The 144,179-nt window shown below is 40.2% G+C and overlaps 1 protein-coding gene across 11 annotated transcripts; it reads left to right on the top strand.

Annotated features, from left to right (window-relative positions):
* Positions 1-27,371: 27,371 nt before the first annotated feature.
* Positions 27,372-128,788, top strand: LOC107306234 (TLE family member 4, transcriptional corepressor). Of its 11 annotated transcripts, none has more exons than XM_085529908.1 (21): positions 27,404-28,191; positions 28,384-28,481; positions 29,052-29,115; positions 30,479-30,523; positions 58,838-58,900; positions 67,055-67,147; positions 67,340-67,414; positions 81,531-81,732; positions 82,124-82,140; positions 114,397-114,516; positions 115,044-115,097; positions 115,749-115,901; positions 117,112-117,244; positions 117,552-117,745; positions 117,917-117,993; positions 121,526-121,775; positions 122,875-123,122; positions 124,056-124,203; positions 124,809-124,959; positions 125,288-125,364; positions 126,969-128,788. In XM_085529908.1, exons 1-21 carry the CDS (start codon positions 28,147-28,149, stop codon positions 127,074-127,076), a joined length of 2,415 nt encoding a protein of 804 aa, XP_085386034.1. In that variant the 5' UTR covers positions 27,404-28,146; the 3' UTR covers positions 127,077-128,788. The 11 variants fall into 11 exon arrangements, with proteins under 11 accessions (XP_015704675.2, XP_085386036.1, XP_085386034.1 ...); XM_085529907.1 differs by having other exon boundaries at positions 81,528-81,732; XM_015849189.3 differs by lacking the exon at positions 67,055-67,147 and having other exon boundaries at positions 27,372-28,191; positions 81,528-81,732.
* Positions 128,789-144,179: the final 15,391 nt, after the last annotated feature.

The following is a 144,179-nucleotide window of genomic DNA, read 5'->3' as shown; positions in this document are numbered from 1 at the left end:
GCATTGCAAAATAATTGATATGTATGTTTCTAAGGAAAGGCGTTTAATTTGAAGAGGTAAAGTAATTTAGAACAAACTTTCAAAACACAAGTGCTGCTATGGAAGTAATGCCTCCTATTTTATTATGTTGGCCCACACTATCAAGAGGTAGATGTTGGAGTTATGGCAGCAGAGGTTGAACCTTCCCACCAGTATTCCATTACATTTTGTTGCCGTGTGACAGATGGCAGCAGAGGGACAGTCTGACAAATGGCGTCTGACATGGAACTGAGCAAAGGCGTTCCTCCATGAGAAAGAAATTGCACCCATTAACATCCATTGACACAAGCTGAATATTTTTGGAGACAGAACAGTGTATGCAAGCATAATGAGGCAATGGTTGGTGTATTTAAGCAGTGGTGGCAGTGAAATGAAAGATAAGCCACATTCCAAGGTGGCCATGCACAGATGACACACCACAAACTGAAGAGCATCCTAATTGATTCATCCATATGAACTCGTGAACTGCAATCAGGGAACAGCGTGCAGAACCAAGTATTGGCTTTAGTGCATCAAATATGATGACAGCAATGTTGAAATATCACAAAGTTTGTGCCAGGTGGGTCCCATGAATGCTCACAGTGGAAACAGAAATAATACCATATGCTAGTTTGTCAGGAACTATTGAAACGATACGAGGCTGAAGGTGGCAGTTTTCTAGATCACATCATTACCAGTAATGAAATGCATTATTACCAGCCAGAGTCAAAATGGCAGTCCATGTAGTGCTGAAAGTGAATGCCCCAGTTTTAGAGAAAGTTCAAGATACCCTCAGGTGATGTACACTGTCCTTTGTGGATTTCCTGGAACCCAAACAAATCATCAGCTCCAACTGCCATATTGCAACACTTTGACAAAGCCAAAGGCTTGAACTTCCAAAGTTAGGACAGAGAAGAAGACAGCCTTTCTCTTGCAACACAAAAATGCCAGGTCCCTCACCAGTTTGAAGACTGTGGAGCACATTGAAGATGACGGCCAGGAAAGATGTGGAGACCCAGACAGAGATCCCCAGTACACGCAGGAGGAGAGCTGCTGCCAGGATTAGTGTGGAGACCCAGACTGAGGTCCCCAAGCAGCATGCTAGCATGCAAGTCGAGGGCTGCAGTGAGTGTCAGAGTCTGGCCCTTGAAGTACCAGTTGATGGAAGCCATGCCTGTGTCAGGTGTGACCAGATAAATGATTTGCTTAGTATGGTGGTCTGCCTGAAGGAAGATGTGGAGATCCATTAGGGACTGTGAAATTGAAATTGATTGGTGGTGCCAGGCTCTATCGGCCCTGGGATCCAGGCACGCAGATGAGGCTCCCCAAAGAGCATGTCACCCCCAGTCGCCTTGTGAACAGGAGATAGAAAGGAGTGTGCAGATGGACTGTGCTCCTGCTGCACTGAGCCTTCAGTCCTTCCCTACCCCTACTGATACAAATGTAGAGCTAGGGGGTGTGGAACTGTCGGCAGAGCCTCTGTCCTGCAGTTGCCAACCAGACCAAATTAGTCTGAGAGAAAAGGATGGGTGGAAACAGGTACTGGCTCGGCGAAGTGGGCGTCCCCCCCCACGACCATGCTCGGCTCCTCAGGTGCCCCTGCAAAATAGGTTTGGGGCCCTGGAACCCGAGGGAGAGGTGAATGCGGATGTGGAGGCAGCCCCACCTGTAAGGGTGCCTTGGGGGAAGCGGTCACACCCGCTCCTCAAATCTTCTTCCACACGGAAGGATAGAAGGGTAGTCGTCATAGGTGACTCCCTTCTGCAAGGAATGGAAGGTCCCATATGACGGCCGGACCCTACCCGCAGGGAGGTGTGCTCCCTCCCCGGGGCATGGGTCAGGGACATTACTGGGAGACTTTGCACGCTGATCTGCCCTTCTGACTACTATCCCCTGCTGATAGTTCAGGCTGGCAGTGAAGAAGTTCGTAAAAAAAGTCTGATAGCTATCAAAGATGATTTCAGGGGGCTGGGGCGGGTAATTGAAGGAACAGGTGTGCAAGTGGTTATTGCATCTGTACCTTCAGTGGCAGGGAGGATACTGAGTTGGGCCTAAAAACCCACCTCTTAAACAAATGGCTGAAGAGTTGATGCAGACATAGAAGACTTGGTTTTATTGATCATGGGGCAATTTATTCGGCTCCTGGCATGACAGCTACAGATGGAAGCGGCCTGTCTCAAAGGGGTAAGAGGGTTCTAGCTGAGGAACTGTCAGGACTTATTGACAGGTTTTTAAACTAGGTAGGATGGAGGAAGGGGACAAAATGAGGGCCACTGGGTCTGAGGCGGTAGTTCAAGACTTAAAGCAGAGCTTGCAGACAATTGGTTAAATTGGGTGCAGACAATGGAGTTAAATGGCATGGAGAGGGGTGGGGAGATGCTGCCTCTCTCAAGTGCCTGTATACTAACGTGCGAAGCATGGGGAATATACAGGATGAATTGGAGTTCTGCGTGCGGTCACATGGCCATGATCTCATTGTGATCATGGAGACGTGGTGGGACAGCTCACATGACTAGAATGTTTTCATGGAGGGCTATGTGCTTTTTAGGAAAGATCAGCTGGCAAGGTGGGGTGGTGGAATTGCTCTTTATGTGAGAGAGCAGCTAGAATGTATCGAACTCCACCTGGGGAGAGTGATGTAGAAGTGGAGAGCTTGTGGGTGAGAATCAAGGGCCAGGCTGGCAAAGGGGACACTGTTGTGGGTGTGTACCTGGTGGGCCCCCTGATCAGGAGGAGGAGGTTGATGAGGCCTTCCATAAGCAACTGGAAGTAGCGGCACACTCCCAGGCACTGGTTCTTATGGGGGATTTTAATTATCCAGATATTTTCATATTTGCCAACATGGCCAGACATGTGCAGTCCAGCCAATTCTTGCAGTGCATTGAAGATAACTTCCTGATGCAGGTGGTCGAGGAACCGACGCGGGGTGGGGCCTTATTATCACCAATAAGGAAGGACTTGTTAAGGAAGTAAAAGTTGGGGGCAGCTTGGGATGTAGTGACCATGAAATGGTGGAGTTCAAGATCCTGAGTGGAGGAAGCAAGGCAAAAAGTAGGATTGCTACCCTGGACTTTAGGAGAGCCAACTTTGATCTCCTTCGGGACCTACTTGGGGTTATCCAGTGGGCCAGGGTCCTAGAAGGCAAGGGGGCCTGTGAGAACTGGTTACCATTTAAACGGCTCTTCTTCCAAGCTCAGGATTGGTGCATCCCTGTGACTAAGAAATTGGGAAAAGGTGCAAGGAGACCTGCGTGGATGAGTAAGGAGCTCATGTGCAAGCTCCGCAGAAGGAAGAAAGTACATGATATGTGGAAAAAGGGTCTGACCACTTGGGAACAATATAAGAATGTAGTCAGGGACTGCAGAGATGTGACCAGGAAGGCTAAAGCCCACCTGGAGTTGAATCTAGCTAAGGAGATAAAGGATAATAAAAAAGGCTTTTTAAAAATACGTTAACAGCAAAAGGAAGGCTAGGGAGAATGTGAGCCCCATACTAAGTGAGGGGAGCGTTCTGGTAATGGGGGATGCTGAGAAGGCAGAAATACTGAACGCCTTCTTCACTTCTGTCTTTAGTGAAAGGGCTCTCCCTCAGGAATCCTAGACCCTGGAGGTTGATGAGAGAGTCCAGGGAATGGGAGATTTCCCTTTAGTCAGGAAAGAGGTGGTTCATGAGTGCCTAGGAAACATTAAGGTCCATAAATCCATGGGACCTGATGGGGTGCATCCGTGGGTGCTGAGAGAGCTGGCGGAGGTCGTTGCTGAGCCTCTCTCTGTAATCTATCAGAGGTCTTGGAGAACTGGGGAGGTGCCTGAAGACTGGAGGATGGCCAATGTCACTCCAGTCTTCAAAAAGGGCAAGAAGGAAGACCCAGGTAATTATAGGCCAGTCAGCCTCCCCTCTGTCCCAGGGAAGGTGATGGAACAGCTTGTGCTGGATGCCATCTCCAGTCAACTGGGAGAAAAGGAGGTTATCAAGAGAACTCAGTATGGGTTCACCAAGGGGAGGTCATGCTCGACCAACCTGGTGGCCTTTTATGAAGATGTCACTAGCTGGGTGGACAGGGGGAGGGCGGTAGATGTAGTCTGCCTTGATTTCAGTAAGGCTTTTGATGCTGTCCCCCATGACATCCTTATAACAAATCTGAGGAAGTATGGAAGAGATGAGTGGACAGTGAAGTGGGTCGAGAATTGTCTGTCTGGCAGAGTGCACAGGGTTGTCACTGGCGGTGCGGTGTCTGGCTGGAGGCCTGTAACTAGCAGCATCTAGTCTGGGGTCTGTACTGGGTCCGGTCTTGTTCAACATCTTCATCAATGACCTTGATGAGGGGATAGTGACCACCCTCAGCAAGTTTGCTGATGACACGAAGTTGGGAGGATTGGCTGACACGCCTGAAGGCTGTGCTGCCATTCAGCGAGTCCTGGACAGGCTGGAGAGCTGGGCAGTAAGAAACCGGATGAGGTTTAACAAAAGCAAGTGTAGAGTCTTGCACCTGGGTAGAAATAATTGCATGCACTGGTACAGGCTGAGGGAAGACCTGATGGAGAGCAGTTCTGTGGAGAGGGACCTGGGCGTCCTGGTGGACGACAGATTGACCATGAGCCAGCAGTATGCCTTTGTAGCCAAAAAAGCCAATGGCATACTGGGGTGTATTAAAAAGAGTGTGTCCAGCAGGTCAAAGGAGGTCATCCTCCCCCTCTACTCTGCCCTGGTGAGGCCTCATCTGGAATATTGTGTCCATTTCTGGGCTCCCCAGTACAAAGAGACAGGGATCTCTTGGAAAGAGTCCAGCGGAGGGCCACTAAGATGGTGAAGGGCCTGGAGCATCTCTCTCTATGAGGAGAGACTTAGGGAACTGGGTCTGTTTAGCCTTGAGAAAAGAAGGCTGAGAGGGGACTTGATCCAGGTTTATAAATACCTGAGGTGTGGGAGCCATAGTGGCGAGGCTGGTCTCTTTTCAGTAGCATGTGGGGATAGGACTAGGGGTAATGGGATGAAAGTACAGCATAGGAAGTTCTGCACGAATTTGCGGAAGAACTTCTTTATGGTGAGGGTGACAGAGCACTGGAACAGGCTGCCCAGGGAGGTGGTGGATTCTCCTTCTCTGGAGATATTCAAGACCCGCCTGGACGCCTACCTGTGCGACGTGGTGTAGGGAGCCTGCTTTGGCAGGGGGGTTGGACTCGATGATCTCTAGAGGTCCCTTCCAACCCCTACAATTCTGTGATTCTGTGATTCTGCCAGTCCTGGCAGGACTGTCCTACCACATCCACTACACAGTCAAAATTTGGCATCCTCTGACTTCCACTTATGCTGATGAAAGATGTGTTGTGTGATTAACATGTTCCTAGCAGTGATGCCATCATAGCAGCTGTGATGGATCACCACTGATGGTGTAGATATTTGTGAGCAGGCATGCAGGTTTTTTACTGGATCACTGGTGAAAATGCATAGCAAATGGTGGTGACTATATTGGAAAGTAGTGTTGTAGCTGCGAGTTTGCTCTATCCAATAGGGTTATCATGCTCTCTATATCTGTTGTAGTTTCCAGGGAAATAAATAGGAAGCATTACTTTCAGACCAACCTACATATACTGAGTGTGAAAAGGAATCCAGGTTCATACGTTCTTTCACATAGACAAAAATGATGATAAAGAACCAAAAAGGTTCAGGAAGAATTTCTGTTGGTTTTGTGTTTCTTCTCTTGGCTGTTTTAGCAGGATGAAGGGAGAACAGGCACCTGCATTTTGCCACTTTAGTCTAACTCCTCCAAGGGAGTCAGGATGGGCAACAGTCACAGGGAGCCCTTCTGCTATACTTTCATCAGCTTTTATGCTTTAACACCTTTTTTATTCTTACACATGACTCACCTTGATCTTCCAAGGATGCTGTATTCTGTATAGGTTAACACTAACAACACCAATAATGCTTGGGAATTATTGATTTGCACCTGGAAATAAAGGAAGCTGTTTGAATGAGTCTATAACCACTTGGATGGGATGCATCTTCTCTTCCTAATGAGGAAGGAAGGAAAGGAAAGAAAAAAACTCTGGTAAGTTTCACTGGGGAAAAGCACAGAACCATGATAAAATGAAACTGGCAGATTTCCTACTCTTTATTTACAATGGATAACCCAGATAATTAACTAAAATATGACTACTGAAAGAACAATAGAAAAAGGAAATGAAATATGGATTGATAATAATATATGAATGTATAATATGAAACTTTTCTAAGAAGATGGAAAGAAATGAGGCATTCCTCCTTCTCTTGCTCCTTGTTTCCACACAATAAGTTGAAAATTACCTACCTCAAAACCTGAAAAATATTGTTGCCTGCAAGAGTTAACTAAATTTCATTTAAAAAGCTACAAATTTTTGCGAAACTACTGCTATCTCAGAATGCTAGCTATAGGAAAAATAATAAATAATTAATCTTTTGATTATTTCAAATGCTCAAAACTTTCATATTTTGGAAGGCTTTTCAGGCCCTATGGTACTAACATTACAAGCAAGGTTTTCTACCACCTGACCCTATTTAGCAGAAGCAGATCAACATTTTATGAGCGGCATATCTCTCCAAGTAAAAAAGTAAAGTCAAATTTTCTTTTTCTTTTTTCTTTCTTTTTTTTTTCTCTCCTTTGTTTCCTTTTTTAAATAGTAGTTAAAATAGCCTTGTTTTCAGACAGCAGTTCTGAATGGTGAGGATACTAAGTGTATTTCTGCTTGGGCTCCTTGGTGTTTTTATTTTCCATTTTTCTTAGTTCAGTTGCCACGGGTACAGGGAACTTCAGTTTACCAGATCTAGAAGTTAACATATGCTGAAGAATGGTCATTACCAAATCAGTTACAAAAATGTATGCTAAACTCTACATTCCCAGCAGAGAATGCAGGGACTAAAACTGAACTTCAAAGCAAGTAATCTTCAGGGAGAATCATGGCTCCATTTCATCATGGAGATGAAATTCAGCTAAAGTACATCCAGAAAGTGAAAGGGGGAAAATATTTAGACTAAATTAGAAAGAGATTGAAGTGGAGAAATGGATATTTTCTTTTCAGATGCAGACAAAATATGCCTTTTTTGTCTTTTCTTCATTCCTCTCCTTGACTACTGGATCATGCACAACTTCACTGGCTTTCTAAAACTGGTAAGCTAAAAGAGAGATGATCTGTACCCCACTTTAAGAATCTTACCACTATGTTTAGTAGAAAACAGAAATGTAGCTTTGTCTATGTGTTCTTAGGTATAAAAGAGTGTAAGAACTGTCCTGTTACTAGACATCAGTTTATTGAAAAATAGTAAGAAGCAAAAGAAACTAATGTTAACAAAGTCAAATGTTACTGCAGAGAACTGCAGAACAGTATGCAGTGAGTAGAATCCTCATTCGTGTTCTTTGCCACAGGGCAAAGCTAGTCCTCACATGAGAATACCAGCAAGATCAGTGGGGTCTCTCTTCTTTCACGCTAAGCTGGAACTACAGCCCTTCTTTAGGGATCTTCAGTCATGTTATCAGCCCCACTAGTGGACTTGAAGAAGCACTGATTTTATCAATTCACAATTGACAGCACTTCTAAGTGGACTAAAGACTTGTCTGCAGACATTGCTTAATAGTTTTCCTCAGCTGGAAATGATCCTATGTGCATTACTGCTACGTGTCAGACCACGAGTAGGGAAAAATGCCTTCAGTTACTGTATTTATTTTTAAGTGAACAGTATTCCTCAGCTATGCTTTTGGTTGCCTGAGAGCAAAGCTGAGCACAGTTAAAAGATGAATATTTGGGGCACTGGAGAGTCTCTCCTTTGCCCATACATCAGTGCTCATGCATGTGAAGCAGGGCATAACTGAAAAAAAAATAGATTGAGGGGAGAAAGTACTGAAAAGAGTAAGTTGTGCTGTTGTTAGACATATCAAAGACATAATTTTGAGGGCAAGCAGCACATGGGAAAGGATTAAAAAAATGTTTAGGTTTCTCAAATCTGTAGGGGACGCATTCTACTTTCACCATGCGGATAAGCAAGAAAACAAGGTGAGAGCTAGTAAATCGCTATCCATTTGTAATGTCCTAATTTAGTTAGCATAACTGATGTCTTCAGTGTCTCTGCATAGTGCAAAATGTTTACTTTCTCTAGGCACTGACACGCTAAGGGAAACTGCATTCAGAGGAAGATAAGTAATAATAAGGTGTGAGGGGGAAAGGAGCCCTAGCAAAGAGTTAAAGGGTTAACATCATTTGAAAATACCACACAAACTGCTCCCACAGTTTTAAAATGTTAATCAGTTTTGAAAGTGTAAGTCATCCCCTGCTGATAAAGAAAATGAACACAGGAACACAGGAAAAATTGGAGTTTCTGAATTAAGAATCTGTGTGGCTTTTCATCAACACTTGGTAGGCAATCCAAATACTCAAGTCTGTCATCCAGCAGACCAGAATACAACTCTGCGTTTTATATTATAAATGCATTTGAAGCCAGGATGACTACCAGTGTTGGTTTTTTTTGGGGGGGGGAGGGAGACATTTTAAGTATACTGGTACTGGGGAGGACAAAGGAGAAGAACTGAAACACACAGAGGTCTCTCTGAAAGTGTCTGAACTCATAGATTGCTTTCATTGCCAATTACCAGAACTTTAAAGTAGTTAATCCCGAGGGGACTGTCACCTACTCCACATCCTTTACTGTGGCTTTTTTAACTAAAGTGGAAAGAGTGGAGAAAAATATAGAGAGAGATCCCAGCTTTCTGTCCTGTTCTGGATGCTCTAGAGCAGAAGCAAGAGAGGATCCTTTGGGTTATGTGTTCTCTAAATGACATCAACTTTTCATCTGTAATACAAGTGTGAGAAACTGTGGGTGTTTGATGTCGAAGGTACCAAGCTGATGACAACCTGAACCAGGGGACAGTCTCCTGAGAAAAGAGACCCTCAATATGAAAAGAGCGCAGCATTGTTTTTCCCATTGATTAAAAAATTCAAAGATTCAGAATGATTTTGTTCTTTTACCACAGTCAAAAAGGCACCTTAAATTCTTTGCACAAGGACTAATATAAACAAAACAGTCTTGTTGTCATTTTTAAACTAGCATTTGCTGTCTGCTTGTTTATTTTAAATATGTTGCATTTTATGAATTCAGAACTTGTAAGCTCAGAGTGGGATGCTTCTCATGACCCCAAGCAAACACCTCTGATTTTAACATCCTATTATGCATGGATGAAAAGCTAAGCTAATAACTAATTTTTACCCTCACAACTCAGGCATCTCTAATAAGATTAAAAGTGATTGTCTTTAAGGGATGTTTACTAACATTAGCCCAAAGTGGACAAACAGGCAAGGAGGAAGGAAAGTACGATCCTGCATCTGAACTAGGCAATTTTGGCAGTGTGCAGAAAGAAAACACAGTGTTCAAAAGAATGGAAAGGACAAGGGCAGAGAACACAACATATTAATACTGCAGAAGATTCACTGAGGAAAATACTGAGGAAGAAGCACCTAATTGAAAAATGAGCATTTAGTTTCAAGGTGTCCATGAATATTGAACAGTCTTTCTTTGTTTTTATGCCCACACTGGATGTGTTTGCATCTCCATTGTGTACGTGATAGTACATATAACAAATACACATCAAAGAACAAGTGCTACCTCTTTCTCATCTCCTCCCATCAACTTCACAAGAGCTCAGATACAGAGGCTTATTGCATTAAAATGGAATAACTTAACTACCTTTTTCCATCTTGATAAACATAATCCTTTACGGTACCAGTAGAAATGAAAATGCTGCAGGAAATTCTACAGCTGGTCAGGTAAATAGTTCCTGTGTTCAATCTCATACAGTTGTTTTCGGTATGTATTTGTGATTATTAAAGACAATATGGTACTTCCCAAGGAGATGTTTGGGAAAGTCAGCATCATGGCAAAATTGCAGTTTGCATGTGGAGGTCTACCTGAATTTCTCCATGCCGTTTGCATAATACTGTTCCCTTTTTCCTTTTCACTTCTGGACACCTTTCTGGTGCAGCTCTGAGTACTTTGGTAATTATTTCATTCTGCCTTGTACTACGTTCCAGTGGTGAAAATAAAGGCTAAAAATATCCCACCATGTTTGTGGTGTTTTTGATGCTTTTTAGTTAGAAAGCAAGGAAAAAAACTCTGAATAAGCGAAAAGACATCAAGGAAATCCCTGATAACCAGTGATGATTACGGCTAAGATTTGCCCGTAAGTTTGTTACACAAATTGTTGTGGGCATTACCAGCCACTGTACAAGAAAGAATGTACCTCTTAGGGCAGAATAGATAACAAGATTGGTTACTCATTTCTACTGAGACAGGAGGGTTCTAGAAAAAATATACAAAAAATAAGTTTAAAAAATGAAAGACAGTGGATATTGTATGACTGGTACTGAGTCTACATTGCCATGCAAGGTGCAACTGCAATTTGTATCAGTGCAGTTAAACTAGATTTGTATTAACTCTTGATCTTGATGGCCGTGTAGCTACATCATTGTGAATTTCAGCTGACTGGTCAAAGCCATTAACCAGATCCATTTACCTACTGAAGTGCAGAAGGCCATTACAACACTATTTTTGCCCAGGAATATTCTTCATAGAATAGAAGAACCACACATTGCTGCAAAGGCTGCTTCTGCACTCTTTTTTGCCTCTTTCCAAGTTTTAAAAACCACCTGGAAAACTAACTTGGCTGGTTTGCTGAAGATTCCCTATTTGTTAGAGCATCTTTAAAGAGCATGGCCCACTATAACTGATCTTCAGTTATTACTGATACCACAGAGTCTCAGGTAGTCAGCAATTACAGAACAGCTTCAGATGGCTCTAATTTATGCCAAAACCAATCTGGCCCCTGTCAGTCTCAAAATCACAAGAGTGAAAACAAAGATTAAAGAAACATTTTTCCCACTCTTCATTGCAGTTCAAGCAGACAAGTGGCTTATCCAGTAATTGTATAGCTGCAGGTAATTGTTAACACTTCTTAAACCACGTAGAAATTGAAATTGAATCTAAAAGAAAAAATATTTTTAGTTAACATTCTAAGTAGCTAAGTAGCTGAGAACGGAAACTTGAAAGTCTGGAAACAGATAAGACTTGACAGCAACCTTAAATGTATCCCTTTTCCCTTGTTTATTTTTCCTGTTACTGAAGGAAGAATCATTTCTCAGGGAACAAAATACACTTATTTATAACACAGTGTGTAATCAGTTCAATCTATCCCTTACCCATAGCAACAACAAAACTACTCAGAACACAGAACAGGAATACATTAAAAACATGACATGAGCCCTTCAGAGGTTTTCAATTATTAGTTTTCATGCACTGCACAAAGGTACAAGCTGTCATTGTATTGTGGCTTTTTTAAATGCAGAGTATGAAAGAGATGTGTTTCTTCCACGTACAGACTCTAAACATAACCACTGCGAAATCTTAAACTTTCCCTTTCTTTTTAATCTTCCAGTTTCTTTAATAACTTTCACCTCCTTCTTAACACAACAGTTGGGTGGGGGGGACAGGGGGGAAGGCGGAAGCTATAACAATGAAAGGCAGTAGAGTTCACAGAGCGGGATATGGATCTTTAGGATGCTCCATTTCTTTTCCAGGCTATGCCATTAGCTCCCTGTGTTGCCACAAGCAGGTCATTCCATTTGGCTACTGCTAGTTTCCTGCTATGCACATAGTAACAACACCACTTGTCCATGTCATAAAGTCTTCTGAGGAAATAAACTCAGATTTACTTGCCAGAAGCAGACTGATTCTGAAGCTCAAAACTGAAATCCATAAGAATACTTTTGTTGAAAGTCAATATATAGTAATAACTATTGCTAGCAAGAATGTAAACACATAGCTATTTAGATCACTGTACAAAAAATGAACTTACAATATATAAATTTATTTATACTTAGCAGTGAATCCAAATGATTATCTAAACTCTTGCTAGAAGAAATCTTTGAAATTCTGATGATTTGATGATGGATGGATACTTCTTTTTTTAATGAAGCCTCTGGACTAGGATAAATAGTTTGAAAAGGAAAAAACTAGTTTTGAAAAACATCACAGATCAGACTAACATACACAGTACAGAGGCTCCTGCTTTGTTTTTCAGCTGTAAAGGAAAAAATGTTCTTAATCAAAGTGACAAACCGCAGCTGACTACTTGCTTCCATCAGAATTAGTACCTCTAGAATGAGACTGTACAAAACCCATAGGATCAAATGAGGTTTACCACGTAATGGTTTCTAAAGATTGCATAGAAAGGAATGTCATTGTGTCTAAGCTTACATTGTGCTTCTGTCGTCAGTCACTCATGGAATTATAGTATAGGACATACACCTTGTTTAACATTCATACGCTGTATTGTACAAATGCTGGCTTGTAATTTGCACTTTTCACAATTACTCCAGCAAGAAGGCAATTGTTTAAAAAGTTTTTAAAAAATTGTATAATGGTGATAGGCTGCTTAAAATAATCAGCTATTTTCAAATCTATCTTAAATAACAAAACTGAAAACAGTTCAATATATTTTGTAACATATTAGGAAATGTACTTCAGGAAAATACAGTAGAAACTGGAGTAAAAACAAGTACTGTGCTGATACGCTCTCAGCCATATGTTATGTTGTTTTCAGCACGTCATCAACAGTTTTCTTTTGATATGATCAAAGAACCATACACATTCACTCAAATAAGGTATAAAGAAATCTGTGCTTCTGTTTTCCTTTAGTGCTCAGTCCTTCATTTTTGTCTGTTCTTTAAACAAGAAATCTTGAGTGTTCTTATGCTAAGATGTATATCAATTAAAAGTGAACTGTTTACTACAGGAAAGCAAAAAACTTTAGGATCTTTTGGATATGCATATAAGTTGTAGGATCTTCATTGCACTCCAGGGAGCTACTCTCAGTTACCACCGAAACTGAGTTAGCACTCTAGCGATAAGTGTAGGAAAAATGCATATACAGATAACCAGACTAAACGGAAGAAACTGATTTTGGCCTAGTGAAATGGGCCTGCGATATAATTGGTACACATATTCCGGGCTTTCATTTATGGCTAGGTGTATATGTTACTGTATGGGCTCTTCTGTTGCACGGCCAGGAGATATGTTAGTATATCAGTATGAAAGGAACACTCATTTTTTTTTAATTTTTTTTTTTAAATGAATTGCAATAATGATGAAAAATCTCCTAGTGTCCACAAGTGCCAAAGTAGAGTTTGAAGCAATAACACTGAGCATCCAGTTACACTGTACCAATATTTCCTAATTCTTTTAAATCTCATAAAACAGTTTGTACCAACATGGGAAGCTTTTTAGGACTGCTTTCTGTCAATGAAATTCACGACAGACAATGAGCACTAAAATGCATCTGCCTTCTGCTCCGGCAGAAGGAATGGCATCATAGATGGCAATCATAGATTACCTACCTTTACATATTTTGCATGCTAAGCACTGAAAAATTATGACTTGGGACAAAAAAACAATGAAACAAAACAAAAACCAACTTGTATTAAAATAAAGAGTGCATTTTTTGTCTTTTTGTAAATGTACTGTTTAGTTACTTCTCAGATGCCCTGTGATCTTCTTCCTCAAGAAGTGCAAGGTCTTGCACCTGGGTCGTGGCCATCCCCACTATCAATCATTCTGGGGGACAAAATGATTGATCACAGCCCTGACAAAAAGGGACTTGGGGTACTGGTGGATGCCTGATGATATGAGCCTGTGAGATCTCCTGGAGTACTGCATCTAAGTCTGGAGTCCTCAGTACAGCAGGACCTGTTGGAGAGCAAGGCCACAGAAATGATCCAAGGGATGGAACACGTCTCCTATAAGAACAGGCTGAGAGAGCAGAGGCTGTTCAGCCTGGAGAAGAGAAGGTTCTGGGGAGACCAGATCACAGTCTTTCAGTACCCAAAGGAGGGCTGTAAGAAAGAAGACAACTTTGTAGCAGGATCTGTTGTGATAGGACAAGGAGGAATGGTTTCAAATTAAAAGTGGGCAGATTTAGGTTAGACACAATATTTTATTTTTTTTTTTTTTCAGTAAGAGTAAAGTGCTGAAACAGGTTGCCCAGGGAGGCTGTTGATGCCCCATCCCTGGAGCCATGCAAGGTCAGACTGGACCAGACTCTGAGCAGCCTGAGCTAGCTGCAGATGTCCCTGTTTGCAGGGTAGTTGGACTAGATGACCTTTAACTTCCTAAGTTTAACTAAGTTTAAGTCCTTTAACTTTCTTTAAAGAAACAATAAAAAAAAAAAAGTCCTAAGTTTAAGTCCTTTAACTTTCCTAAGTTCCTCTTAACTTAAATAATTCTATGATTCCATGATTTTAAGTCGCATGCAAATTTAATGTGCATGAGAATCTACTAAAAAATGTCTAAGAACATTAGCAGATCAACAGCTCTGGGATTCCTGATGGTCTGGGAGGTGAATAGCCTCACAGGAATGAAGCAGAAGTCCCATATCCTGAATTCACATCAACTCCATCTCACAGGTATGCTTGACAAAATTCAGCATTCTTTCAAAATACTAGCAGAGATACATCTGCATTACGTTTACTTTTATTTCCTATATATTTTTATCAAGATGGCTGTACCTTTGCTTAAAATACAGGTCTTTGGGACATGATGATGTTCATGATATCTAATATTACAAACCTAGTGGGAAGTGAACATTTTCCATGTACTACTTCTCTTAGTAATTTGCAGTTTTTAGTAATTTCCAGTTACTTCAAAAAATCTAAGCTGAAGCAGACAATGCAAGTCAGATTGTCCAGAACTGTCACTGCACTGGTATTGCTAGGTATGCCAGTGAAAAGCTGAAAGCAGGTGGAGAACATGTATGTCATGGCCAAGAGCAAGATTGGACCCTGGAGCAGCTCCTGCTTTAGTTGTTCAAATGCTCAGCTAATTGCAAATGTGGACATGGAGACTGATGTGGAAGCAAGATGCAAGGGGTGGTTGTCATGGTGGTCTGAAAATGAGATCCAAAACCACCCATTCAGGAGGAACAAAACCTTCTGTGAAGTCTGAGGCCAACAGCATTTTATAAAATCATTCCTAGTACCAGACTTCTTAAACAAGTTGAGGGTTTCACGATAAAACAAAGCTCAGAGCTGAGAATATAATAAAACTACTAGGCATGACAAGATTGGCAATAAAGTTGTGAGCATTGACAGTATCATGCTGAAATCCTTCCTTTACCAGGTCAGTGAGAATTTTACTAAAGGCCTGACAGGCTAAGGACTTCATGCTGTGCTTAACAAGGAAGTATGGAACTATTTAAGCCTTCACTGTATCTATTCATTTCGGCCTTTCTAGTAGAGCCCTGGAAACTTCTTAGCAGTGGTTTTTTATTTTATTTTTTTTTTAATGCCACCCCTTTGAAATGCTGGTTGCTCAACTGTTGAAGACTAAGCATTCTAAGGTATTTTGAAACATAAATCTGGCCAATGAGGTTGGCATTCTGCTTAAACTAAAACAGAAAAAAAAAATTTAGAATTTTCTAAAAAAAAAAATGTACAGCAGAGAAAGACAGTAACTGTGATTGAATAGATAATTTCTAACAAGAACAGAAGTTAACACAAGGATCTTGGCCATGTTTCATTTTTGCTCTCTAAATTCCCTCTAATTTCATATGGGTAGAGAATTCTTTACTTCTTATCCTGTGCTGTTATGTGGTTTGCCATTCCTAAGTGAGCAATGCCATTTCCAGTCAGGCTAATCCTATGTCATAAATGGACTATAAAGATTTTAGTAAGTTAACTATCAGGAAAATATCCTAATTTCAAGTAATCTCTCAAGTAAAAGAATCACAGTTCTCCAAAGCTGAACATCTATGTTTCAGTAGAAATCTCTCAGTTGTCAATATTTTAGTTCATGGTAGAAGTATAATTGAACAAAAGAGTATACAAGTTATACTTAAGTGAAAGAATGCACTTTATCCTTATCCCAACAAAAGGATATATGTAACACACACATTAAGCATAGATTGCTACACAAATATCTACAAAAGCAAACCTGAACAGTTTACCCTGAATTTTTCTCAGTCATTTGAACACTTTTTTTTTTTTTCCTGATGCTCAATTTTTACCATGTGCATTATAGACTTCTCTAGGGAGCAGAAAATGTATTTTTTTAAGTAAACATGGAATGTTTTAATAAATCAAAACATTCAAATGAGATTTAGTATTAAAAAACAAACAAACAAAAAAAACCCTATTATCTTTTAAACTGAAGTTCTGTGTTTAGGATAATAATAAAACTCATTATTCCAAAAGTCTGAAACAAAATTTTATTCATTGTTGCAATACTGCATATTTCTTAAAAAATAAAAATAAAATAAAGTAAAATCAACTGTAAATAATGTATTCCCGTAAACTAATCAGAAAGAAGTTGAAACTGCCTACAGCATACTGAGTGACAGATATTTAAATGCAGTAATTAAAAGGAACAGCTGTTTTCAAACACAGTTAATTCTATATCATAGATGTGCAATGGTCTATAATTTTACCTACTAAATAGGAGACAAAGCTACACATAGGACAAATGAATCATGTCTTTAGAATATTGACTTGTAACAATAAATTTCAGGCTATTGCTTGGAATGGTGCCTGGGTAAACACCAGAGAATTATTTTTAGCTCAAAAAAAAACCAAAGAAACAACAACAACAACAACAACAACAACAAAACAAAAAAAAAAAAACAAAAAAACAAAAAACCACACCCACTTCTTGCTACATATTACCTTATATTGTTTTAAATTACACCTCAGAATCTTATGGCTGTGCAGAAATTTGTTTTTATGGAGATAAGCCCCCAAACACCTACTTTAAAGTAAAAGCCTCATTTTTCAGCTTTAAAATACAGATTACAAGCCTGATATTGCAAGGCAAGGCACACTGTTCAGCAGTGTCTTTTGTCAGCAACAGGCTTCTTACAATTAGTTGAGCCTGCTCTGTAAGACGCAATGCGTATTTCTACTTCCATTAATTATATGCTGTACTACAAATGGCAACACAGACATTAAAAAGTATTGTAGAAAAGGAGACATATCTTCAGACATGTAAATCACAGTTGCCTTATTGCAGCTGACTGGGGTACAATGGTTTAGAACACTGCAAGATTTAGCCTTGCATTACTGGGAGACAGAAGTAACAAGAGTATGAGTCACACACACTAGCATTTGGAATGTTTAGATAACTAAACAGATATTAGTCAATGTTTAGATAAGTAAAATACATGTGAGTATTGAAGGTTCTTTTGCCCCAGATGGAAATCTAGGTCCACCACCACTTTCAGCTTGACTACATAGTCTGAAATAAGGAGATGATCTCAGCAAGTTTAAGAAAGATACCTAAATCATAAACCTAACAGTCTGGTAAAAGTCCAGCAAGTCATTTAGGCATAATCTTAATTTCAACCTTGTGCCTAGCTCTGCTGAATTGATAGCTTGAAGTTAAACAAATGCTTAAAGCATTGGGATTCTTCTCAGATACAACAAATTTGTTATTACAGTGAAACTAGAACTGCAACTGGTTTTGAGAAAAGCCCAGAAATTCCACAGAAGCCAAGACAAATGCCATGTCTTTGTGGGTGTTTCAGGATGTACTAACCTTGGATCTTCTTAACAAACACAATTAATAATATACAGATTCTGCAGGCCTGCACAAATATTAATTAGAGCAGGTTTTATCACATTTTCTTACAGAAAATCTGAAACTAAATTCTGTGAAGCAGTGAGTGGCAGAATTGTTATCAGAGTTCTATCATGCATTCTTTTTCACTGCTTTGATTTGATATGCTTCTCAGAGAGCTAGACTCACTATTTGACGAATCAGAATTTGGGTTGAAGCTGTTATATTTTAGATAATCTGTCCTGATCAGAGGAGCTGCAGAATTCCTCTTTATTCTCATTGGGTCTTTACTTTCCTGGGCAGGTGACAAATTTCTGATTAATTTAAAAATTTGGTACAAATCTGTAGGTAAAGAATTCCTTAAAGGTGAAAGGATGAGCTAGAGACTAGATGAGCACATAAACTCAAATTCCTTCCCTCTCAGATCAGAGAACAGACATATCTTGTTTGAGTAGGGTGGGGAGGACATCTCTTGGTATATGTATGCCCCTATTTTTCTCCACTACAAGAACTGTATGCCCATTCTAATCTCTGCCCGCTCCAGGAACTGCTGCTCCTATGGTATCACAGTTGCTGACATTTGCATGCGGGTTGCAAGCCCAAACATTTTACGAATTCAGAAGCAGTATAAACATCACAATCCAAAGCATTCATTTATGAATTAACTAGTATCATGGCATTTGACCTCTAAGCAAAACTTTATGTAGTCTGTAATTCAAAAGTTATCATTAGCAGCTCCTATAAAACTGATACCATGGATATGTGAACAGTGCTCTCTAATTCAGAATAATATTCTTCCCAAAATTGTGCATGCTGTTGTCCTTTAATTTTGAGGGAAAGAGAAAAAAATTAATTTGATCTAGCTTTATACATAATATCTGTTCAGTAAATACAATAGTAAGAGGTCAGCGCAGAAAACAGGTATGGCATACTGTAACAAAAAATATATCAGGTATTTGGTAGGTGGAAAGCTTTTATAAGCTGTTTTCTCCTGAGTTACTCTCAGGAGTCTCAAAGCTTCATCCAGCTAAGGTTAATATATTGTTTGTAATGGTGAATATGACCTAACAATATAAAGAGCATTTCCCACAGATCAGTTAATAAGATGCAGCACAGAAAAAGGGCAGATGAATCTGTTTGTTACAGTCTACTTAGTGAAGCTGTGACTACTATACTCCAGTGCTGAAGTCAGTGAAAAGACACCAGCAACACAATCCAAGGAAAATGCAGGCTGATACAGCACAAAAGATTCTTTGTTTAAGAGCAGCAGAAATTTCCAGCAACTATCTGTACAAAAAAATGCAAGATAGAAAGAGAATGTAATTAAATAACAAAACAAATCCAATCTAAAAGTGAATCATTATAAACCAGGACAAGGACACTTTGTTTTTAAATGCACACGATGAATTTTAAAGCTCTTTCTTCACAAGGGGCAATAAAGTATTATGGAGGAGTGACACATTTGATGGATGGGTGGGTTCTGAAAAAACACATTATCAATTACTCGTTCCTGTTTGGCTCTGGTCCAGTAATTTTTATTTGAACAGGCCACATGCTAGCATGAGTTTCATTGCAGGAAGTGACTGACTGTTGTTAAAGGGGGTACTGTTTCACTGACTATACTCAGGTTTACTCAACCCCTCCTTTTTCTAATAAGGACTCTGCTATGGCAGGCACTGTTTCAATTCTTTAGAGAAGGAAAAAAGAAAAAAGTTTGTTTAGCAGTCTACTCCCCGTTTCTTTTTCAGCCAGCTCCCATCCAGTTTAACCCATTGTAACTTGCATGCTTAGGAAACAGGAGATTTGATTGCTCAAGTTTATTCTCCTAATCAACTTTCTCATTGGTGTTCTGTCTTTTATACCAGTATTCTTACAAAGCAGTGTCATTAAACCTAAAGTAGTCACTTCACTTGAGCTATGAGCAATCAGGGTGTAAATCCCCACTCACTGTTACCTTAAGTAAAATTTTTGGAGCCTTCATGAGATTGCCTTATCAACAAGGATTAGTTATCAGAAGCCAAACTATACTGTTTACCTTTGAGACAGGTGTGGGTTAAAGAACTGCTGATACCTGGAGTACTTGGGGTGAGGATGAGTACATTATACCCAGTTATGCCAACAAAAACAGTCTTTCAAATGACAATTGTTTCATCTTTACTCTCTTTAAGAGTGGATTTTAAAGGTCCATTCACCAGCCTCCACCAAAGGAAACTTCACTCATATTTCAGCAAGAGCAGGCCTGTAACCCTTCCTATGAATCGTATCTAGAACACAGGGTAGATTCTCACCTCTTCCAGAGCCCCTTCTGCTCACTCAAGGAGATGTATAGCTGCTCTCCATCTCATGTCAAACACTCTGGACTTTCATCTGATTTTCTCTGCTACAGAGGTAGGAAAGAAAAGTGTACAGCCAACAAGAAAGACAAGACTGAAATGTGGGGACATAATGATTGCAGGAGATTTTAGACCTCAGAGGAACAGAGAGAACAGAAAGGTAACCTCATCTCACATGCTGCTTTGACACAATCTGATGACTTAACAATATCTTTCACATCACCCTGAAATACGCATATAATTCATGAAAGCCTAATGCTGACCATTTATGGATGAAATGACTGCTGACACCATGCACATTTCTGGGTCATATTTAGGGCCACTGTACATCAATCCATTAAACAGAAATAGCAGCAGAATGCATTCAGAGGTTCTCAAAATCCATTTAGTGTTTACAATTTTCAGCGCTGAAATGCACTAAAAGTTCAAAACTGCATTATTGTAAGATAGCAGGAAGTTTACATTGTAGCACGTAAAAGCACCTGAAGTACTTTATTTCTATTATTTTAATACCGAGTAAAAGCTGGAATTATTCTTCCCGTTCCTCAGGAATGAAATGTGTGTTTTGAGTAAAACCTCGGTTGATCATCAGATGAAAATGCACTGCTGCTGAATTACAGTTTTCCATTGTTTCAGAAGAACAAACACACACAGAAGCTATTTTTTATGTTTTCTTAATCGTTCTCTGCTAAACACATTAATATACTACTAAATATGGCTATTAAAAGAGGTGTGTATATCTTAGTCATGTATACTGCTCCTAAAGAAGTTCCAAAGACAATAAAACTGCTTCACAACACACAGTATCTAAACTTCTGATTCATGTTGCTTGATGAGTCTGCAGAACAGTAACAGCAGGGAAGTCAACATCAGTGTATGACTGCAAATTAAAAGAGAAATGGTGTTTTCCCTTTTAGAGCAACAAGGAAATCTGCATTATATAATGTAAAAAAGAGAAGATCAAAATCTTATTTATATTCTGAAACTTAGTTCAAAATATTTGTATTAAATTTTACCCCAGAAAATATTTTTGTGCTGTTCAGATTACCCATATTTACAAAGGTAACTAAATGTTAGCATGGTCAATACAAACACAATGAACTACTATTCTAATATTCTCTACATAAGGCCGCTCTGAAAGTAATGCCTCCTATTTTATTATGTTGGCCTATGATATGGCAGCAGAGGGTGACACTTCCTACCGATATTCCATTACATTTGGTTGCATTATGACAGATGTCAGCAGAGGGGCAGTCTGACAGAATGACATCTGACATGGAGGTGCAGATGAAGCAAAGGTGTTTCACTGAATTCCTCCATGCAGAAACAATGGCACCCACTGACATTCATGGACACCTGCTGAACGTTTCCAGAGATCAGACAGTGTCTGTGAGAACAGTGATGTGGTGCGTGGTGCATTTCAGCAGTGGTGACAGTAACAGAGGATCACCTCATGGGTGCAGATTTTTACAAGAGCATTGTTCGGGATATTGTTCATAGCTGACAAAAACACAAAACTAATGGTGGTGACAGTGTTTAAAAATAGCATTTTGTGGCCAAGAAATTGCTCTATCAAATATTGCCATTATGCTTTTTGTAACTGCTGTAGTTTCCAGGGAAATAAATAGGAGGCATTACCTTCAGAGCAGTCTACATGATATTCTAAATGAATATTATTTTCAATTCCACGTATTACTCTTAGTTTTGATGTCTTTCAGTACGGCTCTCATTACATTACTTAATGCACCTTTCACTTGTAAAATTCAACTGGTTAATATAGTTTTCTTGTGTTATAAGACATGTGGTTTGAGATAATTTCACAATGTTTATTTCCAAACAGTGGTACTTTCTCTTTTATCCACACTGTGTGAAAAAACCCTTTTCAATACAGTATATACTTTTTAAAAGCTAATGTTTTGAAGAGATGCAGAAAAGTGTTCATTACACCTAAGAAATCTTGAGTTAAGGACTTAAAGAATTATATTCATTCAGTACTTAATATGTATCAGAGGCTGAAAGTGGTTTTCATTAATGGTGTTGTGAGGGTTGGAGGAACTTTTCCTGCAATAACATGGAGTGAATCTTGCGTATCAAGAAAGCATGCTAAGTTCATTCTCCCTATCTTATAACGCTGTTAGCAGAATCCTAATGTTCTATTAAGCACTGAAACATGGTTAGAGAAGATGGCAAGCCACAGGTTTTTTTAGGAAGTCATAACTTCTGGGATGGATAATTTTGTTCTTATGTTGAGGGTGAATGCATGTGAGGTTCTGTCATTTGAGTGGGTGACTTCATTCTAACTGTGATTTTGCCACTTAGCTTAACTCACATATTTACTAGTGAAACATACAACTAATTATTTGGAAACAGAAAAATTTGCATTGAATGCTGAGATGGAACTGATGGATTTTATATTACTGAGATTAACAAGAGTTCTGCAAATAAAATACACCAAGAAATACTGTTACACTCTTGGCAGGGTTGTAACTTTTACTTAGCTAGAAGAATGTTGATATAAGTTAGAAGTACGCAGCCTCGTGGAGGCTCAAATACTGTGGGTAGGTCTTAAGTCTAAGCCATTGCCTTACAGAAAGCAAGGGTTGAATAGGCAGCACTCTCATCTTGCTAATAAGGTGCAAGTGAAACTTAGTGATGGACAGGACTTTGCAGGAGTTCTATGAGTACAGTGAGTCTGCTTCCTCAAGAATTTGCCATGGTTTTGCCACAGGAAAAAAATAATAAAATCCTTACTGCTTGTTCACACATTTCAATGAGAAAGGAAAAACTACTTTAATTTCAAGTATCTGCCTTAACCATTCTGCACTGCCTAAATCCACAAATCCAGTATATGATGGGCTCTAAAACGCTGTATTTCCTGCAGATAAAACTTCTGTGGACTCTAGCAGAGCTTTTCCTGACACATCCCAAGTGAGTTTCTTGTAAGCTGAATTGTGTCACTGCACAAATCTTGCACGAAATGGAACAAGCAAGTCTGCAGAAAAAAAGCCCCAACAAAGTCAGACCAGGAATCCAAAATACCAATGTTTGTAAAAAGTAACTTAAGTGGGATTTTGTCTGTGTTGAAGAAGAATGTAAAGACTTCATTAAAAAGCAGTTTGGAACACACAAGTACTCTTAGATAGATTTCATATTATCATTATTGTTATTATTATTATTGCGAGAAGGCTGTATATAAATTGTTGTATAAATCATCATATTACACACAGTATCATAAATTATTTTAATGTGCTTATTAACTACAACATGCCCCTAAGGTCACCAACAACTAATTTAGAAAGTTGTCCGCAGTGATCGTTTTAAAAACATACTGAGACAAGGTCACTTGATAGCACTTGTAAAAAAGAAGAATGCAAAACAGGTGCCATGCTGTCACATTCTTCTACCACTAAAACCTGGCTTAATACCATAATTTAAAGTTTTAAGAAGGGAGAACTTAGTGCCAATTCAACAGAAATTCTCCCTGTACTTATCTTTTTGAATGTTTGTTACAGACTGCAGTTAAATACACTATACTTATCAGTATAAGGCATTCTGAACTGATTTATCAAAGAGTTTAACACCTTTATTTTTGTGAATGTGTGTGTATGCACGCATGTGTATTTGTGAGAACACAGCTGACAAAGCACAGCACAGTGACCTAGTAACTCAGTCCCAAAATAAACTGCAATAAGTTGCAGTACCAGGTACTTCAGCTGCAGTCATTCCAAACAGGAAATCTGTAGGGTTACATAAAAATGGCCCCAGAATTGGACCTGTTATCAAAGGTTCTCTGGCACCATTAAGTCTTAGTTTTAAAGCTCAGTGATAGCAAGATCGCCAGAGTCTGAGAGCAGGTTAGAAAATCTTAGCTGAAAAATAGAACGTCTTATCTATCCTGTAATATACCCATAAACATGTATAGACTCTGTTCTGTTCACTTCAGACCTTAGACTTTAAATGTAAATAAAAGCAGATCAGCTCCAAATTAATAGGACTGAAATAACCAGTTCATAGCAGAAAAACAGTAGATGAGATATTCTGCAATCCCAAGCTTGCACGCAATACTTTATGAAGGTTTTCTTACACCAGTTAAAACTCAACACACTTACTGTGCCTATAAAGCTGCCTAAATATTTCTTGCAGTTGATTCACTTATGAGAAATCTTTAGCAAGATGTATAAAACATTTAAAAGTTACTTTCTCTACTTGCTAAATAATAGTACAGGTTATATAACCTACCGTAAAAGATTTTTCCCCCCTTTTTTAATAAAAGAAGGAAAAAACAGAGAACTTTAAATACAAACCCACCTATATTTAAAGATCCATCAAGGCTGTGTCAGAAGTGACAAAAGGCAGGAAAACAGAATGACACTGACATTCCAATCTTAATTCACGTCACTTAAAATTGGCAAGCACTTTCTCTTTAAGTTCTGAGTTTTGTGGATCTTGCCAGAACGTTGCTGTGCAAAACCCCAGAGTGACCTGCTCCATAAAGAGTTAAGCATGCACATACATATTTTGCTAGAGCTGAGCAAATCTAGCTCAGCCCTTCCTCGAGTGACATAAATTCACTGAAGACTAATGGGCAAGCGAGAGTGAACACTGCTGAAGCTTATCTGAACATCACTGGCAAAGCGCCCTCCAAAAGAAAAGGGACTGCTTTGTCAGAAAAGCTGCATACGTTTGTCTGCTAAGGTGTTGAATACCTTTCCCTTCAGACCAGCAAATCTAAGACAGGGCTTACAAAAAAACAAAAAACAAAAAAACCCACTGTTACTTTCAGAATTTAGTTTCTTCAGACAGAGTGTTTATTTTATAACTGGACTAGTTCTTCACCATCTTGAGGATCTGATCCTAAAACGACATGCTGAATCTGCTCATTGTGTTTCCAGAGGTGCACACAGCCCTGCAAAGCCCCATAACTGTTCTGTTTTTGTGAAGCTTTCGAGTATTTGTAGACTGCTCAGTCAATACTTCTGAAAGTCAAGACCTGATCCTGTCACACATGAACATCCTCCATTTCAGAGGAGATGAAAGAGCTGCACTGACTAGTGAACAACACTCACGGCCAAGCTTTTAAAAGTATTCTTTGGTGCTGGGAGGTTTAGATATTTGCGAAGTGTTCTTTTCACAATCAGGAGGGTGTTTTACCTCTGTATGCTTGTAAGATATTCAGAGACCTAAAACCCACTGGAACACTGATTATGATCCCTGAAAATGTGAATGTTCCAGTGGAAATAAAATCTGAAACAATGAAGAAGGGAGTATTTAAATGCTTAATGATGCTGTGCATATTTTTGGTTATGGAAAAACAAAATGTGAAAAGGACATATTTTGGTCCATTTCCTCAATGACTTACTTTATTTTAGACAAAAATGGCTTCAGAATCACCTGCCACAAAACACTCAGCAGTTAGTTGAAAGCATCATATTGGAAGCAGAGTCTGGTTACAAGCTCTACTTCAAAAGAGGAGTGTCTGTCCTGCACCTCCTGAACTCTGGTGCAAGATGGATGACATGACCACCTCCAACAGGTGGACAGGTCCTATCACCATCCTCACTCTGCTCCAGCACCCAGCAGCGCTGAGCACTGGACCAGACTTCAGAGATCAGGTGAGCAAGGCAGAACCATCATGGAATGTTTCATCAAGACCGTGAGCTGCTCCACAGCTGCAGGCCTCAGCCAGAGCATCGGGGGTGCTAACAAGATTCTGCTAGAGAAAAGGTAGCTATGTGTAATAGCTACTGTTATTAGAGCATTAATTGCTGAGTGAAAGTTTTGAGACCACAGATTCGGAATGCAGGCATCAAGAATGACTTGACTAAACAGCATCTATTTTGCATGCAGGTTTAAATTCCTGCTCATCAGGAATACAAACTGCTTGAAGGCAAATTTGAGCATGACAGATGCAGACAGGGAAAAACTCCGAGTCTAACGCTCGCATGTGCATCAGTGCATGGTACTGTCTGCAGTGGGGCAGTGGAAGGGAAACTGCCAAGAGGTCCTTTTAGGACACAGCACCACTTGGCGCAGAATTGTTGTTCTCTGGGAAATGAGGCTCCCCTGTTCCTGAGTGCTGAGATGTGACGGGCGGCTGCAGGGGTGCGTTTCCTGAGGCCTGCAGCCCACAGAAGGCAACGAGGCCATGGCCGAGCAGCTCCTCAGATCGAGATGTGGTCCTTCCCACAGGTATTTTCCAGATACTCTTATTGTGCCTGCAAAACCCTGGCCCTTGGATCCAGCAGTCCTTCGCCCGCTGGATACTGACAGAAAATGCCCCCTCTGAATGCCAACGCATCTTCAGAATGTATCGCATAAAGGTCAGATCTTTAAGCCTCACTCTTGCAAGTGGCTGAGAATAACATCCTTTCACCGGAGCCACTTCCAAGAGCAGATTTTGTCCCTAAATACAGCCAACAGGAAGAAACCTTTAATTATGTCATATTCGGCAACTACAAACACGACACATCTCTGCCTGCCGCGGCCACGTTGCGGGTTAGAAGAGAAAAACAAGACGGCAGCGAGCAGCGCGTGACGCGACAGCACGGCATCCGACAGCAGCCTGTGCGCTAACTTGCGGGGCAGAGGCCTACCCCAGGCCCGCACCGCCCGAGGCGGCCGCACCAACACCGACCCGAGCACGCGGGAGGGCAACGCCGCCCTCCTCACCCCGGCGCAGGGCTCCGCGGATCCAGCAGCGCCGCGATCAGTGCGTGCCGCCCGCTCGGCGGGGGTCGCCCTCAGCGCCCTCGGACGCCGTTGCCCCTCGTTAACGGGGAGCCCGGCTCGGCGGGCACGATCAGCCGGCCGCCGTGGGGCTGGGCGGGGGCGGGACGCGGCGGGAGCTGCAGCGCGGCAGCCGACACCATCCCACGTTACTTTGATTGACAGCTGAACAAATGTTTCCCCTGTTCAAACGCCGGCGCTGTGGAACGGAGGAGATCTCAAAGCTCCGCCTCGGGCGGCGGGGAAACAGAAGAGTGGAGGCCCGGGCGGCCGTCTGATTGGTCGCGGGTCCGCGAGACGTCAGGCTCCCACGTGGGGACCACCCTCTCCCCCTCTCCCCCCCATCCGCCCTCCCTCTCCAGGCCCCTGTGCTCATTTGTCAGCGGCGAAATGATGGGCATTAATACAGAACAGCGATTAACGCCAGGGCGACGCTGATTGGTCGCCGGCGACGCCCTTCGTGGGCAGAACGAGCCGAGGGGCGCGCGAGGAGGGCGGGAAGCGCCGCGGTGCCCGACGGGAGGGGAAGTCCGCCGGGCGGAGGCGCGCGCGAAGGGCGGGGAGGCCGCCTCCCGGGAGGACTACGGCTCCCAGGGTGCCCCGCGGGCGGCGGCCTTCCGGCCGCTGTGAATATGTATCAGAATGTTAATGACGAGGCGCTGCTAAATTTGGTCTAAGGAGTCACCTCGGCAGAGCGTGCGGTGGGAGCGGCGCGGAGCGGTTGCGCTGGGCGCGGGGCAGGGCTGGGCTGGACAGGGCAGGGCAGGGCAGGGCTAGGCGGGCCGAGCCGCGCCGCGCCGCGCCGCCCGGCGCTCCGAACCCGCTGCTACCGCTTCCCGGAGTTTGGACAGGCGGAGGAGAACGAGAAAGCAAAATACAAATAAAACAGCGCGGACCGTACCCTCTTCGTCCTCTCTCCCTCTTTTTGATTTTTTAATTTTTTTCTCTTTTTTTTAAAATATATTTAAAAATTTTTTTATGTTGTTTTTGAGCGACCCACTCGAGCGGAGCCTCGTGATGCGGTAGCGGGCAGGAGTGGTCCCCGCACTTCGGCCCCGCGGCAGCGCCGCCCCGCCCGGCGCCGCTACCCCGCCGCCGGCCCTAAAAGTTTGCGGGAGGCGGAGAACTGCGGACGGGGACCTTCAGCGCAGCGCCCCCGGCCCAGGGTGTCTCCCTGCCCTCCTCCTTCTCCTCCTCTTCGTGCTCCTCCTCTCTCGCCGGAGCGCTCGAAGCGGCGGTGCTCAGGGAGAAGCCGCTCGGCGCCGCCCGCCATCGGGGGATGTGGCAGCGGCCCCCGGGCCCCGGGGACGCCGCTGCCGCGCCTCGCTGCCGCTACCGCCCGGGGTGCCCCGCCAGCCCCGGGGCGGCGGGACCGGGGCGCCCCTTCCTGTCGCCGCGCCCCAGCGCCGAGCCCTGAGCGCGGCCGCCAGCGCCCCCCGAAGCGGCGTGGATGATCCGCGACTTGAGCAAGATGTACCCGCAGACCCGGCACCCGGTGAGTTGGAGCCATTTTCTTATTGTTGTCCGCCGCCGCCGCCCCGAGTTGCTGCCCCGCGCGGCCCTCTCGGGGTCCCTCTGGGCGGCACCCCCGCTCGCCCCAAACCCTCGAGGCCGTGTCGGAGTGCGCGGGGTGAGGGGGCGCGGAGCGACCGAGGGGCGGCGGAACGACCGTGTCGCTTGCTTGCAGGCTCCGCACCAGCCAGCGCAGCCCTTTAAATTCACCATCTCCGAGTCCTGCGATCGGATTAAGGAGGAGTTCCAGTTCCTGCAGGCGCAGTACCACAGGTAACGCTGCCCGGCGCCTTCCCCGGGGAGGCCGTGCTATTGCTGTCCCTCGTGTGTGCCTGCTCAGGGAGGGCGGGGGGCGGCCGGGCCCTGCCCCTCTCGCTCTGCCCCGGAGTTGCCCGTGCCCCGCGCTGCCCCGCAGCAGCTCACTGTCTTTCTGGCACCGGTAACATAAAGCCCCCGACGGAAGCGCAACAACTTTTGTGTCCTCTGAACGTGGATGTACATTTGCTCTGAGTGAAGCGGGAGGTGTTTCTAAAACTCGTGGAAACAAAAACTTCCCAAACCAAACCTCGGGTTTGTTCCGTGGCTCCTCAGGCTTAGTGCCGTAGTGTCAAACAGTGTGCTGTACTCTGCCGTCCAGCTGTCTGCTTTTCGTCCGGGAGTGAGGAGGGTGTTCCACAGTCCCTCCAGAAGGAGGAAAAATGCATCTCCCCCCGGAACCCCGGGCAGGAGCCTGGACGCACCTCTGTCTGCACGTGATGGAGTGCTGGGAAGGGGGGACCTCGAGTGTTGGGGGGTATTGATTGCCGTGACGAAGCACCCATGCTTTTCTTGTGTCTTGCACAGTTTAAAGCTAGAATGTGAGAAGCTGGCCAGCGAGAAGACAGAGATGCAACGGCATTATGTCATGGTAAGTGAGCTGCAGAGCAGTTAGAGCGTCTGTGAGTGCGGTGTGCTGAGACCGAGATGCACTCAGGTTGCTGGAGGCAAGCAGGGAAGATGACAGCGAGTGCTGCTGCTGTAGGGCTGCTTCCGTGTTCCCACTGCCAATTCTTAGTTCAGGGTTTGTAACTTGTTTGCAGTAGCCGTGATCTATGCAAAATCTGCCGCTTAATGTCCTGAACAGCGGGGGTTGTGTCCTCAGCATGCTGGCGCGTTCCTTGCAACTCCAGCAGTGCTTATGGAGACGATGTGGTTTTTCCTGCTGGTTTTCCGTTGCTGCCATAAAGTGCTCTGGGGTAACACTTATTATTTTTTTTTTTTTTTTTCTTATGTGCTGTGTTCAGAATTGGGCAGGTATGTCTGTGGCCCCAAAGCCTCCTTCCTTAGGAGAGCTGTTGTTCCTGTGCTGCTGTGCATTGCTCTGCTGAACTAGGAATGGCGGGGCTCTGAGTACGAGGGGTTTCTTCGAGGGCTGTGTGGGCTGCGTGGCCAAGTGAGGTGCGCAGAAAAATGTCTCCCTGCACATAATTGCATGATGGATTGTGGTGACTCTGAGGAGCCTGTGCTGCCCACTACCTTATACATCTACAAAGGATTAGCTGCTTTCTCTGTGTGCCTGACAAATAACACTCCAGTATCCACAAAAAAGAGTAAACAACCTTGAAAAATTCTTAACCAGAAGTGCAGGCATATGTTAAGGCTTGCGTTTGTCTTTTTCATACCTGATTTGCTTAAGTTCTGGGGATGGTGTGGCACTGAGCTGCACGCTGACCCTGCTCCCTGTAATGGGGGATGTTGAAGCAGCATGTCTGCCTGACTCTCTGGCCGATGTGCTCCTGCCTTCTTTTCATCCCTGCCATCCAGTCATAGCTTTTTTGTGTTTTTAATTTAAAATATTGAATAACCGTTCTGTGAGTTGCTGCTGATTTATACGTCTGTCTGGCTTCCGGCACTTCAGGCTTTTTTTTTTTTTTTTTTTTTTGCATCTTTCAAGTGTAGTAGGGAATAAAATCTTGAGCGTTTTCTGTGTGCTTTTCTGCTTCTAATCTGTAACTCTGGCTGTGATTACTTCTTGTGATTTTTTTTGTTGTTGTTGTTGTTGTCCTTTTTTGCTTGTACTATTGCCATCCTTTGTAGATTTGCCAAGAAGTGAGACAGATAAAGCGAAAAGAATGGGCGACTGCAAAATACTGTCAAATTCTAGTAGCTCTCCTGGCCAGTAAGCGTTTTTGGGTCTCTGTCTTTGTATGGATAATGTCTGAGCCAGAGCAAATTTTGGAATGGTTGTTAAAAATTGTGAGGTCTAACAGAGTCGTTTTCTTCTTTCTTAGTATTATGAGATGTCGTATGGGCTGAATATAGAAATGCATAAACAGGTAGGTAAATATTTTGCTTTGTGTAAGAATGCTCACTGTAATTTCTCCCATCAGCCTTAAACCAGATGTCTGTTATGTGCGAGTTACCTTAATTGCATGCTGAAGTGTGCAGCAAATTTTCTGTGCTCCTTGCTGGCCAAGATCCCCCCCCCTACGTTTGTCTGTATGGAACATGTGTGTGCAGGGGTAGAAGCGGGTGCAGCCCTGTGTCACCCTAGCCTTGTGCTGCTGGGGCCATGTTTTTGGAGTAATAGCTGCATTGTGAACTCATGTTGGGTGTCAAGGAATGTGTGTTTGGGTATGGAAAGGGCTCGTTCTCAGTTAACTGTGGCTGTTTTAAGCTGGAGCTACAGCTGTAATCAATGTGCAGCCATGTTGATGTCTCCCTCAGGTTGCCTGTCTGGACCCTTGTCAAAAAGCAAGTGTCTCAGCGCATCAAACACGAAAGGGTAAAGGAGCTTTCCAGAAGGGTGATATTTTGCTTGGTTCTGTGCCTTGAAGTCTAGCACTTAGGCTGAGATTAGCAGGAGATTACTGGTGTGGAGCATGGCAGTGTAAATCAGAATTTCTTATTCAGTAATGTGTGTTTTTAACCTTCTCTGGAGGAGAATGAATTAAGCATCTGACCTCTTTTCCAGCGAGAGAACTTTTAATACGGTGGAGTTTAATACTGACAACTCATTTTAGTAAGCAGTTGAGCAGTTCACCCGTGTTGCTGGAAAGGGTGAACAACAGAAGTAAACAGCTTATGTGTGTTCCTGTTCAAAGTAGTTGACATGGAACTTCTCTGGGTTGTGGAAATAGGATTCCTTTATCTCACTGAGAACAAACTGAAGTCAGATGTTTTTTTATGTTGTATTTTGTGTCCCGCTAGCACTCCAGTACTACCTGTGCTGATAAAGGCCATTTAGATGGTGGACTAGTATGAACGGAGACTGTTCTCTGTCCTTGGAGTGGTTTGCCTTTGGTGCTGTAGAGCTTTGGAAGCCTTGTGTGGACTTGTGGAGCGTGGTTACAATGCCTGGCTTGCATCTGGGGCTGGGTGATGATATGGGGTGACTGAACAGCTGAGCTTCCTGGGTCCTGTCTGAAAAGCAGAGGTGGTGTCATGCACAAGAGCAATTCACCCGGTACAGGGACTCTACAGGCCACCTACGTGGTGTATTCTTACTTGGTTTGAAAGCAGCTCTTGCAGTTTGACTTGTTTATATTTCTGGGTGCTCTGTTTTTACAGCAATTAGTTGTATGTAGACTTCAACTAACTGTGCAGAATGGTGTCGGACAGTACTGGCTTGCATGGCAAATGTGTAATTAGTTTGTTATTTAAGTAGAGGAAACTCTCTTAAAACCAATTTTAATTTTTGATTTCTAAATGCTTTACTTCAGAAATTGTGAATGATTATGGCAATGGAGATGTCAATGATATTCTGAAAAAAATTAAATCCGTAGCTTCAGCTAAAAATGAGGATGACAAAGGATCCACATTTTAATTAAGCAGCTTTTTCCAGTACTGCTCAGTCTATTCGAATTAGTAGTTCAAGTATTCTACTCTCATGCAAAACACTTAAATATTTTGTCAGATGTTGATTCAAATCAACTGGCTAAAAACTCGCTTGCTATCATTCCTAAATCTGATACTCGTTTGTATGTTCCATGTCTCCTCTGCTCTTCCCACAGTGTTTTCTTTCCCTTTTTGCTCTTGCTACAGCAACTGCAACGTATTTCCCATTTTGCTTTGTGATGGTGGTGTTGGAGCCCAATTTTGTGTATACAGGGAGTTGATTGTTTCATTTGATGTGTGCGAATCTTTTTTTTAAGTCTTCCACTTTAAATTCCCTTTTCTTCCTCACAGATCTTTGAATTTTCCTTGCCTGAAATTGAGCGATTCATTTTTTTTTTCCTTCTTTTTTTTTTTTCCCCTTCTATCCCTCTTTTTCCCCCCAGCTTTCTAAATTCAATCATACACACAGCCCTGCAAACCACCTACTTATTTTATATATTTTTATATATATATATATATATATATATATGTTTTTTCACTTTAGCACAGAGGCATATCTGTCTTTATTTGTTTTTCTGGGCAGACAGCCTTGGTTCCTCTTAGGTTCTTTTCCAGATGTACTGCTGGATGCCCTTGTAATGGAAAGCAGGCAATAATGCGGTGAAGTTGCCTTCGGCATAATTGGGCCGAGTTCTGAGTTCTCCAGATCAGGTTAGGCTTATTCACTTACTAGATTTGCTTCTCAAAGGGTTCAAGAGCAGGACTCCCTGGAGTCCTTGGAAGTACCCTAGTAATTGGTGGCCCTGGTATTTGAAACCTTTGTGTATTTTTCTGTTAAAGCTTCTGTTCTTCTTGGCTGCTCCCAGCCACAGAGTATTTATTTTTAGAGAAATTTTTCACTGGAACAGAAAATTATGACTGTGATGGAGTCATGACTCTGTGACTTAGCAAATTGATAAAAGGATAAACGTGGAGCATGGCGATAGTGTGTGTGCATGCCAGGCAAGGGAGGAGGGGGAGAGCATTGCATTCCCACCCCTCGTATGATGCTCATCATCAGTCATCCTGTGTTGATTTTGATAGAAGACTATTAAAGTGAAACCTATGGGGAATTTGTCATTCTGAAAGGAAAGCTAATGTAATTAGTACCAATTAAAGTACATTTAGTAAATTGGATTTAATCTTAATTAAGCCTGCATAATGTCACCAATTTTTAACAATTATGTTTGAGAACATAATTAATTTAAATTTTGGTAACTGAGTAAATAGCATTAGACTGGTAGAATTAGTCATTTGTATCTATTTATTTATTTATTTATTTATTGTTTTAAAGACAAGTGTGGGGTGTGTTGTGACATGTTGTATTGTAGCCTAAAACATTAAGCTAATTTTTTTATATTCTCTACTAGGATCAACAGAGCTTCAAAACAGACTCATATTCCCCCCCCCCCCCCCCCCCCCCCCAAAAAAAAAAAAAAAAAGACAGTAGGTTGGGGATTTTGGATGGCAGTATGAACAGATACTTCCCTGTGGTTGTAAATTTCAGTGTTAGAATAAAGGAGAATGTGTGAGTGTGATCTGAAGAAATCCATTTCCCACAAAGTTGCTTTTTTTTTTTTTTTTTTCTTTTTTCTTTTTTGAGGCTCAGTGAATGGTTTATGAATGAATACTTGACATACTGTTCTGTGTTCCAAATGCAATGTTGCTACTTGTTGGTGGTCATTTGGTTTAATTTCTGAAATTAGGCTGTTTTAATGTTATGGTAAACAGTTTATTTAAATTGCTGTAATCAAACATGCTATCTGAAGGTTTTAATTGAGAATTGTAATTATCGCTTAAAATAAGTGTCTGTATTTGGCTCCAGACAGCAGATATTTGTGAATGAGGCTGATGGAAGGCATAAGCAGAATACGGCATTCTCTTATTTCCATTCTGTGTTTAGAGGCAGCAGTATATAAATGCTGATTCTCTCTTTTTTTGGTCAGGCCTCTGTCTTTTGAACTAATTCACATGCTGGCATGATGGATTTCAGCATTTTTGGAGAAAAATTCAGCTCTCTTAAGTAACCATGTGTTAAAAAATAAATGAAATTATTTCTTAAGATCACAGTAATGAAAAAAAAAAAAAAGCCCCACACCATTTCAGTTCAATCCATGTAAATTTTATTAGAAGACTTGGGCAACAACCATTTGAGTGCTGCTAAAATATTAATTGGATAGAAATGAAAGGGCTCTACTGGGCTGATAGGATATCATAATCATAGCTGCAGTAGTCGATGGTAAATGATGATAAATGGCATTAGGAACCTTTTAGCAAACTGTAATAACTATGAGGAGGGAAGCAGTATGGATTTGCATTATATCTGATACCCTCTAGTACCAAGTGGATTGCCAATACTGCTTGTTTAGCATTTTCTAAGGGCAATAGGATATTGATTTCTGACTTACAAGGAACGGCTCTATTTTCACCATTGAAAAGTATTGCAGGTTGTTAAGAAGAAATTGACTTGAAGAGGCCTGACTGCTGCCCATCATGGAGCAAATAAAGCAAAACTGCCGAAGCATGGTGGAGCAGTGAGATGGGGCCCTCAGCAATTTGTTGCTATTAATTTACCATGCTCGACAGCAAATCAATCGGCATCTACTTCATCTGCTGGAGAAAATGCTGTCCAGGGCAGATAAAAGGCCCTGCGTGGTATGGGGAATAGACTGGATTGGCCAAACGGATGCTGCAGTTAATGTGTAAATAAGTGAAATCAAGGCCACTGTTGCCGAGAAAGCTGTTTTTAATTAGGTTGGGGCTTTATAGTCAGCTATTTAAGAAATAGTATGGAGCTTGGAGAGTAAGGGGAGATTTATTGCCGACTGAGTTAATATATGGGCTCTACGACATCCCAGCCTTGAGTCTGCTCGCTTCTTAAGCCTTAGTAAATTATTTTGGTAAAAGGGTAAAGATGGGAATCAATTTGTTTAATTTAGGGCTGAGTTTTGACCATTTTTCATCTTTGTGGCCATAAAACACATACATCACAGGGAATTGGTTTGTGTATGTGCTGTGTGTGTAACAGAAAAGCACTCTTTGTTTCATTAGCAGTGGGTGAAGCTTGACGTGGATGTGTGTGCACATACATGTGCAAACCATATTTTTCTAACACAGGCTGCAGCTGAAGGCACTTTGTCTTCTGTTTGAAGAATAGCTGGAAAGCCAGCTAAAATTTTACTGGCTGAATTTGTTCTGTATTATAAATGGTATGGAAGATTTAATAGAGATACAGGCGGTGGATAATCAGAACTGAACTGGAAAACTTCAAAATAAGAGAGATTAGAAGTGAAATTCTGAAGACTGCAGCTCACCCAGGACTATTAAGGAGGAAGAGAAAAGCAGGTGGCTTTTTTATCAAAGTCACAAAATATATATATTTAAAAAAAAATAAATAAATGCTGGTTGTCAAATCAGTTTGACTACTGAGGCTTGTTTGTCCAAGTTTTAGGTTATTTAACCACTGAAGCCAGTAGAACAGCTTACAAGCTTATGAAAACTTAGAAAACATGCTGTTCTGCAGTTAAACCAGAAACCTTCTGCTTTGTATTAAAAGCTCAGTTCTTAAACAGGGTGGTTTTTTTTCCTGACATGGATGTTGGACAACCTTTCTGTGGAGAGGCCCTGTTGATTACACAGTTTGCTGTTTACGCTTCTCTGTGCTGTTGAAGTAATCTTGCTCCTTTCAATTGCAGAATAATATATATTAGTATGAGAACCTGCATTTCATCCTCATTTTGCCATTCATAACGAATGGAAAATGTCACCCATTTGTTTTGGAAATTCAGGCAGATGCCTAAGACATGGGAAGTAGCACAAATCATGCCGAGCAAACTTTTAAGTCATACATTCTGTTTTTCCTAGCAAAGGGCTATACTCACATTTGCTTAAACATAAAAGCATTTATCTGCCTTTGAAAGATGCTAACTGCTGCAATGCTGCCTCTCTGGCAGTTAGTTTATAGGCACACTTGTAATTACTGGGGGGGGGGCAAAGGTGGCCCTGTGGGTAGGGTTGCCTCACTTTTGTGATATCAAAAATTGTGACAGAAATCTGCGGCCTTCTTGTTTGTTTCCCTTTCAAGAAACTGTCACCTGTACTGTTTGCATTCAGGGATGCTGTTGTGGTGGGAGTCACCTGGTCTACACCAGTGTGGGGACAGAGGCAAGGTGCTGCGGAGGAGGAGGATGATGGGGGGCATCTTGCTCTTGGGCAGCTAATGCAGCTTCAGGCACAGCTACACTGCGAGGCTTGTGCTGAGCAGCCAAAGCTAGAGGAGTGAGGAGCAATGTCACCTTTTCATGTGTAATTGCGTTTGCAGCATACTGTACAATGAGATTTGCCTTCCTTTCAGGGGTAAAAAAAAAAAAAAAAAAAAAAGTGCCGAGGTTGTTAAACATCGGAGAAAAAAAAAAAACAACACTAATTAGCAGAGAGGTTTCAAAGTGTGGGTACTAGGATGCCCAAGCTTTACAGTGTGTGTGTTAGTTTAATCCTGCCCCATTGTGTGTCTGCAACGTGCTGCGGATCTTGGTTATACACTCACTGATCTCATTACCGCTTTTCCTAGAGGACCTCTTTCACTGCACAAAATAGACATTAGGAAAGTAGAATTAAGGCTGCAGAGGCGACTGTAAATCTAGCTTGAAAATGTTTGGCTGCTTGGTTCTGCAACTGAAATAAATAACTTCTCACGTAAAGGTTCAAGAATGTGAAATAATTGTGCCTGGAAGCTCCTCAGGGCAGAGATTCTGCTTTTTCTCTTCAGGGTACAGTGAGGGGGATACCCGCAGATCTATTATAGCACATGTGAAGGAACAGAATTTTTTTTATTTTTACAGATAACAACATCTATATTGAGAGTTACCAGTTTGGCCTTACTTGTATTTTCTTTTTATGAGAAGAGGCAGCCTACCATTTGCAGGAATTTGTGAGAATAGGATGGAGCACCAAGTCTATCACAGACATGTGCCAGCTATTGAACAGAGGAGTTATAATTGTTACAGAAGTCACTTCTGCTGCTGTCTGCAGATTGAGCACATCTGTTGCACTGATTTTCAGAAAACCTATTTACCCACAAGACACAAAGGGAACAGAGCAAATATGATAATGTGAAACTCGGAAGTATAAACTGATGCTTATGTTAAGTAACAGGTGACGATGTACTTGGAGCTGCATCTATCCATACTCCAGAAACCCAATTCTATGAAATAAATGTAAGGTTTGAATGTGGAAGTAATCCTTATTTTAAAATGTAAAAATATTAGGTGTTTCTAAGAGTGCCTGTTGGTGTCTCTGTTCGCATGTGTATTTTTACAGGTTTTTTCTTGATTCAAGATGATGATTTCACATGTTCTACTGTTTTTTTGAAGTAGTATTTACATGAATTTTTTTCCTTGATGTTCTTTATCACAGTGGTGACATAAATGTAGTAGTTAAGCATGGTGGGAGGCATGCTGGCACTGTGTCAAGAGAAGGTGCCTGTAACTTTTTTAGTATTTTTAAAATATAATAAAAATATTTCACAAATGGTGACTAGAACTGTACGTAGTTCTTTCTTGCCTGTGTAGATAGGATTTAGACTTAGAGAATCATTTTTACTAGCCTATGACAGGTACGTAATGTTCTGGCATTGAACACTGTGATGTTATGGCTGAGATGTTTAAATGTGCAGATGTCAGGCCAGTCAAAGTTATAGTCCCCACAGTAAACTTGAATTGGTCTCTTTATGGTTATGTATTTGTATGGTATGCTCTATTGCTAACTCTAAATATTAAATCATGCCAATCCCCAGAAAATCACAAGATTGGCTGAAACTTATCTTGAGATAAATAATAAATTTAGGGTTCTTTTATTTCCCTTCTAATTTTAAGCTGCCAAACTATACTTGGCTCATGTTTCTTATTTTTTTTTTCTCCGGTGTTCTTCTATAATAGTTTCTGTCTAGTAAAAAGTAAAACTTCCTAATATTCACAGTAAAACTTCCTAATATATCCACACACAGGGAGCTGGACATCTGATGCAACTTGTAGTTATTGTTGTAATTTTTTTATTCCTGAAAGTGTACTCTACTAAGGAAAAGTAATGTAAAGTAAAAGAGATACACGTGTACATAATTTAGAATTGCTTTTTAATGTATTTATTTATTTTTTTTAGTATTATATACCATGATGCCACAAGCATGCTTATGGTGATTTCCCCATCAGTGTTTAAAGGAGAGGGATCACAGGACGCAATGTTGTTTTGAGTGGAGGTCTTCTAACTTGGCCTCCTTCTTTTGGTCTGCTTAAATGATTTCTCCACAGAATCTTATACTGCCAGAGGTTTCTGTCATTTGCTGGATGAGATTCAACTTCTTCAAAGGAGGAAAAACCTTTCACTATTATGTTTGGGATGTGGAACATTGGCAGTGAGAATGTGTGCTTTTCTTTTTTCTCATGTTTGCTTTAAATCCTCAGCAGAGCATCTCACAGTTGAGCAAAAATCAAAATCTGTCCCTTTCATGCTATAAAGAGTCTGCATACTAATAGGCCCTGCCAGTCAATTTTGTTTGGCTCATGTTGTATGCTTAGTGCACGTTGTAGATGATCACTGAAAGCATTTGGTTTTTAAAAATGCTGTTCTTTCTTCTATCTCAAATACAGTAAGCTTCTCTTGTATTTGTTCCTACGTGCCTGGCTCCTCTTGATGGCTTGGGGAGTTTGCAGAGGCAGAAACCATGAGTCTCTTGTCGTGATGTACTTCAGAAGGAGCACTGATGGCTTTGGGATGGAGCTGCCCATGATAGATGTGCATTCATCTGTACAGAGAGCTTGATAAAGCTGATGGTGGTACATTGGAGGGACTTACATCGCAGTGTGTATGGTGACGTATTGATATTTTTGAGGGGTGGATCTGAAAGCGAAAGGACCTATTTCCTCATGTATTTTCAGAGTTCAGGCCCCACATCACAGAGTTAGGATACAGTAGGGTCCTACATGTGGCCTAAGCTCAGCTGAGGTGCTGGTGGGATTATATGCTCCTGCCAGGGGAGCAGGCAGCTGGAGGTTCCCGTGCTTTCCGATGACGTGGCCTCAGCTTTCCCTTGGTAGCAGGAAGGAGCTTGCAGGGTAGTGAATAGAGCTTTGGGACCTCTTGCGTGTACTTCTCCACAGGGGTTCTGTGGGTGATGCCATCATTTGTTTTGTTAACTTGGTGGCATTGTTTAAAATGCATTGTTTGAAACAATGGCAACATTTTGGTTACTTATTTTCTTTCTTGCTACCCTTGGCTTCTCAGCAGCAGAGACTGAACTTACTGTTTCTCATTTCTTATGATGTAGGCAGCTTGCAGGACTTCCAGAAGGATGTTATTTAGATATCCAGCTAACACGTGAATTGACAATTAAAAATGTAGCTTTTAAAACCGTGGAGAAAAGGGAGTGATCTTAACGTTTATCTTGGGCATCTACTTTTTGCCATTTCTCTCCTTTCTCAGGGATGAGTAAGGAAATAGCAGCTGTATTTCACGGCTAAAATGTTTCCTTGATTAATTTTGAAAACACAGTGGTGCATCTAAACATACCAAAATAGCTGCCATGAAACTCTTCATGGCCTGGGGAAGGGTCAGATGTGGACTTCGCAGTGTTCATCCATGTTTTTATGGAAGGTGCCTTGCCAAGGGCTGTGCAGGGCTGGGTTTCTGTAAGAGGCCCCTGTGGCGTCTCTGACTGGTTTCCTGTCTAACCTGTGAGATCTTACTGGGGTTGGAGGACTATCAGATAGCTGCCAGGCAGCTGAGAACCCAGTGTGGGCTCTGTGAGGTCATTTAACTCCAAGAGATGATCCAAGTTATGCTGTGGTTTTGGCATTAGGAAGGGCATGAGGATCTGCTGTGTTTTCACGGCAGCTGCAGGGTGAGATGCAAGTTCAGTGCTCAAGCTCAATGAGGTTCTTTGTATCTAGAGTGGAAAGCCAACATTGATAGGTGTTCTGTTTCCTGCTGTGGGTAATTTTAAGTGCCTGCCTCTGGGCTGGACTCTCTTGGATCTGGGAAAAGAGGCCGTTTAATAGAAAGTGTGTGACAAATTAACGGCTGTGGTTTCTCAGACTGAACTCACAGTCTGCATCCCTTTGTGAAAATCTCTGAACGTTTCTCCTCTCTGAAATGGTGGTGATATTTACATGACAGGAGTGATGTAAGATTTAATTTACTGTCTTCCATTATTAGATGAGAAGCTCTAGAGAATAACAGAATATTGAATAAATACATATTTGCTGTTGAGGGAGAAGGACTTCTTCCAAATCTATGTCAGCTTTGTAATGAGGTCCAGTAGTGCCTTAGCTGCGGTGGGTTTTTCTTTGTCCTTATGCCTCAGGGACCACCAGAAGAAAACACTGGAGATGGCAAGAGTTGTTCTCTTGCCTGCTCCTATATTAACTATATTTTGAGATAGAGCTTGGAAATGGGGGGAGCTGGTTCTGTGATAGCATCTGGAGAAGAAAATCAGCATGGACAATGCTGACCAAACCTCTTTCATTTGAATGAGGAGGCAAAGAACAGGGAGTGATTGGAGGAAATTAGTTAATGTTTTCTTCTCACGTCCTGTACTTCCCTGCAGTACCATTCACTCTGTATGACAACCATCCAGCTTCACAGTAACCCCTTTGAAAGATGGCACTGTGCTGATATGCGAAAGAGTCAACTACAACACCACTACTGTCTACTCTTTGTAATCTCATAAAGCATGTGACTTGGTACAAAGTAGACACCTCTGAAAATATCAGCCCATAGTGTGAATGGCATAAGAAAGATGGGAAGGCTTTGTACATAAATTAGGCTTTATATGTTTATGTCAGTGTATTACCAAAGAGTAGGTAATTTCTTCTTACAATGGGTTTAACCAGTTGGCTTTCTGTCCTAATTGCAGAAAGCTATTGCACTGTGAACAGGTTGTTTATTTACAGTGTCTCTCATTAGTTCTTAGCTTCTGTGATTGAACTGTGTGCTTTTTCTCTCAGTGTCCCTCTAAACAAAATAAATAAATAAAATCCAGGAATTGAATAGGTTCTTTTTATTTGTTGCTCTAGAGCAGTAATTGTGGAAGAAGTACTGACTTCTCTGAACATCAGAGAACTTTTATGTTGGAGTAATTTGCTGTATATTTGTCCATGCATTAATATGGAGATGTTACTCTTTAAAAGAAAGTCACAGATAGATTCTTGGTTTAAGTCAGTTAGTGAAGATGGGTGTTAAGTGGTGCAAAACTGATATTGTGTCTTTGATGGGGGTAACAGGAGAAAGTCATTTTCTGTGCATCTGTAGAAGGCGTTTATCTGTTTCCCTCTTGCAGCTTTCCCTGGTTTATCTCTGCATACTGGTGACACCAAAATGCTCATGATACGTTCCTTGTTGACACCATAAGAAAAGTCTTACAGTACTATGCCTATGGCACTCTGGAAGTTTCTGGGGAAGTGTTCATGTCTAAGATTCTTTTAAAACCTAATTTAACTGAGGGTAACAATTGTAGATAAATTAGTAGATAGAGAGCACCACAGAACTGTAGAAGAGCAGAGTCCCCACGAGCGTACATGTTTTCTTTTTTTTTTTCTGAGGTTGTGGGTTTCCGCTGAAGAGGAGTTTAAAAACACGTTTACAAGATGCTATGCAAAGTGGCATCACTTATTATTACATATTTTCAAGCCCTATCTCTAGTATGTAAGACTTTACTTTGAATAAACAGATGTCCAGCTTCTTGGCGCATGCAACTATTTATTTTTTTTCCCAAATATACCTCTAACCAAATAAACTTATAATTTCATACACTTAGAAGGCATGATATCTTATCCTTTATTTGGATGCAATTTACTCAGCTCTGTTTCCTACCTTGAAGTCCATTTTTCTTCAAAAGGGGTATTTTTTTGCATGCTTTTTTTTGTGTGTGTGAGAATCTTGGAATAATCTTAATTCACACATTTTCAAGGAAAAAATGGAGCTGTAAGTATGTGCTGTATTAAGGATCATGAGGTATCTTTAACCTGGAGAGGTTGCAAGTCTGTAGATAGAGGAAATACCTCTTAATGTTAATAAGATGCAAAGCACAAAGCTCCCAGGTAGCTATGATTCAGCTGCCAGGGTCTGGGGATTGTGAAGTTCTGAGTTTCTGATTTGCACTGTTAGAGGCTGCCTGTGGGACCTCGGGACATCCTTTTTGATCACTGTCTGCTAAGGCAGTGGAGAACTGCTGTGGGTGCCTTTGCGCCACCAGGCTGTAGGGCCAGCAGGATAAGGGTAGGAGGGAGCTTGCAGTGTTAGGGATGAGCTGAGCAATTCATTGTGGAGTCAAAGAGATCCAACACATACTGAGTGCAGCTCACAGAGTAATGTTGAGGTTGTGGGTGTGTGTTAAATCTTGCACTGTTTGAAGGCTGTGACACCTCGAGTAGCGCTGTCACAACATGCTGCTCTCACTGGGTAGCGTCAGCTCAGAATCGTCTTTAGGAGAGTGGAACCTAAACTTTCCTTCAAAGCCTGAGCACAGCATATTTTTCTTAAGCAACAAAAAAGAGTCCAATAATAATAAAAACAATCAATATTAATAAAAAGCATAAAAAAAAGTTGAACAAGGCAACATCCTAAATTCATCTTATTTCAGCTCCTTTACTGTCTACTAAGGAGACTTGTGTCTCAGGAGAGGATGTAGAGACTATGGAATCGAGCAGAAAGCTGTTTGTTTTGGATGAGCTGTTTAATGGTTCAGTAGATATGAAAGAAGAAAGAAGCTGTGCTGTGGGCCTGGAAGGACTGCAGTGATCTGGAAGGTGCTGTACTGGGTTTCAGCCCTTGTCCCAAACCCCTCAGTGTGTTTTAGCCCCTGGTGTTCTTACCGTGTACCACTGTATATGGCTGGAAACAAAATGTGGTAAGGGGACTTTTCATCTGTGGTGGAGGAGCAGGGATTATTTCCTTCCCAGAGTTCACAGAAGCGTATTAGGTAGGGTGTGCTCCTAGGAGGTGGGAACAAGAAGTAAAGAAAGAATTAATGTATGTAATGCTGTGATTAAATTCTTTAACCACTAAGCTGTTACATAGAAGTTTCTCTCTTCTCCACCCCCTCCCCCCCCCCCCCCCTTTTTTTTTTTTTTTTTTTTTTTTAACAAACGTGATTGCTGCTGTGTTTCATGTGAGAATAATTCTGGCAGGGATTCTCAGCTCCCTTGGGGACATGGGTGGAGGAGCACTAAGTTGAGGGGAAGTATTTGCCCAGGCTTGGTTGTCAGCTGGATGCCAAAGACACTTCTGAACATGTCTGGGAAGGGGACTCAGAAGTACATAATGGGGAGCTTCAGTGCTGGAGGCTGACACTCCTGTATGATTTTGGTGACTTCAGCATGTCTGAAGTCCTCCCAATGAGAGGGGAAGAGAGTGGGGGAAGATCACAGTGTTGGACTGTAGTGTCTAAGTCCAGTCTTCTTCTGTGGGAAGACTTTTTTTTTAAAGATATGTACGTACATTTATGTATCTGCAGGTGTGGTTAGATGTCATCTTGCTCTTAGGAATTCTTGGAAGTCTTGAGCATTTATCTGTTGATGTTCTGCTTGAATTAGGAAACTTGTCTGTTTAGGCATTATTAAAAATCTCATTACTTACTTTCTTGACACCTGTGACCTTCACTGCCTCAACTGTCTGTCTGAGAGTGAAAATAATAGTATTTCCTGGAGCATAACTTACCACAGAGGAGCTTTTGGAGACCAGCATATGTTAAGAAACAGGAGGTGAGATATTATTACATGGGAGTCACTTAGAAGTGCCTCTGTTTCTCTCTCTAGACTGTGAGATGCTTGGGGCAGGCTGCTCTTTCCCAAGACAGTTTTGTCCTAATTTTGTCTCCCATGTGAGTTCTGCTGTCTTTTCCATCACAGTCGCAATTAGCAAGCTCCAGTGATGTGCCTTTTGGCAGTATTGCAGTCTGTACTTTAATTTGTATTAAGGAGGTTTGTTCCCTAGTAATCTGTCTTTTCAGCTTCTGTTCTGCACCTGGAAAGTGGGATAATACTGTGTGTTTAACTTGGTAGGGTTTTTTTGGGGAAGGACAGATCAACAACACAAAAAAAAACCCAAACAAAAAAACAAAAAAAAACCTTCTTGTAGTTTATTTATGTGTGCCTCATGCCCCCCAAGACAAAATGCCAGAGATGGGACTTATGGCTATGTAGCCAGTGGCTGCAGCACAATGGGATCTTGTTTCTCTGCTATAAGCAATGGTACTATAAAAATGAGGAAAATACAGGTTTTGTTGAAGTCTTCCACTCCTCCTCATTCCAGGCAGAACTAGTAGGCTGAGATAGGCGCTTTTCAACTTCATTGGAATTTCTACATGCTGTTTTACAGACAAGGAATCTGTAAAAGGCGCTTTTTAAATTTATTTGTTGCAGATAGGAAGAAGTTAATGGCAGTGTGAGTTGTCAAAGATTAGGCAACAGTGAGGATCATGGCATTGCTCAAGTCTTTATTTCTCAGCTTGTGAATACCCCACAAGTGTGAGAAGCTATAAATGTTCTGAGGCTAAAAGGAAGTTGGACTTAAGAAATACTAGTTAGAAGACCATTTACATTACAGCATAGGGTTAGTGTTTGATATTTTCCTCTAAAACATCGCTGAATTTTTCTATCTTGCTGAAGCAAAGGAACTTAGAGACAGTGATCTGTTTTACGCTATGTGAGCATCTCACTACTGCTACCTTTCCTAGTTATTCTCACTGAGAAAGATGCTAATTTTGGAGGTAGAGCAGCTGCTCAGGATCTGGTCTCCTAGTGTAGCTTAGTCTGCATAGGTGGAAGAAGCCTAATTTACAGCCAGATCAAATGAAAACTGGAGATGTTTTGCAGTGGATGTATATCAGTGGACTGCACTGGATGAAAATGGCATCCTTTTTTAAAACACTGTTTAAAAGTTCTGAGGTAAGATAGAGTGCTTTAAGGTATGTGGATGTGTTATCCACAAGTACAGCTGAAGTACTTGCAGGTGCTCTGTAACCACATCTGAACAGATTTGCTCAGGTCCTTCTAACAGCAGCCTCATAGCTCAGAGTTCAGCCAGGGTAGTTCTGCAGGTAGTTTCAGTCACCCTCAGTTTAGTGGTCATGAGCTGAGGTTATACCTGTGGTGGTTGGTGACTGTTAAAAAAGTTTTTCTCACTTCTCTTTCGTTTGCCTTCACCTATGCAACATGGTATATTGCAGTAGTGAAAAGTGACTTTTTCAATAGAGAAATCAGTCATTTTAAACTGCCTTCACTCTATATTAAAGGTTAATATTTTCCAACTTAATTCTTTTATCTTCACTGAAGCTCACACAAAGAAAGCACAGTCTGAGCTATCCACTAGTCATCAAACATATTTCCCTTCCTCCTCCCTCTGGCTTTTTCCATTGTCTTTGTGAAAAACAGACAGGGATTATTCATGAACAGGTTTGCAAACAAACTGTGGGTAGTTCAGTGATTTTAAGGTTTCCTTTCTTGTATTCTGGCAAATTTCTAATGCAAACAGAATAGCACAACTAAGTCTCTAATTGTCATGGGAAACTACTGTTATGAAAGGATTAATTATAATAGTTTGTGCAAAACAGGCTCTCGTAAACCAAAATAGATACAACCTCTGTGAGTTTTTGTGGGTAAAAATATTAGAATTTGAATGACTATTTTTCATATGAACACTTGCCTGAAACGTTTTAATTAAAAGGGTAGAGATATTATAGACCTAGCTAAGTAAGTATGGAATTAACAAGCCCAAAGACTGCATTTTGGTAAACCATAGAATTATTCCGTGGCAAAAAGCCACAGATCCATTAAAAAAAATAAAAATAAAAAATAAAAAGGCATGGAAATGTGGTTTTGTTGTCTGTCACTCTGTCTGCTGTAACCTAAAAGGCATACGATGTTTTATGAGTGTGTTTTTTTTAACAGTTTTGACCACAATGTTTAGTTACTTCATCTGACCACTACCAGGCTAGTACGCTTGCTGCTCATTTTCACACGTTTTTATTTATTATTTTGAGCACACTGTGCGCTTGTGCAAGGGTGACTTGGTTTACCATATGATCTAATAGGTGGCTGCAAGGACCAGTTGAAACTTGCAGCTGGAGCAGATTACTGTGCTAACCCAGGAGGTAGAGAGGTTGTTCTGTGGTTGACGGGAGCACATTGGGGTTGCAGCATGGTGGAGGAAGTGAAAAGAAGCCTTCCCACACTGGGAGATGTCTCAGTATCTGTCACAAGGCAAATGCAGCTTGCCACGAGCACTGCGCTGCTGTTCTTCTAACTGTGTTCTTGTTTTCTGACTTAAAGGAGAAGGGTGTTGAGTGCTCACAGGGAGTCTTGGCACAGAGGTTTCTGGTGTCTGAGACTGCAGTTCTCTGTGTGCCTCAAGCTGGCAGGAGGTGGCATTGAAAATGAAGGTAGTGATCCAGTATTTGCCTTTATGTCGATTTCTTTGGGTTCACCCACAATAAATTGGATCTGGGAATATTTGTATTTAAAAAAACAAAAAGTTGTTGGGGTTCATTTTAATTTGGGTGTGTTCCTTGTTTGGTTCACCCAGTGCCCATTGCAGCACTGGCAGCACAGGGGTGGTGAAAAGGAACAGCTAAATTAGGCAGAAGTGGGCTTCCCTTCAGTGCCCGTTACATACCAGTGCATGGGGAAGCTACAGCCAAAGTCTTTGTCCAGCTAATCTCCCAGGCAGAAATGGTGGTGAGAGTGCTGTCTGTGTTTCAGACCCGGATGCTTACAGAGGAGCTGTGGTGCTGAGATGGACTGTGAAGGAATCCTGTTTGAGTGATAATGTGTTGAAGGAGAAAGGCGTTGATATTGTTATCATACAATTAAGCTGTTTATAGAGTTGATCACTTACCCTTTTCAATTGCTTGCATTTGACCTATTTTCTATGTTCCAGACATTTTTATTAAAAGTCTGTGTATGCAGAATGATGAAGAGAATTCTTAACATATGGTGCACCTTGAACATTTGTCTGAAATTAATGCAGTTCATAGTAGCTCTCCACACAAAGTGTGATCTCACAGGGAGTTACAGCACTCGAATAGATTTCGTGAAATCTACATTTCCCCACCAGATAATTCTCCATTGCTCCAAACCTCCTGTTCTGCTTTTTATAGCATTTTCTTAATTTTCAGGTTTCTTTAAAAAGTTAATGTTAAAAATGTTAAGTTGAAATCCTTCATGGATGAAAGGTATTTGAAAACTTCAATAATAGTGCTGTAATTTCAGGATGAATGTCATCTAGTGTTGCTTGATTCAGAGTCTGTCCTGGCACGAATTTTACTGGGGGGAATGCTATTCAAATGAATTGAATATCAAGATGTACTTAGTGTATCTAGCTGTCTTGGACAAGTGAATTTCCTGGATGTATTACGCATTCATGTCTTACAAGTGTCTTAACATTTGCTTTGCAAATGTATCCTCTTAGAAGGTTAAAAGGAGTATTGTAAACTGCCTGATTATTTTAGATGCACTTCACTAGTGAAACTACCACTTGTTAGATACTCACGTTTTGAAGGATAAAATTACTTGTTCTTTCCTAGTCCTCCTCCACTTAAGAGAAAAATAGTAAGTGCTGTAGGAAACTCCAGTTGCAGAAATGCTGAAGTCGAAAGAGAGTTATTGTGAGCAGAGGCAGTTATGATCCACAGTGATTGAAATTATAAGCCCTGACAATTCATATCAATATTTTCTCCACAATGGGAGTCAGAGCTGCACACTGTTACTTTGTGGCTGCTCACAGAAAAGCAAGCAGTTTTTTGCTGCGGCAAGAATGACTTCCTCTTAAGTTAATGGTGGCAGTGCACATTTTGCTTAATGTGGATTTGAAGCAATGTAGGTTGTGTGGTGGAGATGTGTGCAACTGTGTTCAGGATTTGCTCCTGGGTGAACCTCTCATCTTTCCAGCTCTGTAATACCACCCCACCTACTCTCCAGGCAGCCTACCCTAGTAAAAAGGAAGTGGGGTCCTGGCTGGCAGTGTCACTGTGTGTGGTGTGGAGTAAGGCCCAAGTGACAAGATTGGTGACAGCTCAGCCTAGCTGGCCTACCTTTTGGGTACTATGGTGTGGAAATTCATGGCTGGTACTTCTGTGGGAGTGCAGTGCTGTCATCTCAAAGCAGGAAGAAATCAAGGATCAGTACCCAAAGTTGAAACTCACAGTTAAGTTGATAATAAAAAGACATGGGCTTTGCTGCATGCCCTTAGTGTTATGCATTTTTCATTTTTCTGCTCTTAAAAAAACAAAAACAAAAACAAATTATTTGTATGTGGGAAGGGGAGAGAGGTGTCTGTTGTTCCAATAGCTGAGACTTGATATAGTACCATCAAGGAGTATGAACCATTTACTTATTTCCAGAAGGAATCAACTTCTGGGTTTGAAAATTGAGATGCTAACATGCTTTATTTGGATTTTTGTCATTACCACGATCCCAAAGTTGATGCTTGATTATAACTCTACTATAAAATTTACTGCACTATTCTTTCATCTCTTTGGGGATATTATTAAAATATGTTTTTGTGTGTTGGCTTAAAAAGATTTTTATCTACTAAATTAAACACAAAAATCTGTTACCATAATGTATGGAAATTGCATTTGAGTATTACTCATTATCGTAAAGCAAGAGGAAGGTGTAAAGAAGTTAAAGTGTTTCCTTGGTATAGACTATCTGCCCTTAAATAAATAAGAATTTTTTTGCTAGACTTCTCAACTAATTTGTAACTGTACCCCCCATTATCTCTGGGTAGAAAGAGGAGAAGAGGGATTTGAGATGGAAGCTGACAGCTTTCTAGCAGAATTTGTGTAACTAGACCTAACAAACACACTGTGTGCAAGTGTGCTGATCCCTGGTATAATCATTTATAGACGCAACCATAAACAAATGCACTTATCAATGAATCAGACTGACTATGTACTTCAACTTTCATGGCCTGTAACGGTGAGATGGGTAAGCAAAAGCAATGAGAAGTAGAAGTGACTATTTTCTAATGCAAAAAGCCTGATTCCTGGTATGCAGATGTGTTTGGAAGGAATAAACTGAATTCAGTAGTAATGATGCTTCTGTTATTATGAGAGACTTTTTTTTACTTTTTTTTTTTTTTTTTCTTTTGTAAGCATTTTAATGAGTTCATTGATCAGCTCTATGTATGTAGATCATTGAAATCTGGAATAGCACAACACTTGCTAGAGAAAATACATATGTTTTTGTTTTGAGAAAAGCAGGGTATTATGTGTTAACACTGGCTGCAGTGTTTTCTGCAAGCTTCAAGGCAAAAGCAGTACTTTAGACATGTAACTGGAAATCTGGTACTTCATAGTTATGTCTTCATAGTTATGAGCCTTTATAGCTTATCAGTTTCCTAGTGATAACTTGGGATGTGTGCTGTTCCAAAGTAGGCACTGAAGCCAGAGAAAATCTGTAGGATAATGGTGGCCCATAGCTTCTTCTGAATCTTCCTTTGCCAAGGAAAGGTGATTGCTGGTAGAGATCAGGAATGAGAGCTGGATGCTTGAAGCAGTTCTCTTTTGTAGAAGGAAAATGATTTTAGTATTTCTTTCTTGGTAACATTTTGAAATAACATCAGTCTTCCCTTTCCTGATCATGCAGTGCATAAATTTTAAAAGCGTGGATCCTTTTGGATTGCTCTGGTAGAGCAATCTGGTTTTGCTGAAATGCTGTCTTGTTAATATTTTTCCAGGACAGGTAAGGACATCTCAAGGTAAGCATAAGCCCACTGAGAATAGGTTTTGACTCTCACCTTTTGTTGGTTCTTTATGATGTACAGATTGAAACTACTGATCGGCCGTATTTCTCTTTGAGTACTTTTTCTACTCCTGAGAAGCTGAACATGAACTTGTGTTGTAAATGAATAGGGAATTGTCTGCATCTGAATAAATTAAAAGTAGGCTTTAAAAGCACTATATATGTATAGCTGTAAAGGAAAGCTGAGACTGGCTTGTGTCATTTCCATTTCCAGCAGGTGCAGAACAACTGTGGTCAGCTGTGTGGAGGACTCAGGGGGGGGGAAGGGTCAAGTGGTAAGAGTGTGGTGATTGTGCATGTGCAGCTAGCTGCATGTCAGTGGTTGGGGCAGACATTAGCATGGGAAACTGACCTAATTACAATTATCTGGGGGACACAAAAGGTTGAGCTCAGGGCTGTAGGTACCTTAGTGGGATGACAGAGGTTTCTAAGCTTAAAATAGCCTCCAATGAACCCAACAATGAAGTTGGATTCCTATAGTTGGTGGTGGAAGCTGGAAACTTGTTTTTCTTATAGTATGAGGCGATAACTCACAAAATATGTATTCTTGTGAAATGCCCTGATGATTGCTGCGAAGTAGTTGGACAGTACTGTCAAGAGTTCTACAGTGCTCTACTGGAGGTTTTCCTGAATCAGCACTTCCTCCTACTTTGCAGTGTCTCCTTCTTACTTGTTTCAGTCAGCTTTTTGAGCAAGTCACTTCTCTCTTGTAAGAGAAGAAGCTGAAGGCAGTTTCTGCCATCTTAAATTCCATTTGCAGCCTTTCTTCTGGGTGCTTTCCAGGATTGAAGGTCTATAGGGATTCCAAGCTATGCATTTCTGTGCCTGTACTTGCATGCAGAAGTCAATATTGATAAAAAACATGACTTCTTCAAGTGACAGGCTTTGAGTGTCTTCATGTTACCTTACTTGATTTGCTTTTTATTGTCTTAATCATGAATGATTCAGAATGTATCTTTTCATGCTCAGTTCAGCTCTGTGTGTTTCTTGAGACATTAAATAAAAGCCGTGTCTTATCAGTTCATTTCAGCAGCCCATGGATTGGGATGAAAGTTAGTAAATTGATTTTGGAAAATTCTGCTTCTACAGTCTATTGTGCATGTTGATGTCTTTGGTACTTTTTGCAAAATAAGCACCTAAGTTAATTCATGAATTGCAAGTACCGAGTTTACAGTACTTCGTGGTCTTAGGTTGTTTGTCGTAGAAGGTTGATTAGGAAAGCAAAGGGGAGAATATAGCAGTGTTTATTTAGCAGTGTCTGGTTGTTGCATACTTAATTGCATTGCTTATTGCATGCAGTGAAAAAGAAATTTTCTGTTTAATGTCCCTCTTGCTAGAGATCTTTTCCTTCTATTCTCCCTGGCTACAGGGCTAGATTGTAGCTTGGTTTCCAAACAGTGTTCCTTTATGGCTGAAGAGGAGTTTTATATTCAAGGCTTGCAATATTTTCTCCAGTTCTGTAGAAGTGGAATAAGTGCTTCCAGACAACAGTCTGTGATTAAAACAAAACACATCCTTCTTTATGAAAGAAGAGTTAATTTTCTGTGAAATACTAAGATTACCTTTTTTGCTCATTTTATTCAGGATCATGATATGTCTCATACAGTGTAATAATGTGGTTTTTTTCCTCACTAATTTGTGAAATGCTTGTTCAGATACTATGGGTGTGTGTATGCGTTCTTGGTAAGCACTTAATAAATTAGATTGATCTTTTTGGCAAAGGCTGCATTGTGTAAAACAAATTAAACTTGAAATAACAGTTGTTTCAGATTATTTTTCTGAAAGTGTAATTGCATATATTCTTTTTCCTACTGGCTGCTGAAATGGGTTTCCCAATAGTGTTTTATTACTTTGTTTTATTTCAACAATACATATATAGTAGTTTTGTTTCCATTCCACTGACAGACCTACAGCCGCCAGTGGTAATTCGTTACCAGCAATTTTTTATAATTGTAATAACTGTGGAACTTCACGAAATATAGTGAAAATATTTTTCCTGAAGTTTATATACTATAAATAAAATCCTAATTTCCTTTTTTTCTCGGCTAAAAAGGAATGCATATGGAATTTTTTTAAAAGCAACAAAAGGATTCTCAATTCCTTGTGTATCAGAACATTTCTGAGTATTTCTGTATCATATGTTTATGTGATTCTTGCTTCTCTCTTAGGCTCCAGTTGTGCTAGAAATTGGGATAGATGCTAAAATACTTAGTGAGACACTTAAAACGTGTTCCCATATTTTGCTATGTGCTCAGGTACAATTTTATTGGCGTGCAGCAAGGGTGAATCAGACCAAACTCGTTGTTAACTGTGAACAAGGCTCAGGAATGTAGTGGGCTGTCACACACCTCTTCCTATGCGCTGCTGTTAGATGTCAGACCACAAGCCCACTGTTCTGGGCTGGGCTACCTCCTGGGAGCTCAGGTTCAGCCTTGCCCGCTGGTTATCTGGTGAACATTTTTCAAAAATACCTAGGCTTTTGGAGGCTCTTGTGTGCTTAGAGGTTGGATCTTTTTACAGTTCTTGTCTGCATGTTTGGGCAGTTAATTATCATTTTAACATTGCTCTTTCGCTGCTTTAGTCAAAAAATGTTCAGTGAACTGAGGAGTTAAGCAGCTGCCCTGCTGTTAGATATGTGTTTTCATTCTGTAGAGGGACTGTTGAGTAGTGCAGGTCTTAATTCCCTTGCTTGGACCAGATTCTGGAAGTGATTTTGCTATGTCTTTTATACAAAACAAAATACCTATTAACGTCATGGTTAATAAATGTTAATAATTATTAATGTCAGTATTGTAATTAATAGAGACTTATTGATTATTTAAAAAACAAAAAACAAAAAAGAGCCATGTGGATGGTTGTGAAAAGAGCTTAGAACTGTTAAAATAGTGTCTTTTGTCGGTGGATCTTAAAGGGAACAAAGAGTACGTGCCTGCATTAGATAACTGGAAAGACAATTCTGACTTGAACCTTTGCTGCCTGTCACTCCCTCATCCTTTATGTTAACATGCTGGTGTGTTCTTGTGCAAAACCAAACATCTTTTGTGTTTAGGGAAAGGAGTAATAGAAGTGTCTGTGTTTGTTAACATATTTGACAAACTATGGCAGCAAAAGCTATCCTTTTTTTATTTTGGCATGAACAATCATCCTTTTATTGGGCCGTTAATGCTATTTCAGAGCATCATGCTGTATCCACAGGCAATAATTTAGCAGCTGTTTATCAGGAGCTTTCATAAAGCTTTGAATAGTATTATAACATTCAGTAACCCTAACAACAGCATTTCAGAATCTGTGCCGGTTTAAATGGGATATCTGTGAATGTAGCTGTTCAGGGATGCGTGACCCACATAACCTATAAATTTGATTGGAAGTTACAGTGCTGGCATAGGCTGATGGATAGCAGATTAGAGCCCTGATTAACCATGTGATTCACAGGCTGAGAATATATTGTCCTAAGAAAGATTCATCAGATGTAATCAGAATTTCAAGTGGTCAGATGAAATTCAAATGTGCCGTGTGCTTTTTCTTCCTTTTTCCTTGTGCTTTTCTTCTTGAGTTCCCTTCTACTATTTATTTATTTATTTATTTATTTTATTTCCAATGCTGAAAAATACTTCTTTGATGAATCTGCTCCTCACTCTAAAGCTGTCTGTCTGTTATTCATCAGAAAGCAGGTCGCAGTTCAGTGAGCAGAAGAAAAGATTTTAATAGAAGCTGTGCCAAGGGCTGTAATGCATCATTTTAGGGCCCTAATTACATTACAGTGACAAATATCAATGGTGACAACAGCAATAACCTACATCCTTTAATGGCTATGCTGGAAAAGGAGTTTGGGCACTGCGCCATTAGATTAGACTTGGTTGCAAAACATAGGCCATTAGAAGTGTATGTCCTCAGCATTATTGGCCGATAACTGGAGCCCAGTGGAAAGGCCTGTAAATAAATGATGCCTCTCTAAGGCTTGATCCCATGGGAAAAAGGAGGCAAAATTAGTTGGCCATGGAAGCAGCGGTGTTTCCGAGGCAACTTTAGTGTTCAGTGTGAGGAACTGGCTGCCTGATTTTATGAAATCATACTTCTTCCTTTTCCTGCCAATTAGGCTGATCATGGAAAACCAATTGGCGTGGCATCTAAGAGAAGAGAAGTCCTTATGCTGGTTTTTAAATGTGTTTTGTCCGCGTGGAAATGTAAAGCATACTCGTGCTTTTGTTTTATCTTTTACTTTGCACATTATGTAAAGTGAGGAGTTTTCAGGCCTGGTCTAATGGAGCAGACCTATGGAGGTGCTAGTGTGAGTTACCATCTCCTCATCTTTAGATTGTAGGGTGGCCTGATAGAAACCCACTTCAGTCAGTTAGCTCCTTTTTATTATGTTAAAATAAACAAGTGTGTAGTGGTAGTATTATTCTGTGCAGTTAATTACAGAAATAGTTGCATTGTCAAGACAGGATACTTTGTATTCACTATGTGAAAATGTATGATCTAAATTATTATTATTTTTTTCTCTTAACATCATTTGCTTTTTTTCATATTAAGCAAAAAAAATACATAAATAATGTGTTTTGTTTCTTGAGCTGTTATGCTTTGGGATCATTAATTTAATACCTAATGTGGAACACAGTAATGAGAAAATATTCTGACATCACTGAATGCTGTTAACTATTCAGTTCCGGACCACTGGGAATGTGTAATGCAGACACTATTCCTTATGTGGCACAAATAGTATCCTCTGACAGTCCTGCTGTCCTTACACTGGAAGTAAGCATTTGCTTAAATGCCTTTTACCTTTTGCATTTGGCTAATTAAGTATATAGGGTGCATCAGAATGTGTTTCGCGCCTTTTTATTCACGTGTGTGTAAAGGCGATTTCACTTCTCAAATCATGTAGTCTACTTTTTCCTCTGGTAATCTGCTTACTGCTGTATGTTAACAAATGTGGTATGTGTGCACACCGATTGTCCATACTTTTTGCTATAAGCACTTGCTGGTGGTTACATTATGATATAGATGGATTGTTTCTATGAAAATTTGGGAAAGAAGAAAATCCCTTTGAAAATTTTGTATGCTGCTTCAGGCATCGTCCGTCACTCCTAGACACTGAGGCAAAACTCTCCCATGTCTCTGTTGTGTGTGTCCCACACATCTGTGGAGTACCAGTGTGGCTGCCATCTGGAAAGAGAGTTGGCTGTGGTGTATTCCTGTTGCTTTTGGCAACACTTGTTAGATCATATAATGATCTTCCACAAATGCAGGTTAACTTTAATCTGCAGACCATTCTCCTAACTTGGGTGTAAAGGGAGCTCAGATTTATTTTTTTTTTTCTTTCTCAAACTAAGCAGAATTACAGTCTTAGAAGCAAAAATGGCAGGTACGGGAGAGTTAATTATAAGTGTTAGTCATTTCCAAAATATTTGTGAGGTTGGGGTTAGGAAAGGCTTCATCCTTGCGTATTTGGTAATAGCTCAGTGTCTGTCTTATGGTTCTTCTAATATTATTTAGAAATAGCAAGGGGCACCCAAAGACAGTAATATTCTGTGAATGTTTAAGTGCAGTTACTTTGGAGCCAAGCCTGAGCATTGTGGAGTAATAAAGCAGATAGTTCTCTCTCTGTGAAGTCTCCTTGGCACTGGAAGCCACATGCAGATGGGAAATTTTGAGGTCTTGGACTTCAGAGCATTATAACCTTCCTAGCATTTGCGCAGGTACCCAGCATTCTATTCTTCCAGTATGTGGACCCAAGAATAGGCAGCTGTACTTCCGTAGTCCTGTGGCAAAGTCCTGCTGCTTGGTTGAGTTGCTCTGTTGCTGCTGAGTGCTGCCTGAAGTGCCTTGCTCCCAGGGCTGGTTTGCTTTTCAGGTGACTCCATCACTACCTTTCACCATGAGATGGTGTGGAGCACTTACTCCTGAATACTTCCTGCTTTTGTTCCCCTTCCCAAGACTTTTTAGTAATCATTCATGTGCTTCAAAAAGGCATGGAAGTACTGGAGCAGATCCTGAGAAGGGTAGAAGGGCTTGTGAAGGGCTTGGGAAATCAGCCCTATGAGGAGAGGCTGAGGGAGCTAGGGCTGTTTAGTCTGGGGGAAAAACAGGTTGAGGGAAGACCTTATCTCTCTCTTCCAGTGTCTGAAAGATGCTTACAGTGAGAGCGGGGCAGGTCTCTTCTTACTGGTGACAAGTGACAGGACGAGGGGAAATGGCCTCAAGTTTCACCAAGGTACCTTTAGGTTGGATGTTAGGAAACACTTCTTTACAGAAAGGGTAGTCAAGTACAGGAGTAGGCTCCCCAGGGAGGTGGTTGAGTCACCATCCCTGGATGTGTTTAAGAGCCCTTTGGATGTGGTGCTCAGAGATATGATTTAGAAGAGGGTTGTTAGAGTTAGGGTACTATGGTTAGGCTGTGGTTGGACTTGATGATCTTTGAGGTCTTTTCCAACCTGAGTAATTCTATGATTCAAAGCAACTGTATTTATTGAAGTTGCTATGATTTTTATCTAAACATAGAGTTGCAGATGTTAAAACATAACTGTGTTCATAACCACACAACTAAGAAAGCTCATTGCTAAAGAAGTGAAGACCAGTTTAATGAGGACAGAGTCTTTATGTGTGTCTGTGCCTAGGAAAGCTTCCTGACTGTTGTGACTGGCCTAGCAAGCCTCCTTGGCCAGCTCTGGAATACTGACGGGTTCCTTGGTGTCCCCTCAGTGAGTTCCTTCTTGTACATGTACATGTGGGGCTGGATGCCATCTTGCTCAGCTCACTTTCTTGCTTGGGAGAACTACCACTGTTCTGCATCCAGCAGGACTACTACCAAGAGGTTTGTTAAAGCTGTGGGTGCTGCTGCTCCCTATACCAACTGCTTACAACCTTTTGCAAGTAACATTTTATATCAATGCTGTCCAGGCTCAAGATTTGCCTGAGGTGAATTTCTAAGTGAATACTGAGAAAGCACTTTTCATGTATTTTTTGGCCATAAGAACAGTTAAAGAGGCATATAATTCTGGGTGGACAGGAGAGTGATTAAAATAAAAACACCATAGCTAAATACCTTAATTTGGGAGACATTCCATGAAGTACTTTGAATGAAATTATTTTGGTTGACTAAGCTATATTCTGGCTAAACTAGAATTTATGAGTTTGATGGAGAAGTAGGTGAAATTTTATAGCCTGTGTTACTTAGGAGGTCAGAGAAGACAGTTTTAACAGTTCCTTCTGGGCTTGAAATCTGTGAATCCCCAGGCCTTTCAGAATTACCAGCTGAATGTCTGAGGGAGGCTCTACTATGAGTCAGAGACCATGGTGTTCGGGGGCTTTTTCTACATGTGGAAAAGCCTCTGAGAGCAGGAATGTAGTTTTTTCTGGTTTTAAGGCACTCAGGAAATTGCTTTAGAAAATACAGCAGTGTGGCTGGGAACCCAAATTTGGAAATGACTGAATTAATGGTACTTGAACAACTACAGCACAAGTATTTTGGAACTGTTGTGAGTTGTCTTATGTTCTACAATGCCTTTATCAAATGTTGCTTCTCAAACAATGCAGTACTAGATCATGAAGTCTTTATTTCTGGAGTTAGGCACATACCTTGTGCCTCCCTGTATTGCTTTATGTAACAAGTACTTCATAAGGGTAAAACAAATAAAATAGTGTAGTAAACACTGTCTATTTAAAGGGATTTTTAATTTTTAAATTTTAAAGAATATTATAGGCATGTATAGATCTTTGCAACCAGATGATAATTTAGCTTTGCGATTAACATGTTCTCAAGTGTTATTCAAGGTGACTGTGCTGCTAATAAAACAGTATATGAATGTCAAATAAGTATTAGAATGCATAAATTTAATGACATGGAGATTTGCATTAGCAGTGAAAATCAGTGAGAAGTTGCTGGGGTGGTACATCATAGAGATTGATATGTAGATAACCTGTAGGAGTTTTAGTGGATTTTGGAGAAACTGAGAAATTGTATTGAGAAATAGTGTGTATGAATTCAAAAGTGTATTCACAGTATGCACAAGGGGGCAGAGTAAGTTTCACATGTACCTTACTTCCAGCATACCAGATATTCCGGTTACCTGGTTGTGTAACTGTAGTAATCCTTGAGCACAGCTTTATTTTACATACAGTTCTCTCATTATACTGCTGTTTCTAAACCATTCTGTTCCAGGATTATTTCTAAGGGTAAGCATTTTGGAGAACTGCATAGCAAAAAAGCTGGAGGGGTTGCCGGTAAAGGAAGGAAACCCACATTGCACAAGTTTGTACATATTTGTCACGTGGTTAGTTATTCTGCAGGAAGAATGCTCTGTCCTACTGTATAGTGAAAAACTGACCCTAGTTATGATTTATAATAAGAAAGTTACAATTTATTGCAAGAAAGTCAACATTACTTTATAAATATTCTATTGCCCAAGCTGTAATTCTTGTATCTCTGTTGAGATTTGCAAAATAGATACACAGAATAAGAATTGTTCTGCTGTATGGAAATAAAACATTGTTTATTACCCATTTCTGATGGCAGTTGCTTCATGAAAGTAACTACTGTTAATCCAGGGTTTGGTCATAGCAAAAATATGACACAGTAGTGCAAAGCATCTAAACTTATAAGTTATGTGGTAAAATGATTAGCAGTGGAATTGTATATTGTGTTGCTAATGTTCACATGAAACACAGTGTACGTATAGAAGTAATTGGCTTATTTGTTTACTTACATTGACATTGCTGTAATTTGAAGTGATGCTTCCTTTGCTTCCTGGGAGAGAATTCAGAGCAATCCACAGTATTCTGTTTATCTTCTTGTTACATCTCCTGAAGACTTTTTCATTAAAAAAAAATAATAATAAAAATATGTTAAGCTGTCCTAGCCAGGAGGGCTGGAGATGGAAGCAAACAAATAAAAAATGTGTATTCTGTGTTCACGGTTGACAGTTGCATCTGAGAGTTTATATAATTAAACTTTTTTTTTTTTTTCTGTGTCATTTGCAGGCAGAAATTGTCAAGAGGCTGAATGCTATATGTGCACAAGTCATTCCCTTCCTGTCCCAAGAGGTACGTAGTAGTTTGAACTCATGCCAGTCATAAGGCATAACAGTTGCCTTGTTACAGTCCCCTTTGTTGAAGTGGGGGATCGTGTTGAGACAGTTCACTTAAGAATCTCACAGTGCTTGCATTTGACTTTCCAGTATGCTATCCTCATTGTAACTTAATTAGCTTCTCTGATTCTATTATAATGTAGTTTATACGTACTTACTTGAAATGGAGAGTGTCGTGATGTGTTAAACAAAATTTTAGTTGTTTAAATATTTTGCTGTCATGTGGAAATGTAATTTTGCTCCCAGTTCTGACTTTGTCAATCTGAAATCAGAGGGTGGCTTGCCAAAACGGTAGGAAGGCATGATTTGTGCTACATTCTTGGCAGAAGACTTTGAAGTTCAGCAGAAACTTCTGTTATGGTGTACTGAGTAGTGATGTTCCACAGACCTACGAATGCAATATTTTTCTGCCTGCTTTCTCATCCCAGATTAGTCATTACCTTTAAATACTGCTATTATTTCAGTGTATTTTTGCAATATAGACAAAACATTGAAACTCACTGTAAGCTGATTTCTGTAAGCACTAAATATTTTGAAATTATGATTTACTGGTATTAACTGGGGAGCTGGATGGATCTTGCATAGAGCCTTAAAGACACAGGCGTGGTTGAAGGGATAAGTCAGTGTGGTTCATGAAAGGAGACATTGGGTGTATGATGGCTTCCCTTGCCCACCCCTCTGGGGCAAAGAATGAGGAGCTGTGTGTGACTCTGTTTAATTTGAAGTTTTGCTGCTGTAGTATGGAAGTCAGAGCTGGAGGCTGTAATTCTGTATAGTGCATCCATAAAACATCATATTTGTGCCTGAGAATGTGCTAGGACTCTTTTTCTTTCTCCTTTTCAACTGTCCGGTAAAGTACCATTGTTTTTCAGGGGAGCTGTTAGTCCTGCATATATTCTAAAGGCTGTGTGCATGTGTATGTGCATGCATGCATCTGCCAATGTTCGAGATGAAGGTCATGCTATCAAAACTGGAACCTGGCAGTGTTTGTGAGTGTGGCAATGCTCTTTGCCTTTAAAGATAGGTTTGTGGTAACTAAATGATGTATAATAACCTAGTTATATTGCTGGGGGACCAGAATTCAAGTCCTGCATGGATCTAGATCAAATAACTGTTGATTTTGTAGTTTGCTACAGAATCAGTGTACTTCTAGTCATGGGTTTCTAATTGCTGCACAGGAATAACATAGCATATAAAAATGAGGTGTAAAGCTGATTCATACTCATGCTAAAGTGAGCACGAAAATGTCACGGTTTTGAAACAAAGGCAGGGTTGAGTTCTTGGCAGGCAAAGCTGTGATCTTGGCAAAGGCACAGGATCAGCATTTCTGTGACAAGAGACATCTCTTCCAGAGTATGCGGTACAGTGTTTAGAAACTTTGTACCAGTATACTCCTACTGGGACTGCTATTTTCAGAAGAATTCCTGAATAGAGCATTATTGCAGTAGGTAACAGCAGGTCATGCTGCTCTGCTTGCTCTGCTTCCAGGTCCCAACCTGTTTCTCCTGGAGCAAGCATGGTTCATGCCATGGAGAAAGTGAGATTAGAAGTACATCTGAAGAGAGACATGTTTGGTGACTGACAGATTTTGGCCCTCAGCTTTGGTTTTTGGAAGTGTTAGCCTGCATCCCCTCTGTGTGCTCACATGGATTTTAAAAAAGAAAATACACTAAGTTTTTGAGCTTCAGTGTTAGTGGCATCCTGCTTAGGCGAGCTCAGAATCTCTCCTATTTCCCTGCCCTGTTTTTCATTTTGCTCACCAGTCCCTGCAGCTGCATCAACCAGGAGTCCTGAAAGCTGGAATTAGCACAACTTAAATGCAAAGAGAGGAGGCACTGTGATGTCTCTGCATCTTATTTCTCACATCTTGTCAGTCAAGGCTAATCTCCCTTGTGGTACTCATATGCAGTAGCTTCTGAACTGTGAGCGGAGGACCCTGATCACTGACAACGTTCTGGACTTCAAGCTAAACGTGGAGAGTATCACATTAAAATAGCTCTGAACTTAACTATTGCAATATCTGCTCATTCACATGCTTGCTGTAATAACTATGTAGATAGACAACAGAGGTGGCTAAGATTGTAAATTTAAAAAAAAATTACATTGACCCACTTCTGTCATGGGTACAGTATGGACCCCATGAGGGCTTGAGCACACCAGTGTCACTCTGCTCTGTGACATTAGGTCAGAGCTTTAAGAAGTTTTAGGTCTGAAAACAGACCTTCTTATGGTTTCTGCTCTAGCAAACCTCTGCTTTTCAAAACCACGGCCCACAAACTTTCCTTCAGCTGTTTGCGCATGTCTTGTTTACCAGTCTTACGGCTTCTTCCCTGTGCATACTCTGTGATGTTAAAGCTCTTTGGGCTATACAGGAAATTGAGAGGTCAAAAAAAGTTCACAAATAAGGCACCTTATATGTGATGACACAGACAAAAGGGAGCACTTCCAGGGAGCCACTGTACACATTTGTATTACTTGGAGGCAAGTGTAGTTTCTAGGTTATCTAATAAGATGGGAGAGGGACTAGAAGGGTTGAATGTAGAAGCACAAAAAGATTTTTCACATATCTTGACAATGCTGCTGGAGGTGGCACTTTTCATATTGGGGTTAAGAAAATCTTGGTGATTCTTTGACCTCTGTTATACAAACACAATTTATGATCAGGTTGTATTGGCATATGCTGATGAGGCAAAAGAGAACTGGTCTCCAGTTTCGAGCTAGTCTTAGTTTTTGCCTAATTTGTATCTTTAAGAACCAAGTGTCTTAATGGAAGCCTCCTTATTTTGTTAGATTAATAGAGAACTGAATTGCAACATGCTTTTGCTGTTTGTGCAGTTTGCATACAGTCTAATTGTGAACTTTGCCTGAAAAATGTGATCAGGCTCCTTTGTATTGTGCCTGAGGGAAAAATGAACAAAATACAGCGGTTACATGCACTGATGGCAACATTATTGCCTCATAATAGCACCAGGTTAACTTGTCTTACTGCTTGTTAACTTCGTAAGGAATCAATGACTTGAGATAACTCACTTAGAAGTAAGAAATTGTGGCCAAAAACACTAGAGATCTCTTGGAATGAATGCAATTACAATACGTCACCCTTCTGGGTATTACTGCCTGCTTTGTTTCAGAATGTTTTACTGGTATGCTCTCTGGAATTTCTTCTGACACAAGGCTTCAGTCAGCTTTACAACTGAAGTGCTTTAGATTACCTAACTATGCATCAAAAAAGAAAAAGTTTTTAAATGTCCGATATATGCCGTCAAATAGCATCTTGTTTTTATGTTGACTTCATCTTGAGAAAACTAAAAAATAGCATTAGGAAATAGACTTCCCCTTTTCAGTAAAAGAGTGACTTTGTGGTTGACGCATGAGATGAACCTCAGGGGTGATAAGTGTTCAATTTCTGCTACTGTTGCAGACTTCCTGTGTTGCAATAGTTATTTTCCCCCTCTGTGTGATGTTGTGAGATACTGGTGTGCTCAAGGTACTTTCTATTAAATACGGGGAAGGAGGTGCCCACAGGCTATAGGTAAATACTTGGAGGTTGTTAGCACTGAGTTAACGTAATTTTGATAGTGTGCAGCTGTCATAGGTAGTTTGATGTTTGCATCCTCTGAGGATCTAGCTGGTTAGAGACCATTCATTTTGGGTATATAGCTGTAGATTACACCTCTGTTAATTTATGCTGGTTCTCAGTTGGGCATACCAGCTGCAGCACAGTGTGACATTTCCTCAGATGTGTGGGTTTCAGGTTGAAGCTGGTTCCTGTCTTGTTAACGTGGTGTGTCTGAGTGTCTGAATGAAGCCTGTGGCTATTGCTGTCTGACCCTGCCCGTGTGCCCTGAGTACCAAATAACGTGTGCTGGATTGTGGCATTTGTTTGGTGTGACTGAGTTGTTCTTTGATCACAGTTACCTAATTTTGGGTAAATATTGACTGTTTTTGTATTTATTCATGTGTACGCACAGCAGTTGTCTCATTTACACTGCAAGCATTGTGTAGTCTGGAGGAGGCTATCAGAAACATTTTGGAAGATTCAGTGTCCCTTAAGGCAAACAGGCTGATAAAAATCTAGAAGGTCTGCTCTTTAATAGCTTTGAGTTCCCATGCAAAACAGGGTGGTGACACTGACCTAAGAGTACAGTTGGATGCCAAACTCATGCATATGTGCAAAAAAAACCAAACAAACAAACAGTGAAAATACTGCATGTGTTCTCAAATGCAGTCATTTCCTCTCAGACACTTTACTATTAGTGGATGCTTTTCCTTTTGCAGGATAAACTTGGGCCATAATACGCTCAACTTCTCTGTATATTGATATTCTATAGAGGAGTTTCTAAATCTTAGTAGATTTGCATGAAGAACATTATGTGCATTATATAGAAACAGAGCGAGAGTCCCTGAATGTTATTCAAAAGACAGTAACCATTGGTCTGAGATTTGAGAGGCTGAGAAGAAAAAGCTATTTTCCTCCATCTTAGACTTGCCCAAGACGTGCTGAAATAGAAAGTATAAGGAAGCTATCACATATCTGTAATCCTTCTGCCAAGGAAGACATCTTATTAGCAATTTATGCATATATCGCCAGCAGTTTTCTTAGGATCTTATGAAGTGGTTATTATATGTTGTCTGAGTTGCTGTGTCTGGATTCAGTGACCCTGCTGGTCCTTTTTAGTTTTCTTAGTGTGTGCTGTACTCCACTGTAAATGCGTTTTTGCTCACCAGTGTCTTCAGTACTGCTTCATCTCGTTATGCTGTCTCTAGATCAGGCTTTCAGAATGACACCGCTTCATTTCCTAAGCAAGATATGGTCTGTACTCCCTTTAAGCAGATAATACAACAACAAAATATTATAAATAAAACATAGCAGAATTTACCTGCTTCTGCAAAACAAATTATCTGCAGTTTTTGCATTGGGCTTTATAAATGGTGCTGGAGGAAGGCTGAAATTAGACATTTTTAACAGCAACTCCTCTGCATGTTTGTGCTGCTTGGCTGCCATTGACATGGCTCCTCTGTTGCTGGAAGAAGGAGGGAGCTCCAGTATGTTAAAAAAAAAACAAACAAACAAATAAGAAACACGGGTATTTTCCACAATGCTGCAATGCATGCACAGGAATCAAGGCTAGGTGATAGTGTGGTAATACACTATTGCAAAAACACCTACATCCTTCTTGTGGTCTCTGTTGTTGTTACCCACCAGGAAACCAAAAGGAGGAGATTTTCCAGCATAAGGCAACTGCAGACACCGCTCCCTGCAGAAGACAGAAAGGGATGAGGAGCAGAGACAGGGAAGAAGTTCAAAAGGAGAAATGATACTAGTCTGCATGACAGGAGAGGCAGGGCACTGAGTTCATTGCTCTGGTCTGGTATGCAAAATACTGCTTTCTCATAGCTGAAAGTAGTGGTCTTGTCATTTGCTATCATGCAAGGAGGCAGGCAGGCATTAAAATGTGCTGCCATCATGTATCTGACAAAAAATTAAAAATATTTTATTTTGCAGTATTTTTTTTCATTTAGTTGTAAGTCTTTCCATGGTCATTTGATGGGTAGTCTAGTGACTGACGGTAGTATGATGCCACTGGTTGCTGGAGCATGTGCACTGTGCACCCAACACTGTGCTGGACCCTAGCAATGGTCTGGGCTGGCAGCTGCCCTGACCTCTATGGTGCTAACTATCCTTCACATTGCCCATCCTGCTGCATTTCGGTCATACTGCATCCCTGGATTACTACTGTGTGCATCCTTGCCTCTCTGCCAAATAGAGACCTCCAGGCACTGCCCAGTCTATGATCGGTGACATGAAACCCCTCATTCCCTCATGCACAAAGGACTGGATGAGTAAGGGATCCCCATGCCAAGAAGGTTTGAGTTGGTGTGGAGGCCACTCTGATTTTTCTTGCTATGATGCATTGACGTGTATTGTTTGCATCTCTGATTTGAAGTAGCTTATGGGTCACATGGGGCAAGGACCCAGCAGGGTCTCAGGGAGATGGGAGGGAGCTGGATGTGGATAGGTTGTTCTGCTCAGGTGGAAGTGATGGAGAGGCTAATTTCAGACCATCCATTTTCTCCGTTGTGCATACTATACCACTGAAGATTAAATCAATGTTAAAGCAGCTAGCAGCAGAGAGTTTTAATTGTTTCTACCATACCTAATTTAGGTTCAGCTTTACAAGGCCCGTGGGTTTTCTCCTTTCTATGAAGGCTTGATCCCAAACCTATTAGAAACAATGAAAAATGCTTTGTGTGGTTGGTTGGGGAATTTCTGTCTAGAAGTGTTTTTCAGCAGAAATCTTAAAGAGAGATTTTGGTGCTTGACCCTTCCACTTCCACTTCTTCTCACTTAGGAATGAAACAGTGTTTTCCCAAATACTCTTCAGATCCACTGTTTGTGTACATTCTGCAAAAGAAACAGAGCCATTTGTACTGTCATCGAGTCAACTTATTTTTCCTAAGACTGGATGAAAATTTCAAGGATTTCTATAACACTGTTGACATTTGCAGGCCAGAATTCTGCAGGTTCCTTGGAAGCTGTTTCTTTTCCTCTCTGTGGCCTGAGAACAGAAATTAAGTATTAAGTATGGGTATTATAACTGTGAAGAAGAATGCTCATACATAGGGCTGGATCCCTGTCTTTGTTTTCATGCAAAAGTATTACTTAGGAAATGACAGGAAACCGATGGTTACTGTAATCCATTCAGTCATTGAGAGGGTTTTTTTAATAATCAGGATTTTTCTCATTTACTTGATGATGTGATCAAAAATTCTGTGATCCCTTTTGGGTGTAATTGACCACCACCAGAGTGTGGTGGGGTAATTATTTTACCAGAGTATGGTGGGGTAATTATTTTGGTCACCTCCTTGCCTTACAAAGCCGTGTATCACAGAGCGTCCAGCTACATTTTTGATGTAAGCTGTACTGTCACCATGTGATGATCTGGAGATAATGCATCATCAGAAACTTGAAACTTAAGAATTGCAATTTCCTTTTTAATGGTTATCCATGGTGATGATATGCCACTTGCTGCAGTTTTTGTTTGTTTGTTTGTTTTCCCCATTGCCAAGAACATGCTTATGGTCAGCCCTATTTTTTGTTCTTCATGTTTGCTGCTCTTAACTGACAGATTTGGTTTATATTAGCACTGTACCTTTAGAAAACCCTAAATGGGACTGCTGTGATTCTGTTTTCCATAGTATGTTATTTGCTTTCCTGGCATTTCCTTCATTTAATTCTTCTTTGCTTAAGAACAAATAAACCTTGAAACTTTTTTTTTTCCTTCCAAGAATGTTTCTAAATTACCTCCTTCGTTGTTTGTTGGTATCCATTTTCAGTACTAGAGGTTAGCATTTCTCATGGTTATGGGTGGATTTTTAGACTTGCTTTTCCTCACCCCAGGAGCTTTTAGAAGAGGAAATCTGTAAGTGACAAGGCCATTTTAGTTCCTGCATGGCAGACTGTCCCCACTTTGTAATGAAGATAGCTGGGTGGGGAGCACCAGGAACAGACACATCTGAGCATGTCAAACCCAGGTGCAACAAAGCTCTTCCTCCCCTGAACAGAGCTTGAGGTGCTTCACTATGCTCAGTCTGTGTCTGTAAATTGAGGGTGATTCACTCTCAGTACTGTGCACACAATTGCTTGCTCCAAACCGACACAGGTCTGGCTGCAGGATTGGGACATTACTTTATTTGTAGCTGATGTTTTCAAATAAATACTGATCACTTTTCAGTGTACAGCAATTTTGAATTTACTGCAGGAATACAGTATCACTCAAACTGAGATAATATAACCACTGAAGCTTGTAAACTGTGTTGTTAATTAGACCATGTGTTTTTGATGGACTTTTTAAAGCTATTAAGATTTACATGTTGGGGATTGAAATAATTAGTTCTCTTTCATGTTTTTGACAGAATTGTGAATGGCATTTTAAATTCCATTCTCATGGTTGAGGTGCTTTGAAATGTACCAAAGAGAATCTGTATATCCTTCAGTGATGTGGGCACTGTATGATTGTTGAAAATACATACCTTTCATTTTCAGTATGCTTTTTTTTTTTTTTTTTTTTTAAATCAAGAAGTTTCTGTGACTGATTTGCTTCTAAAGGTGACATGTAAGTTCCGGAGCGCACTGATGAACAGAAGGCAGGGCCCTCATATGGATTGTAAAATTGGTATTTTTGGTGCAAGGATATTCCAGGCAAGTAATGGCATAAATAAAGTCTTTCTTTATACATAGAATTGGACTGTTAGAGAACTGATATTTCAAACGTGTGATTGAAAAGTTAAAAAAAAAAAAGGGGGGGGGGGGGGAACAAACAAACAAACAAAACTTTGAGCAGTGGTTTTAGAAAACAAATAATTTTATTCTGTTTCTGATCTTCATTTGTAGCACCAGCAACAAGTGGTTCAGGCTGTGGAGCGTGCCAAGCAAGTGACCATGGCAGAACTGAACGCAATCATTGGGGTATGTAGTCTTTCCATTTCAGCTCTAATAGAATTTAAAAAAAAAAAGCCCCTTCCTGTTTCCCTTTCCCTGACCCTTCCCCTACCCCTTCCCCTGCATTTCCATCACACGGGCTAATGTTGGGGGCAGTGGAGAAGGTCAGTAGCTTGATCTTGGTAAAAGGTGGCTGCTGCATGAAAATCTTGCTTGTAGCATGCAGAGGAGACAAACAGGTTAATGCCTGTGTTGTATCCATTCCCTGGAGGTGGATGGATATTTGTTTTCTGTTGGCCCTTTTAAGTCATGCTGCTTCCTTTGTATACTGCCTGCTAGTCTGCTTCTGCACCGTGCTAACAGCTTTTGTATAATACACTAAGTATTAACAAGGAATTGCTCCCTTTCCTACTGCTCGTGTCTTCCTGTCTTTTTTTTTCTACAGATACCCACCATGCATTCATGCTTACTTTGAAAAATAATTTTGTTACTCTTTGTAACAAAAAAATCTTGGAAACATCATACAGCTAAATATTCTTTCCCTGGTTCACTCATAGGTGCCAGGCTCGCAGTCAGTTATCTGAAAATACATGTGTGTGGAGCCTCTCTTGTAAAAGCTTTACAACCGGTGGTATGGGCTCATTGTGGAACCCCTGCTAGGTTTATGGGTGTGGGCAGTCATACTGTTTACATTTTATGACTGGAGAGGAAAGGCATAATAACAAAAGCTATGGCTGCTCGCACTACATAAAGTAAAGGTGAGGAGTCATAGCTTAATACCACATTATTCACATGTATAATTATGCAGCTGGTGCAAGCAGTTGTTTAAGTTATTCTAATGAAGACGCTACAACTGTACTTTTTCTGTATTCTGCCCCCTCCCAAATGCTTTTTCTTTTGTGTATAGATTATACATAAAAGTCTTTTCCTTGTTTTTTTTTTTTGTTTTTTTTTTTTAATTCCGTATATCAAACACACTTTGAAATGCTAATTATTCCATTTACTTTCATTAAAATTCAAATTGCTGAGTGAAGATGTGGATAAGGGTTGCAGAATAATCAATCTGAAGTGAAGATATTGCTTCAATTATGCCTCTGTCTTTTAACAAGGAAATCAGAACTCTATGATCATTGCTGATGGTAGTGTAGAGCAGCGGTCTGATTGTAGACTGTTTTTAATAGTCTGTTTCTAACTCTGTTTTGTATCCCTCTGACCACAAGAAAACAGTGGTAGTCAATTAGAAGATATAAATGGAAAAGAGTAACCTTTATTTCCTCTGAAGTGCCCGTTAGAAAGAAGAGGGTGAATCAGAGCGAGTAGTGTAGAATCATGAATAACATTTGTTGTATGTCTTTTACGCTCCAGTGGGGAAAGTGGGAGATGAATAATTTCCCAATTAGTTTTCATTACCTAACCAAAAATAGTGCCTTCTATTAACATTCTTTGCATAAAGTAAGTAGCTAAAGATTGGCTTCTTTGTTGTAGAAGTTTCTGTGTGTCTGCTTTGCATGTGTTTGTAGTGTTGGTCTGTGTGTGCATGTACCATTTTGTGTGTGCACCAGTGTGTACACACACGCACATGCATATGAGTGCTTCACAGTCCATTTGTGTACGTTTTTGTTGTTCACCTTTGCATATATTAGGGAGACTGTGAAAAGTAATTTGCATTCTAGGAATGAGAAAGTTTATTGATGTCGAGCCTATTGCTCTTGTTATTTAAGTCTATCCTGCTTTCATGAACCACCAAGCTACTCAGAATAGATATAAACAGACTGGATGCTTGTCTGGGCCTCTGTGTTTTCTTGATTCAGAGCTGCTTTGGTTTGAGTGGAGGAGCTGGAGTTTAAAATGGGTTTTGCTGGAATGGAATTTGGCACAAGAAAAGAATTGAGTGTACACAAATCATGTCTCTCTTTGTATTTCACATACATATTTTTATATGAATGTTGCCCGATATAATGGAATCTGATGAAGCACCTTTTTAACTTTGCAATATTATTCTATCTTCATTGGTAAATGAACCAAATCACTGATCCATGCAGTTTAAATGCAAAATACTGAAGTGAGCCTGGAACCCAGAGAGATTGCTTGTTCTCCTGACAATAAACTCGTTGTGTTTAATGGAATGAAACACAGTTATAATGACTTATTTCACAGGTCATGTTAAGTTTAAAGCTGTTGACGGAGTGAAACAAGGTAAATATAATCAATCTTCTTTTTGAGAGATACAATGAGAAAAGCTAAACCAAAACTATGTGTCGTAAGAGTGCTGCAGTGTGATTGTAAGTCTGCATCTGGTATTTGCCATGGGCGGTGTGGTGTAGGATTTTTGCTTGGAGGAACTGTAGTGCATACTAGTTGTTCCTTTCCAGGATGGGTGCAAAGGTGTGAGCAACATGGTGCTGGTCTTGTCAAGTGTCCTAGCTGCCGTGTTTTTAAATTGGAAAGTGCAAGATCACGCTCTTGGAACAATGCACAAATTGTAGCCTTAAATCAGCAATATGATCTAATTAGGAGTGATGTTTTCATTTCCTATATTACTAAATTGAGTCGTCTGACTCTCTTAAATGTTTTTGTTTTTGTTTAATCCTCTATAATATATAATCGTAACATGCTGTGTGAATGTGGTTGTATTTTAATAAGGGAACCAGGGAATTAACTCGTAACTTCATAAGAATTTTACCAGAGTATGTTTTTTTCCTTATTTTAAAATAGTTGGTTTTCAGCTGTGTTTGGGTAGTAAGACAGAAATGGAGGCTACTGCTTGTGTGTCTGTTTATCACAGGAGAGATAAATGCACCAAAAACTTAAGAACAGGTATGTGATGGTGTTCAAAGAAAATGCAGTTTAGCACAAGAAATGCTGAACTTCAATTTTTAGCAGTGACATTTTAATGATAGGAAGTCTGCAAAATTATTTGCCATCAATTGTAAAGGCAATAACAAGCCTTGGTGGTTTTTCACACTCTCTGTGTTAAGTGCTTTGAGAATGACAGTGTAAACTGTGTTAGAGAACTCCAAGGAAGTAAAACTGATTAAAATGTTCATGCTTGAATGGTGCTGATGGAATAGTTCATTTGGACTTTCTCTACCTCCTGCAGCTCAAGCTGAAATATTAAAATTCAGTGGATTTAAATCTCTCTCCCCTCAGCTCAGGAAAAAAAACATTACATTTTAATAGGTTTTAAACTCATAATTCATTGGTTTGGAGCAGAGCTATTAAATCTATTTAAATATTACTTGTATTACTAAGGAAACGATTTAAATTATTTTGCCTTTACCATTCTATACATCTGAGAAAAAGGGGAAGAAAAAGGCTCTGGTTTAATTCTTAACATTTTGTTTTATTATGTCACTTTTGCTGTCTATTTTAAATATAAGCAAACGGCAGTTATTGGAAGAAAGGATGCTTCGGTATTGTGGCATATAACCATCAAGCTATGAAGCTCCTTTTTTAATATCCTGTGAGTCAAAGTCTCTGTCTTGTGTTTGAGGCTGAGGTGCTAGTTTGCCTTATCTCAGATGGCGTGTAATTTCTGGTTGTTTTTGAGCAAATTCTGTTTCTACAGATGTGGAGAACAATGTCTGTTTAAATACACCATATGCTATTCTGTAGGCATGCAAAATTTTGAAAGTGTTGTGGTGCAGATAAGTGCAAACAAGATGTAATATAAACCTAGTGTAATTGCATGCTCTTGTTCCCAGGGCACCGGTGGTGCAGAGCTCCTGCTGTTAGGTGCTAAGGTGCTTGTAACACTGCAGAAGCATTTTCAGCTCCTTGCATGGTAGGTTATTTCTGCTTTTTGCACGTGCTTGTGCAGTGAAGAAAAGAGGAGTGGGACTTCTGATGTGTTTTTTTTTAATTGAAAGGAGCAGGCCTAGGTTGACACTGTGGCCTGTCAAGAAGATGGAGGCGGGCCAAGGCCTGGCCTGGAAGCTTAACAGGTGTGGGGATTCTCTCCTACACCACGCTTAGTTGCAGCAGACTTCTTTCCATGGGGTGGTATGGCTGAAGCTTTTCTTCTGTAAACTAAGAATATTTAATGGTCCGGTTTGTGTGGTAGTCTTGTTCATGCTTGGCAAAGGGCAGGGAAATGCCTGTGTTGTAGCGCTGGCACAAGTCACTCCTCTTAGGTTGTTCAGGTCCTTTATGTATTGTTTGTTCAAGGGCTGTGCTGGCATTAAGCCACATTTGAAGTTTAAATGCTGTAAAACAAAGTGGCCACCTACTGTATATTGTGCACAGATTGTTATAGTGGGAAGGTGGCAGACGAGATTGACTTAATGGATATGTGCTTTGAGTTGTGTTCATTTGTCTACCTAAAGAAATACTGAAATTAATTCCTCCCTATTTAATGACTCTTGTTTGCTGTTTGCATGCAAAGAACGTGTGAGGTGAGGTGTGCAATTTTTTTGACACTGCCTAATCTCTGAAATAGAACCGTACAAGAGGAAATTGTAGATGTAGAATGCTTTTAGGTGAATATTTTCTGTTTTGAATGATTTGTTTGAAGTGTGGCTAGGTCAAAGATGCTGTTTTGTTGAGGATTGGGAGGGAAGAGGTTTTCTGTTTCTTGGTTTTTGTAGTATTTTCTTTTTCTTCACCCATTACTGAGTGCTGTCTTCAGAGAGAGTCTTGCAGGTGACGAGTGATTTAAATGAATTTCTACCATGTGCAGCATTACTTTAATTTAAAAAGGATGAAAGTGAAGTACAGAAGATGTTTTTTAGGGATTTTGAAAGAAATAATTAGAATGCACATAATTCCGGCTTCCTTATTTACTGAAAAGCCTCTCCAAGGGTGTATTTTAAATGCTGTTGCTACACTTGGAATAGGCTGCCACTGTTTTCCTCTTTACACAAGCTGTTGTAGCTACTGAATTTATATTGGTCTATCACGGTAGGCGCAGTCAGTAACACGTTGCAGGGCGAAGTGCAGACCATTTATTACATCCTACTGCCAATATGCTGATGCCAGAGGCCCTTGCTTGTTATGCTAAAGTAAGTGCATATGACAAAAGTACTTCAGCTCATACTGTATCTGATCCGGCAGACCAGCTGACTTTTGCCTCATGTTTTTCCAAACACTGGCGCCAAAGCTAATTGACCACTGTATTTTTATTTATTTATTTATTTTAATTCAGATTAATCAGTATGGCTATAAGGAGTCCTATGGAGAATTTTCTTCATACTCTACAGCACGAACATGTACAGTATTTTATTTTCATGACTTCACAGTCTCACAGTCTCGTGCAGGTTGGAAAGCACCTTAGAGATCATTGAGTCCAACCCCTGGGATTTGAGCCTCTAGTGTTGCAGGCGGCATTCCTACCACTGCGCCACCTTCATGAACAGGAAATAAAGAGGAGAAAACAGTATTGCTGTGCTGGTCTGTACTCTAGTGCATGGAAGCTGTCTCCATCTCCAACCTAATACAAATTTGGCACACTCTGTCAGACTTTTGGTCCATTGTCTGCTATGTAACACTTGAGTGGCAGCTTAATAATTCTGCTTTGGAAGATAAATAGTATATAAAGTGAAGACATAGTGTATAATGTGAAAGCAAGGATTTCCCAAAAATTCTTAACTGAGAAATTAACAGTGCTAACTTACTCATTGGAAATGCAGACCATCTAAACATACATCATTACTGTGTTGTATAGCCTAAAGGTTGTTGTTACTGTGTCATGATTTCAAACCATGATGTTTTACGATCACCTACAAGCAGGGTATTTGTCATTTAAACTTCCAAAGTTTTCAGATACTAGCTACATTATGAATGAGGTTCAGGTGTCCAAACAGTGGCTCAGCTAAACATTTGCTTTCCTCCAGGTGTGAGTAGTTTCTTACGTGTCTTCAATCATACTGTCTAGAGCAAGAACTTTAGTTACCAGGATGCAGACTAAAATACTTCATGTCCAGATGTTAAATTAGTCTTGAAAGATGGAATTTAAAGATCTTTAAGTTGTCTGAAATTTCAAAATGTTTTACTTCAGGTAGTGAAACAATTCTCCGCTTACTGTTTGATGGACTTTTCACAACAACTTCCTTAATATGTGAATGCATCACAAGCATTGGTGAACCTGCTCTAGTAATGTTTCTGTAATGAAGCAGTACTGACTGCTTCAGTTGTTCTACAACTGGGAGAAGCTGAGGCAAACAGAGCAAGTGGCCCTTCTGCAGTTTCAGAGCTGTGACTTAAATGTAGATTATTTGATCCTTGTCAAGACCTTTTGTCAAAGCTGCTGTAACAGGTAAGCTGTACTAGAGCAAAAGAAGTCACTTTAAGTCTTGGTTAGATGGCTGCTGGGCACTACAGTGGAAAAGGAGAACTTCAGTGCACTCAAGTCATCTTATCCTTGTGTCTTAACAGCTAACTTTGTTCTGTGGGAAGAGACTGCTCACCACTGAGAAGAGCAGGCGTTGCAGTGGTCAGCACAGGAGTGTGGCTGTAGCAGAAATGGCAGTCTTCTAAGTATAGAATAGGTTTAAAGGAATGGATTAGTTCCAGCAACCCTGGTGTTTATCCCAAACACAGGCAGCTTGCTGAAATTAAACACAGTGTGGACTCCTGCAATGTAATCATGACAAAACATAGAGTAGCATTGGAAGAACTAAGGAGTCTGTGTTAGTCACTACTTGCTGTCCTGAAATTTGACTTATTTGTCAGATGTGTGGCACATGGGAAGCCGCTGGCATTTCTTCTGATAAGACTTTGAGCACAGTTGCACTTGGCACTTCCTGTCTTCTCTTGATGTGAATTTTCCTAAGCTAACAAGAGGGTGGGGAGAAAGAAAGAAAACAAACAAACAAACAAACAAAATAAAGAGCCTCCTCTCTGTGTGAAAATGAGAGAGGAGTCCTGCAGGCAGAAGAGTGAACTACTAAACTCTAAGATTCTGGGGAAAAATGCACCTGTCCCTTTGCAGTGAGTTGGTTTTTTAATTTACTGAAATGCTAGCCTCCTTAACCACAGGTCTTTGACTTTGTGGTGGATCTCCTGTTGTTACTTCTGCCCGCTGCGCTATTTCACTGAGTGAAAAAAAACAGCATCCAAAGAAGAGGACGAAGGAAACCTGGTGAAATGTGTAAAAGGCACAGATGTTCCTGTATATACAGTTAAGAGTGGAAATGTTCTCTGCCTGTACTACCTTTCACCCCAACAATATAGTTCTGGAATTGACTTCTTATTTGAGGATCACTTGAAAGATATTTGAGACAATTTGTGAAGATATGATTCTTATACTTTCTTGGTCATTTATGTAGGAGTTATAAATGCTTCCCTAATTATTAATGACACCTATTGTGGTTTTTTTTTTTTTGTTTTTTTTGTTTTTTTTTTTTTGTTTTGTTTTGTTTTGTTTTGTTTTTTGGTTTTTTTTTTCCTTCTACTCTTAGTTTTCTGAGTGGAGTTTGATTTCCTTGCTTAGAATCAGTATCCTCAAAAACAGAAATTCCTGGTTCTCAGGGAGGAAGAAGTTAGGTATTTGCCTAGAGTTTGTTTGTTTTGTTGTTGCTCTTTTAATTCATCTTTTTTTTTTTTTTTTTTTAAATTATTCCCCCCCCCCCCCCCCCCCCCCCAATTCTGTAGTTTTTAAATTATTTTTCTTGGATTTTTTATAACCCATGTTTTCATTGTCCTTGTGAAGCACTTCATTTTGCTGCATATGGGTGTATAGACTTCCTGCCAATCTCTGATGCTAGCCTTTCTCACTGCCTGCACTTATGTACAGAGTGATCTCTTTTCTATTACAAGACCTCAAGATCCTATTTCCGTACCACAGGCTCTGTATGGTGAGCATGCATGTCCCAGATCATTCAGCTGGAGGAGCTATTGCACGACTCTCCTTCTGTGCTGTTTTGACACATTGTATCATCATATCTTAACATAAAAAGAAAACAAACAAAAGCCAAAACTGTTTTGGAATATTATGCCAGAAGAGAGAGGAAATACAGGGGAGACAGTATCAGGAGGTATGAACAAGTGCAAAAGATGAAAACAATACACCAATAGCTGTGCATGTGAAAATACTTCAATTTCTTACTGGTCTTTGAACCACCGACATTTTGTACTCTTGAGCCACTGTTTTCATCTTAGTAATCTTTATCTCAGTTATCATTTTGAAGGTATGCTGTCATAATAACAAATCTCTCTAAACAGGAAGTCACTTTACCTGATGAACTTCATAAAGCTATCTTATTTAGATATTTCGGTGATCCTACCAGCAAGTGTGGGTAGTTTTTGCATGTGTATAGATGCACGCTTTTGAGGCATTCATTTGTTAGCTTTAGAAATGTCTTCAGGTTAGAGGGTTATACTCAGATTGTTTGAATTGTGGCTGTGTGCTTTCAGGGTCTGTGAGGGGAAAATGGTAGATTACTGTGACACTGAGTTTCTTGGAGAGTTATCCAGTAAAAACTCAAACCTTTTCCAGGAAAATAAGCTGACTAGAACAACAGAGCATAAGAAGATAATTTCTTAGTGGGTTTATTTTCATATTTTGCTTTAAATCTGATCTCTTAAAATGTATGGGAATTAAATAAAGCATATATTTGTAATTGCGGTTATAAAAGTTAGTGATATGCAGATAAGTATCTTTTGCAAAGCCTTTCTATTCATTTCATAGGCATGGCTTTGGGAGTCATTTTTAAAAGCCCCGCAATTAGTAGCAACTAGACGCTGTCTTTATTCAAAATATATTAAAAAGTCTTGAAAATTGTGTGCCCCGGTGGCGCAGTGGTTAAAGACGCCGCCTTGCAACACTGGGGCCCAGAGTTCGAGTCCCCCCGGTGGCGCAAGTGGTAGAAGTGCCGCTCTGCTACACAGAGGCTCGAATCCTGGGGGCTGGACTCGATGATCTCTAAGGTCCCTTCCAACCCGCACGAAACTATGAAACTATGAAAATTTTAATTCAGATTTTAATAACAAGCTGTCTTCTTAAACTTATTACCAGAAACAGTTAAGTTTTTTTTTTACTTCTTTTTCACTACTGGTTTTATCCTTTTTGTTCTTTGGATAGTTCTTAGAAGACTTTGAAACCTGATAGCGCTCTGTAGAGTGTATTTCTTGGTAACTGAAGGAATTTGGGGTGTTTGCAGTAGTTTTTGTTGTTGTTGCTTTTAATAGTCCTGGGAAATTTACAGTGTAATATAGCCTGGTGTACTGCCTTTGCAAGTTTTCACCCATTATGAAAATGCATATTTGATTTTATGCATATGGCATTCAGATTGCATTCAGAAAGCAAAAGGTATCCTTGGGCTCCATAGGGAGATGGTTGTCCGTCTCTACTCTGCTCTTGTGAGGCCCCATCTGGAGTACTGCACTGAGGTATGGAGCTCTCAGTACAAGAAAGACAGAGAGCTATTGGAAAGGGTCCAGAGGAGGGCCACGAAGATGATCAGGGGGCTGGAGCACCTCCCCTATGAAGTCAGGCTGAGGGAACCGGGTTTGTTTAGCCTGGAGAAGAGAAGGTTGCGGGGTGACCTCATTGCAGCCTTTCAATACCTGAAGGGAACCTATAATCAGGAGGGTAGTAAACTTTTTGAAAGGGCTGATAATAGAAGGACAAGGGGAAATGGATTTAAGTTGAAAGAGGGAAGATTTAGGTTGGATGTCAGAGGGAAGTTCTTCACTAGGAGAGTGGTGATGTCCTGGAACAGGCTGCCCAGGGAGGTTGTGGATACCCCATCCCTGGAGATGTTAAAGGCCAGGTTGAATGGGCCCCTGGGCAACCTGATCTAGTAAATGTAGAATTTTGGTGGCCCTACCGGGCAGGGGAGTTGGAACTTCATGATCCTTGAGGTCCCTTCCAACCTGGGTTGTTCTGTGATTCTGTGTGTGATTCAGATATGCCAGCATTGTGTAAAGTTAACTGCATTCTGAGAGTTCAAAAATGATGTGACTAAGGATAGCAAATTAAAGAGGAGATGGAGGAGTGGGAAGTGAAAGCATTACAGCAACATAAAAAAAATAAATGGTTGCTCAGTTGGCTCATTTTCAGTTTTTCCTTGCAGGTTTTTAAATTTTAAGTTTTTATGAAACTCTCCCATGAAGAAAGATTGAAGGAACTGGGATTGTTTTGCTTGGAGAAACCTCTGGGAGGCCTCATTGTGGCCTTCTAGTATTTGAGGGGAGCATATAAAGAGGAGCGGGAACAGCTGTTTATGAGGGTGCATAGTGATAGAACAAGGGGGAATAGTTTTAGACTGAGACAGGGGAATTTTAGGTTAGATATTAGAAGGAAGTTTTTAACAAAGAGGGTGGTGCCACACTGGAACAGGTTGCCCAAGGAGGTTGTGGATGCCCCATCCCTGGAGGCATTCAAGGCCAGGCTGGATGTGGCTCTGGGCAGCCTGGTCTGGTGGTTGGCGACCCTGCACATAGCAGGGGGGTTGAAATTTGATAATCATTATGGTCCTTTTCAACCCAGGCCATTCGGTTATTCTATTATTCAACGATTCTATGATCTAAATGAATTGTATAGGCAGAAGTGAATGTAAAAACTTCCTCTAGTGGAATGTTTCTGTGTGGGGAGCGTATCTGCCACTTGTCTTATTACTTCGTATGTTTGGCTTTTTGAGGGATAGAGAGGAGGTCATCTTTCTTCTTATCATGTTGTTATGCTAATGTGATGCCCAGTGGATAAGGAATTGCGTATGATTTTCTAGCTTTCTCTGTAACCAAGCAGCTGTAGAGAGGCCGTCCTGGAAGCTGATGTTCACTGCTGACACTGATGGGGAGTAAGAAAGCAAAACTAAATTACGAACACTGTGGGCTTTTGAACACAGTAATAGATGTCAAAAGTCTGGAAATGGCAGCTGAAGAGGTTTCTGCCACTTTCTGTCTTTGCCTTCCTGAGTATCCTTACTGGAAAACAGGGCTTAATTAGGTGATCATTTATGTTTTGTTTTTTATTTATTTTACATTACTACTGCCAGCTTTGTCCTTACAAGGCATTGTGAGACACAACTGTCCCCACAATTCTGAGAGCAAAAATATACCTAGCATTTTCACTTCTTTTAGCTAGAGTCTTACTTTGTCTGTACAGCATTGTTCAGCATTATTTTGGGTTGTTTTTTTGTTTGTTTTCCTTCTTCCCTCCCCAATCTCTTCAGTTAGTTTCAAAGATCTCTGCAAGTCAAGCTGTGGGGAAATCATCAGTTCTTGGCCAAGATGAGCTAGGCCAACTTCAAGCCACTGTACTGAGGTGCTGTTATACATACTACTCAATGCACTTATTATGTCTGGGAGATGTCAAGAATGTTTGGCACATCCAAGATGCAGAATCTGTGCTGCTTTGTTGCTGAGTTATGTAGAGAAGCTCCCAGCAAAGAACAGCAAAAGATTACATTTGCATTGCAGTATTGTTCAAGCTCTTTGGGAATCATGCCATATCTGTGGAGGAGGTCATATAATGCAAATAGAGTAGATTAGTAGACCTACCTCTGAATTTTACAGAAATGTGAAATGAGAGTGATTTTCCTTGCATTTTTTTTTAATCAATAGTGAAATAGTTAACAAAGCCAGAAGCTTTATCACTGCTGATAGTCACTTTTCCGAGCCGTTCCTTCAAGCCCCTGGCAGATTAAGGCAGACATCTTCTTGCACTGGTTTGTAGTATGTTTTTAAAAGGAATGAAGAATTCTGCATTTAAAATGAAAGCTGATATTCTGTAACACAGGTTATTTTGTGAACGCATTTTCTTTCTCTGCTTATCTTCTTTTTTCTTTCTCTGACCTCCCTCCACTCCACTACAAATCCAATTTGCCAGCTTGTTCTCTTGCTGTAAGGAAGCCCTAGTCAAACCCCAAAGCTAAACAACACACAGTTGGCTCTTGTTTCATTTTGTTATAGTTAATCTTAAATCCTGAGCAATGAGGCATCCTTCCATAAAAAGCATCAGAGAAACAAAATGTGTTTGATACATCTATGAGTATGGACTTTTATTTGAGTGACATAGGATTGCAAACAATGAGAAGTCTCATCATTTTCTTCCACCTGGAAGAATCTTCTTTATGGCTTACTTTCTCCTTGTGTTGTTGTTGTTGTTGTTGTTCATTTGTTTTGGGTCATTCATCTTCTGTTCATGGCACTGTTCTAAACTGGGTGTCACGTATTTGCCACTGTCTTTCAGACTGCAGAGCCAGGGTTGTATTTAGAAAAGTGAGACAGGGATCTGTACCTTCATAGGAAGATGTTGAGGGGTGTACCTGTGCAGCATACTGCATGAGTTAGGTGGCATGTTGTGTGTGACTTGCTTTCTTTTACTTTCAGCTGACCCACATGTAAAGATTCATGATAAAGAGGGGAGAGAACCATCGAGTGGTCTGCACATTGTCTCTTTGTCACAGAGTTCCCTCTAGAGCTTACTCTGGGACAGTGGGTACAAACCCAGGGGAGCAGGAACAGAAGTGCCTCCCTTCTCTAACAGCGTGGTGTGGCATGGCGCGGCCCGACCACGTGCACTTCGGGAGAGGGGAAGGGAAGGGAGATTGCGATTGGGTCTATAAAAAAATGAAGGAGGAAAAAGTGATCTGAGAACGAACGGCAGTTTAATAACCCAATAACGCTAAACAACAACAAGAGAGTTTCAACAAAGAGAAAACCAAGTCTTCAGTCTCACCAATGAGCTGTGGAAGGCAGGAAGCTCCGACCACGCTGTCTCCTCGCGGGGATCCGGGCCAGAAAAACACCCTCCCCTTCCCGACTTCCCCTCCGGTGCCGCTCCCCACATGCCCATTTAAGTCAGTCCACAGAAAAAACAACAACAACAACAACAAAAAAAACTAGTCCCCTTAACTTCCATTATTCAGCATGATGTTCTGATGTGTAATACCAACACCAACCAAATTACAAAACCATAACACTCTTGATTGATTGGAGGGCTAGATTGTGAGGTGGGAAATGAATTCCTATTCGGATGAAAAACAAACAAAAGTATGAGTTTAGCCTTTGTAATTAGGAATTTTAGAAGGGATGTTTTTATGCAAAACAAGGTTATATTTCTCCCTCTTTTAAAGTCCTTTATGAAGACGTGAGGAAGAGAACAGTCTTAGGGGTTTCTGATTTGATTTACTATGAGTTCTGAGAAGTGACTGCTTAAAAGCTAAGAGAAAATTTCAGAACTACCTAGTTACTGCATGAATTGGAATTAGTTGGACAGGCAGTGAGTAAACCTTGGACCTAAACCTCTCTTGGGAGGTATTTAAGGTAACTTTTTGTCTGGCCTTCCCATTCAGTAGCAGCAAACTATCTACCCACAGTGGTTAGTATGGCACAGAGCTTGATGCAGCTGTGGTTGAGGTCAAGCGCTCCCAATTCGACCCTCTCAAGGGCTTTCTCTGTGTGTTGCCAGTGTACTGGTAAAAATGACTTTAAACTCTTGTCAGCGCAGTTACTGGTGCATGCATCACAGTCCCTCTCAAATAAACCTGTCACAACACAGAGTCAGCAGCTAGAGAACAGTACAAGGGCAGGCCTCTAGCTTTCCATTCGAGCATCACTAAACGTGCACAGAGTGCCCAATTATTTCAGCATTATTGAACAAGCCTACAGGAGGACCCAAGCCTTGCTACATTACATTTTCTTCAGTAATTTGCTCAAGTACCGCTGAGGACACTTAAAGGGCTTAAAACGGTGGCTGCAACCAGTTTCCTTTTCTGGATTGTTAATTCAGGTTTTCTCTTTCAAATTAACTCTCACTGCATGCTGTGCAGTAGCGCTGGGAGAACTTTTTAACGCTAATTTTCTCAATTTTCAGCTTTTTTTTTTTTTGCATTATATAACTGCTTTTATAGTTACATATGCTTTGATTAGACGTGTACATGGTGTGTTTCTGCTAGCAAGAATAAAACATAATAGCACTGTCAGAGGAATAAAACACCATTTTTACTAAAATTGGAAAATTCCCTTTTTTTTTTTTTAAAAAAAAAAATTGTTGTTGTTTCAGCCTGAAGTTTACAGACAGCGTTGCATCCAAACATATGGACGTTTATAAAATGCCAGGGTGCTTTTGAGCATTGATACCTGAGTCAGTCAGTCATATTGGCTGATCTGACTGGTTATGTAGGATTGTACGGGATCAATCAGACATCCCTATGCTTCCTGAACAAATTCAATATCTGTGTTCCATTTTTCACAGCAGCAACAACTCCAGGCCCAGCATTTGTCACATGGACATGGTCTCCCTGTACCTCTCACTCCGCATCCCTCAGGCCTGCAGCCTCCAGCCATCCCACCCATTGGCAGCAGTGCTGGCCTTCTGGCACTGTCCAGTGCATTGGGGGGGCAGTCACACCTCCCAATCAAGGATGAAAAAAAGCACCATGACAACGATCACCAAAGAGGTGGGTGCTGCCAGATGACTGCATTGTTTCATTCGTTTCTGTTTCCTTCTTTCTCTTTTAATTCTCCTGCTCCTATTCTAGGCAAAAAACAAACAAACAAGCAAAAGTTTGCAAGAATTACTAGCTAATTGCTTTAGTATTTATTGCCTAGTGGTAGCTAGAAGGTGTGTTCAAATGGTGGAGTTCCAGTTTTATGTATCTGGCTGTGCAGTATTAATAATTAGCTGCTAAAAGCTAACATCTGTACAGTTTATTATTTAACAGATATCAGAATTCTTTCTTCCAGGATGTATAATTTTATATAAACTAACAAGTACTTTTCCTATTTTCCTCCTCATATCCTACTGCCGCCTTCTTTTCTCCATGCGCATGGTGACTTCTCCACATGCAGACAGAGACTCCATCAAGGTAGGACTCCATTTTATAGGTGGGAGGAGTGGTTCAAAAGAGCTGCAGAGTACATTTGTTTGACATGGCCTGTAGTGGTGGAAAAGGTCACCAGGACTGTGATCCTCACGCTCATTAACAGTCTTGCACAGGCTGTGTATCACTCATTAGAGCTAGTATTGCAGGTCATGTACCATCCAGTGAGGCTGGCCATAGCACTCCTCGTCTTTGGCTGGCTCCTCAGCATAGAGGCTGTTCCTGGATATGTTAAAGAGGGCTACCCTGAGACTCTTTATAAGCTTATGAAATGGAAATAATTAGTCAGAAATTTTGAGTCTTTGGCAACTGTAAAACCAAAATCCTGATAGGTCTACATGATGCCATTTCAAGGCAGTTATAGAAAGAAGGGCTGAGTCACTTGCAGAGAAAATATGGGTTCTCTCATGCCTGTTGTTTCAGCAGCAGCTTGCTGACTGAAGAGGAAGAAACTACCATTCCCTGTTCTGCAGGCAGTTTAAGAGCCCTGTGTTCCCCTTCTAAAAGTCAGTTTTCAGGCTGCAAATGACTCTGTTGCACATGTTCATGTGCTATCCTGTGAGTGGTAGTGTTTATAAACAGATGTAACACATATCTTGCAGCTCGTGTAATTTCGAGCATTCAGCAGTGTGTACTGCAGTGATTTAGCTAGCATATGTGTCTGGATCCCTGTCAGTGGTTCATAGTCATCAGAGTATCACAGAGGCTCCTAGAGTTTTAATGCCATAAGAGGGGAGGTGTATCAGGGCTCTGCCCTCTCCTGGATCCATCAGGTCTCCTGTCTGCTGCTGGCCATTTACTGGCTCGCAGCAGAAGCAGTTGTTGCCAGTTGCACATTTTACCAGCACAGGCCTGGGTAGCTGGATGCAGTTACAGCTTAGAGCTTGAACAGCTTTCACAATCTTCCGGAGCACAAGATTAAGCATTTTTAGATGATTGTGAGTGTGAAATGGAAGAGGCGCTTGTATTACAAAGGGCAAGACGTGCACCCACCTTAGTGAACAATTGCAACTGATTTGTCAAGTTTTCAGTGGTGCTTTTCTTAGAAATATGTGATTTATTCTTAGGATTGGCCAAAAAGCAGAAGTGTTCACAGCACAGGTCTTAGGTGCATTTGATGAGACTGCCGGGAATGGTCAACAGGATATCCTTAGGGCTTCATCATAGATCCAGTTTTCTTCAGTGATTTATAAATGATTTGGATTCAGAACTCAAATGCATACTAAGCCAATTTGTAGCTGGTGCTACAATAGAAGGATCTGTTGAGGGTAGAAAGGGCTCCTCATGGGGATTCTGACAAATTAGAGGACTGGGCAGTCACAAATCACATGAAGTTTGACAAGAGCAAGTGCTTAATTTTGCGCTTGGAATGGTGCAGCCCTGGATATTTGTATAGAGTGCAGGATGAGAGACTGGAAAGCATCCCTGCAGAAAGGGGTTTGGGGACTGTCCTTGACAGTGAGTGGAACAGGAGCCAGCAGTGTGCCCTGGCAGCCCAAAGGGTCAACCAAACCTGGCATACACCAGGCCCAGCACTGCCAGCAGGCGAGGGGAGGGGCTGTCTGCTCTGCTCTGTGCTGTATGGCCTCATCTCCAGCTCTGGGTGCAGCACTGGGCTTCACGATGTAAGAACATAAAACCATTAAAGAGCATTAAAGGAGGGCTACAAAGATAATGCAGGGTCTGGAGAAGAAGGTGTATGAGGATCAGCTGAGGTCTATGGGTCTGTTCAACCCAGAGCAAGGCCGGCTGAGGGGAGGCCTGATGGTGGCTGCAGCTCCTCACAGGGAGCGGAGGGGCAGCGCTGAGCTCTGTTCTGTGTGACAGTGGTGGGGCCCGAGGGAACGGCATGGAGCTGTGTCAGGAGTGGGGCAGCTGGGGGTTAGGGACAGGGTCTGCACTGGAGGGCGGTGGGCATGGAACACAGGCTGCCAGAGTTCAAGGAGTGGTTTTGTACAGTGCTCCCAGAACTGTGGTTTGATTTCTGGGAGGTCCTGTGGGAAGCCAGAAGTTGGGTTTGGTGATCCTTGTGGGACCTTTCTAACTGAGGATATTGTGTGATTCTGTGTTAATCAAGTGCTAAGGACAAAACCAGGAGAAGCACAGTGCTGGGCACAGAATTTGCCTGCTAGAGTCCTGTCCCCTTGGGGGCTGCTGTGCACAGAGACATACCCTTGCCTTTCCAGCTCCTACTGCTGGGGACATGCCCTGCACCCATCCCCACACATCTATTCTGCCACTGGCAACTTTGCTGTGTCCCCACAGAATGAAAAGGAGCCGATTGTTGTCAGTTTGACTGTTAGCCACATGGTTCTGAATAAGAACTGGGAGCTGACAGGAACTGTCAGTTTTTACTGTGAGCAGCAAAGGCATTGAAGCTGTCTATCTGCAAACATAGGACAACAACATGTCGGATTTCACTTCATCTTCTTTGTCATGAGAGCTAGAAACTGGAATTACTGCTTTGTGCAGTGAAAGCAGGCACAGATTAATTATGATTTCAGCAGAACATCCCCTGTTCACTCTGAGCAAATAGTTTCAGTAGATCTTTTTTCTTTTATCCTTGCATCTAAACAAAAACAAGTAGGGCAAATGTCCAAGCCTGTGGATATAAAAAAATACTTTGTTTCTTACAGTAAATTTGTTTACCTGGATACTTGAAATCACAGACTTAGGAAGGTGAATGGATAGAACTGATTGTATATCACATATGACTGTTTAAAGTATATTATTTAAATATGTGATTATGTAAAATGTATTAGACCTGTTTCTGTAATATCTGTGGGATGCTGAGGTTTTTATGCTGGTATCAATATTGTGGCAGTTTATATAAAAATGCTGATTTTGTTTGGTTGATCTGAAGTTACTTAGAGTGATTCAAACACACTGTTAATCATGCAGCTTCTGAGACTGAGAGGAGGGTGTCACCACTTTGTACCAATTTATTTTGAAATGATAGATGTTTGTCTCATACTCATTCGGGTTGTGAGTTGCCTTGTGTCTTGGGATTACAGGGCTTGCTTCCAGCTTTGCAAGGTGAAATAGTTTGCTAATTTCCTTAAATGTTTTCAGTGATGCCCAGAGTAGCAGTTAGTCGCTTGTTCTATCGATCTGTCCTCCCTCAAGTGGCTCCTGGTTACGAGAGGCTTTTTATGATCGTCTGCTGTGTGACTTTAGATGTTTTTTGTCAGCCAGAACGTGCCAGTTGCCAGCAGCTGGAGTCTGCGTGCTTGTATGAAATAATTTATTCATGCAGGATAATACTCCTTAACATTTAACAGGTAATGAACATGACATAAATTTCTTGCTTGGTTTTAATTTTTCCCTTTCCTTTTCTAATGTGCAAACAGGCAGCTCTGGTACTCTAAATAATAAGTAATTTTTGGCCATCTGTCAGAAGGATATTTCAATACAAATTTAAATTAATGGTGCCTGAAATTTTTTTATAGCTCCTCTAAAAGCCTCTAATGTGCAGAAAATTCTGAATCTGCTGGTAGTAATTAGTGTAGCATGTAATGAGGATATGGGCAACATTATACAGCCCCAGTGTAACGTTTTGATATGATAGCAAAATTTTGATTTATACAACGTTGTGCCTGGGTTTAATTGTTAGAGACACTTTAAAGTGTTTTCTTGCTGATACAGATTATTAGGCAGGGCAGATTTTAGAACAGCTCATGAAGTGCAAATTTACGCTTTAGTGTACACTTCAGATAATGCCGGTACCCAACCGTTGGTACAGAGGAGCGTGGTGTAGGTGTAGCATTTCCCCTCTCTGTTTCTTGCCACTGCTTCTAGTGCCTTAGATTAGTTGGGCAGTTCTGATCAGGAAAGTTGTATTCTCCAGTTATGCTCACTGAGATCCTATTCCTCACTGAGATCCTGCCTATAGTGTATATGCTGTGCTGGGAAGCTTAGGCTTCTTTTTCGCAGGGGTACTTACTGTGTGAGATCTATCCCTTTCAATGACCAGAGCAGGAAGGAGAGGACTGGGCTGGTGATACCGCTTGTGTATGAGGTTTTACAGGTTCTTACTGTGGCAAGTAAGTTGTTCCTGTCACTGGTGAGCACTGAGGCCAAGATACTGTGTCTGGAACTGGAGACTAAGGCAAACTGGCATCTGAAGTCTGTTTCTTTTCAGGCACAATTCTATTCCACTTTGTATCAGCCTTCTAAACATGATGTGTTTTGCCTGATAAGACAGCCCAGGCTTACATCATTCCTATCACCTCCCTGGAGTGAGCAGTTTTCTGCTGAAACCAAGTAGGGACTTTCCAGATAATATGAGATTGTCCAAAAGCTGTTCCTAAATAATAGATGATCATCTACACAGCAAGCTCTGTGGAGGAGGGTGGCTTTGGGAACTGTTAGATTTCATGTTGGTTTTAGTCCCCTTGAATCCCTCACAGTCTAAAGTGTGAAATATCGCTAGATGCAGTAAACTGGGTCATGGGTCTGCTCTCCATGCAGACAGGGAAGGGAAGGGCAGCAAGCACAAAGGCTGTGCTGAGTGCAGCAGTGGCTTAACCAGCTCTAGGGGAATGTGATGTGTTTAGGTACAAGGACAAACAAACTGCTCAGCAGTTAGCTGTGTGCCTTTTCTGAGAAGTCTTGATATGTCACCTTTATAAGCTACTAAATGTATTTGGCTTTTTTTAAAAAAAAAAATAAGTAAATAAATAAGTAAAAGGTTTTGTGGTGTGCTCTTACTTTCTAATTACTCTCATAAGGGGGTTTTCCACTTCCTGTAAGGACTGCTCATGCATGAGGCAGGTCATTCTTCCTTGCTTCACTCCTCAACTACCTTCTCTTGGACAAATTTGACAAAAGTTTCTCTGGTTCCTAAAAAAATCTCTTTGTGGAAATTACATTCTGAAGTACCTTAGGAAGCAGTTTGTGTGCAAACATTTATCAAGTGCTGACAGTCTCTTCCTGTGGCTCTGTATGAGGCACCTGGAGTAAAGCAGCTCTAGATATCGGCTGATGGTAATTTGTCACTGCCCCTAATATCTCTTAGTGAGGTATTCAGGAACTTCAAAGTCTTCTGAATCTTGTACACAGGATATAGCTCTTGCAGCTTTTTCTGTATCTGTTATTAATCCATCCTTATACATATGATTATGTTATTTGTTTGTGGGTTTGGGGTTTTTTTGTGTGTTGCTTTTTTTTTTTTTTTTTTCATTTGAATTGTAAGTTATATGGGGCTGAAACCATGTCTGTAGTAAGACATGCAAACATGGTAACTTTTGATTTCTGTGTCAGATTTTACTGCTCCAGCAGAAATAAGAGTCCATAATTAAAAGCTGAAGTCTTGTGGCAGAAGTAAAGCAGCCTGTTTGTGATGCCTCTGGAAATAAAGGCTTACATGAAAGAATTATTTTAGTTTCTGAATTAACAAATCAAATGCAGATTTGAGATGAATTTCTGTCTAACGTGTTAGTTGAACAAGAAGTAGTCTGTCAGGGCGTATTCAGGTGGTGTTAGCAGTGAGATTACTTTTGCCTTAATCTTTAGGAAAGCTAGTAATTATACATGCAGCAAATACAGAGGAAGGGGGCTGGTGTGAGTCTCATGTTCCATTTACATTTCTTGTGGCAGGTGCTCTAGTGCTTGTGAAAACCTGAGCCTGTCTTAATATAGCTTCTTGAGCTGTTAGCCACTATTAAGGTTTTAGACCTCTGTTCATGTAGTGTGTAAGTAAGAGTAAGCTGCTTGCTCTTGCAGTTGTTATGTGATACTTAAAGAAAGGAGAAAGAAAAAAAAAAAAGGCTGAATGAATGTAATACTAAAAAAATAAAAATAATAACAAATATATATGATCAGCTGTCTGGGTATCTCCAAATGTAATTGCATTTCTCTGACTTTATTTTTTCCTTGGTAGGGAACACCACAAACTGATGTGTAGTACTGTGGTACTGTAGTAGACTTCATCTTAATTGTCAAGCATCTTTTATGTGAGATTTCCTCCAGTGATGTGAGTCTTGCCAAATGCTGTTACATTCAGTTTGTATTTAACAAGCCAGAGAAACATAGTTATCTGTTACATGCCTAAAGAAAGTTACATAATTTATTTCCTGATCATTTTATTTTGCCACTTTAATACCACTCTGCTGAAAAGCACTTCACAGTCTTGTAAAAATCAAAACATATTTCGTATTCATGTCACAGCTTTTGTGTGTGTCTTTCTCTGCACAGAAAAAGGGTGTTGCGTGTATTTTGCTTTCTGTAATGATGAAATGGTAATTTGGAGCTGAACACGTTTTAACTAAACTTTGCTCCACAAGAGTTGTGTTTTTTGATCTTCATGGGTGTTTTGAGGGTAGCGTTATCAAAATATAATGAGTAACTTCTGTTGACTTGTGGTACAATAATTTGTTCAGTATTAATTGATATCTGCCTCTGGGCATGTAAGCTGTGCTGAACATATCAGGTGCCCTAATTCCAGAAAATGTGTTGTAATTGTTTGTTTGTGGAACAGATGAATAAATATCTGTGGGGCATAGCTGGTCCTCAGGTGGTGAACGTGAATGGATTAATGATGTGATTGGTTGAGACATGCTTGTTTGTTGCAGTCTCGTCCAGTAACTGTCTGCTGAAGCAGAACAAATATTAATTAGCAGGGTCCTGTTTGTTGTCTTGGTCTATCTTACAGAGCTGATGTTTTTGGCATTACTTTTTTTTTTTAATTGCAATAACCTTTTCATGGCTAGACTTCATTCAAGTCTGTGGTTTTTAATGGATTTTTAAAACAAAACGGAACCTCAGGTGTATCTCTCTTCTTTTTCTTTTTTTCTTTTTTTTTTTTAAAGTTGCATTTCTGTCATTCAGTGTCACATCATTTGCGTTTTTAATGGGGTCATTTCGGAATTTTAATTTAGTATGGAATATTCCCGTGAAGGTAGAAGGATGTACTCTGTTATCAAAGAATTGGTTGCTTCTGCCTCGTCTGATGGTTTCTTCTCCTCTACCCAGTGGCTTTTTAATGACTTCTGTATATGAAAGTATGCTGGCCTCTTTCACTGCATTTTTGTGCCTGTTACAGCAGTGTGACTCTTATTCAGCAGTGTGCCCACATTTGGATGAACTCCTACAGTGCTTCTCACTATTAAACTTTATTTTGGCACTTGGTGATTTAGGGTAACTCAACTGTTCTCTCTCCAGATGCTTTCTTCACCTAGGAGGCAAACACTTACATGGGCTGTAATTTCTAACCTGAGCAGATGTTTAATTATTTCCATAGCAACAGACTATGATGTTGAAAATACAGGATTATGACTTCACATTGTAGAGCAGGAAGAGGAAGTTTGCTGGTGTGGGGAGGTGGGTGGAAAGGCCTTCTCCAGTGTGAAGTCTTTGACAGTGTAATAGTTGGAAGGAGCTAAAGGGAGGGAATACATTTATTTATTATATATATATTTGATGTTCTCATTATAATTTAACAGTGGAATTAAGATCACATATTAAAAACCTGTACACTTGGCATTTGTGGCTTATACCAGTTTACTCAGGGTGAACATGTCTGGAGTAGAGCACCTATCTGTAGATTAGGTTAAATAGGTATTAGTCAAAGTAGTGGGAGAAAATGGGTAGCATTCATCAACTTTTATCAAAGTGGAAACAAACTACATGGCTGCATTTTTTTTCTGCATTATTTATGCATTTTTCTGCATTATTCTGCATTTTAATATTCTGCATTTTAATTTTCTGCATTATAGATCTGTGTTGGCAACGTGAACAGCTCCTTTTCTCTGTCTAGCAATTCGTATTTTGAGTTATTATTAAGACCTTTGTATCCGAAGTAATTTGAGACATCCTGTATTGTAATGCAAAACAGTGGATTCGTTAGGCACTCTAAATGTATTAGACAGAGAGAAGGAGAACAGATTACTTTGTAGAATCAGCGACATGGGTGAAAGGCAATGAAACTTGCTGTCCTTTAGCTAAAGTCATTGACTGCTAATTGTAGGTTAGTGTTTGCATTTCATTGTTCTTACTGTCTCTTCACTTGCACTGGGAAATAAGTATATTCCCAGAGTGTTTCCAGTTTCTTAGGTTGATTTTAGAACAAGCAGGAGGAAATGAATGGTCTGACTAATTCCTACGTTGTTACAAAAGACTGTTGAGCGCATCATGAATTGCTAAGTTTTAGGTGTGTTTTTGAGGGAAGAATCAATTATGCTGGCCAGTGGGAATCAGCAGGTGAGGAGAATTTGTAGGGAAGATCCACCATGCCTCTCTCCGGTGCACTTCTAATTGAGTTGAATAATTAATTTAATATCTGAAGCTCAATTAACCTATTCTGCCTAACAGTTTGAAAAGTTCTGTGTTTTTTTCGTGAGCGACATTTGGCTAATGTTAATGTTAATGTTTTTTCAGCCAACTAAGGGAAGAAAATAAAAATGTCTCCATAGCAACAAAGCTTCTTTCTAGATGGTTTCCTAAGATATGCCTGAACCAGAAGCAGATGTCTGATTTGAGAATCTTGCCTCCTTCAATGTAAACAAATAACTTCTAGGCAGGTGTTGGAAATAATATGGAAATCCTATTAAGGGGCCCTGGGTTCCTGTCACTCAGGAAGCCCTTGCCACAAAAGGGCTGGTTGTGTGAATAAAGGCGGCAGAGTAAATTCTTATTAGGCTTTAGCTTTTCCCAGGAAATGATTGTCTCTGGGTGCTCTTTCTCCCGCGAATCTGAATGTAAGCTGTTTCTTCTAGTGATTCCCTCTGCTGCCCTCGCCTTCTCACTCTCCATTCCGGCCAGATTAATGCTTGATGTGCGCTGCTGCTGCTGACAATTACGGTGCTGGTGCCACAAGAATTGTGACATTTGTGATGGTGACCCCATCCCTCGTCGGCAAGCTCCAGGTCATTGGTGTCTATGTACAGGCGGTACTGCAGTTCCACATGTACCACCTTCTTCAGAGTGGCTGCAGTGGCAGCCTTGTCTTGGTGGGGTCATGAGTGGCAGAATCCAAAATGAGGTTTCCAGATTCCTTGTAATGTGTGTAGGAAGTCAGTGTGCTGTTTTTTGTTGTTGTTGTTTGTTTGTTTGTTTTTCACCCCTTTCAAAGTTGAAAGTAAAACACATCGTGCCCAGAACCAGTAACCTGTCCCTCTGGTGCTGTGCTCATGCTGGCACCTCCCCGTGCCAGGCTTAGCCCAGGCCCTGCCATGTGAACCCCGCTAGTGCGGAGCAGCCTCTCTGCAGCCTGCAGGTGAAGCCTCCAAGGTAGTGTAAGCAGGGGTGGGCACAGGGACATGCTTTCTGGAGTTTTCAGGCTGCAAACAGAGACCAACCCTTCCTTCCCCATCCCTCCATGCAAATGGTATGCATAGCGATGCTCTTAATCACACTCAGAGGGTTAAATGTGAATAAACACAAAACAAGGCTTCTGAAAAACTTGGCAATTACCATGCTGTGTTTCTCGGAGGATAGCCCCGGAGACGTACTTCATAAAGCCAATAAAGCGCACACTGGTGGTCTCACGTTGCCCTGGCAACGGACCACAGGGCACCCTGTGTGTGAAATGCATGAACATGTGTGAATTAATCGTTTTTTTGTTGTTGTTGTTTTTTGTTGTTGTTACTGTTTGTTTGTTTTTTTTAAGTTTGTCCATTCGTGGGTACTGGTGGGGCTGTGCTAGTCAGTGCCTGTGCCAGGGCTACAAGGCTACCAGGGCCACCCTGCTGCTGCTTTTGCCCATGTCCTGGCCGCACTCCAGAGGCAGTGGACCTGTCATGCTTTTGTAGGATGCTCATGGCACACTTGGGGAAACGAGCCAGTCTGGGTGGCCAAGGGTTCACTGACCTTCCATTGAAAGACTTAAAGTGATTCCTTCTGTCTGCACTGCAGTTTACTGGAATTCTCTGTTCTCCTGCTACACTCTTACGGGATGGCTGCAAGTAAAGAGGCACAGGGCTGGCTGCTCTGCAGCATTGAGGTGCACCCTGTGGGCAGCCTGCTTGCCTCTGTGTCTTGGTCCTGCAGCACCATACCCAGGCACAAAGCTCGTTCCCAGCTGCACAAAGTAGTGGGTGTCCCTGCCACCCTCGTCCTGATTCAACAGGCTGCAGGCAGGGCTGGCAGCTTCTTGCCCCACCATATTCCACCGAGTCTCCGGGAGGACTGTAGGGGGAACACTGTGTATGTCGTATCGGCGGCTAATGCTGGATGCAGCCAGGGTTTTATTGAAGTACTGAGAGTGAAATGCCGCTCTAATCTGCTAATTGCATTATGGGGACGGCAGATTGCTCTGAATCACTTTTTTTCTGAGCTGCAAGCTTATCAAAGAGTACCGAGGTGCTTTTAAGTGAGTCACTGCAGCCGGCCGGACGCTGCTTGTTTGCATACGAATATGAGCAGGCACAGCTGTACCACTGTTTCTCTGCCTCTTGAGAGGCAGCAAATGCAGCTGTGGGAGTTTCCCGAATGCGTGCTTATGAGTAAGTGGGGTGAAGGGGTGGGAGAAGGGAAGGATTTCGACACGGCTTGTTCCTTCTTCTGCTCTCAGGATAAGTGGTCTGCCGCAGCTTCTCTGTGCAGTAAAGCTGGCATATTTCAAGCTAGTTTTTGAAAGAGGGCAGAAAGCATTTTCTTCTTAGGCCAAAGTAATTAGCAGTCATGATTTTGCTGAGGTTGTCCAGCCAGTTGTCTGGCTGGTGGCATGGCACAGCTGTATGGAATTGGGGCCAGGAGATACCTCCTAGGTGGGCAGCCCCAGAAGCTGGGCTGTGTGTGGGATGTGCGCTGTGAGCTTGGCTCAGGCCACATAGCTGGCTTGGCAGCTGTTGCAACTTGTTCTGAGTCCTTTGCTCACTGTATTTCAATAACAGTTGAGTGTGGACACTGTACAAGTTGAGAACTATTGGTAATGGGTGGATGGTTGGACTGGGTGATCCTGTGGTTCTTCTCCAACCTTGGTGATTCTATGATTCTACAAACAAGTGGGCAGACCATCTATATAAGTCATTGCTTGCACTGAGTTAAAAAGCCAGTGCTGAGCAAATTAATGTGAACCTTTACCGTGTGATCTTACAGTCCTGGGCATACTAGGAAATCCTTGTAATTGGCTTGAAGTAGTTACAGCTGTGTCTTTAAATGTCTTGTCTCTCGTTTTTTGCTGGATTTGTATTTGTTGATGCTCCGTGTCTGTCACACCTCTCTTTCAGAGCTTACTTTAAAAATACCAAACTGCAATTTACTTTGCAAGAAACAAATGTTTTGTTTTTTCTTCCTTGCTTCGGGGAGTTTCTTTCAGTGACCTGCAAATATTATTTCGCAGTGAGCTTTGTTGTTCCATATTGCAAAATATGAGAGGAATTCTGAATAATGTCTGAATAATTTAGAAATAAGCCCTTTAAAATCAGTTAGCAGTAAGAAGAAAGAGAGAAACCCATTTTCTGCTATTCCCTTGAAGTAAAGTGTCTTTCCAAGTGCCCTGTCAGTATGCGTAATTGGCGTCAGAGCAGGAAAGGCAGCTTGCTTTCAGTATAAAGACAGCCTGTCCAGGGTCCCTTCGGTGCCTTTGTAAAAAGCACTGTATGGTCACCACCTAGGTAGCCGGGAAGCTTTATGTCGCACTGCGGGGTATTTGAGAGCAATTAAGTATTTAACAGACCTTCTATAGGACTCTTGCATGTCTCATGAAGCTTTTCTGCTAACTGCCTCCAGCGATGGCAGAGGTTGGAAATGCCATTTTGGGGCTTTTCCTCATCCTCTGGATAAGGAAAGGGAGAAGTTACTGTGTGATGTTATCTCTCATCCCTGGTCTTAAAGTATCTAGTGCCAGACTGCTTAGTTTTTTCTCCAGTTCATCTGTGCAAGATGTAATCCTTTTGACACCAGGTATTTTCTGTGCGCCAGTACCTCCCTGTTGTGCCTTTGGTCCCCATGAACACTAAGCCATTTCTTAGACAAAACTAATCGACTGAAGCAATGAAGATACTGCTCTTAAGAATAGTGATCAAACAAGGTCAGTGTTGCAAATGGCACTAGCTTGATTTATAGTAAAGCAATGGCTGGATTTACAGTAGTAAATGTAACTGCAGCTGCCCACCAACCAGTGTGTGGCTGGAATGCATGCAAACACCAGCACTGGTCACAAAGTGACGTAACCACATTTGCTTAGCAGACAAGCAGTTCATAATTGTTTTGGACAGGAATGGGAAGAAAATTCTTTTGAATGAAAGAGGTTTCTATGTTGACGACATAGAACTCCAGATATTATTACAATGCAGTCACTCTAAAACTCTTTTACAAACAAAATATGTTACAGTTCTTAATTAGAAAAACAAAACTACATGCTTTAATTTGACATACAGACATAATTTCTTTTACTGTTTTGTTAAAACTGCCCGGGATTCTCTTTGGAATGCTACATATTCAGCATGCACAGTTGCAATGGTAGATGTCAAAAATAAAGTATTTAGTAAGTGTATTTGGTACTATGTTCTGGCTCAAAATATATATATGTGTCCATCTCTTTACTGCGATGTGTATGTTAACTGGTCTTAGATTAAACAGTTGTAAATATCCAGTCTTTTTCGTGACTAATTACTAAAATTAAAACAAGTACCACTTTTAAACTAATCTGTTCTCTTAAAGCTTATAAATAGTATGTTAGCAATAGTGTGGTTATGACTAAAGCCTATAAACCAAGGAAATGGAAATTCTAAATGTGGCTGTTTCCTACCCTGAAGAGAAGTAAAAAATCCTTGTGCTTAACACTTAAACCAGTATTACAATGCATTGTGTTTACACTGCGCTTCCGAAGTGTAAGAAACCTCTGAAGGAGAGCACATGAGCATTCACCTTACAGCTGAAGAGAAGGAAACACTGAAGTAGGTGATTAGTAAGAGATGAAATGAGCAATGTAGAAAAGGAGATGTGGGAATAAATGCATGTTGCCTGCGTCCACCTTGCTGACTGCTGTGCTTATTTGTATCCACAGCTTACATATTCTCTAGAGACGACTCTTTTACAACCTGTATTTGAAAAGGAGAAGAAAAACTGTAGGGAGCAGCCTTGATTATGCTGTATAAAAATCAGGCAACTAATAGACGAGCGTGTGTCGTACTTGTTTTTTAAATAACTTCCTTGCTTTCTGAATAGTAATATTCTATAAATAGGAAGGCGTTAACACTCTGAACGTTACACTTTTCAGTAGGTTTCCATTGTCCTCTGTTATGTCAGAATTTGCCTAATGTTTCCTTTTCTTCTGTTGGACATCTGGTAGTTTCTGGGAAATATTTGAAGAGCCATCATTTAGTAGTTAACGGGCAAAGCTTTGAATAATTCACACAAGTGATTAGGCAAGCACTTGTCTATCTAACTGAATTATTCTGCATGTTTGCTGAAGCAGTAAAGCAGGAGAACAGCATTTCCTTCTCTGGAGGGTTTACAGTGGTAGTATTGACCCACCTAGTTATTGGGTTTCAGCCTTTTGTTGACACTGTTGTAAATGAAAGCAGCCTGGACAGGCACTGAGCAGCTGGGCTGGATAATTGTGAAGGATTCGTGCTTGTTGCTGTTACCCCCAGTGTTTGTAGTGGGTTTGTTTGCTTTGACTTTTGTTGAACTGTTGACAAAAGCATTAGATACAAATGGGAACAAATAAAAGTGTTGAGATGCCAGGAGGGGTTGGCAATAGCACTGTTTTTCTTTTTGACTTATATGGGGAATGTCGACACTTAACAGGATGGGAAATGGAAGGTGTGTTCACTGTTTGTGCGCTCCCCCTCCCCTATGTCTTCCTTTCCTAACTGCTAAATATGTTTTGGCAAACACGGGTGAATAAAAACGGAGAGAGCCGATTTCACCATTGCCTTAACTCTTTGGCACCACATTTTTGAAACTCTTTCTGATTGTGGATGTCTTGCTGGGCAAATCCAGCTCCTAGCATGAAAGGTTTAAGTACGAAAAAGGGAGGAAGGGGAAAAAAAAAAAAAAAAAAAAAGAAGGATGGGGGGGAGATGGAAGGGGCAGAGTTGGGAAAAGAGAGGATTAAATAGAACGATATACACTGAAGTAGTATAGCCAGCAAAATTGAAGTCATTTACTGGAACGCTTTTAATTTAGTTTAAACAAAATACTCTTTTGTATATTCAAATAGCGAGTAGCTCAGCTGTTGTGAATCCAGAAAATTAATGGTATTTTTAGTGAAATAGCAAAAGCATGTCAACAACATATCTGAGGATGATAATGTTGGCATTTTATTCATGAGGAATTATCAATGCAGGTTACTGGACAACATAGTGTGACTGGAATGATTGAGCACTGGGGGGAAGTGGCTGTCCTTCTGTAAGATGATTTCATTTTGCATTTAGTCTTTCAAGAAGAGAGGAGAGAGAAAGGAGGCATTTAAAAATAGGTGTTTGAGAGGCATATCCTTGTGCTTTCTGGCTCCCAAAGTCTAACCTTTTTACCTCTGTCTGACTCACAGTTTTGTTACCGCTGCATTTTTGCCAGCTGTCTTTCTTTTCAAGGCTGTCATGAGGGACGGCAGAGAATAGAGAGAGAAGAAAAGAATTATTTTAGGATATCTTTGCTAAAAAGGCAGTTTTGGCCCTGGAAAAGATTCAAGCTTGTTGTAGCCATCTTGGCTCTGACTTTTGTGCCTTAGCATTGTTTGTGTGGGACCCTTAATGCATTTAATGCGTTGTGAAATACAGTTACTGTGTCTGGTCATGGAGGAAGTTGGTGTATGATCTGGAAGGTGTTAGCAAGAGAGATGCTTCATATTTGTTATTGCAGCTACGGCTTTCTTATTAGCAATCAACCTCCCAGTGTTACGCAGGTCAACTAGAAAGTGGCAAATAGAGTTCACAGGGGTGAAGATGGCACTACGGTGAAAGGAAAGAATGCGGTTTTGTGTGGCTTTCCGAAGTATTCCATGTCTCTGCTGTGGCCTGTGTGCCTGGTGGTGTTTGAGGCACCCAGGGGGCTCGGAGCACTGAAGTTGTCATATGCAAATATCTTTTGTTCCCTGCTTTCATGGAGCTTCAAGTTGTCCTGAAACCAAATGCCGTAGAAGCAAGGTAATCGCGGTGTTTATGGATGCACTTTGCGCAATCATCCATGAGTGCTTTCTTTATTCTCCTTTGTTCTGGTTGCCATATTGTTCCTAGTCTCTTCACATTAACAAAAGAAGGGAAGCACGGAAAGAAATAAGGAAGAAATTGCCTTTTACTGATGCCATTGGTGAATTTTTTGTAACATGCACTGTGTTTGTTGTGCAAAACTGGAGCTCTGTGGACGTCAGCAAGGAACATTTTGCCCAGATGTTAAATATTATGGGATCAGGGCCTGAATTTGTTATTAATCCTACAAATATTAAAAGAAAGTGAAGAAATATCAAGCTATTTCCAGCAGACATGTACTGGGAATGGTGTTACTGTAAATATCAGCTTGTGCATGATGAAACCCCTATTCTTCTTGTGTGTCTCTTTAGGGAATGCTCTTAAGAATTCTGCAGGGGGGCTGAAGAAATTCTCATAGCAAATTTCAACCCCGAATAAAGGAAAAATGAGAAATCTCTGAGAAGTACAGACTTAAAGCCCAGTCAAAACAAATATATCCCATAATCATCTCTGCACAGCTTTAATGAAATCCAGTTTTGAATCATGTAAATTATGCAAAAATGCAGAAAAATAACTTGTGAATGTTCAGTGGCATTGTCTGGATGGTTTTTAATCAAGCTTGGATAGTTTTCTGGTTTCGTGTGAAATGCACTTCTCTCTGCTTGGTCACAGTGAGTTAGCTCTTTAGGCTAATCTTTGCTCATGGACAAAGGCAAAAGTTTCAGGAAGCTGGGACCTTGGAGCAGGAAAGCGCTTCTGGAAGGAATTTGGATTGGAGTAACAGTAGTTAGAAGTAATTACAGAAGCAAAAAGAAGGGACCTAAGCGGTGTACTGCTTAAGCTGAGATTGAATTTGAACTTACCTATTTCACTAAGTGATTGTGTGCTATGCGGAAAGATTTGTTTTATGTAGACTGGCATCAAATCATAAGAAAGAGAAGTGCTAAGTTGTCTGGATAGGAATAAGAGCAGAGATGGGAAAGGTCATTAAATAATGTTGTGGTTCAACTCAGCAGGCAGCTCAGCCAGTGGCTCACCATACACAGACCAATACCCAGCCTGTTCCCAGGCAGTGGCTGCCCCCTGACACAGCCAACTTCCCAGTTTTGAAGTTTTCTTCACATATGTCATGCAGTGTGAAATATCTCTGTGACCAGTTTGTGTCATCTGTCCTGGATTGGAACCATAGGGCTCCCTCAACCTCCTTGCTGGCAGGGCTGTACACAAAGTTGAAATGTCTTTGGCTCCTTACAGCACTGCTCAGCAGCAACTAAAACACTGGTGTGTTACCAAACGGCTTTTCTACTAAGGCCAAAACAGCATCGTACCAGATGCTGTGAATTAAAAATCAGCTCATCCTGGATCAAACCAGGACAATGAGGATAGTGTAAAATAAAGAGACATTTGTAGAAGATTGGCAGAGATGTGATGCCCTAAATCGGCTGCGCGCAACCTTCAGCACAGAAGGTTTTTACTGGCAGCCTGCTGGAGCCAATGGGCTACACCTATTTTGCATATTGTTTACATTGGATTTTAATCAGATAAACACACACTCTGTTTTTCATACTTATGGAGCGCTCTAAGTGCAGACACAGCATAGCACAAAGCAGTGGAAGACTGTATATTTGGTAGGCTGTCGAAAGGAGTGATGATGAGAAGAATGGCTCTGCAAAATCAGGGAGTTTTATCTGACATCTGTCTTTGAGATGGCCTTATGCATTCTAAAGGGTAGATCTGACTTTAGTAAGCAGCTGTAGGTTTGACTTTATTCACCTTTCAAATGCTTAAGTTTAATTTGAGAAAAATCATTTCAAACACAAGTCTGCGAATAGCAGATTTCCTGGTTAATTTTATTATCCATGGGTAATTTAAAAACATGTGCACACACACACACACACGAAAGCCAAAGCAAACTAAAGATAAACAGCAGTATATTCTTCTGGAAACATTGAGGTTATTTATTTATTTACGTCTCAGATTTTTATCTGTCTAATTTAGCTGATTTTAGCTTTCTGTAAAATAACGAAATGTTTCCTCTTTTCGGTTTCCCTTGTCATTACGATACAGATTTATACAAACTAAGAATGGGCTAAAACTAATGTAGCCCAGCTAGTTGCTGGAGTTTGATATAGGCAAGCTGTTAACGTATATAGACTGTTTTAGTTGTGTTCGTGTTGATACAAAGAAAAGTGATTTTTTTGCCCCCTCCCTTATTTTGTCCATTTCAGCATTAGATATTAATGAACCCATCCTGTTACTACTGGAGTACCTCCAAATCTTCAGCATACCATTCCTCTTAACAGTTTCTATAAGGCAAAGAGCAGCTCTGTAGACTTCATTTAATCAGATAAAAGAACAGAGTACTGAGCCTAGATTTCTCAAATGTAAGCATGGTTTGCTGTTTTCACAGTTTTAGTTTCTTTCTCAGGCATCAGCATTACCATGTGATCCATTTTTATATAATTTTCCTGTTTAAAATCATCTTTGCATTTAGTCCCATTGCAGGCAAAAGTATGCACGCTTCTTTCTGGCCATAGCTCTTGTGGCTTAGTTTGTCAACTCAGTCCTTTGGAACTTATTCCTGTTTCTGTTGACTATGTAGTCTCTGTCCATTTTTGTCAGAAGAGAAGCTTTGGCTTAACTCTCATCCTTCCTTTAGGTTTGATTACGTTGCTTTTTTTTTTTTTTTTTTTTTGCATTGTACAGATTCTTCAGTACTACTTGGGGCTGTAGATGTAGCAGGATAGGCAGAAACCTGGTTAAGTGTTGTGAGAATTGCAGCAATGGGATCACATTTTACTGTCAGCGGCATGTGTAGACATGGTATGAGGTGCACCACCACTGAGACCCATAGCTTGCACTGACCCGATTTGGTAGCATATCACTGCCAGCATAACTTAAGCAACACAGCCCTGTGCCTGCTGTTCTTCCAGCCTGGGCATGCATTCACTGGGCTACACTGCTTCCCATGTGCAGAGCAAGATTCCTCAGCTGTGCATCAGGGTTGGCATGGCATGGCACTGCCAACATAGAATGCTGCACAGCTTCAGGACCCTCCCTCATTTCCTCTGGTGCAGTTGCAGTGGGAGCAGTCCCACAGGTGAATGTGGTTTTTGTTAGTAGTGAAAGCTCCCTGTGGGGAGATCATGTAGACAGAGAAGAAGGATTTCCATCTGCAAGCTGGAGCTCAGAATACAATTGTGCCTGCTGTGAAAGAGCTTGTTACATTTTCTCACTGTAAGAGCTCCATCTGGTGCTCTAGGTGTCTTTAAATGGAAATTTACATTTACTGTCAAAACTGAAGTCTACACACAATATTCAGTCTCAATGATCTTACCAGTCACAACAAATGCTAAAAGCAACTCCCTCCCCTCAACCTGCTGATGCAAGGGGCAAGGACATACAGAGGAGTTGAGGGAAATGGTCCTGATACATTCACATCTATCGTCTGATTTCAAGAAGCAGTTTAAAGATTCAGGATTTTCTTTGAGCAGGATTTAACTGAGGTTGATTAAGGTGGTGTTACAAGGGAGCAGAGTGTACTCTTGTTCAAGCAGCCCAGGTGCTTATCAGTAAACAGTAGCATGACTTAGAATTCAGCATTAGATGCTAGCAAGAGAATTGATGACAACACTGTGTACCTGGCGAAAGACCCCACTCACTCATCAGGAAAAGCATGCCTTGTCAATACCAAATTTGAAGCTAGTATGTGCAGAGATCATAATAGTAGTCAAGTCGTGCATTAGGGGATAGGCTGGTAATATGCTGGCTTCTGTCTTGGAAAGTTGCAGTCTTGGCAGCTACTAAGGAGGACAGATTTACTGACAAGCTGCTGCAGTGTGGGATCTAATAAAATTTCCCAACTGAGAAACCTATTCTACAAGTTGAAGCCAGGCATTCTTATATACCTCCCCAAAACTTCTTGCCTCCTCACTGTCTAGCTGCTTTAGGTCCCATTAGGATCACTCTTTACAACTCAAACAGTTCTTGGCTGTGCATAGAAGCAAGCCACTTGTGTAGGTGTCCAGTAACATATGGGTGTTAGTTTTTAGCATGGACCAAAGCCAGAATAAAAAGGCATTACTAGAGTGGATGTTGAGTAGAAGAATTTCCCATGCTGTAGTAACTTGAGGAGGCTTTCTCTTAACTCTGTGGCTCCTGGCTTTATAACACTACTTGGGCCTTTGATCTCTGTTCTTTATTGGCTCATGGGGTGGTTATTTACAGTCAACATGGAAAGTACCTTGAACTTGTCATTTTCATAAACTTGTTACTTGCTAGCTTCTCCAGAGGCATCCCAAATGGAAATAAATATCTTTCATTTTGTATTGGAACTAAATTTTAAAAATGGTTTCCTAGACAACCTTGATGAAATGCCAACTTCATCGCAGATCTAAACCCACACCATAGGTATTGTTAGCTCCATCCCTTCTGGGTAATTTGTACACTGTAATAGTTTGTTTGGAAACATGTCTGTTGTTCTTTAAAATGTACTTAATGCTAGACACTTTTTTTTTCCCCTCCCATTTCTCCTAGCTTATTTCTAAACCATTTAAAATAAAGAGCTTGAGCATGTATGGTATTTTAAAAACCTTTCATTTTATGTTTTAAAAACAGATCAATTTCAGCATTAAAATGTTAGGAATTCAGCCAAGGAAAATTCAGCTCAGGGTTGTATAGCTATAATGATAATGTATTGTTCTCGTCTTCCTTGAAAATGATTGTAACAGTAGAGTTGAACCTAGTGAATTACATAATTTAGGAGTGTTTGCCAGAATGCTGTTTGAGGGGGATTACTGTAGTCTTCCCTTATCCAAAGCGAAGGGGAAGATGAATCATACTGTGAAGTATTTAAATGAGGGAGAAGAGTCTTCACAAATTTTCTAAGATAGCTCATTTGAAATGAACAGAAGATCATGGATGTGTGTGCCAGTTATCACACTTAACTTCTTGGCAGAGTGTATGGATGTGTACTGGAGGAAGATCTTTGCTTTTCTTATCCTCTAGCCTGAATTAAAAATGTATTGGCTGCTCATTGCTGACATAAAACCATTTCCAGCCAGCCTGGAAATGTTCGCATTTGATTGTGCTTTTATCGTTTAAAAAATTAACAGCATAACCTGTCTAATATAAATTATGAAATGCTCAGAAAAATACAAGCTACTACTGCTTCTCTTGGCAGAACTCTAGGATGTTCAGAAGTTGTAATGCATCTAAAAATCTGGCAGAAGAACAGCATGTTTTATTTTCTGTCTTTAAGTAGGTACTGTATGTATAATTTGTTATTATATACCAATGTAACTGCTTTGAGACTGCAGGAAGTGTGCGTTTCCTGTTCCATTTACCAAAATCTTTGATTTGAATAATGAGTTTGGGAGACACTTATTTTTGCAACCAGCTGAGATTCTGATTCAAGGTAGCATCAGTAGGAATCCAGAGTTTAGCACATACATACATTCTACTGATTTCTTTATCTGTCTTGTGACTTTTCTGAGATCAGTGTGTGCCTCAAATCTGGCATCTGCTCGAATGATTTCCTGAATAGGAAATAGGATAATTTCCTGAACAAGAGTCTTGGGAACACAAGTAAGTAAGTGCAGATGAAGTGAGGCAAAAATAATGGGCTTGGATGCTATTTGGACAGGAAAGCGAACAGTAGTGTTCAAAGATTGCATTCTGGAAAACATTTTTTATAGATCACTGTGAAAATGTTTTATTCCAGAATCAACAAGAACTGGAATTTTCAAATATTTGATAGCACCCAGCCATGTTTTATCCACCTGCACAATTAAAAGACTGGTTGAATCATGAGAACTGTTTCCATTGGTTACTTAGCAGTACATCTAGCTTCCTTAATCACGCAGAATATGAGAAAGACTGAAGTGTATTTAGGGTTTCCAGACATAGCATAAGATCCAATGCGAGAAGAAATGTGCAAATTGGCAGTCGCTGAAGTAGTACCTGAGATAAACATGAATGTTTTTCTGCTGATCAAAGCAATGTGGAAGAGGAAGTAATGTTTCTGTTGCCATTTGGGGTGCTTCTTGGGAGGACTGAAAATAAGGGAAATGAAGGAAGTCAGAAAGTATGTGTATCATTGAAGCACTGCATAAAAACAGCTATTTGCTTTTTCGGACCGTCTCCTAGGTCACACATGCAGCAAAGTGTCTTTAAAATACTTCTGAGACAAACAGGCAGAATGAAAAGAATAAATTTACACATACAGGTACAGTGGAAAAAAAAAACGACAGAAATCTGGGAAAAGTCAAACGGATGCCCTTACCATGGATATAACCTGTATTAGATGGAACCAGATCTAAAAATGTGAGGCACTGGGGTAGAGTATGTGATCTGGATGGCAGCTGAAAGCAGCTAAATGGAACGTCCCATGAGACTGTATTCAGACATGATCTCTGTGGTTTTGCGCTAACAAAAAAGGCTAATTAGTGCCAGGTTATATCCTTCTGGTCAAAGTGAAGAGTCAGATAGAGAATGTAAATCCCAGGAGAAAGTTGTTAGGACCTGTCATATGGAAAGTGAATCCACTTAGCTATCCCCAGAGAAGATAAAACTAAAAACCTGATCGCTATTAATTTAACACGGAAAATGAAGGGGGATGGGGGGGGGTGGGGAGGGGTGGCGGCTATAGGTGTGTATTTTTACCTCCTAACCTTTGTTGCTAGTACTGACAATATTTTTTATAACCCCTGTGGCTTCAGCCACTGCAGGGAAGTGTTTGTGTTCATCTTGGCTCAGTGCCGCACAGTCCATTTTAATCACTGTGCAGAGTGAAAGGATAACAGTTTTACTGTGGTGCTCAGTCTGAGAAAGGGCTCAAAGCAATAGCTGACTGTTCTTCGGGGGAATTTCTTGACTCTTACAGACATTTTTTTAACAAATTATAAAGCATACTCACACAGGCCTTTAATGGGTATCATAAAACATTCCCTCTTTAGTGTTTTCTTACTGTTCTGAAACTAACTAAATTACCTTGTGTGCTCTGTTCAAATTCAGCTGCTATGAAAATATAACTACTGTTAATATTCTACATGTATAATGGATGTTTGGAATTTTCTGTGCACATCCATCACTAGCTTTTGAAGAAAGCTCAGGGAGTGCCACTGCTTTTCCTCGTGTTGTGGCATGCTGCTGAATCAAAGCCTGTAATGCAGTCTGGTGGTTATCTGTCTCTCTTTCATGGTGGTGAGCCCACAATTAAATTGCTGCATTGAATGCTCTGGCTGGTTGAGCTTTTTCTCTTATTGTGGATTGCGTGCTTTCCCCTGCTCATTCTCTAGTTAACTCCCAATACTCTCTCTTTTTCTCCTTCTGTTTTGCTTCAGCTGCTCAAACTGTTTCAGGTCTCTGCTGAAGGAAATAACATGAGAGATCAGTAATTGGAACCCCAAATAAATATTTGAGGAGAGTGGAGCTGTAGTTCCATGTTTCCTTGGCACAGCTATCTTTTTCAGATTTTCAGAGCTGACTGTAGTTATCCACAGTCCTCAATCTCTAACTTACTGACCTTTGACCCCTCTGTTTCAGTGTCTGATTTTAGTTGAAATAACATTTAAGATTTTGTATTCTGTATTCTGTGGTGACTGATAAGCAGGCTTGTCTCAGATTTTGGCATTTATCTTCCAAAGTGCTAGCAGCAGAATTTTTCCTGTCTGGTAGCATTTTTGCACTTGTGCACATTGGTTGTTCAGGAGCATTTACCTTTTCTGACATGATTAGGTACAGAACTCCTGGGGCTTCTACCCTCTGTAATCCCTCTGTCCTCTGTAACTCCTGAAAATCACTCTGGCCTAGTCACCTGCTCATCTCTGTGCTCTAGCTTGTGGTCTTAGTTTGGGATCTATTCAAAAGGATGGAGGCTGAAGTGAGGCACTGTGAGTGGGAAATAGTGAGTTGCTTCGCAGGTTAAAGGGGGGGATGTTTGACAATGCCTGTGTTGTTTTACCATCAATTGAATATTTACGAGGTGGCAGAGGAAGACAAGACAATGAGGACCATCAAACCTGGATGGTAAATGTAATCTCTGAACTCTGAAGCTTCTGTAAACCTAGCAGAAGTGTTTAACTCATTTTCTTACCCATCAGTGACTTTTTCTTTTGTTCCCTACTTAAATCAGGTCCTTGGTTCTAACTGTCTTATTTACCAAAGGATGCTTGTTATTCTTGCCACACTCCTTGATTTCACTACCTTCACATGCTTGTGCTAAGATGCACTTTAACCTAAAGGGGTGTTTCCTTTTCTGCCTCATAGCTATGCTCTTCTGCTTCTTCACTGCTTGTACTTAAGCCACATGGATTCTTCTCTCTATCCTTTGACCCTCATAGGTTCAGCAATGATTAGGCCTTCTGTGTGTTATGTCCCTCAGCCGGTGATTACTGGAGAAGCTGTATTTTAAAGGATTTATTGCAAAAATCTGTCTGTGCAAGGCTAGCCAGCAGCCCTCACCATTGCATTAAACGCCTCCTTTTCCTGCCACCACTGTGCACCTGTACACCAGGAGGGATGGAGGAAACAACAGCACATGATAGGATTACATCTCAAAATTGCTAGATATCTCCAGCTTCTGCTGTATGGACTGCATAGCTTATAGCAAATTGATAAAAGCATCATGTTAAAATACATGACTGGAATTAACATGCAAATGATAGTGGTTTATCGTTCATTCTAATACTTGTTTTATCTGGACTTAGGTGCTTTTGATTAGTTTAAATGAAATACCACACAGTGTCACCAGGGCAAGCAAATCACCTGTGTAAACAGATACATGGATACTTTAAAAGAAATTACAAGCACATATATATAATGTATATCTGTATTTTTATTCTTGTGAAACTATTGAGAAAGCTTGTCTTTTGGAGACAGAGAAAATGTTCAACCTACACGTCCTTTTACTCTGGGCTTCTTTATGGCCATTTAATTGCTCACAAAGTAGCATTGCACATCTAGGCATTGATGAGGTTTTTTTTGACACTCTTATCCACTAATTAACTTCATTAATTTTGCAATTAATGACATTAATTAGTGGGTAAAAATGCTATGTGAAACTTCAAAGTATGCATTTTAATCATAGTTTGTATTAAAAATAATTGTTACACCCATGATTACTGAGCTTAGTTCCCTTAGCTCAGACATAGTCATGGGATATTAAAAATAGCTTTGTTCTGCCTTTCTGTGCTAGTTAGTAGCATTCTTCACTATCAAGTACTGAGACTTGTCCAGTACCTGCAAATGCAGACGCAGGGAGAAGGCAGGGAATGAGACAAGAAAGTCAGTTTGATCTTGATGTGGCAGACTGGTTGTTGGATTTCATGTTGGCTACATAGAGAAATGAGTTGGAAATGAGCAGTAAAAATAATTTAGAAGTTTTCTACCACTGATAACGTCTGTGCGAACAATATTTGGCTACCAGTCTTTCCTCATTTGATGAGCCCATTATGGTCTGTATCAGTGTGATCACAATCTATTGTGTTTATATAAAGGGAAAGGAATGGTAAGGAAAACCCAGGTGCCCGAATAAGGACAAAAAAGGAAGGACATGAGTAAATTAAAGCAAATAGTGGAAATTCATTTGAGCTGGCATGGATACTGGAATGGAGTAGTGGTAATAATAAGAGGAGAAATGTGTAGTAACTGTGGAGGTGTGGGTGACCTCAGGAATACAGCCCCTGTAGAAACATACCGTATGGTACCTACAGAGCAGCCTACAGCATTTTCACACCATCTCCCTAAGTTTAATAAAAAGTATGTGCATGAGCATACAGAAGTATGTAAACAAATGCATATTTTAAACAGTTGGGTGACTTGATGGAGTGGCTCAAAGGAGGAAGACCAAGAAGGCAGGACCTTCAGACTGGGGAGAAGGGTGAGGGAGGGTGTGTTTGAAGCGTACAAAACAGCAAGGCATGCCTGAAGCAGTGCTGCATTCACTACTAGCTCCTTCATCACTACATCAGGGAGACTGATTAAATGCTTGGAAGACAGAATTTGAAACAAACAAAAAAAAAAGTTCTCTTCACAGGGATGTTCTGAAGCTTGTGTCTTAAGAGGCAGTGGGGGCAGGACAGTTACCAGCAGCTTCAGAGGGCCAGATGGGACAAACACGCAGACCAAGTAGTTTGCCAGTTGTTTCTGAGAGCAACAGGCAGGGTGGTCCTCAGGCAGCCTCCATGCAGTAGCCCAGGGTGCTGGGGAAACTGGAGGGACAGGGCAGCAGCCAGTGCCCACCCAAGCCATGACGATGCCTCTGACAGTTGTATGTCTGTGCATAACATTGGCACTAACTGTCCAACCAAGCACCATTGATGTTTGGTCATCACTGGACTGTAATATGTATTGTATCCATTTTTATAATTTCTTTTACACTTTCAACAGACTATAGCATTAGTAATGTCATTCAGGTAATTATACTGTAATTGACCTTAGCGTTGAGCATCCTTGGCTTTTGCTGCAGTTTGCTTAATACTTCGGGTTGGTCAATTATCGCATAATCCCACTTTGTTGTCAACAATTGTTTTAATTATTATGCTCCAAATAGATCATTTTAGCAGTAAGAGTACACTGGGGAGTGGTCATATTCATGAATACTTTAAAGAGTTACCAGCTTTCTTGTGGGGGAGAGCTTTTCATCCTGTCACATCTAGTCATTACTTTTAACACTGATTCTATTCAGGTGTAACTTTGTTCAGGCCAGAACTTCATCTGCAGGAGCGAGCATCTGTATAGCTGCAGTTTACAGGATTTGAGAGCAGTTGGAAGACTGCTCAACATGACCATATTGATTTTTTTTCTTTTTTCTTTTTTTTTTCTTCTCTGCCATTGCAGCATGAGTCTTGTTAATGCAAGTAACTTCGGTGGAAGCTGGAGTTAAAATGGTGACTTCAGTACCTCTGCTTTCTATTTTCCAGGAAGTCTCAAGTATTACTTATACCAAGTAGAAAGCAAGTATGCTGATGTTTGCCTTGTTACCAGTGAGAATTTTATGGCTCAGTAAGAGGCTTATATTGCCCTCTTTATGATCATTTAATTTGTTCTTGTGTGGCACAAATATTCCACCAGGAGCAGTACCCTTGTGGGTGTTGTAGAGAAAATGCACTGCTTTTTCTCCATTTGGAGTCTGGAGTAAAACTCCAAATGGGCTTCGTGATGGGCAGTCTTTTTATTTAGCACTGTGCTCAGCATTGTGAAAAATACACAGTAAGGTATACCACGTCATGTTTTATAGTGTAGTGCAACAGATATTGTGGATCCAGCACTAGATACAAACTGTTTCATTTTTAAGCCAATTATGTGAAGAAGGCAATGTGCTCAGCCTTTTTAGAAATGTATCTGTTCAAATGTTTTTTGTCAGCATTTTATGATGTATTTAACATGAATAAAAATGTTCTACCTCAGCAGAAATAGGAGAACTGGTACATTTTGCTAAAATGGAAACTAAATGTAACCCACTTTCCCCAAATAATACTGTTTTCCTATGTCTGATCTAATTATTATATGTGAACAAACTCTGTGTTGGTTAGTAGGAAAATGCTACTCTTCCTAGTAGATTAGTGTTTTTTGTTGAAGAAAACAGCAGTGTGAAAAGACTTATTTCTCTACAAATTTTCACAGTCACTAAAATGACTTTGGCCCATTATGTGTCTACCTGCTAAGGCATAATGCTGAGTCTTTTAATTTCTCTCAGTAGCCATTCTACTCCTGTTTCTTAAAGGCAGTATTGGAACATCAGTTATGTTTTAATTGAGAAACAGGGCAGAGTCTTGTGGGAGATGGAGAGGTCAGCTCAGCTTTGCCAAATGTCAACTCTCTGATAATGAGGCTCTGGAAAGGAGACAGAAGATCTGAATAAACAGGGGTGTTTTGTGCTTAGGCATAAGATAAACTCTCTGCTGATTATGAAGACTTGTTGTGGAATTTGCTTGTTTTCTAGCCAACAGATTGTTAGTGGAAATGTACTGAATGTGCGTGTTAGAATATAAAAGGCTTGCTTAGAAGAATAAGCATGGAGATACACAAGGTGATAGGAGTACATGTCATGATCATGGTCATCACAGCAATAAAGAAATCTTCCTGGTATAAGAACCCTGTGTCATGTTGCTAACTCGCAACAGCTGGCGCCTGAATAGGGACCATGCACAAGGGCTACAAACAGGGACCATGAACAGGGAATCAACCAGACACTAGGCCTAGCTTGAAGACTGACTGGTCCAGAATGCGTTGAGATAAACACAGAGCATGCTAAATGCATTGAGGAAAAACATGGCAGATGTTGAGAAAAACATATAGAACCTGTACAGAAGAGCGCTGAGATAAACACTGCATCATCCCTAACCTCTTTGATTGCCTCTTGCTGGACAACGGTAAGTGTGCATGCTATAGGGAACAAAATGACCTCAGAACAGAAAAACATCCTAGTTACCTTTCAGTTTATCCTTAAACGATGGGGATCATCAGTATCCTTTCCTGATTGACAGCGAATGCTTTCATGGGCCACTAGGAAGGATCCCTCAGTCACCAGTCAGACAGTTTACAATCCAGAGACATGGGAAGGGGTTGGGGTGAGTTTGTGGGACGCATCTACTAAAGGTGGTAAGATGACGTCTGCTTTGCATGAAACCTGGAGAAAAAAATTGGAAACAAAAGTCATGTGGGCTCATTGTTGGTTACCCCCAGTCTGCCTGTGAATGAAGGAGTTGCAGGCTCCTCCTTGGATTCACCCGTTGTACCAGCTCCCTCAACTCCCTCATTACCACTGCTGCAGAGGGGACTTGTTGCCTCCCCTCCTGGGGGCCTCAACAGTCCCTTTGATCCTGGGGGTAGGCAAGTTGCCCCTATGTGGCAAAAAATTGCTGCAGTTAATTATCCTTGTTCAAGAACAACTCATGGCCAGACATGTAGTGCCAGCTACAAGCCCGTGGAGTGTCCTAGTTTGTGATCAAAAAAACGATCAGGGAGATGGAGACTGTTACATGATCTCAGAAAGCTTAATGCTGTTGTTGGAGATGTGGGCTCTTTACAAGCAGGACGGCCTTCCCCACTTCCCCCACTTCCACAGTCGTGGCCACTTATAGTAATAGACTTGAAGGGCTGTTCTTTCAGCAGCCCACTGTGCTCTGATGATGCACCACGTTTTGCATTTTTTGTTCCCTCTATTAACAACGGGGAACCCCTTTGTCAATACCATTGGACTGTTTTACCTCAGGGCATGAAGAACAGCCCGACCATTTGTCAACAATTTATTGCTGGTGTTTTATCTCCTGTACACCAAACCCCCTCTTCAGATTACTGGAAGGAGATCCGGACTTATCATCACCATGACATTTGACACCAGCAGCAGTCACCATGCTGAATACTGCCATCTTGAAGATGACCCAGCCACTGTTGCGGAACTGTTGGGTTCAGTTAAAATGGATTATTGTTTGTATCTTAACTGTAGTGGAGGGAATAAGTCATTAGTTCACTGTGTTTAGTTTAGCTGCTTGTAGAAATCACTCTGCTTTGTGTAATTAAGCCTGGGAGTGCGTATACAGAATGTTTCAAAAATAAGGCTAGTTTTTGCTTTTCTCAGTGTTTTAGTTTGCATTCCTTGCTTATTACAGCATGTTCAGAAGTGATAAAAAATTATTTAAGACATGCTTTTTTTCATTAGTAAAGAGGAGGGAGCTGTGTGAGATGGAGAGGTCAGCTCAGCCAAATGTCGACTCTCTGATAATGAGGCTCTGGAAAACAGGCATAAGGTCTGAATAAATGGGGATGTTTTGTACCTAGGCATAAGCTAAACTCTGCAGATTATGAAGACTTGTTATGGAATTTGCTTGCTTTCTAGCCAACTGATTGTTAGTGGAAATGTACTGAATGTGCGTGCTAGAATATAAAAGTCTTGCTTAGAAGAATAAGCATGGGGATACAGAAGATGATAGGGATACACGAGGTAATACAAGATGATGAATATATACATCATGGTCATGATCACCACAGCAGTAAAGGAATCTTCCTGGTATGAGAACCCTGTGTCATGTTGCTAACTTGCAACAGAATCTGGCAAGCTTAATGATGCACTTCAGTGGTTGTTGCCTCACAGCTTGCAAATATGAGGAGTTGGAATACGTAGATTTGCAGACATGGAAATTAGAATGTGTATGGAAACAGGGTGAATAAGTAGGAATTTGATGTCAGTGGAAACTATGAAGATATTGTTACACCCTGTATATAGATAGATCCTTGCAGATGTGCTAGTAGGCAGAACTTCTGTTGTAAACAATTAGAAAGAATGCAGTATGGCTAATGGTTGTCCCTCACATAATGAAATTAATGGGAGTTAAGTTTCTTATGAAGATCTAAATCATAGCCTGTTGGCTAAGTGGTATGTGAGGTATTACTACTTAGCATGAGAAATTTAGATTTATCAGCACTAGTACCAGAGATCCCACAAAGTTAGGTATCCGTTTGTTGCAGGTGCATTAGATACTGAGTGGAAAAGAAGCTGGTATTCCAGGAGTACTGGTTGACTGGTCTTTGTGCAAAAAAGGGAATGGAACAGTTTAAAGCGAGAATGTTCTATTTGTTGAGTAGTAATTGACCTTTTAGATAAAATAATGTTAGTTGAGTTCACTGGCCAAATTTCAGTTTGGGAAAAAGATTCTGATGCTTCCCTCAATCCACTAATTTGTCCACTCTCTCCATCAGCTGTCATTAGGTTAGTTCTCAACGTTTTTTCTACAGATGTCAGCTGGGATATTGTATTTTCATATCAGAATCAAGTCTGATCCATCTTTGAAGCAATAAAACCATTAAGCAGCGTGTACTGCTCCAGTGCCCAATGTGGTACTCATCCTTTATGTGCTAGTGATAATTAACTACTTTATCATTCTAATAGGAAGCTTTAATTTATTACTTTATTAAGCAGTGAAATCAAAGATTAAAATGGTATCTGTAGCACACAGCTAACTAGATTGTGAAAAATGAAACTATATAGTTTCAAATTCATGAAAATAAGTGTTTCTATTTAAATAAGTGCAGTAATTTACTTTAATTCTTTAGCTATCAGTCTAATATGTAGTTTACTGGTGATTATTTTTCTTCGTTTTAAAGTAATTTGCTTTCTGTAGGGTGAAGTTGAGAAATAATGAATTGAATTCACATTACAAGCTACCGCCTCCCAAATTATAAATGAATATAAATGTAATAGGAGTCTGCTATTAAAATCTTTTGCAAAAGACTGTGCTATATCATTGCAGTAAACAAATACATTTTTCAAGCTATCTGATCCTTTAATACCGTGTTTCTACTTAGCCTCTATTTTTAAGGATTCTGTGCTTACTGTCACTGCTGTCTCCAAATGCCTTATCATGCATTTTCTGTTCAGAGCAAACAATAGCATTTTTAATTTGTCATTTACAGTGTAACAATTGATTAACGATCTACTTTAAAGCTATACCAGTGTGCTTGTTTTAAGGTTTTTCTTTTCTCAGGATAGGAAATCCATGTGTGCTGTCAAAAGGAGGAGGAGGGAGGGAAATGAAAAAGGCACAGGCAGTACTTAATGCTGTCCTTTTACCAGAATTTGTTGTTTCTACTCAGTGTACTTGAAGGATAAATAACAATCGGCAGTTAAGAAAGCTGACAATTTTTTTTCAAACTCCATCACTCATTAATCTGAGCTACTGTTGACAAGAACTGGAAATTTTAAAGAATTAGTGGCTGGGTGTCCAGACAAGGAGAATCGTTATGTTATGTGACTTGAGCAATGACTGCAGCTTAACTTGTGGTTAAGTGTTCTTAATTATTACCAGAAGCTTGTGGTGTAGTATGTTGAGGAAAGAAGAAATTCAGTAACAGCAATAGAACAGAAGTTTCAGAGTGTAAATGCTGACTTTTGGGGTTTGTATTCCTGGTGATTGTGATAAAATAAACCTATTGAAACATGCAGTTAACCCTAAAACCAGAGTGCTGTACTGTGTATGCCTGTATCAAAGAATAGCAACTTGCTGTAAGGCATGGAGGAAAATCTCAAAACCAGTGTTTCTGCATGTGCCAACAGGGTCTAAAATCCAGCATTAAGGACTTTTTAGTTGTTCCTCACAACCTCTTGTGTAAAGAGGATAGAGAGATGCAGACAGTCAGCAGGGTTTAAATTGAGGATTATTTTCATTTTCATTCTAGTCACTTCCAATTCTGCAAAATACCAGAACACATCCTTAGTTATGTACATTCAACCATTGATTTCAGAGTTTAGCGTGTGCTTAAATGCTTTCTTCAGTTAGGACCAAAAGCTGCTGCTGCTGCTGCTGCTAAAATGAATCCCAGAAGAAATTTTGCATCTTTCATTACTTCCTTGTTTGTGTATGAAAACACAGGCTCCACCAAGCTCTGGAAATTTGTTAGGAGTTGGTAAATGCCATCTTGGTTGTTTAAAGAAGTATAACATAGTTGCTGGATGACAGTGCACAAAGTGCAAATTACCTTCTGTTCTTTCCCATCCCATAAATGTGCTCTGTAACCATCATTAGTAAGTGAGGTCCACAGAATGGCAAAAGACTCCCTGAGCCACTGCGTTGTATTCCTGTCTACTGTAGGCACAACTGGAAACTGTAAAAAGTGTCGGATTAAAATGGCTACAGAGATTTTCCCCTTTTTCCAGTTGCAGGACTATTACTCAGAAGGTTGGCCTTTACTAGGAATCTTCATTTAAATGTTTACTGAGGTCTGTCTTAGCTTAAGCCATCTTTATTCTTCTTGTTCTAATTTCCACAGGCATACCCATGCACACACTTCTTCTGGGAGGTCATTCAGCTGGGAGTATTAATTTAACCACAGACACTTATACAGGAAACAAGCCAAAATTAGGCCGGTGCAAAGTATTTGCAAAATAGTTGAAAGTAACTCTACATTCATCTTACTAACACTGTGGATATCAACTCCTCAATGTAAATTGATCTCTGTTATCTGTGTCTCTTGCAGTTCACTGTGCACTTTTAACTCAAGAAACTTGCTTGGTAGCTATCGCTGAGTAAAACCCAAAGTGCTGTCCTTAAGAACATCTTTAAAGAACATCTTTAAATCATCTTGTTGCGTTGAGGGAATTTGAAACAAAATATTCTGTTTGGAAGGAGCATCTGATGTGTTTTCTCCATCTCTTTTCTAACTACAGAGCTCTTCTGTATCTCCCTCAGCCAGTTTCAGAACAGCAGAAAAGCACAGAAACTCAACAGATTATTCTTCAGAGAGTAAAAAACAAAAAACAGAAGAGAAAGAAATAGCAGCTCGTTATGTGAGTAAAAAATTATGTTCTGTACTGTTAAACTTAAATGTTCCTCTATAATTTCACCCATTTCCTACTGCATAACTAATTTTAAAATTGATGATCAGCATTTTACTGTGTTCTTACAGTCTGTATCTAACATCTACTGTGGGTAGTAGTTAGAAGGCTTGTATATGTAGGATTGCTAACGTGGAAGGCAGTGAATGAAGATGGAGCATTATTTAGGCTGAGAACTGACAAATTTGCTGTATAGCTTGTCTCTACTTCTTGGTGCAGTGCAACTTTAGGTGAGGATTTTCATCTTATGTCTCATCCACTGATCAGAAAACTGATCAGGGAAAAGTGCCGTAGCTGGTGGAACCTTTTAAGGAGAAGCACCGTAGGTGACCTAAATGTTGCAGTTTTATTACTAGATAAATCTTGGTTTAAAAAAAGACATCATTACATAGATGCGAGCAGGTTTTCGTTTCTTTTGTTTAATTTTTTTTCAGGGTATTAAGTATGTATTTTTTACGCACTGTGTCTTCTTATTGCAGGACAGTGATGGTGAAAAGAGTGATGACAACTTGGTAGTTGATGTTTCCAATGAGGTACATAGTACGTTTTATGTTAGTTTTTTTGGTTGTTTGTTTCATTGTTTTTTATACCTTACAATAGCAAGGGTTGGATGGTGAGGTCTTCAATACTATCTGTGGTTTTTGGGTATGAATAAAACTCCAACCTTTGCCTTCATAAGGGAGCCAGAAGCACTTGAGGGAGTCTGATCAGGTCTCTCCTTAGGATTAAAAATCAGATCTGTAGCACTTATTTCTGCAAAAGACATTTTTTTGTTACTTGTTCACCCCAAAAGTGTGCTCCGAATCCAGCCCAGTACAGCTTGTTAATTTTTTTTTCACTCTTGCCTTCACTTGTTTTGTGAGTTTATCAGGTCTGCGACATGCCTCAGAGCTTTCTAGCCTGATTCCTAAAGAATGAAACTTATTTGCTTATTTTACTAGCCACAAACATTTCATCATTTTTGTTTAATAATGTCAATTTTTAAGACTTGCTTAAAAAAAAAAAAAAAAAAAAGTCTGTTGTTATACATCTTGATTTTAGAATTTTATCAACTAAATTGCTTAAGGACCAAAGGAATATGTCACACCTTATGGGTGAGCTTCACTCCAAAGTGCGAGTTGCTCAAGACAAGCGCTATTGGCTAGTATGAACTTTTTATAGTAATCCACATTGCTGATGTTTAGGATCCTTCCTCTCCACGGGGGAGCCCAGCACACTCTCCAAGGGAGAATGGCCTGGACAAGACTCGACTGCTGAAGAAAGATGCGCCAATTAGTCCAGCATCTATTGCATCCTCCAGCAGTACTCCTTCCTCCAAATCCAAAGAACTTAGCCTTGTAAGTGCTTCTTAATTCGCCTGACCTGAGTTAATGCACAGAAACAATTGCTTACCAGATTTCTAGCTGGATACAATTTGAATTTCTACAACTATCAGTAAACCATTATGAAGCCTAATAAATAATTTAAAATTAATTTAAAATTAGTTTAATTTTATATAACAGAAGGGAGAAAGTTTTCAGCCTTCTGGGGGATAGGAAAAGGTTGTTTTCATTGGTGGCATGGGTAGATGATAGATGTGTTGTGCTGAGAGACGTTTTTCTCCTCACCCATATGAAAAACTGTCATTCTTAGAATAAATAAGAGTACACAGGAGTTCCTTGATCTGTTTGCTTGTGCCTGTGGCTTATAGCAAATTCAGTTTTGCTTGGATGTGATTTGGTTGTTGGCTTTGTTTGAATTACCAGGCCATATACAGCAACAATAATTTTTATTTTCTATCTAAAAAGTAATCTGTCATTTACAAGAGCCTTCCTTGACTTACATTGCAAATCACAAGGCAAAAAAAAAAAAAAAAAAGCTGCCAGCAAGTTGGGGGTATGCTTTCCTTTTCTGTTTGTGTCCAAAATTAATCGCATTTCTGAGCTGCACGGTAAGTCCCTTCTGTGTTCTTCACAGGTCAGGGTATGTGATTATTTAAAGAAATAAAATAAATAAAAAGAAAGCTTAAAGTGAATGTAGTGCTCAGGGAAGGTGATGGAATGACAGATTCAGGCACAGGAGTCAGCAATCTGTCTGATAAACAAGCTTGTCACAAGAGCAGCAGTGCACAGTCCCTGACTTAATGCCCATCACTGTCTCTACCTTATGTTACCAGCACCATGTCAGTGTGTGAGTTGTTGGTCAGTTGTGCTTTTTTTCTGCTTTTCTTATCTATAGGGTAGTTGTTCCTTAAAGAAGCTTGTAATATGAACAGGTCGGTGACCACTGGACGGATTTAACATGTGCTGCCAATATAATTGCCAAGCCATAGTGATCTTCAGTCACTGACCTCATTCAGTATTACACAGTGCCCTGGGCAATAAAAGCTGTGAAAGCTATAGTTAATTCCTAAGCCATTCTATCTATTGCCAATGACTTTTGAAACCCAAACCCAAAAGCTAGATTTCACTGATCAGATGTGCACTTGTCTTCCGCTCGCTTTCCAGCAACTGGTCAAAAAAGTAAACCAACTAATGCACACCGTTTTCCCTTCTTTCTCATGATCAGAATGAGAAATCTACTACTCCTGTATCTAAATCAAATACCCCAACTCCACGGACTGACGCACCAACTCCAGGCAGCAACTCCACTCCTGGACTGAGGCCCGTGCCAGGCAAACCTCCAGGTGTGGACCCACTAGGTGAGTGTTGATCTGCCTCAGGAGTGTGAGGATGCTTCCATTCATCCCAAAACCTGTCAACTTTCAGTGTACACTGGTTAGGCAGCATTTACCACTGCTTAAATTGGATGCTGAGTTGGCTCTTCAGCACTTTAGAACAGCAAATATATATATATGTAGAGAGATATATAGATATAGAGATGCATATATATATTCATATGAATATGCTGTGTTATGTCAGTATATGTACTGCACTGTTTCAGAAACTCTTATTTTGTTTGATGGGTCTGGGATGGCTGAGTGACTTTTCCCTTTTTTCCTTCAATAGCTTCAGGTTTAAGGACACCTATGGCAGTGCCATGTCCCTATCCAACTCCATTTGGCATTGTGCCACATGCTGGTATGAATGGAGAGCTGACCAGCCCTGGAGCTGCCTATGCTGGTCTGCACAACATTTCCCCTCAGATGAGTGCAGCAGCGGCAGCAGCTGCAGCAGCTGCAGCTTATGGGAGATCTCCAGTGGTAAGTGTTAGCTGCTGTTGAGTAATACATTTCAAATGTAAGAACTGTAGGGTTAAATCTAGTTCAGCCTTTGTAATTCAGGTAGTATGCTATGGAGAAAGAGAATTAAACTGTCTTATTTTTCTGTCACCATCTTTAATATACCTTTGTGTTTTGCCTGGGGAAAACTAGGTTGGTTTTGATCCACATCATCACATGCGAGTCCCAGGCATCCCTCCCAATCTCACAGGCATCCCAGGAGGAAAACCGTGAGTATTAAACATTCAACTTTACAAATTATTCATCTGTTGAAGTTGTGTTCCCATGTTGATTAGAATGGCCTTTACCTATTGAAAATTATTGTGTGAATTAGAATAAATATAGCTGTTTGCTAAAGGAAAGAGGAAGGAAGGAAGGAAGATTAAGGAAACTTAATCTTCAAGTTATATTTGCAAATTTGTTTTTAAGACTAATAGCAACTGGCGAGTATTGGGAAGAGTAGAGGAAAGGAGACAAATAAAGAAAGCACCTGAGCTTTGAGGTGTTGCATGCTGAATCTGACTGGTTGGTCTTACATAGAAATCCAAATTGGAGTGGGATCTTGGCTTTCCTTCTCCACTGTACTCTGCTTTTCAGTTTAATAAATGATTTCTTTGTTCACAAAAGCCTTGCAATTACTTGCAAACTTACCAGCTGTTATAGGCAGCAGTGTGCAGAGAAAGGAACACTGAAATGTTTCATTTGATTGAAAATACTGGAAAGAATTATTGTATCATAATGTTCAAATTCATCCTTGATGGAACTGACCGTAAAAGGTGACCTGCTCTACCATGCATCACTTCTTGTAAGCCTGAGAAAAAGAATTACATAGATACGAAGAGCTCTGTGCTCACATCCCTCTTGAGTTAGAGAGGAGAAAAATAAAGCATTGATGCAAACGATATTGATATGGGTTTTTTGTGTGCCCCGGTGGCACAAGTGGTAGGAATGCCGCCTTGCAACACCGGGGCCTGGGGTTTGAATCCCCCCTGTGGCGCAAGTGGTAGAAGTGCTGCTCTGCTACTCAGAGGCTCGAATCCCGGGGGTTGGACTCGATGATCTCTAAGGTCCCTTCCAACCTGCACGAGACTATGAAACTATGAGATGAGATTATGTGAGGGTCCCCAGTTCCACTTCCTGTGCGACACCCCTTTTGTACAAACTTAGCACTGAATTCATAAACCTTGTCAATCTCTCTTAGACTTCACACACTGGTTCACCTCAGCTGACTCTCTGCCAGTTGCTCTGCCATGATAGATTCTTGTGAATTTGAAAATTGGTGTGCAGCAGCTTCATGATCAGCTGTTTACATCGAGAGTTTTTGCAGGATGGAGATTTTCTTCTTACACATGCAATGGAAACTTAGAAATTGATGTAATGTTCAGATGTTTGCACTGTTCAAGTTTATCCATGGTGGAGCTGGCTCCAGAAAGGTTAAATAGCTGTGTTAGGCTATGCTTGCCTGGTCTGAGAAACTTTAATTGTGTGGACCTTCTTCTCACATGTCGTGTGGTGGTGGAGGAATCTGAAGTCAAGTGAGTTTGACTTTTGTTGATTCTGAAAGGTTTTTGAATGGTCACTGAGGTACTGATGACTGTTTTAATTGACAATTGCATTTAAATATTTGCCAGCCCTGGAATCTGAGTTTGAAATCTGTGATTCCTTTAGTGTGATTAGCTTTTTAAGTACAGTATTTTTCACAGCTGTCATTCAGAACTGTTGTTTTGTAATGTACTCTTTTTTTTTCTCTTTCCTTTAAGACAAAAGTTCTGAAAATCCTCACTGCTGAGTGTTAGCTGAAATGGAGCAGTTAGTTGAAATGGATCCCTTAAGTGCAGTGTGTCAGGCTACTAATAATTCTTTTTTCACTTCAGACATATCTCGCAAAATGGATAGAAAAAACAGGTGATCTGAAAAGAAGAAATAATTACCAAGTAGTTATAGTTATTTGTAGTGTCAGATACTTTTAAATTACTTAAGTAACATGTCATGCGAATTTCTCAGTGTTTAAGAACAATTAAAAAGCAACAGCTTAATCACACATGCCGATGGGAATAATGGAAGGAATGAGAATAAATTAGTTATTAGTTTCTCCAGAATTAAGCTTTATTTCTGTAATTGTTCAAATTTGTTCTCTCTATACTTCATGAGTCTACCAAAAATCTTTTTGGATGATGAAAACATGTAGGAAGTATCAAGCGTGGCACTGCACAGAATGACTGGAACTCTGTACAGGAATCAGATAAGATGATAATGAAGTTCCACTTGTTTTGTTGGAGATATAGCTTCTTTTTTCAGTACTTTACTGCAGCAAACAGGAATTAAGAAAATAATGAGGAAGTTATTTCAGATTTCTGTGGTGATAATTGAAACCAAGTTGCTACTCATGTGGGCAGTTTGCTGCTTCTGACAGCCACGGAAATCTGTCCTACCCTTTCCTGAATGTGTTTAACGTCAAAAAAAAAATAAAAAATGGAGAATGGTGATATGATGTGTCACTCAGACCTGCCAGAACAAGAAATGGAGTGCAGGATGAGAAGAGTTGGTAAAGCTTTGGAAATAGGGCAGAAAGGTGAAAATGCAGTTGCATTTATCCTGATGAAAATTACTGTTCTGATGTTAATATACTATGAATTTTAAATAACACATTTAGCAGTTGAATTCTGAAGCCTGCCTTCTTCAGTGACTGTCAAGCAACAGTTAAAGTAGTGAGCTTTATGAGTAGTATCATAACGTTATTTATTTGTTTGTTTATTTTGTGAGCTGTTCTCATCCTCATCATTATTACATTTTACTTCTTGTTTGTTTTAATCAATACTTCTGTGGTGTTTTTAAGTCTAAAGAAATTAAAGCTTTCCGTGAAGGTTACCTTTTGTGTATGTAGGTGAACCCTCTTATAATGTTTATAGTCTTGTAATAGATACGATGTGTCAAGAAGCATCTAAGAACAAGACACTTTCACAACCTAAGTGTTCTCCTTGGAAAATATTTTGAGATGAAGCTGTTGATAGGTTATTCACAGGTGGCATAACTGGCAGTCACACAACACATTCTTTCTCAGTGAGAGTCCTAATTCTGGCAAGAGAAATTGGGATTTGTAGTTGTTGTGTCAGCTTCACAGAAAAAAAAAAAAAAAAGGAAAAGAAAAAGAAGTCAAACGCAAAAGAAGGAAGAAAATCTCAGAGCATTTTAACTGGTCTGTCATGTCAGATGTCAGCAAGCGTACCTGGGGGCTTAACCCCTACCTGGTGGTGGTTTCACTGCTCTGGTAACACACTGCATGGGACCTGTGGTGTGTCTGAGGCAACTGGGCAGTGATCCAGCTAAAGTCCACGTTAGAGCTAGTGTGGGAGCAACAAAATGTCCTTTGGCACTCAGCTACTGCCAGGGCTCTAGTGCAACTGGCTAGCTATTTCTGTCTTCCAATGGGCCCTGACTTGACCTTCCTTCCCTTCTCTGCAGAGGCGGTGGTCTCCCCATGCATTGTTGTGTTAAGTATCTCACCAGAAACCAGCTCATTTGATTGATAGATCGTCCTTGTCTCATACATTAAGAGTACCAGTATATAAGCTTTAAGCATCTATATTAAGGTTTTCAAATAATTTCTTCTTTACATTATAGAAAAAAGGTTTTAAAAGGAGCTAAGTGAGCAGTTTGAATGCCCATAGTGGAGACAAATACATAATTATGTTTTCTAAAATAGGCTTGAAGAAAAACTTCATCAGTATTTGTCCTTTTACCTCTATGTTTCTCTCTTCTTAGGGCATACTCATTTCATGTAAGTGCAGATGGCCAAATGCAGCCTGTTCCTTTCCCTCCCGATGCCCTCATTGGTCCGGGAATCCCTCGCCATGCCCGTCAGATCAACACTCTGAACCATGGGGAAGTTGTGTGTGCAGTTACCATCAGCAACCCCACAAGACATGTGTACACGGGTGGCAAGGGGTGCGTCAAAGTCTGGGATATCAGCCACCCTGGCAACAAGAGCCCTGTCTCTCAGCTCGACTGCCTGGTAAGTGAATGGTAGCTTATGATGATAAGAAAAAGACAGCAGGTTGTGTCAAGATTGAAATTATACTGTTAAGGTAAAAAAAAAACATAACAAACAAACAAAAAACAGTGGCTATTTGAGTGCTATCATTGGTATCAAAGCTTGATATTTTATTTTTAATGTTGTTTCTTTTAGAATAAAGTTTGAAGTGTGTTCCTTGTAATACTTGTGTTGTTTTCCCCAAAGTGAATCAAAACATCTTTAATATCCTAAAATGGTATTGGTAGGGGAAAAGATCAAAGACAGTACAGCAGATATTGTTTATAAACTTTGACATTTGTTGGCAGTGTTAAAGCTTGATAGCCCATCATGCTAAAAATTCCTTTCTTGCAGCTGTATCCTCAGAGAATATTGAAGATAGTCATGTATTTTGCGTCTGTGTATGTGTGTGAATGCTTTGCCCTGTCTTAATGTGACAATTAAAAATATCCCAGAGTGTTATTCACAAATTATTTGAATGTGCTAACAAGATGAACCATTGTTAGCTGTATTTCTCATGTCATTTACCAGTTCTTGGTAAGATGTTGCATCTTGTTACAAAGGTAGTAAAATGAGAACAGTGCAGCACTTGTAGACATATAATGAATTGCTACACAAATCGCTACACAAATGAAGAAAATTGCCCAAATATTTTTCTCTGACATTTCCTAGATGGTGGCAGTAAGTCTCACTGGAGCAGAGCAGGGGGATGTGCAGGGAATTTGGTACTCTCCCATGCCGAGAGGTTAATGTGATGAAATAAACTGCATATGAAAATGTAACTTTCTACACAAGCTGTTGAATACAGCTGTCTTGAATTGTTTGGAATTGGGTTCAAGTCTTCACATTTTGATGCTAATTAAGATTAAATATCTCTCACTACTGAATTTTGTAGATCAAGTTTAAGTACTTCCCTAATGTCATGTAATTTTCTGGCATTAATATACTTTATCATTGTCATAACTATAAATGGCTCATTAAAACCAGGAGGGAATACAATACTTTTATGGATTTCTGCTCTCATGTTAATGCTGTTTTCCTTTCCTCATGAGTAATTTCTAGATGGCTTCTGTCTCCACAGAACAGAGATAACTACATCCGTTCCTGCAGATTGCTCCCTGACGGCCGCACCCTGATTGTTGGTGGAGAAGCCAGCACGTTATCCATTTGGGACCTGGCAGCTCCAACTCCACGCATTAAAGCAGAGCTGACATCTTCTGCTCCAGCTTGCTATGCCCTAGCGATCAGCCCTGATTCCAAGGTCTGCTTTTCATGCTGTAGTGATGGGAATATTGCAGTGTGGGATCTGCATAACCAGACTTTGGTAAGGTAGGTCGACAGAACCAGATCACCGGGTTGTGAAGAATTAATTAGACATAGCCTTACATGCTCTTGTGCATACATGCACTCTTTTCTTCATGGTGTCAGCATAGCTGCTCTCGCTATTTCATTACTAGGCAATAACTATGGTAATACTTTGACTGAAGTCTATTTAATTGTTTGTGGGTTTTGAGAGTTTCATAATTCCAAGCCTGCCAAACTGCTCCATAACTGTTAATAGCTTGAGATAACTTGGTGCTGAAATTGCTGTAGGTTCTTGGAACAGAAGTATTCTGTGTTCACACTCCAATCTCTTTAATTAGTGTTGTAGCAAATACATCTGCAAATATGTTTCAGATACAAATATGTGTAAATCTCTGCATTGCACGCCTCAACTTCGTAGGAGTTGGGGTTGATGTTCACTGCTAATGAACAATAAGGTAGTTAGGAGCCACTTGTACAGACATTCTTCATACTCTGCACTGCGTACGTGTTGTTCTGAAATGTACTGTTTAAATATTGCACACAAAGGCCTGCCTGTTACCCTCTAATGCGCCCATTGGGACTGCTTTAAAAAAACAAAACAGCATCATTGTCCTTCATATTCTTCTTAATGCAGTCATGCAGCATTCTTTCAGGAGCATGTGGCATATCCCGTCAAAATGTGGGTGTTAAATAGTCAGCAGCAAGTGTCCTCAGAATATTTAATTCATGAAGAATGCTTCACAAAATCAAATTAACACTTGGCTGTATGGCATGATTAATTGCGCCATCAGTTCATCACAAAACTCAGATGGTCGTCCCAGGGCTGAGATTAATCTTAGATTTCCATGGCACTTTACCTTTAACGATAGTTTCAGAGAAATTAGTTGTTTTGAGTAAATAATCAGAACTGGTTATTTCTGGTATGAGAATGTGTGAATCTTCCTTTGATATTTTCAGACAATTTCAGGGTCACACAGATGGAGCCAGCTGCATTGACATTTCTAATGATGGCACCAAGCTTTGGACAGGAGGCTTGGACAATACGGTCAGATCCTGGGACCTCAGAGAAGGGAGACAGCTACAGCAACATGACTTCACATCACAGGTGCAATCTTCGCAGCTTCAGCATGTTCAGAAAAAATTTGTCATGGTTTTCTAAAACAAACCTTTTCTATAAAATGTTAATAATAATAATGGAGAAAAAAATGTATTCAAAAACACTACAAATAATCTTTCATTTAGACTTACGCTCTTTTTTTTTTTTTTTTTTTTTTTTTTAATGTGTGCCAGCTAAGCATCTTTCTGGATTATTTCTGTTTGACCGATTAGTACTTCTCCCATGAAAGCGGTGGAGAATCCTTTTTATAAAAGCATTGCCAGATTAAATTGTTTCTGAGTGCAATCTGCTCCCATTCCTGTTGATCCTTGTTACAAAAAATATTTTACAAAAATACTTTTAAATGCTGTCAGATAAGCTAGGACATTAAATTTTATAGCTTGATTCAGTGCTTTGCTATTGTGGTTTTAATTGAGCTTTGTTTACATGAACTAATTTATCTTGATTACTATAGTAATTGGATTATCATGTTTTTAAAACTGTAGCAGACTATGACGTATTTTTGCATAGTGTTAACAGTGTAGCAAGAAGTCAGTTTAGCATATCTGGAGCTCATTCCTGACTGACTGAAACATGTGCTGTGCTAATTCCAGATCTTCTCACTGGGCTATTGTCCAACTGGTGAATGGTTGGCAGTAGGAATGGAGAACAGTAACGTTGAGGTGCTGCATGTTACTAAACCGGACAAGTATCAGCTACATCTTCATGAGAGCTGTGTGTTGTCACTCAAATTTGCTCATTGTGGTAAGCAAATACTTCCATGCCAGTATTTTCTTTTCTTCCTTCCTGTAAAATTCTTTCAAGAATGTCTGTAGATGAAATTAGAGATATTTAAGAATTGGATTTCGAAGTTAAGGATTAAAACTGGTTTTTTTTTTGTTTTGTTTTGTTTTCTGTGGAAGCTCCCTGTGTTGTCACCAAACCTCTTAGTCATACTGGTTTAAAATATGACTATTCTTTTGATATGTTTATCATTAGCATGTGAATGTGGTGTTCTTATGACTGATCTGTTGCTTGGGGTGCGTTTCTTGAAAAGAAAAAGCAACAATAACATTTAAACAATCTGTTGCAGGCAAATGGTTTGTAAGCACTGGAAAAGATAATCTTCTTAATGCCTGGAGAACACCTTATGGAGCCAGTATATTCCAGGTAATAATCTCCTAAAAGCTATTTTCCACATTACATTACAGTGCAGTAGAGCTGCACGTCTCACAGTCTGTCATTAGCTTAAGGAGTTTTTAAATGGAAGTTCCTGGCTAATTGCTATATTCTGTTATTAAAGAGACATACTTCTGTCCTTTCTAAAATTTTAGTAATTTATCTCTTCCAATAAAGTAACCATTTATTCTGAAGTTATTTTTAACCTCCTTGTGCTCCGTTGTGTTCTCCTTGTGTCCCATTTGCAGATGGACTAGTGACAGTCAAATTTGGCTTGTGTTTTTTTGTGGATGAAGTGCATAAGTTCAGTCAATTGGACAGACACAGTCTTGAACTGAAGACTGCATCCTAACTGAGGGATCCTGTTGGATGGAATTGAAAACTGCAGCCTTACAGCAGTTTTTAATCCTTATGTGCTTGATTTTACTAGAACTTCAGTGCCATTAAAGGAAAGCGTGATTCTTGTCATGTTCTTTCACCTGCTGGTACTTCTATGCTGGGAATTTTTTAATTAAGTTATCTGGTGCTCCTACTTAAATGATCAAATTTCACCTGTACATACCTGTTGTAATGGTTCTGTCTTCCAGAACAGCATCACAATTTGTCTCGGCATGTGAAGTCTAAGCTCCGAGTTTTAGTAACAGAGAGTTTTCAGTTCTGGAATGACTTTGCATGGAAAAGGCTGAGTTGTCTTTCAAGGAACTTGCTTTAAACTGCTATTCCCATTCCATCTTTCTTAATGAGGGATAGAGAAGGAAACTTCTGCAGCACAGTCAATCTTTCTTTGTAAAAATGTAGTGTATTTGGGTAGTGTATAGCCCTTGCAGAGACAGGCAGAAAAGAAGATGTTGGTGCATATACAGGAAGCACTAATGACACTAAAACAGCAAGTAAAATATGGCAATATGTACACATTGTCTTTAAAAAGGCAGAATAGCTGGGAAAGGCACAAAGCTATTGCATCCTGTTGTGTCCTATCTTCCATTCACCTTCCTGTCACACCACTGTGTCTTTTTTATATTTGCATCCTTGTTGATAATGTAAGTTTATTTGTGCATCTTGTTGTTGTTGTTGTTGCTGTTTTTTCATTGTTGGGCAAATACTGAGATGAGATATAATTACTTCTGTAGAATTGTTTTGTACCTATATGTAATACAGTTTAGTAGTGTTTCTCCCTAAGGATTAAAATGGGAAAAGGAGGGAAGAATTAAGATTTCTTTTGATTTATTTTTATCTGAAGACTAATGTGTAAAATATTAATAAATGCTCATAGCTTGTAGAGCATATGCAAGGGACAGCTTGCTTTTGGTGGACTGATAGGTTACCTCCAGGTATTAGCATTAAATGAAACATCCCTTCCTTTTCTGCCCTTTTGTGTTGCCGTAGAGCTTTAGGTAAAACAAATTTGGAGAAAGTTTTGTAGCAAAAGCTGTCGCCCTTTCACTTCAGATTCAAACCTGTAATGCTGGTATTTAAGTGAGCTTTTTGTGTATTTGCTGTCTATAAACTCTTCTGATTAATCTTCAAGCCCTTTTGGTTTGAAGGATTGAAAAGATGTAATTCTCCTTTTTATTGTTTTTCTCTTTTTTTTGTAGTCCAAAGAATCTTCATCCGTGCTTAGCTGTGATATCTCTGTGGATGACAAGTACATTGTCACTGGCTCTGGGGACAAGAAAGCTACAGTCTATGAAGTTATTTATTAGAGACAAATCTAAATGCAGGCAGAACTCCTTCTCCTAGCACTTTGATGTATTTTTTTTTTTCTCCCCCCCCCCCCCTTTTTTTTTTTTCTTTTTTTTTTTTCCCCTCCTTTTTTAAACTAAGAACTTAAATGCTGATCACAGTTGTGGAATTTATTTTTACCTTCTTAAATTGCTATTGATTTGTGAATGCTCATTAAGAACTTGCGATACCAAACTGTCAGATAGCTATTTAGGAGAAGATTGAATAAGCATACTTAACAGTGAACTTGACTCTTTAATTATGTATTATAGCTGTAATGTATTTATTTTGTGTAAAGAAGGCTTTCTAACAATGAACTGACTAAATAAAGCTGTCTGGCCCGGCTTTAGTTTAAAAGGTGCATTGAATACTTTTTGTTTTTGCTAGAGGATAAATTGGGGATTCTGGAGAAGGATGTTCAAGTGATAGTGAAAACTACACTAAATAGGCTTGTAGTTTCTATTTAAAAAACAAAACAAAACAAAACAAAAAAAAAAACCCTTTTGTTATATTTTTTAGTCCTGTTCTTGGATAAGACCTCTAAGTGTTATTACAGTATAATTATTAGGTGGGAAGATGCTGTAACTAACTTAACTGTTTTAGACAGTCTTGGAAACTTAGGAAATTGCAAACTGTAGCCAGTAAACTACATGCCATGTTCACATCTAAATTAAATTCACTTTAAGTAAGAATGTGCTAATTTATATATTTTCAGTGTTAATATAGCATCCTGTGTACAGATTTGTTCTCAATGCTTTCTTGTTGATGAACATAAAGCATTTTGGTGTCAAGATAGGTTTTTTTAATATAAACACCTCTCTTTGTTATATTGTAGAGAGTACAGTAAGTTGCCTCAAAGAATCACCTTTGTTACTTCTGGAAACTTTTGCAATGTTTCCTTGAAAATGGGGATATGTGTCTTTGGGCAATTTTTCAATTACAGGAGATTATGAAAAATATTTGATATGTTCTTTGGAAACTGCACTGAAATAAAAATGGATGCCTACCAATATACAAACTACAAAAGCAATGACCTCCGAGGTAGGATTTTCAAGAGCACTCATTCCAACATACAAAAAGGAGTGGATTCTCACTTGGGAAAAGGACTTGTTTTGTTTGCCAGCAGTTCAATCCAAGTCTCAATTGGTTGTCCCTAAAATGGACAGAGACTGAGCCATTGTGCCAGAGACGTGTTATCTTTTTTTGTTGTTGTTGTTGCTGTTAAACTATGATCTGTGACTTTTTTTTTCCTTTTTTTTTTTCTTTTCTCTTTTTTTTTCTTTTTTTTTTTTTTTTTTTTTTGAATGCTTTAAAAAAAATCTTTAAGTCTGTGGATCTGCTGATGTACAGTGCCTTTGCTGCTATGGATCAAAATCAAAAGACCCGTGTAGATAAATCTTATTGTATAAGTAGAAAATTACTTAATTTCATATTAGAAATGGATTGATGCTGCAAGTTAAAATGGACTGTTCATTGAAGTTCCAAATGTGGTAGCAAAAAATGGTGTCTTAAGTGCTTAGTGTTTGATGTCATTAACAGTTTCGTAATATTCTACATTGTAGAAAGATTTTGATACTAAACTGTGTCATTGTACATAGTTCTAATGCATTGTATTGACCACCAGTACTTCTATAATGGTAGATTATTGTTTGTGCATTCAGACTTTTAAGCATTAAACATAAGTAACTTCTAATATGTATTTTTCTAAGTCTTTCTTCCCTCCCTTGTTCTTTCGTGTACAGTAATCTCATTTAGGTATGCAGAATGCTGCCTGCATGGGGAACTGACATTCAGAGGGCATACCAGTGCAGATACATGCTGTCACCCATAGACAGTGTCATGTTTCATCCTGTTTTTCACAGTCAATGAAATTAATTAATCTGTAATTTCTCAGTTAACTAACTGCAGTGGCTCTCAGCTTTTGGAGGTATCAACTCTTGAAGGCCCCAAGACTTCAGCCATGTCACCTAGGAATTTGTCACTTCCCATTTGTTTAGTTTCTCATCTGTTACAAAGATTTATGTTATTCCATGCCTCCATAACAGAGAAATTCAGAACAACTGCAGCTCACGGGCCTGCTGAAGTTTGTAGAGCTCAGCAGGATATGGGTAAGGGATGGTACACTGGATTACCACACTTGGATTTCATCATCAAGGGATGAAACCCCCTCCTACACGTGCAAAGATTTCTCTTGACTGCAGTAGGTTTTTGGTTAAGTACTCAACAGAGTTAGGATGCAGGTTAAAATGAACATTGGAAAATATTAGGGTAAGAGAAATACAGTGAAGTAGGAGAAATGTTATACACAATTTAGTAGGAAGGACGTTGTGCTAGTCATAATGGGAGAAAAGGAAATGGAAAATATCTTAAGTGGATATTGGAATTAATATTTGTCCCATAGCCTGTATTTGAAAAGTGGTGTGCATGTTACAAACTCCCAGAGCTGTAATCCTGTCATGCTGTGAGGTCCAGTCCAGGCTATCTGCAGTTTCATAAATCCCAGACTGAAAAGTTTTCATTTCTCTGAAATTCTAAAACAAGACTTAAGCTGATTAGGTCATTTATCTGCACTGTGAGTGATTGGGATACTTGTCAGTCGAGAAGAGTGTGGAGGGAATTGCTGTTACTTGTCTTTCAGAGCTCTCAGATTCCTTGCAGTTAAGAGTGAAAAGTTTTCCAGATATTCCCCAAAATGATATAACTTTTCACTCAAATGGAGATTCTCTGCTACTTAGTACAGTAATGCGTTGTGAAGATAAATTCTGTACAGATGCTCTCTGTCAGTTGTTAACTCTTGTCTGAAGAGGTGCATTTTGCCTGTTATTATACAGGAGACAACTTTTACCATTCAGATATTTTAAAGGGTAGGGGTGTATTCCATTTACTAACAAAAGGAAAAGTACCTACTTAATGTTTGCAGAAGATACTGTGTTATTCAGGCATAAGAAACTACTTTAAACTCCTAAAATAAAGCCTACATTTTAAAAGAATAAAACACTGCATATCTTGTGTTTGTACCAGAGCTAGTTTTGAAAGTAAAGTTTTAGAATAGCCTGCCATATATCTGCTTATTAATATTTTTCTGAACATCTTTTATGAACAGCAATCCTGATTTTTCTCCCGTTCCGGGTTCAGTGCACGGGAGAGGTGTTACAGAGTTACTTTCAATTTTTCAGTTAAGCACACATAAGGTCACCTTCCTTTTTCATTCTTAAGCTCCACTTGCTGGTGCAGAGTGCAATTTTGTGTGGGGATGTTATGTTACAGATGTTTTCTGTACTACAAACATGTGACCTGCATTCTCCATATTCAAGTTACATGCATTACTTTCTCATTATTCCTTTTTTTTCCTCACAAATTCTGTTTGGTACAGTGATGCATTAGGAAAGCCGTTTCTTTCTAAACTTTCCATCTTTTCTCACTGCCCAGTATAGACATGTTTGGTGGGAGTACTTTCCATCAAAATGGTATTTTTTGAAAATTTCAAATGACATTTCTCATGCAAGTTCTTAGACAAAGTAGATATTTATCTCCTTTTTAATCTGCTTGGCTATACTGTGTGAGTATGTGTGTGTATATATAAACAGATGTGATTATGAGCAAATTTAAGTCTATACTTGAATAGTTCAAACAAGTCTTTTTTATTTTTGTTTTTACTCTGGGACTTGAAACACAGAAAAATTCTTTCTTATTCCTGAAAGGTTGGTGGAAACAGGAACGTACCTTTGCAGATCTTCGTGTATTTGGAGTATCCTCTTCTGAAACACAGGTCATATCGTTTTTGCAGGTGAATGTTTGCGTGCTAAATGTAGCAGTGCTCCCCCAGTTTATGCAGATGAAATTCAGGCTCATTGCTACAGAACTTAATCAGACTATTTCATTCCTATGGTTTTTTTATTGTTACTGGTGGTTGTGGTGTTTTGTTGTTTAACAGTTTGGACGTTTGAGGCTCTTCTGTTCTTCTGGCATCTTTGTGATCACCACCCCCACTGAAATCCTGACATGGGTAGCTTCTGCTGGAGGATTTATGCTCTGAAAGAATGAAGAACAAATTGCTGTTGAGTAAAAGATTTTTACATGTTCAGAAATCAGGAAATTCAGAGCAGTAGCTTGGTCTGCAACTGTTTCTCATTTACCTTGCATTTTCTATGTCGTCATGGCATCAAATTAACACTGAGTACAGCCGTGTATGGGTGTAATGTTTTAGAACATCAAGTACAGCTGCTTTGAGAGACACTTGAATTTTTCTGAGCAAATACGTGCTGAAGAAGCTCAGCCAAAGACCTGCTATTACCTGGGGTCTGTGGGAGAAGTAGTTGCATTCAGTAACGAGCACCTTTTCTATTATTAATGTTTTGTAGTGACCACAGTGGTGGTGAAATAGTTTGGGCAGTGTGGGCTTGACATATAACCAAGTTTTTATGTGAGAGTCCTCTTCCCAGGCATAGCAGGAGATGAGTCCTGGAGTAGCGTGCTGTACAAGATCATCTCTGACAAGCTCTTAAATAATGCACCTGTCGCATCTGGTTTTGAACCAAGAGTTACAGAGCATAGCCCTTGAGATTTCACGTTTCTTCCGGTATTTGGAGTACAGTGTTTCCACCTCACAGCAAGGAATTTTTATGTCAAAACCAATAAATGTTCTTACTCTTAGCAAATGATTTTCTGTCTCGGTTACAAGGAAACAGTATTATAATGTCTTTTTATTATTATTAAAAATGGTGTAGGCTGACATATACAACATGTCCATAAACCTGCTGTCAAGTGCAAAGGAGCTCTTGGGGGTCACTTTGAGTCACATGGACACATTCTAAGATGTTGTTACAGAAATACATTTTTTCTTGTTTTGGGAGAATTAGCCAATGATATTGCATGCATAATAAACACACAAAGTGAGGGACTTTCTAGTAGTTACTTCTGCATCCATGGCTTGGACTTTGCCAATTACCTTTGAATGCTAAAATGCATCTGAAAGGTAGAATCAGTAAGTACAAGTATTTAAAAATTATTTTTATATATGTATATACATTTACACACTGTTCTACAGTAATTATATTGACCCAAGTTGTCTTTAAATATCATATCAAGTCAACCATCTGTATAACATCTTCATATTCAGATAAATGAAGGGGTAGAGGAATGCAAAGTTGATCTTTATCTCTCAGTCAGATCCCTTTAAAAAACGTGCTAAGGAGAGTAGTTGCCTTGGTTTTGTTATCATTGTTCTTGAAGAATTTTTTAACAAATGTGCTGTGGCACAATCGACGGTAATGCTACAAATGAAAAGAGACAACAGGGCTTTTGCAAACCAGGCTTTCAACAGTGCTATAGACATAAAAATAGTCAGCGTGACCTGATAGATGTTACCTCATTTCCTGAGCAGCAGAAACCTGTATTTTCTGTGATATGTTTGAATTTATTTGGACATCTGTCTGGCGGATCTTAAGGAAATCATGATGGGTTTCAGCAGTTCTGGTTTGGGTTTTTTACTGTTGCTCAGTGTTGGTTTGATGCTGAGAGTGGTACATTCTGAGGTGTGGGACTGTGGGGCCACAGTTGGAGGCATTGGGTAGAGCCCCACCTCTGTGCTGCCTCCTGGCAGCTCATGAGATTGAGTAAGCCCTGAGGAAAGCGTTGCTGTTCTTCTGCTCTGAAATAGCTACCTAAATACTAGGTATCTTTTGTTTATAAAGATTTGTCACAGCTGAACTGAAATGTAAGGAGACATTTTCTGCTGAGACAAGAACAAGGATAACCTCTGGGGAATCAAGTGTTTCAAGGCCTTATTGAGCACGAGTGTGCAAAGAAGGCAGTTGCACTGCTCCTTTATTGATGGTCAGTATTAATACTGCCCAGTCGCTGAAAGCTGCTTATGTAGCAAGGGGAGAAAATCCTGAAATACATGGTATGAAGTTAATGGACTTACTTGTATTTCAGCCTGGCTTTTAGGTATCAGGTATGAAGTCCAATTTACATTCATCCTAAAACACAAAGATGGCAAGGTTTTCTTACAGAAAGTAATGAGGTTGAAAGAATGAAGGAGGTTAGTTACTGGGTTTCACTTTGTAGCACGTGAAGCAATAGTATACAGAAAATTCTGCCTATTTTACAGCAAAACCTTCTATGTGTGTACAATGATGATAATATTTCAATAAAAAGAAAAAAAAAATTGCAGAGCAACATTAATATTCTCATTTCCTCACACATGTTTTGCTTTTGCCTGATTTAGAAAATGCCCATCTCCTTTGGAAATCTGATTATTTCATTCAGACCTATAACACTCAAAATAACTTCTTTGCATTGTACCTAATGTGTGTGTGTGCATCTGACTTTGCTGCTGCTTTCTCACTCCTTCCCAACTGAGAAATATCCAAAAGCTGAAGAAATGCACTTGTTTGTGGCTTGGTCAGGATCTTGGGGACTGCTCAGCAAATGAAAGTGGCTGGCTAACGCAACTGCTGTCACAGCTGCTACAGATTCATTTATGCCTCTTTCTTCTTCTGAGCAGCCATAAATAAAGAGATGCAGCAGGGGTGGTCATCTGTCTTGCTAACCCTTTGCTTTACCAAGTTTCTCAGGTGCCCATCAGCTAGAAATGGAGAGCAGAAGGAGAGGGGAGTCGGGCATGCCAGTAGGATACAGCCATGAAAAGGCGAATGTAATCTAGGGTGCACTGGGAGAGAGATTTGCAGCAGAAAGAGGGAAGTCTTGCTGCCATTATACAAGGCACTGGCAAGACTTTGCTTGGAATAGTGAGTGCAAGTCTGGTCACCTGTGTTTAAAAACCTAATTGAAAATGGGCCTGGTTGAGAAAAGGACCTACCAGGCAAACTGGAAAATCGATAGAATAGACTGTCATGCAAGAAGAGTTTATGTTGTATTAATCTAGCGAGCTAGCAAGTTTAGAGCAGATAGTAATGCCATCTGAAAATACTTCAAATGTTTATTCATCAAGAATGAGAAGGTATTAGATCTGAAGGATAACACCATCACAAAAGCAAATGAAGAAAACAGTGCAGCCTGGAATTGAAGAGGCTCCTGTGAAGGCCTGCAGGCTTCCGATCTGGAGGCAGAGAATATAAGACCGCTTTCAGAGTAGAGTGTGAGGCATTTAAGGAGGGGTGCCCACAGCTGGAGGGCAGTGGATGTCTGCCACTCCTTCCTGTGCGTTTGACCTGCATATATAAAGGTAATGGAATTAAGTGATGTTTATTTGGAAAAAAAGTTTGGTGTGAGAGAGGGAACAAAGGAAGGTGGGTGAAGTGAGTGGGAGAGAAGGGCTGTCAAACAGAAAATACTCATTTGGAGTGCTTCACTGCTGCTGAAAAATGAGTGCTTCTTGCTAGGTCTATTTATTATGACACTGCTTATCTAAAAACAATAGTTAAAAGGAAAACTGCACATTATTCAAGTTCTAATGCAGTGTGCCACAGCCTACTTAAACTTGCTGGGTTTCTACTCCATCAGCTCAGACAAGTGGTCTGGTTTCTGTTATAAACCAAAGTGTCTGGATTTTTTTGAGCTTAGCAGCTCAGCCCATGCTTCTCTAATCTGTCAGTGGTTGTGTCTGGGGCACATGGGCTCAGTGGAGTCTCCTGGACTGCAGCTGTACAAACTGAGAGCTGCAAGCCACTCAGAGTAACTGCAGGGAGAAAGAGGGGAGATATTTTTTGCTGCACAGGAGGGAAGGGTGATTGGAGGTGGGGGCTGCAGTCAGTTTTACTAGCTGCTTTCTGTGTGCTTATAAAAGAGATATGGCCTAGGGACAAGGGTTGCTGGGGATCCCTTCACTTCTTTCACTTACACATCAGGAAAAGTTGGGGAAAATAGTGTTAGAAGCCAAACATCCACATAAAACACAATCAGTTATCCCACACCACGCTAAATTTTACCCGTCTTGTCTTCAAGATTTGGCCTTTCTTAATGCCTAGCAAAAGTAAAATTCCTGGTATATTGCCAGAAGTATTTATACACTTTGGCTGGAGAGCACTGCAGTTGGAAAAATGTGAGGGTATATGTAACTGACTTGATAGATCACCTAGAGTGTTGTTTCATGCAATCTAACTTCTCTTATTCCTTTGTTATTTTTTTCAGTTTTCAAACACTGTTTTCAGAAGCTGAACAGCAGTCCACCAGAGAAATCACTATCCATCATCTTGCATAGTTTTCCACAATCTAATACACCAAAATGCAAGGTAGGAAACTGTGAGCTGAGTTTGTGTGTGGCCTAGCACCAGTTTTAGGTTTGGGGAAAAATAATAAAAAGGTCTGGTGCAGCTGAAGTTGAGTTCCCAGCTGTTTTGCTGCTTAAGTACAACAGGTAGGTAGGGGAATACCCAAAAGAAAAATGTAGGTGTCTGAATTTTCTAATGCATAAAACCGTCACAACGGTGAATGCAGCTGGTATGTTCAAACAAATATTCAAAAAAGAGAGAAAAGAACAACTCTTTGCTCTCCTGCATGCTAAGAATACTGCAGGAGAATACATGCTTGGGTTCGGTCACCTCTGCGAAACTTTTTGTCTCTCTGTTGCAATGGCTTATGAGAGTAGACTAAAGGGATAATGTATCTACTGTGAGCTCTGAGGTATCTCTTATTCTTGACATCTTTTATAGAAGCTTTTCCCTTAGGGAATCACCTAAATTAACTGGTGACATTTATGTGGCACCTTCGTCCAGTGTACTTGACAAGCCGCTAGAACAAGGCAGGGAAAGCTTTATTTACTGCTGAACTCCAGCCATAGCAGGGTTCACGGGAGGCAGCTACTTAGCAGAGGAAGTGTATGTGCTAAAGAGTAAGTAATGCCACATGAACACTGCTGAAAATACAGGAGGCTACTTCGTGTTGCTGCTGAGGACGTGCCCCATGATACAGTTGCTCATGTGAGCAGGTTTTGATAATTCCCCTTAGTTGTTGTGCTTCTGAGCCTAGTTGTTCACAGGCTGCCAGAAAGGCTTCTTTAGAAAGAGGGACACAGAATGATTGTGGAGCACTGTGGTTTCTCTTGCTGATCCCTCTGAAAGATTGGCCCACATCGGTGGCACAGAAATACCAAATATGTAAAGAGCATCTTGTCTGTGCTTTCCACCTAGTAGTCTCAGCATGGTGTTACAGATTGGAGTGCAGAAGGAAATGTTGCACCACCTTCAGCCTGAATGCCTCTCACCTGCAACCCTGAGACTTCAGCACCAGGGGAATTCCCATGCCTGTGATAACAGTATGAAAGACAAAGGAACCTGTCCTTACCTGAAAGCATCTCAAGCTCTTGTACCCTGGGTAGGTTGTAAGATGAGAATATTCTGAGTTTGTGTAAGGGCTTTTGTCTTGGGCAGCGCTGCCTCATCTCAGACATGCCCTTTTCTCTCAGTTATAATGTAAGTCTTTCAATAAGGGATTTTTATTATTTTTTTTTTTTTTTACTTGGGTATCTGACAATGTTTTCCTGTGAGGAAATAAGTTTGCTGCAGACCAGCATGAGGTGGACACCGCAGATTTAGCCCCCTGCTCTAATGAATTCAGTGCAAGTGCTTCAGCAGTGACATTGCCTATAGGATCCTGTTGGCAGGATCCTGAACTCTACCATCAGATACACAGCCATGTGCCTGAGTCAGTCTTTTTCCTGTCTTGTTTCCTATGCTGCAGCCTCTTAGCCTTTGAGCACTGTGTGCACAGTGCCTGTGTTTCTTGAGGTCTTCATGCGTTATCAGAACAGAAGAAAATGTGTTCTGGTAGTTGGTTCTGGAGTTCTAGATTGAACCGTGAGCTTAAAGTTCCCTGTGAACTATTTTTAAATCTACATTACTGCTTGATATATTCAACTTTCATTTGATTACAGGTTAATTCGATTCTGTATTAAGGAGTTAGGAGATGAAACAACAGCTCCTACTAATTGTATACTGACCAAGCTAGGAGATCCTAAAAGTATGTTTGTTGTTGCTTGCTGTTACAGTTTGTATACCTACAGCCCAGGCTTTGACAGGAGCATGAGATCAGATGTAAATCATGTTCCTTTTTTCAGTAATGGCCATAATGGATCAGTTATTCCTCAGTGACTCCTAATCAGATATTCTGACAATGTTCTTCATTGAAAGTTACAGAATTTTTTCTGCAAAGCTACTTTAACTTAGCTCTCACCCTTTATTAAAATATAGTTGATAAATATGCTTCTTTATGAGACACTTTGATATCTATGGATTAGAAGTGGGAAGAGCGACTATTATCTTTAACTCAGGTATTCACTTATAAACCATATAACATTATTTCAATGGATGATTACATAAAGTACGGAAACATATTTTTAACATAACTGCTTCAAGAAATTTGAGACCAAAAGACAGGCTAATGTGAAAACCTGACACATCTATAGATATTCCAGAATCTGGAATGCTTGCACATTGTGTCTTATTATGCAGGATCGTGTATAAATGAGGTACCTCTCTGAGGGATATCATAATGTCTGTCAGTTGGCATTTGCCTCGCACTGTGATGTTACTCTCAGATGTAGTAGTGTCTCAGGAGGACTTAATGTAACACGGAAGCTTGTAGCAGTTTCCCGGGCAGAGCAGAAACGTAAAATATTAAGCTTACTCTCAGTCCCTAAACAGTGTTCTAATAAATACGTCATCACAACTGGAATCACATTTCCCCTTTTCTTAACCCAGACTCCAGACAGGTGAACGTTGACAAAAGACTGCATTGTAATTGAAAGCCTTCTCTAGTGATTGTTATGTGAGTGGAGGGAATAGGAGGAAGTGTGTAATAACCATATATCTTTTTTTTTTTTTTTTTCCTTTAAGTGCATCCTTTCTCATCGTTTATAATAGCAGACATTGTCAGTCATGGAAGTCCATTTTCTGTATGGTATTTGGAGTCTTGAATACTTTCTTTCCACAAGTTAAAGTAAAACCATCATTTTCTGTGGAAGGAGATGGCTAAAGCTTCTTTAGCTTGGAGGAGAGGTGGCTCCTGGGAATCCTCACCGCTGCCTTCTAGTATTTGAATGGGGCCCACAAGCACAAGGGGAACAACTTTGTACATGGTCTGATAGTGATAGGGCAAGGGGGAATGACTTTATACTAAGAGGGGAGATTTAGGTTAGATGTTAAGAAGAAAATTTTATTAAGAAGGTAGTCAGGAACAGGTTACCCCAAGGGGTTGTGAATACCCCATCTCTGGAGGCACTCTAGACCAGGCAGTATGGGACTGTGGGTAGCCTGATCTGGTCTGGTGGCTGGCAATCCTGTTCATGGCAGGGGTGTTGGGACTCAGTGATCTTGGAGGTCATGGAATCATAGAATTGCTCAGGTTGGAAAAGACCTTCAAGACCATCAAGTCCAACAGCAACCTAACCATACTATCCTAACTCTAACAACCCTCTGCTAAATCCTGTCTCTGAGCACCACATCCAAATAGTTTTTAAACACATCCAGGAATAGTGACTCAACCACCTCCCTGGGGAGCCTATTCCAGTGCTTAACAACCTTTTCAGTAAAGTTCTGACAGACATAGGTTTCAGTAGGATTGTCTTTGGGAGGCCAAGGCCTTAGCTTGAATATGCTCCCAATGGCTGAAGAGTCTGGCAATCCATTTTGTTTGAGCGGAAGTTACAGAATCTTGACAAACTGTCATCTCTTTTTAAAGTTGCAATCAGTTGTGATCTGCCTTCTCTCTTGCTGAAGGCAGCCTTGTTTCTGCAGGTGCTGGTATTTCCTCCTGGAGAAGAGTACTTTGTTCCTCTTTGTTCTGCCTTATTTTCCACAGGACATCATTTTTACTGAATAAAAAGCCCTCATCAGTGCAGGCAGCTCCCTATAAAATATGATGGAGAGTACAGCTGTGTACCTCTCAGGGGACACCGCTAAGATCTCTGTGCAGCCTCTTCAGAGAGCTGGGGCCGTGTTGCCATTTACCCCAAGCCGAGCAGTTAGGCTGCTGGATAATAAAACAAGGTTGAAATTTGTTGTTGAAATTTTCACTGAGATGTGTTAAGACCAGTGCTGTCCAAGTGACTGGTGATGTACTTACCTCCTTTCACCCCTCCCGCACCTTTCAGCTTTCAGAAAAATCTGGTATTTGATACAGAAGTAATTGACACTGTAACTGTTCTCTACAAAATTCTTTTGAAATGAAAAATGAGTTGGATCTCTCAAGTTGGGTTCTTTTACATAATACATAAAATACATAATACATAATAGGTATTATGTATAATAATACAGTAGATGTGTTCACTCATTATGCTATAATTCATTTCATGTCCTATTGTGATGTGCCATTCTCTTTAATATCTGTAACTTGATCAACTGAAGCACAAAAGTAGCAGAGCTGTAATCCAGCTGTTCAGAATGATAGAGATATATTTTTCTTAAAGGAACAGTCCCTTGATTTTCTTCCACTCTTGCTCAAATAAATTGCCTTTTATTTTCAGGTGTTTCTGCTTAGGGAGAAGGGCTTGGGTTTAGGGCCAATATTAGGGTGTACAGTTTGGCTTTGTAGCTGCACTTTTAAACAGCTTTGCTCCTATGACTCTACATCTCATACCTGGGGTAAGAAAATGCTTTTGAAAAATGTTTTCTTTGAATTCTAAGATAAATGGTTAAAAGAAAAAAAAAAGGGGGGGAAAAAAAAAGGAAAAAAAAAGCAAGAAAAAAAAGGGAAAAAAAAGAAAAAAAAAGCAAGAAAAAAAAAACAAACAAAAAACAACCCACAAACACCTAAACCCAAACAAACTACAACAGAAGCTAAAAGCAAAAATAAAAACTGTTTTCATCTTCACAGGACTTAAAAAATGGTAGCAAACTGACACCGAGTTTGGTTCATTTGCAGTCGAAGCAAGTCAGATGTGAATTACACATGGTGGGGGGGACTGGTGATGAACTTTTGATGAATAACTATTTCCCTTAGATGTTGCTGAAAGGAGTGTTCAAAGACACAATATGAATTTTAAGAAAATATGTAGCTAAATGTGCGGAGATACAAATGTGAACATGACTTTTCTTCTAGGTCTGCACTCTCTGGAAAATAGGTGAATGTTTAATTGCAATCAAGGGCAAGGATGGATGCCTAATATTAATAATAATTGTTATTATAATTGGAATCATTGTACGATGAGCAGCAACCTTCAGGATAGTTTAATCTGTGTAACCATTTGCCATGAAGTACTAGAAATACAGAATACAAAAGCATGTTTGCTGTTAAAGAAGGAACTCATCATTTAAACCAAATAAAACTGGAATAGGATTATTCTGTTTATCTGCCCTTCTCTTTCTAATGTCCAAAGAAAACAGTCAGATTAATATGGTTTTGAAGTTGACTTTCTTTCTTCAATATTCATTTCTTTAAATAAATACTGCAGATGGTCCTAAGTAGCTGAAGACCTCTTTGGGTCAGCAGGCAGCTCCTCTTACATCACTGTAAACAGTCCTTGTTAATATGGTATTGTAATGTATCTTTTTGCGCTGATGGGAGCAGAGGAAGAAAAAGGACATGAACAGCTCTCTAACAGATTTCACAGACTCGTTTTCTTCTTCAACAGAAAGAGAACAGATAAATGGCACTTATCAGATCTTGTTCCCTGAGAGTTCCTGCCAAAGGTCTTAAAGAGGGGAGTTTGAGGTTTTCTCGGCATTCAGACATCTACTTAATGATTATGATATGGTGTTTTGTTGTGTACACTTACCAAGAAACTGAGCCTGAAATGTTTTTGGGTCAAACTGAGTAGTTCATGGAAACAACAGATCAAGTGCTGAGACATGCAAAACCACTCATGGTACAAGTGGCTGGAGCTCCAAAAGAGTGGAATTTAACTGCAACTGCACTTATTAACAAAAGGATGTTTCATGAAATTTCTTGTCCTTTTCTTGTATGGGGATGATGGGGACTTATTGAGTGAGTGTCTGTGATATCTGATGAAACTGTGTTGTGCGTCATGAAGAAATGCTGACCAATCCTCCCAGAATACAGAGACGTGCTTTAGGAGCCACACTGGAAGCATGGTAACCTGACTTCAAAATCACAAGAGTTATGAGCACACAAGACCCTTGCCAGATGGGTCATGTGTTGCAGCTGCTGTCTGCTTATTGACAGAGCAATAAACAAGGGTTAGAGGTGTTTCCTATCTCAATTTATTCATAACCACTGAGGAAAGAATCTCTATTGCTCTGCTCAGCCTACCACCTCACTTTTTTTTTTTTAATTTTTATTTTTTTCTTTCCTGTGTTTTTTAACACTGATTCATGGTGGGTAAAACCCCAGTCTGTGTTCTGATTCTTAGCACCTGTGCTGGCTGAAAGACTATTAGGAGAAATGAAAAGGGGAGAGCAGGAGAAGTTGCACCTGTGAAGACCATGGGCTGGCTGCGTGGGTACCTGGCTCAGATGCCATTTGCTGCCACTTTCAAGGAGACCCTGAATTGTAGGAAGGCAATGGAGAATGAGAATCATCTTGCAGCACTTTCAAGGCTTCAAAAGCTACTGAAAAAAAAAAAAAAAAAAAAAAAAAAGGTGTGCAAAATTTAGAGCAATGTGTTACAGCATCTCATTCCTAATTTAGAGCTAAAGTGTGTTTCCAAGAATACGCTGACTGTTGCAGTAACCACCAGTACAATGCTGAGAAAGCTCCTCTCAGTGAAAGCAACCATGTTAGCTTCTGTTATGGGACTAAAATCAGTGCTGGCTGCCAGCCAAGGGGTAAGTGCTTTTGGCAGCTCAGGATCCACAAAAGAAAGTCTGTTACCACAAGAACAGCTAACACTTGCCTCTGGATATATATCCTGGTTTGTGGAAAACCAATTAAATGCAATCACTGAATCCTTTCAGTGATTTATTTTTTTTTTTGTCTTTTTCTTTTTTTCTTCTCATTTGCATGGATTACGCTAACAACATTTCAAAGTGTGAAAGCTGTATTTTTTCATGTATGAAATAATGAGATTCTTCTGGTTTATTGTAGGTCATGCACTATTTTATGCTGTTCACACTGTGTAAAAATATATACTTGTTATACTCTGAAGGTGAAATAAATAAAACGGTCCTTTATTCGTACTTGAGTTCTTATTAGTTTTATAACAGGTATTAATCACTTAAAATGTATAAGTATTAATCTCTATGAGATCAATTAAATGACAGCAATTGGAAGAAATACTTTTAAAGGCACCTGGCCATCAGCTTACAATGGAAAATTTGGCAGCTGGAGTACTGAACTGTGCTTTGAGACTATCCTCTTCTTTTCCGACATCAGGTTGAAAGTGAAAGCATAAGTGGCTGCATTTGACTATTTTAAACGTCTTCAGCCTTAGAGATCTGAATAAAACTGAGGTGGAGAAACCTCCAGTATGTCTCATGTGTTGGTTTTACTCCGGACAATGGATTTCTTTATAGATTATATTTATTTTAATATTTTTTCAGAATTGAATGCTGCATTGTACTGTTGAACTTTTAATTGCAATTTAGAAGAGATTTACTAGGCATTTGCACAGTGTGGACAGAATATGACTTTATGTGTGCACTTTCTTTGGAAACAGCAGAACTGCATCAGGCCAGTTATGTGGTCCAAAACTACATTTCTATTAAAAGGTAATAAATGCCTTTAAATGTTTAACAGAGGATATATCAAGATGTATTACATATTTAGGTAAGTACAGCCATGTGCAAGTCTCAGTGGCAATGACACTCCTGACTGCTTTCTCAAGGGCTGGAATAGATTAGGTAGTATGGACTTCTTATATTGTTGGAGGGTAATAAACTTTTTATGTTTTTATGTATTTTCTCAGCATGAAGGCTTCTTGGTTTTCAACTGCTCTTTAGGGTGCTTGTATAGATGGTTGGAGTGGCTAAAATGTCTAGTCTTGAATGCTTATTGTTAAGCATTCCTGGGACAACAAAACTCAAAAACAAAGGGATAAGCAATAGTGCCAAAACTTTGTCTGGTACTTATACAAAATGTGACATTCTGGGAATAAGATCAATTTTCTTTTAAGTTGGTGAACAAACGTAAGTGTAGTTTTCAGAATTGAGAATCTTTATTTTGTCTGAGTTCCAACTCTGTTCTTTTTCAGTTTGAGAAAAGTGTTCATGACTGTTAAAACGAGAATGAAAAAATATGAACATGAAACAGATGTTACTCTTGCCTGCCAGACCAAGAATTGGCTAACACTGATTGTACCTCTCTGTAGTTGCTATAGACAATGCTGTATTTCTGAATGAAAATGATGTGGAATGGATCCTGGAGGAGGAAAGATAAGGGAAAAAAAAAAAAAAAGACTTTTAAATACTTAGATACATAAATAATGCAATAAATATAGCCAGGAAAATAGTGTTATACAAAGGACTAGTACTATAGAACACATGCATATCCCATCCTATTTAAGTACAGATTTGCCCCAAAGAGAAAAAAAAGTGTAATTTGCTAAAGTTGAACTGTATCTAATTGTTAAGATGGGAGGGAAGGAGGAAGACATAGGAATAGTCTCCACATTTTTTATCTTTGTACAACAATAATACTATTTCTATGAGTATGTTCATATTAACATAAAATTTGTATCATATTTTTGCATACTTGTTAGTGTTAGAGGCAGGTATTTATCATCACTTTCCCCACATGCTCCTCATAAGTACTTTGTATTTGACTTGATTCTAATCCAAATAAACCAAAGCCCAGTGTCACTATATTTATGAATATCTTTTATGAATATCTTCTATCACTTAATTTGTCATGTAAAAAATTAGGGAAACTACCATTATTTTTCTCCCCCCCCCCTCCTCCCCCCCAACACACACACCTTTTTTTTTCTTTTCCTGCCTGGTCCACTTACATGTTGGAGAAAAGCATCCTCACTGTAATGCACATCTGCTCAGTGACTTGGTTCAAAATATCAGTTGTTGTCACTGACTCCCAAGCAGTGCTTACTTTCCCTGAGAATTCTTAGCAAAGCTTTTTGAGTGGCTGTTCTCTTGCTTGTTTCAGCCAGATGACCAAAAGACCTACTATCGGGCCTATTTTTTTACATCTAATTTTGGATCAAATGAGGTACTCATACAGGTACTCATACAGAAGCAGTAATATCACCTTAGCAGTACGCAGTAGCAAGAAAT

The sequence above is a fragment of the Coturnix japonica genome, chromosome Z, assembly GCF_054131305.1.
Source record: "Coturnix japonica strain WE chromosome Z, WE-NBRP24, whole genome shotgun sequence".
NCBI lineage: Eukaryota > Metazoa > Chordata > Aves > Galliformes > Phasianidae > Coturnix > Coturnix japonica.
This window is presented reverse-complemented; position numbering and strand designations above follow the sequence as displayed.

Coding starts and splice junctions, on each gene's coding strand:
- LOC107306234 (XM_085529907.1), top strand. CDS start 28,147: ATGATCCGCGACTTGAGCAAGATGTACCCGCAGACCCGGCACCCG. Junction 117,746..117,916: donor CTTATGGGAGATCTCCAGTG/GTAAGTGTTAGC, acceptor GGGGAAAACTAG/GTTGGTTTTGATCCACATCA. Junction 121,776..122,874: donor TCTCTCAGCTCGACTGCCTG/GTAAGTGAATGG, acceptor CTGTCTCCACAG/AACAGAGATAACTACATCCG.